The sequence below is a fragment of the Thermobia domestica genome, chromosome 9 (genome assembly GCF_964235325.1).
Source record: "Thermobia domestica chromosome 9, izTheDome1.hap1.1, whole genome shotgun sequence".
NCBI classification, from domain to species: Eukaryota; Metazoa; Arthropoda; class Insecta; order Zygentoma; family Lepismatidae; genus Thermobia; species Thermobia domestica.
The window spans coordinates 97,343,725-97,474,668 of NC_137462.1; the positions used below are offsets into that span (position 1 = coordinate 97,343,725).

At 35.7% G+C, this 130,944-nt stretch overlaps 2 protein-coding genes across 3 annotated transcripts; both read left to right on the top strand.

The window, feature by feature from the left end:
- The first annotated feature begins 4,489 nt into the window (after positions 1–4,489).
- On the top strand, positions 4,490–66,899 carry LOC145694051 (uncharacterized). Of its 2 annotated transcripts, none has more exons than XM_081770191.1 (4): positions 4,490–4,543; positions 32,023–32,132; positions 50,580–50,868; positions 66,774–66,899. In XM_081770191.1, the coding sequence occupies exons 2-4, from the start codon at positions 32,064–32,066 to the stop codon at positions 66,809–66,811; spliced, it is 396 nt and encodes a 131-aa protein (XP_081626317.1). In that variant the 5' UTR covers positions 4,490–4,543; positions 32,023–32,063; the 3' UTR covers positions 66,812–66,899. The 2 variants fall into 2 exon arrangements, with proteins under 2 accessions (XP_081626317.1, XP_081626318.1); XM_081770192.1 differs by having other exon boundaries at positions 50,583–50,868.
- Positions 66,900–75,978: 9,079 nt separating this feature from the next.
- Positions 75,979–114,779, top strand: LOC145694052 (uncharacterized). The gene is made up of 3 exons (XM_081770193.1): positions 75,979–76,231; positions 103,060–103,363; positions 113,934–114,779. The coding sequence occupies exons 1-3, from the start codon at positions 76,172–76,174 to the stop codon at positions 114,194–114,196; spliced, it is 627 nt and encodes a 208-aa protein (XP_081626319.1). The 5' UTR covers positions 75,979–76,171; the 3' UTR covers positions 114,197–114,779.
- Positions 114,780–130,944: the final 16,165 nt, after the last annotated feature.

Genomic DNA, 130,944 nt, shown 5'->3' on the forward strand with positions numbered 1-130,944 from the left:
ACTGAATATATTTCACTTGGTTCCAATAATACTGAGTATATCATTTCATTTAAAACTTAGCCATTATTTTAATTCTAAAAAAATGTTACATGCCATTTCCATTATAGTTTAGTACAATTCGAACACAATACTCTTAATCACACTAATATTCATAACTTGAGTGGTCTTGTAATTTGAGGGTGTAGTATATTTGAAGTAGTTTCTTCGAACGTTCGAAGCTGAGCCGGTTCCTTGTGACGTTGTGGACAAAGGACCAATTTGAGAAAAGTCTTTCAATTTGCGCTGAAGATGCTAGGATGTTCAGTAACTTCATAGCAAATTCCGACAACTCCTTATGTTGCCGAGTAGCGAAATATCAGAATGTGCGTGGTGTTGTAATTCCCTTCTTCATAATTTCTTCAAATTTTACACATTTTCCCCGATATTGCTGGTAGCTAGTTATTCCTGAAGGGCCGAGGTTTTCCAACAGAAACTCCTCTACTTGTTCGTGATGCTTTTCTCAGACATTGCAGAAAGTCGTCATAAATTAAGACCACGAAGGCTTACCATTGTTGTTATATTGCACAATAGTTTCTCCCATGGCTTCTCTGGCATAAAACTTTTCTCGATTACAGAGGGTTTAAAACATGAAACATGATGAAATGGGTTTTGAACAGTCACGCGTGCAAACCGTATTATTTAATGCTACTTTACAAAGCCAATACAAAATTTCCAGTTTATGCTTACGGATTAAGTTTTGCAAAATCCAACTAGATTCCATACAATTTTAGGAAGAATTTTTTAAAGCTCAGCGCGTAGAACGTTTTCTTTTAATTTGTAGACCTGTAATTTTTTTACGTACTTTACGTATTTTACTTAAATTACGCGTTTTTTACACGTATTTTACGCGTCACGTAGAAAACCTTTTTTTACGAGTAATTACCCAACCCTGGTTATGGGGCGTTTACACTTAGTCGATTTAGTCGCACGACTAAATCGACTCGCTGCATTTGCCACTAAATCGAAGCAACTAGGCCGAATCAGATTGATGAATGTGTTCAATTATTTCAACCACAGAAAATAGAACGTCTTTTAATTCAGTTGCCAGTCGATTAGTCGCCTTCGATCAACAATCGATTAAGTTGAAGTCCCGTTTACACGGTCGATTAAGTTGAAAGTGACGTCAATTCAACTGAATCGAACGTAAATCGACTAAGTGTAAACGCCCCATTATCTAGATTCCTCCACCGAGCTGACACCAGTGTTGCCAATTAATTTTTCGAAAAATCAAGAAAATTCTTATGCAAAATCCAGGAAAAATCCAGGAGATACAACTTACTATCTAATGGTGTTAATTAGGATGATTATTTTCTTACAAGGTAAACAGTGAACCCATCAATGATTATACTAACCAATAAAATGCTAATCATCTTTATCTGCGTACATGTCAATATTGACTCTGCTGGTCAGAGAGGGATTCACAGGAAATCCTAGCATGAATTGTTAAAAGTGAGCCTTTTTGTGTATAGCAATCCTTGTAAAGTTTGGGTGTCAAGTCTGTCTATCTCGTCTTCATCAAATTTACGGTTGAAAACACTTTTTCTACAGTGACACTTGAGAAAGGGAGAGCAAAGACATAACAAATGTGGATAAATTCGGAAACATTAACTCTTTAGATTATCTTCTTTTTTTTTTTTTCTTTACTAACAAGCATCAGAGGCGTCATTTAGGAAGGGCTGGGAGGGGCAATTGTCCTCCCTAAATTGGATATTTATATTGATTTTATCAATAAAATAGTAGTGAATCAATGAAAAGTACAAAATTTTACTTATATCAAAGGGTCTTATCCCCCTAAGCAAAATCTGAAATGACGCTTCTGACAAGCATCCAAAAATCTTGAACAAGAACCTAATTCAAATCTGTGTTTCGCAATAACCGCCATCTGTTTCTACTTGTTGCAATTTACTCTATTCTATAACATTAGGAAAGTCAGCTAGAGAGGAGCAATTGATTGTGTCGATTTCTTTATCTCATTTTATGGGCTAATCATCTCTAAAAGTTTTATAGCGGGATCATGAAGCATAAATCTTTCTCGAGTTTAGTTGAGTTGAGTTTAACATCCCGTTCAACAGCGAGACTATATGAGATGTGGACCTACTGATTAACGTGGAATCCAAACCACATAAGTTCCCACCGGGAATCGAACCCGGGCTTTCCAAGCCAAAGTCGTGTACGCTATCAGCTTAACCACGGAGGAGCTCATATCTCTCTCGAATTTGATGTACTGCTTCAACATATAATTCAAGTCACCTGAGTTTAAAATCTTGCAGTCAATCATTTGGGAGATTTCTTGATGCCATGGATAGCGAAACTTTTGTTGCAAAGTACATTTCATCTGTAGATAAGAACTCCTTTTGGTTTCTAAAGTTTACATTTTCTATGAGCTTTTGGGTGATGCTGAAAACCAGGTTTTTAACATTTTTTAAATTAAAGTCAGTAGACCAGGAGATAACTTGAAAAACCAGATCTCCTGGAAATCAGGAGACCTGGCAACACTGGCCTGACACTAATAACAGAGGGCGCTGACGATGACTGCTTGTTTCTCCCACGCAACTGCCATTGTCAGCCTCATCTCACAGTATTCTAGCTTTAAATCTTCATAAGTTTGATGGCCACTAGCTTAGAGCATAGATTGCTTTCTAGTGACAGTAGAATGTCTATGGGCTCATAGATTAAAAAGATTAATTATTTAGGCAAATAGGGTAAAATGACGTTAATATCATGAATCAAAGAACAAGTTTCTTTGAGGAGAGAATGGAATATCTATAATTTCATATATTAACTGAAAGAGACCTTCCCCTAAGCAGGGGCGGATCCAGGACGGACTTCTGGGGGGGCGGTGGGTTGTAATACTGCTACTTAGAGCTACTTTTAAGAGCGTCAAAAAATAAATTATATATTTTATTTATATATAAAATAAAAAAGTTTCCTCTTCTGGGGGGGGGCGATTGCCCCGATCGCCCCCCCCCCCTGGATCCGTCCCTGCCCCTAAGTCTAGTGATTATCGCACATTCTTTGGTGCACCAAGTCCCTGGTTCAATTTCTTGAGGAGGAGTCTTAAAGTTTGAACGTATTTACAGAGGTTTGGATTCGGATTCGGATTCTATTTTAAACTGTATGTAACCGTCTCATATACTATCGGTGCTGAAAGGAACGCTAAATTTCAATCCCACCAATTATAACGGAAATAATTGCTCAGACAAAGCGAGTGAAATGATTTTAAAATAGCTTGCGCTCTGAGAATAGATTGATCTAAGGAGGATAGATTATTTATGGTCCCATAAATTAATGACAGGTATTGCTCAAATGAAGAAAGTAAAATGACTTTAGCGTCATGAGCATAGAGAGTAAATTGTCCTGAGGAAAGAGTGGAATGTCTATTGTCTCATAGATTACCGAATCGAATTGGGCAGATGAACAGAAAAAACCTACTACGTTTTTGTAGACAAAAAGCGGAAAAATTCACAGATTAAAGTTGGAAAAGAAGTTAGTACAAGAAAATAGAAAATCGAATATTTTGTTAGATAGCCGAGATTTTTGCCTTATAGAACGAAAGAGATGTGTGGTGATTGAATACCATTTTAAACTTTGATAAATGAAATGTGCGACCAAATTAGAAAGTGAAGTGTATTAGGAGAAATCATAGAAATTTAGTGGAGATAAATTTATTCCATAAACTCGAAAAAATTTGGATCAACCAGGAACTATTTCACCAAATATGAGCGCCATGCTGCTAAGCCGTTTAGTCCCTATGTTATATCAAACTTAAAAACAAGTTTTTATTCATGTGAAACATCATGAAAATATTAAATGTTGCTTTACGTAAAAACAAAAAAGTAGAATTAGTGAAATTATCTTAAAAAATTATAATAAGACAATAACATTCAACAGAACTCTTAATATTCTCCTATAGACTATTAATAAGTGAACACCATGAAGCGGGTTACAAGATACAAAGCAGGTGGAAATAATGCATTTTCTGTTTGTAGTTTTATAGCACCAAATTTGGCCACGGAAATTGTGAAACTTATAGTTTGTGAATTAGAAAATGTGTATGTGCAAATGCAATTAACATAAATCTTAAGAAATTTAAATGACAAACGTATTTTCCAGTCTGAAATGAAAAGAAATGCAAAGAAATTAAATCATGTGTGATTGTGCGGGACTCTAACGAAATTAATGCTCTTTGATGTTAGGATTTTATGATCTTTCATCCTTGAATAAACACACACGGTCTTGGTGTTAGAAAATGGCGTACCATACAATTAAAAGGCGGTAGAAATAAGATCTGAAGCAAATATGAGCTCATAATTTCCAACATATTCGTTAACCACATCCATAACTTAAGCAACTCGTGTGGTAAATTTAGGAGAAACGATCTGAACAAATCATTAAAGAAATTTAATCTGCAGAAAAGGAATGGCACGTTATTTCCATCCTGCGTTAAAGTGTCAAATACATCTTTGTGAATACTTACTGGTCGATGCAGAACACCAAAAGTTGCGTAAGTAGAGAAAAACATTAAATACAATTTCTTAAAGGACTTTTTAACATTAAACTATTGCACTTGTCTGTTTCTTTCTTATATTTATTATCACAATTCTTTTAATGTTCTTGGTCTAATGAAAATAAATAATGTAAAAAGGTATATAAAAGAATATGCTAGAACAACACTCATTACTTTGTTTCGTACTACTAACAGCTAATTCATTAGTGTTGCCCACGACATGATACATGACTTTGTTGATAAGATAGGAGACTAGAAATAGGTCTTCCTACAGAAAAAGATACAATTTTCGAAATGAAAAAGCACTTTGACGACACCGCTTCGAAAAGAAACTGCACCAAATCATCTCCCGTGAGCAATACTATACTTCAGTCTGTAAATTACATACTTGAATATACGTACCTTCAGAGTACAAAAAGCTAAAGAGGCCTCAACAAGGTTTAACTATTAACTTAAAGACTAGGTTAAAGAAGATCCCTATATTGTATTTCTATTCCAGATCTTTTAATTCTTCTGATGGTTTTCTACGTCATTAGCTGTCTGTAGCAGAATTGGTTATTAAGAGCGACTATGGTGTCAGAAAACTTGATTTTTAAATTTATTATTATTATTATTATTATTATTATTATTATTATTATTATTATTATTATTATTAGGCATTTCCCGAGCTTGTGTTTTACCATGGGCGTCCGAAGGGGAGGGCAGGGTCTGGCCCAGCCCCCCCCCCATTCTGGCTCAGGAAAGTGTATTAAATTTCTTAAGATTTTCTTAATACAAAGAGAAATATACCAAACGTAATATAGCAATCAGGGATTTCAGCCCCAATATAAAATTTTCCTCGGGTGCCCATGTGAGTTTACTGTACACTATAAGTTAAACTCGTCTTTAATTGCAAGTTGCATTTTTTTTAATGTCATACATGTAACTTTTTTAGTTTGACTACCAGATAATTAGGTTACACAAGTAATAGGTATAATTCTCGAATCTAAATATGGTTAAAGTCCTTGTCTTAATAATATTATAGTAAAATACGTTCATGTTCAGATTAATCATTTTCCGTTTTAAAATATTGTAATGAAATCAAAACAATGTAGTTCATAAATTGCAATCAAATCATCACAGTAGTTTTAAATCTCCAAATTGACTGCACGCTAGCATCATCTATTGACATCAGGCAGGTAGCGCACCTACTGTAATGAGTAAAACACATCATGAAGAGATAAGGAGACTGAGAGTCAAAAAAAAAAAAAAGCAAGAAATAATGGCATAATTTATAACATAAAAAAGTTAACATGTATAAACTTTAATTTAAAAAAAAGTATATCTCTGCTTTCATTTAGAAAAAAAAATGAAGAAATTGAATTTCAAACAGTTATGCCGTAGGCTACTTAGTTCTCTGCATCTCTGTCACTGTAATTCAATGCCGCGTTCACAAAAGCTCTCCACTGACTTCTATCTCTAGCTAACTGCATCCAGTTTCTACTTTGTATTCCAATCTCTGCGAGATCCATCTTAATATTGTCCTCCCATCTGCGCCTAAGTCTTCCTAATGGTCGTTTTCCGATGGGTCTTCCAGTCAAGACTTTGAAAGCGTTTCTACTTTCTTCCATTCTAGCTACATGACCTGCTCACCTAAGCCTCCTAGACTTAACGACCCTAACAATGTTTGGTAAACCATATAAATTATGTAGTTCCTCTTTATGAAGTTTCAACCATTCCCCATTCCCGTTCCTCTTGGGTCGGAATATTCGTCTCAGGATCTTGTTATCAAATACTTTCAGTCTATGTTCTTCCCTCAGAGTAAGTGACCATGTTTCGCAGCCATACAGAACAACAGGCAGGATTATCGTTTTATATATTTTAAGCTTCAAATTCCTCGACAGAATTCGCGACGACAAGAGTTTTTGAACCGAATAGTAACACGAATTCCCTGCTTTTAGTTGACATTTAATTTCTCCGTGAATATGATTTTCATCTGTTAATATTGATCCTAGATATTTGAAACTATCCACTTTATCAAAAGTATTATTTAATAATTTAACGCGTCCATAATTTGCTGTATTCCGTTCCCGACGCACTTCCATGTATTAAGTTTTCTCTGCATTTACTTCTAAACCCATGTCCCTGCAAGCGTTTAATAAGATCTCTGCATTTCTTTCTATTGTTCTCCTATCATCCCCTATTAAATTTACATCATCAGCATATGCCATAATCTGGTGAATACCGTTCAACTGTAGGCCCTGGTTGCTATCTTTGATTTTCCTTATAGCGTATTCCAGAACGAAGTTAAATAATAATGGCGACAACGCACCTCCCTTTTTTCAGGCCATTTTCGACCTGAAAGCTCGTGGACAAAAATTTTCCTACCCGAACTTTACTTTGGGATTCACTTAAACATATCTTAATTAATCTAATTAGCTTTCTCGGTATTCCAAGTTCTGTAAGAACGTTGTATAATGTTTCTTTCCTAACCTAGTCGTACGCCTTTCTAAAATCAATAAATAGTTGATGTACCGGGGTATTGTAAAATATTTGAAAGGATTTTATAGGATGTTGACAGAAAATAAATGCCTCGATAATTATTACAGTCAGTATTGTCGTCTTTCTTGTGAATTGGAACAATGATTGATTCTTTCCACTCTTATGGCAATTCTTCCTTGTTCCAGATAAGAAGAATGAGTTTGTGTATCTTGTTCCACAATATTTTGCCTCTAGCTAGAATTAACTCAGCCGGAATTTCATCTACACCCGGAGATTTGTGTTTCTTTAATTTCTTTATAGCGGTTTCTACTTCTATTCAGTTGGGTTCTGAAATATGCGGTTCTGCGGTGTGTATCTCCTTTTCTCAACGCACACTAGTTTTTGCGTGCGTGTTAAGCAAATCGTCAAAGAAATCTTAGCATCTATTTAAAATTATATCCGTGTCAGTGAGAACTTTACCGTCAGATTTCTTTAATATATAAGCAAGAGGTTGATAGCCTTTCTTAAATTCGTTGATTCCCTTATACATGTCCCGGATGTTTTTATTTTTACTATTACCTTCAAGTTCCTTAATTTTAGCTTTCAAAAAATCGCGTTTCTTTGTTCTAAAAGTTTTGGAAGTTTCCCGCCTGATATCTGCGAAATTTTGTGTAGTTATTTCATTCGGATTTTGTAGCCAGCGTAATTTTGCTTGTTTTCTCTTCTCTGCTAGTTTTATGCATTCCTGGTCGAACCATGGTTTGTTCCTACGTATTACCGCGAGTCCCAATTTTTCTTTTCCTGACATTTTAATGCTATTTCTAATTTCAATCCAGGTATCCTCAACACTAGTGCACTCCGAATCTTCTAAAGCCGAGAATATATTCGAAACTTCAATCTGGTATTTCTTTCTTACCTGGCTCTCTTCTAATTTCTTTAAATTGAATCTATCCGTTTTCGGACAATGAATATTACATTTATTCAACGATAACCTCTCTCGTATTATCGCTGCTACCAGGTAGTGGTCAGTGTCACAATCAGCCCCTCTAAACGATCGGACATCAATTATGCTAGATTGCCTTCTTCTATCTACTAAAACGTGATCAATTTGATTATGTTTTCCCGTCTGGTGATGTCCAAGTGTATTTATGAACGTCGCGATGTGGGAATTTTGTACTCTTCACGATTAGGTTTTTGGATGTTGCAAAGTTCACGAGTCTAACACCGTTGTCATTACTTTCCTTATGCAGACTTTCGGTCCCTATAATCGGTTTGAAAATATTCTCTCGTCCTACCTTCGCATTGAAATCCCCTAATAGAATTGTCATATAGTATCGCGGGATTTTGTCAAATATCCGTTCCACTTCTTCGTAAAAACTGTCTTTTATATCATCATCCTTATCTTCAGTTGGGGCATGTACATTTAAAATAATAATATCACACGACCGTCCCTTAAGAGTAATAAAAGAAAGTCTGTCAGTAACTAATTCAACCCGTTTAATTGCTGGTAATATACCTTTATGAACGAAAAACCCTGTTCCTAACTGGTGATTTTTATTTCTTTTCCCGTGAAAGAACGTAAAATTTCCGAAATTCACAGATCAATTTCCTTCCCACCTAACTTCCTGAACTCCTACTTCGTCCATCCTGTATTTCTCTAACTCACTCGTTACGGATTTTAACGCGCCTGCCCTATAAAGACTTCTAATATTCCATGTTCCAAATCTCATGTCCATTTTGTTTTGCTGAGGTCGTGCCAAGTTAGTCCTTGCCCGAGGCTTTTGTGAATAATTCTAAACAAGTGCTTTTTTTACAGGATGAAGTTGTTGGCCCTACCCAAACCCCCAAGCTGGAGGACCACTCCAGTCGGCTGTCCGCGACTGCTTATTCAGTATATTCGCAGCTAACCTCTATATCTAGAGTCCTTCTCCTCGATCCGCGCCATGCCGTGGTGACAGGAACCCACGTTACTCGCGTTCGTACGGTACACTTAAGAGCATGTAAGTAGAAAAGTACTGTTTCTCTACACTACAAGAGTCATTTGCAATATCTGGGTATGAATCATTTAAACTCTGAAAGGAAATTCAAATAGAGATTTGAAATATGAAATATGTCCAAAATGACCCAAAAGTGGACTTATTCCCTTGTGCACTGTACGAACCAGTTGATTATGTTAGAAACTATTTTTTCTATAGTTCTTTCAATTCTTGCATCTAGGATGATATTAGGCATGTAATTTTTCAAGCAAAACCATTCGTGTAATAATATGACACAATATTTTCCAAAATGAAAGATGATTAGAATATATGAAACAATGAGTATATCCACTGCATAATTAATCCTTCCGGAGCTATGGATTCTAATTAGACGTGATAATGGTTTAGAAATTGTTAAAAAGTGGAAGCAATCACTATAGCTGAATCACATCAAACACTTGACAAAACCAAATACTGAAAAATAAATGTCGTCAATCTTTTCTGTACACTTGAACAAGCTACTTTGAATAGATCCGATTCAGATAAATTAATCTTCTGACACAACAATAAAAGCTTTCTGGAAACATTTTCAATAATCAAGGAACAGGAAATCCCTCGTGGCTAAGCGGTTAGCGTACGGACGCTCGATTCCCGGCAGAAGCTAATGTGGTTTGGATCCCACGTTAAATGGCAGGTCCATGTCTCATATAACCTCACTGCTGAACGGGACGCTAAACTCGGAATTAAATCAAACCAACACCCTTTCAGCTTCTTGTTTTCATTGGGGGGACAAGATAAGTTTTTTCAGTCTAGCTATCATTTCGATAAATTTTCCAACCGACATACAATCCTGAAAAAAGGTATGTATTAAAGGAATATTTCCCAACAATCAAGAGTTTACCTAAGAAACAAAATGTTTAATGCAGATTTATTGTGACCAATGTTATACGTTATCATCATCATCATCATCACATATTCTGCCATATTGGCAAATCATCTGCCGCAACTGAAAAGCTTCCACGTTCCACGGTCTTTAGCTAACATCTTCGTCTTCACGTACGATATTTCTATTTCGATATTGTCCATCAAATGTTTCCTTCGCCCTTTCTTTTCTACATTCATAAACTCTAGCACATCACTCAAAATACGTTCCTTCTTAGTCAATGTCCCAACTAGTCTCTTTTCCTCTTCCCAATATCTAAAATTATTATATTCTCTCTTACCATTTCTAGCACCCTTTCATTCGTTTTCCACTCAATCAAACTAATTTTCTCCATTCTTGTTCACAACATCATTTCGAAAGCTTCCAGTCGTTTTTCATCATTTTTGAATAATATCCATGTTTCTGACCCTACAGTACAATACTCCCCACGAAGCATTTTATGAGTCTTTTTCTCAACTCTTTAATCAAAACCCCACAAAAAAGTATTTTTTTGCTCGTAAAAACTTCTTTAGCTTTTTTATCCTTCCTTTCATTTCACATTCGCACATCATTTCATCACTAGCAAAACTATCCAGATATCGAAAACAAGTCACCTGTTTTATTTTCTCCCTCCTACTTTTGTATTTCACATCGACTGCTTCGTTCCAATTACAATGACTTTTGTCTTTGTCACATTTATACTCATCACATATTCTTCACAGCCCTTCCTCAATATCATTGATTTTTTTGCAATAAGCTCCATATAATCTTCAAACCGTATACCCCTAATCATTCTACCTTCTACCAAAATACAGTTTTCATTATGTAGGCTCTTTTTCACAATCTCTTTTAGATAGATATTAAATAATTCAGTCGAACTCCCCTTAAAATTCTTATGGGTCTTCGATATTTCCATTTCAACTCAATCTTCCCTAACAACAAATCCTAATTCACGCGGTCAAAAGCCTTTTCTAGATCAATACATATAACATATACTCTTTTCCTTTTTCCATAAACCTTTCACCAACCATCCTTAATAATCCAATCGCATCTCTTGTTCCGTTATCTCTCTTGAACCCGAACTGTTCCTTCTCAACTTTTTTATTTGTTCTTCCATAGAAAATTATCTTCAGTATACCAAGTATAATTTTGCTACATCTTATACGGAACTAATAGTTCTATAATACTCACGTCTCTATGGGTTCGATTTCTTAGCATCGGTATCATAACTGCCTTCAGGAAGTCTTTTGGCCACTCTTTTGTTTTATGAATTTCATTGCAGAGACGGAACAATTCTTTCTTGCTCTAGTTTCCCATATTGTTAATGAATTCGATTGGTTTACTTATCCCGGTTACCTCTCCATTCCTAATCTCGGATATAGCTTAGTCAAACTCATCCTGAAAAATACTAAACATTTTATTACCCTCACGTACTTCATTTTCTCCTTCAACATCTAGGCAGCATGTGTTACCGATTTTTAGGGGACGCATTAATTATTTTTTATCGAAAGAAGAATAACAGTCTCTGCACTGTTAATTTTAACTTTTAAAGAAACCTCATATGAAAAAGTTCTCAGAACTCTCTCTCGCAAGCATATACATATATGTTTCTAAGTGTTTGTGAATGAGTTGGCTTCGATCAAATCGCCCAGGACTCCTTATATGGCGAAAAAGAAAGAAAATCGCTTCGCAGAGCATTCCAGCAAGGGGGTCTCATCGCTTATCGAAAATCGTGAATTTCCCTTCAGAGTCGCAGCACAAAGTTGGTTGGAGAGACAATTCATTCGGACGGTAGAATTCGAAACTGGCAAGAGTGCTAACCGCACCCGGAGCAAACCCACCCCATCAGTGGAAATTTGCTGGGTTGTATGCTAAATCAGCGAACTGTATTCTAGTTCAGTGTGTGTTTAAGTACTTTTCTATATGTGCAGACGTCAAAAGAGGAACTTTGTTAGTTAATGTGTTAGAGAGAGAGAATTCTAAAGAGATCGGTGTAGAAACGTTGACACGCCTGAGAAGCTTAAGTTGGAGCGATCCAGAACTTCGACCCACATAACGAACTGCGTGCCCCTTCAACTGCACATAATCGGATAATACGAACAGCAGTAAACTTCAAACTGGACATAGTGAAGAGATTTCACCGTGAGTATAACAATCACGTTAACGCAAAAGCCAGCTAATTAATACGTTATTGCTAATCTGTAAAAGTGTCGAGCTCGAAAAGTGGTATATTGTTAAATTTTTGTAAGTTGGAAAATAGTAAATTACAATTACTTGTGTTGTTTGAGCAATCTGCATGTGGTCTGGATTTATAATTTCAATTATATTTGTTATACAAGACGTAGTTGGATTTCACTTACTTGCCAGATAAATTTCTTAGCACGTAATTTGCCTGGAGTTAACTAAAACATTCGCTTAAACACCAATTAACGGTGCTTACATTAAAATTCATCGTCCCCAGCTCTCGATGAAAATTAATGTAGCCGTGGTACGAGAATAGTTTTGTCATGGCAAGCTGGGAACGAAAGAGAGATAAAGAGAGATGTAAGAAAGAAAAAGTAGGATAAATACTTTATTTACGTGTACAAAATAATAAGCCACAACAAAACGATCTTACATGATCTATCTCAAATCTCAAATAAGTCCTCAATATATTTTTTCCATCTGCTTAATACATCGCTGACTACCTTCCCATTCTTGTTTTGCACTACCATCCTAATACCACATTGTTTCCTCCGACGATCTATAAATTTTTCCTCCTTGTACATTTCCTCATACTTCTCAGCTACTTATAATTCTTCTACGTTCTCGCCTTCTCTGTTATAAAACTCTTCCCTTGTTCTGTCCCTTTCTCTTTGTAACTCATTGTTTAACTTCCTGTACATCTTTCCGCCATCTTCTGTATCAACCTGTTTCCACGTTTCTAGCAACATGTTTTGTAACCCATGGTTTCTTAGTTGTTTTATGTTCGCAATAAATTACTACTTCTTCTGCAGCCTGCTGTATGCAAATTTTAATATGTCTGTTACTATCCGCACCTATTCTTTCCTCTTTTGAGTATTTTTCTTGGAATTTTTCAACGAAGATTTCTTCCTTCCTAGTTTCTCAGTTTGTCAGTATTCAACATCTTGTTGCCTACTTTTCTTCTGCCTAGATTTTTCAGTTGAATATCCACTTCGGCCAGCACAAGGTTATGATTATATGAAAGGGCTGTCCTGGAAAGAGTCTTCGCTTCCGATACCTGTCTTGAATCATAACATAGTCTATCTGGTATCGTTCTGGTATCGTCAGCCATCTGTTGAGGGTTTCCATATATATAAAAGTAGGTATACAGTCCCGTTCCGTATTTTATATCATTTCTTATTGTTATCAAACAAGTAGACCTAGTTTCTTTAATATTTGTTCTTAACGTCTTTTGACTAATAAATCCATAAACTAGAATAAATACTTGATCAATGCAGGGGTGTATATCTACTTTTGAGCCACTCTGGATTGTAACGTGCTCTCGTTATGAAAATGAAGCTCGTTCGTGGAGGCTCTAGCTATTTTAATATAGTCTAGGACACGTTTCACGTAAGAATTAAATTTGTCTATATACGTACCTTTTGTAATAATTATCAATAGTAAGACGACTCCAGAGTATAGAAAGTTGTTCAACAAACACAGAGCGAGCATAAATTTAGGCGAAAGTATATTTTTGAAATAATAAGATATTTAAGTCCTCTTTACTAATAACTTTATAAACTTCCTCAAAATATATTCTAAAAAGGAGATACGAAAAACCTCTCTTTACACACATTTAACAAGGACTGTATACTGTTCCATTTAAACAAGCAACTGGCATACTTCATAATCGAACATTAACGTCTTAAATGCCACAATAGTCCGATATAATTCACTTATTATTGTTTTTTAAAATATTAACCCTTTTTGTCAGTAAAGCTGATTTCTTCGATACATACGTGTAATTCAAAAAACAAACTCACCATGATCATGTTACACCAAGGAGATTGTAAAATGTGCACTCGTATACGCTTTAATTTGAAGACCACTTGCTAATATTGAAAAATATAACTTCTCGAGGTAATAGCACTATGAAATATAATACTTTTAATGAATAACGAACTGCAATTCACTTCAAATCCAAGAATAACTTCTTTTCTATATATTCCAAATGCAATACTATTTTGCTTTTTAAATTTGCCCATCTAACTTTTGCAAACGATTTAAACACTTTCCCAACTTCTGGAATCAAACACTCCACTTTGTTCATTTCAGTCTGAATAACCTTAACGTCACCCAGAGGGATAGAGCCAGAACAAATAGTTCCCAATATTGCCAGATACGGCGCTTTAAAATCGCATATCTGATTGCACAACCGTCTCAATAGAAATGGAGGAAAGAAAAAAAATTCGTAACGTCAATACGATACAGGATATATATAGGGTGTTTCAAAACAACACCGACAACGCTTGGGAGGTGATTTCTGTCACCAAGATAAGACGAAAGGTATAAACCAACCGGGGCTACACAAATGCTTCCTTTCGTAGTTATAGGCTGCCGAAAAGTCTACGAGGTGTGTTAGAAAAGTAATGAGACTGATTTTGTACTAACTAAAGTTTTCATGTTTTTCAAACAACAATGTTATCCCCTTCAAAGTAGTTCCCTTGGTCAGCTATGCACTGGTGGAGTCGTTGTTCCCACGCTTGGTAGCAGCGCTGGAAGTCTTCAACTGGTATGGCTTTTAACTGGTCGGTCACAGTCTTTTGAATTTTCTCTAGAGTTCCAAAATGATGTCCTTTTAGGACATGTTTCAATTCCTGAGCCTTTCAAGGACACTTTTATAAAACACTTGGTTGACAGTTTGTCCTGGTGGAACAAATTCTTTGTGCACGATACCCTCACTGTCAAAAAAAAAAAAATCATCATCATCTTGATCTTTGATTTGCTCATTCGACATTTCTTCGGCCGAGGAGACGACGGAGTGTGCCACTCTTCGCTTTGCCGCTTTGTTTCAGGATCGTACTCAAATATCCAGGATTCATCTAAATTCCGATGCTCCATTTCTGTAACACACAACAAAAACACAACTTCACTGATGGCGCCGTCAAAAATAATGTGTTAGCTGCAATCGTTGTAACTCGGACTGAGAAAGTGGAAGGTATAAACAAACCGATCTAGTACAGGCCGGTAGACACAACGTTGCCAGATCGCCTGCAGTGCAGAGATGAAGTGGGTCAGTGGGTCAAGTGGGTCAAGTTTTCTGGGTGGGTCAGTGGGTCGTGGGTCAACAGCATGTGACCCACTGTGACCCGCCACCCACCATGACCCACTGCGACCCACCGACTCAGTCTGACCTACCGACTCACTCTGCTTACTGCATTGTAGACAGTATCTTCTGAAGACTGGTAAATTTGTCTTCGTTTTACTTTCAAGACCTTCATTTTCCTTCTTTTTCCATTTGTTTCCGTGTACTTACCTAAGGTGAGTAGGCTATATCTAAGTGAAAAAAGAACTTCAGGCACTTTTGGATGTGATATTTGTAATTGTAATAATAGCAATAGGACTTATACTACTACTTGGCTTTCGAGGCCTGTCAGTTCTTAGAGAAGCTAACTACTGGAAAAATACATTTTTGAATCACAGTAATGTATAAATTGTTATAAGAAAAAAATGAATGTAACTATGTGTGCCTGATCATAACGGCCAAATTACAAAGTCAAATGAAATGACTTTTGGTATATAGTTAGGCCTTAATCCAAACTGGGATGTTATATTGCTTTCATTATAATACACATCCCAAAGAGGTAGTGAGGATCCGAATTTTTGCGGAAAAAATGAGTATCTCGCAAGCCGTTAAACTTACGAAGCTGAAGTTCAGTGTATTAACTCTTTATTAAAAATAAACAGAGTCTGCCCTAGAATTTTTTAAAATTCTCCTTTATGGAAGGGGGGGGCACTTTCTGTATTTGGAAAATTGGAAGTGAATTGGTTTGTAAAAATAATAAAAAATGATCGATATTACTTAATTTTAAAAATCAGAAACAAAAAATACAGTACTTCATATACCCATTGCTTTCTACTATAATAATTGCTGAAGCTTATGTTTATTATATGGGGCGCTTGCAGCACAGGGCAACCAATCCATAAAGTTGTGAGAAAAATAGACATAAAATTTATACTGAGCTTAAGTACACGGAAATTTTAGTTTGGATTGAATTCATAATTATATGGAAAATTTTATACTTCTTTTCCTTTACGTTAGTCTACTTACCTTGATTTGGGACTTTCAAATTTCATCCCTTTTTCCACTCAAAAGTATCTATAATTCAACAAGGAAATAATTATACTATGATAATTTAATTGGAATTCATCGTAATTTGGCCCATAACAAACAGCAGTGTGGTAATTGAAGGGGAAGAAGGGGGAAATTCTCAGACACCTCTGAACACTTCTCTGAAATCTCGTTTCCTTTTGCCTTCTAAGGGGGAGGGAACTTGGTAATGACATCAAACTTTCATGTGTAATTACAAAAACTAAATTTATAAACGAATAAGAAATCATCAGTTTAACAGGTTTTAATTGATAATTTATGCACAATATTTCCTATCGAAGATGTGGTAGGTGAAGTTTCTGTCCTCCATGAGTCGAAATTGCCAACTGACATGGTCGATATGGAAAAGATGTTGTATGGTGATAGAGAAGTGATACTTCTTGCGGAGTATTTCAAAACTGTCCAAGAAAATTCGTTATCAGATTTAAGTCTAGCAAGCAGATTGTCGAGTATTAGAAATTTCCACGACTGATTGCGAACGGGGATTTCCCGTTATGAATTTATAGATGAATAACATTAGAAATAGACTAAGTGCTCAAACATTGTCTAACTTGTTGTTCATCAATGTTAATGGCCCACCGCTAGACAAGTTCAAAGTAGACGAGCTAGTTATTTCCTGACTGAAGGATGGACATCATTCCGCTGCGGATGATTTACCACGAAAAAGTCCTGGAGGCCAAAAGGAAATAAACCCGATTTCAGATTTGTTTTAAGGTGGCAAATTACGAGTTATGGAAAATGTATACTTGTATTACTAATGGCTTATTTGTGTTTTTTTAGGGATGGGCACGAGTCGAGTCAAAGGTAATTTTCTCGAGTCGAGTCACTGTTTTGAGGTCTAGTTTCGAGTCGAGTCGAGTTTGATTCATGGCTCGCTCGTTCATCTCGTTTTAGCTCGCTTTCAAATCATGACCTGACTAGACTGGAAAGCGAAAGCCGTGAGAAATATAAGTAGTAAAGTGGATTATTTTTAATGTTGCTCACGAGAGGGGACATTGTTCGCGTCTCGTCTCGTCTCGATAACGAGACAATATATTTTTATAACGAGACAGTCTCAAATGTTGTGAGCACCAATAAAGTATATATACTGTGTAGATCTTGCTATCAAGGCTGAGACTTGTACGTTCGAATTTTTTAGCCCAAGCAGAAGCTCAACCCAGGCAGTGATGTCAACGGGCTCAGCTCGGTTCAACTGAGAGAACAGCTCGATCCGGCTTGGTTGCGATGATCCATCGGCACGGATCAATTGAACCGATAGCTTAAGCCGGTTTGGTTGGGATGAGCCATCGACTCTACTCAATTGAACGAAGGCTCGAGCCGACTTGGTTGTGGTGAGCCACCAACTTGGCTCAAGTGAGCCGATGGCTCGAGCCGGCTCGGTTTGGTTCAACTCTGGTGAACCATCAGCTCGAGCCGGCTCGCTTGAGGCGAGACATCGGCTCAGTAGACATGACATGCAAACGTTTTTTCTGAGATCGGCTCTCTGGTTAACGAGTCGTGAGCCGACCCATTTAAACCAATTGCACCATTAGAGTCGGCACAGATGATTCAACATGATCAAATGGATCGAGTTTGTTTGTTCACTAGAAGTCAGATGTCGCTTTTATTGAAGTGACTGTATATCTGGATCAATGGACCTTGTATCTGGGCCCTAGTTTAAAAAACTTCTTGGTTCGGATATGAGGAAGACTATTACAAAACTAAGTTCTTGTACAATCGGGTGTAAATTTCCAACTCGATAAATTTCTTGTGAGCTACACTAAGAAAAAAATGTAGGTAGCGTACTTAAAAAGGTAGGTTACATGCGTAATTCCTGTAGTTTTTGAACTTAACTTACACCAGACTTATAACTGAAAACGGATGTTTTATAATACTTTCCGTATAAGTGTTCCATCTATACGTACTTTTCGTATGAAACAATATAGGCGATCAGGATCTCACATACAAATGGACGTATATAATATATAGCTGAGGAATGTAACATAAATATATACATGTGATATACGGAAAAACTGTTAGATGTCAAACATCCTGCAACGGCATGATGTAACATCTAAGGGCAGTGCGTATGTAGCATATGGATAACGTATGCTCCATACTGATTTCTGTAGTAAGCAAGAGGATTCTGTGTATTTGTACAATATACCGCTGTCCGGATAATGGGTTTTTCTCAGTGTATCTTGAAGAATTAATGGATAGAAGCAGTGATTAGTAGTTTCCGTTGGTTCAAGTTAGTGAGGCCATGGTAGAGGTGGATCTAGGAGGTAAAAACTGGGGGGAGGCGCAGTCGGAACCAAGATTATGATGGGTATACCTTGTTTATTATAAACTTTAAAAGTTATATAAATAATAGCTTAAATTATTTTTGTCACTCAAAAAACGGGGCCTAGGCGCCCCTGACCCCTGCCTAGATCCGCCATTGCGCCATGGGTCCCAAGCGCTCCCTTTCTGTATGACTCTGGTACTCTAAATCGTCTCCTTAACTTTGAGAGCTTTTTGCTCATACAGAATATCAACCGGAAAAGAATAATAAACTTACTTCTACCGCCTGTTCAAACCGAAGCAAGCAGACTCGTCGAGAATAGAGCCGGGACACCGCACACATAGAGGGCAAGCATATTCGCCATTTGGCAGGAAAGAGGTAGCAAAACTGACCACTGTTCCCAGTTAATGTTTCCTTAACGTAACAATTAATTTTCATTTTAGACCTATATACAATACCGGTACTCAATTATAGATACAAACGCATACATAGTTAGCAAATGCATTCATCAAGAAATTACCTGAGAGAAACCTATAGGAGAGACTCGTGCTAACAACAATGCTTCGTGCAGCAATGTGATAGTATTGGAATAGCGGCAAGTTCAACAGTTGACATCTACATAAGGTGAAACAAAGGTCGAGTTTGTATGTTCTATGGTCATTATTTTCTATTTATGACAGAACTCTTGTAGGATAGAGGAAACCTAAAACGGAAGGGGGAAAAGGAAGGTGAAGACAGCGAAACATTCTTTTGACAATTATCAGTTCTCGCATTTTCTCCCTAGTAAGATACCTTCAAGGAGTAAAATTTAGGCCTTGTATAGTTCATTGACCTCACCGAAAAAAAAAAACTATGTGCCATACAATATTTTTGAGTATATTCTCCTACACTACAGAAAATCTGCAGACCACACTTTTAAAATTCTGGTTTTCCGTATTGTGACGAAAAATCCCTAGATCTAAAAATAAATATGTAGATCTGGCAACCTGTTATCTCCGCATCTGCAAATAGCGGTTATACTTTATCTGTGTTCCTGAGTCTTTTACAGTTGAGAGGGAAAAAAACTTTTTCTCTGGAGACCGACTGGTTATGATTTACAGCATGCTGTTTGGAACAATGTATTTACTCATATGTTTCGTATTTTGTGAATCTACCGTCGGCAAATCGGACAAAATCTTCTTCCTTTCTTGTGTCCTGTACCTTTGTTTGAAGCAGTAAAACCTCCCAACTTCTAGATAGTGAGAAGATTGGGCCAGAAAAAATCAACAGAAAGATGCGGAAAGAAAATATCTACAAGCTTGTCTAAGTAGCGGCCTAGCTGATTTGAAAGAAAATGAAATTAAATATTTAAGTTTTACGTTCCTCGATTATGTCAACTAGGCTAAAGAAGACGCTGTTGATGAGAAATGAAAGAAATCGTGGAATGAAGAAAGTGGGAGGAACCGGGAGAACACCGAGAAAACTCACGCACACAGTGTTTGTCCACCAAAAGTTCACTTTGCACGAGCTGGGATCGATCCAAGGACCCCATGCACCAGAGGTGAACGCTCTACCACAGAGCCACTGCGGTCCACCTAGATGATTTGTCCAAAGGACATGCCTATAATATTTTTGTGGTAATAATATGTAGCGTTTGCCAGGAACATTAAAATATTAAATATTTCAATATTTGGAATGAGTGGAATGAGTGGATCATATGGAATGAGTGAGCTAATCTTTTTCAGGACCAAGGATGTAAGAATATCTAGAATAATATGGGAGAAAAATATTATGACACAAAAGGAGACTAGAAGTGTATTTTATTTAAGTTTCCCAAATTTTGCCCCGAAATAGTGGTTGCCCTGAGTGACTCTTCGCATCCCCAGTTTTTTCGAGGGAGATACTATTGAAGTTATAAATTAAGTAAAGATCAAAAGCATCACAAATTGTAGTTCTGAAATTAGAAGGTAACTTCCACTTGTCTTACGCAAATAAAACTCGTCTAACAGATTTGTCATGATCTAGACCTATCAGTCTTTTGAATGCTTCTCGATGAAATTTCAATCAATGCGTGTTGTGGAAGTAGGGAGGGGAGCGCAGAACAAGAGTCCACATGACATTAGGTCTCTTTAAACAATAAAACGTTTTTTTTTATCTTAAGTGTATTCTGCTATCTAAGCTATTAGTATAAGGGAGAGTGAATAGCTAGGAACAGAAAAGGTGCTATAATTTTCATTGTGGATGTATTTTAAATTTCTGGGCTGTCGCCACCTATGGCCATTTAGCCCGTCACGTTTGAGGGATCACATGCCTCGACGAGCACAGTCTCCGGGGAAAGGGAAGGAAGAAAGTATTGGGGAAGGAAGGAAGCGGCCTGGGACCTATATATTAGGTACCACACCGGCATTGAGCTGGTGTAAATGAGAAAAACCTAATTCAGGATCATTGGCCTAAAAAAGCTTTTTACACATTTTCGACCGAGTGCCCCCAGCGGGAAGCAAACCCGGAACCGCTAGCACCGAAGGGAATTTTCATTGTGTAATACTATACTGTTTTCAATCATTACGAAGGAAATTAAGCTGATCCGAGGTCTACCAGCTTCTGGTAGAGATGCCAGGGAATGCACTATCCCTGGGAATGTACTTTATGTCTTAGGACAATTAATTTGGTGGGTCCTATAAACGTATGACCCCATGCCTACCATCACCCTCCTCCGAAATATAAACCCGGAACCTTGTGAACGAAGTCCTTGTCTCTTAGACTTCACGACTTCCGAGATTGGCAGTCAACTAGTTTTTAGTATTCAGATACAAACCACTTCATTTTTTACATGATGTTATAATAATAATAATAATAATAATAATAATAATAATAATAATAATAATAATAATAATAATAATAATAATAATAATAATAATAATAATAATAATAATGTGTTATAGTAGTATCATTGATAATAATTATATTGTCTATATAGGATACTTGAAGAGAGTATTTAGAACTACACACAGGAATGGCTCGATTTGGCTCGTTTTGGCTCGACTCGACTCGAAACAAATTCGAGTCGAATTGGAGGAGAGTTTTCGAGTCGTTGAGTTCTCGAGTCGAGCTGAAAGATGTATGTTTCGAGTGGAGTCGAGTTTCAAAGAAAACTCGCTCGTACCCATCCCTAGTGTTTTTTCAACTTTGTACCTAATTTTTAATGTCTCTTCTTTCCTTTTCATAAATTAGAAGGTAAACTACTTTGAATAAATATTCATAATAATTGCAATTATGCATATTTGTAACAAATTTAATGTGGTGTTTTAGTGATTACACAAATTACAATTATGAGCATACTTTATGGAGATGTTCTTACAGGCAGTACCCGAGCACCTTTATACGCTATGCAAAACTTATTTTTGAAGTCTTTAGAGAAAAATACTGTGAACTGAGAAATCATAACCTTTTCCGTATTGTACAGAAGTATTTTTCTGCGAATAGAAGTTTCTTTTGGAATGTGTTAAGAAATTAACACTCGCAAGAATGCTCTCTTCGTGCAAGTATATTTTAGGCACACACTAATTTCCCCCTACCTTGAAGTGCTTCAATTTCCTTATTGACAAACACTTTACCATTTTATATCGTAAAGGTCAGATCCACTTTTATTGTAACAGAGTGGTGCTTAAGCGATTGACCGTAAAAATTCAAACTCCGATTAGTGACAATTTCAGAGTCTTGTTTTATTACAAGTATAAACTCTTTAGTCAGTAAAAGAGTCCGTGGATTATGTGTAAGAGTTGATGACGAGATTTTGGTGAGTGAGAGTAGGTCACAGTGGATGAAAGTGGTTGATGGTGGGTGGTGGGTCAGAGTGGGTCATGGTGGGTGGTGGGTCATGGTGGGTCAGAGTGGGTCATGGTGGGTGGTGGGTCAGTGGGTCATGGTGGGTGGTGGGTCAGTGGGTGGTGGGTCATGGTGGGTGGTGGGTCAGTGGGTCGTGGGTCATGATGGGTGGTGGGTCAGTGGGTCGTGGGTCACGATGGGTGGTGGGTCAGTGGGTCGTGGAAAACTTGACCCACGCCAACTCTGCTGCAGTGTTGTTAATCTCATTACTTTTCTCACACACCTTGTATAGCACCAATGCTATGGGACCTACCGTAGTCGGGTAGGTCTCACTTAGAAACTAACTCACTTAGAAGACTTCACTTAGAAACTAATATGTGCTATATCAAAATATCCATGTTTCAGAATGCTGCGGTACCTCTGCAACTTTATAGAGGTAATTTGTGAGTACTTCAAATTATACGCCCCTTCTAAACTCTCTGTATAAAAATTGTTGTGTGAGTACCTTTGGATTCTCAAACATGGAATTTTTGATAGGGCATATATTAGTTTCTAAGTGAAGTCTTGACCCGACTACGGTAGGTCCCATAGTTTTGGAGCTATAGACCTTTGAAGGTCATTTTTCCATGTTTTCAGGAGCCTGCAACTCGAAAAAGAAGCATTTGTGCACCCAGGTTTGTCTATACTTTTTGTCTTATCTTGGTGTCAGGAATCGCCTCCCAAACGTTATTAGTGTTGTTTTGAAACACCCTGTATATATTTTCTCTTGTGCTGGTTGAAAGTATTCTCAACTAGTAGTGAATTATTTCTACAGAAACTGATCAGCATCTCTTCCTTTTTATTTCTTTTGCCTAAACCATACTTGCCTACAGCACTACTTTTGTTTTTCTCCCACAACTGCATTAAAATCTCCCATTAGTTACGTACGCAACCCTCTTTTCTCCAGGGGCGGATCCAGAGGGGGCGATCGGGGCAATCGCCCCCCCCCCAGAAGAGGAAACTTTCTTATTTTATATATATAAATAAAACCCATCACAAAGTTTGGAGCCCTTAAAAGTAGCAGTATGGCAACCCATCGCCCCCCCCAGAAGTCGGTCCTGGATCCGCCCCTGCTTTTCTCTTCCTATAATTCCTTTCATTTCCTTAAAAAAAATCCTCTACTTTTTCCGTTTTACTCTAAGTCGTTGGTGCGTATATCTTTATCATTACTAGATCCGTCTTTTCCTCTCTAAGTTTTAACATCATAACACTATCATCAACACATTCTACTTTCATGACCTTCTCTTTTAAGAGCTTGCCAAGAATTATTTCTATACCAGTATGACCGCCCTTGTCATTACCTAAGTAAAACGTTCTACATATATCCTTCGCTGTTCAACACCTTCCCATCTAACTCCTACCAAATCTAGTTTTTTTTATTTAACTTACTATTATATCTTACATTATTATATTTATATAGTAGAATTATGTTATTATAGTTTATTAAATTATTATATTTTACTGAAGTTACTATTAATTTATCTAGTTCGTTTTATTTATTTTATTTTATCTAGTTTAATTTGTTTCATTTCCTCTTTAACACCTATATGTGCACATCGGTCAATTTGACCGATAGGTAATTTTACGTTCTAATAATAGCAACACTGATTGATTTTGGCGCCGTCGTTCGCAATACCTTCCTCTCTCCTCCGCCCCTACCACCAAGCAGAGTATCGCAAAATAATGCTTCTCCCCAGGTTGAATACGTGCCTGATCATCGATTTCAGAAAAGGAAAACACGTGAAAAGTTCCCACGAGGAAGCGATAGAAAATGCATCAAAATAGCACAAGTGCATCAAGTGCAGGCTCGTAATATGTGGATAATATGCGGATAATGTCAAAGAAGAGTATGTAGAGACTATGCTGAAGAGTGTGTGTGAGTGTGAGCAAAGAAACTGAGGGAGTTTGTGAACTTTACTCACACCAGTATCTATATAATATGTCAATGTTTGATAATTTTTGCATAACAAGTCTTCTGTTCTGGTAAAAGTTTCAAAATTTAATACATTTATTATCAGTCATGTCTAGTAATCTGTGTTTGTTAATTTAAATGTTCTTTATTCTTTTTATTGCTTTACGATGTTTTTAAATAGTAAAATAGGTAAAAAAAAAAAAAATATTAAAAATGCATACACGGTCAAAATGATCGCATGTGTACTTTTACGTTATAATGAACATGTGTTCCTATAGGTCAGCGTTTCCCAACCGGTGTGCCGTGAATGGGCCGCTGGTGTGCCGCGAGGAATCGAAACAAAATTAATAATTTACAAAATTACAAAACGTAGGTAAAAATGTATATTTGTGTTTCACATTACTATGGAACTCTACTATGAATCTACAATTTTAAGTTTCATATCGGGTTACTATTCTATACATTTCTAATGTTGAAAAAAAGTATTTGTTATCATTATTATGACCATTATTGCTTCTTTATTGTTGCAGTCTATTTCGTAACTTGAAAATTTAAAATATCATTCAATCCTTTCGACAAATTACCTACATTTGTGTTTTAAAAGTAAAAGACATTTGTTTGTTCGTTCGTTATTTAGTGATCTTCCTTCTTAGTAGCAGGTTGGATCCAGTTTTTAAAAAGAAAGCATATTTTTAAAAACCTGAGTCCAATATTTCATTGCAATTGTTTTCTGTTCTTAAATTAGAATGAAAAATAAGCATAACGATTTACCACGGGGGTAAAACCAGTGATAGAGCTTTCTTTCCTGTGAAGAGATCAATAATCACAGAAAAAATACCACTGTGTTTCATATTTACAAATAATAATATCTGTAAGTGTGCCTCGAGAATCCAAATAACACCCGTAGTGTGCCGCAAGTTGAAAAAGGTTGGGAAACGCTGCTATAGGTATGAAGATTTTCAAACTTCCCTCCCTGTAACATGGTACGTACGTTTTATGTCCGTATTCTAAATTTTTTGTTCTAGCATGTCTTTCTTATCCTGATTTTATCTTTCCTACATTATTACTTTGTCCTTCCCAAGACAACCGTTAAAGTCACCCTGACCACGGCTGGGATTAAAGTGCAAGTTGAAGTACCAATCACTACGATTTCTACCAACTTGGCTACTGGAGAACTGCTGCCTTCTCCTAGAATACTCTTCATCTAGCTAATCCATTTAGACCAATTTGATAGGGGGTTGCCCTTCTGGTAGTAAGCTATTGCCGATATAATTCTTAAATTTGACTGTAGCACGCAATCATCCCTACCGAGATATAAGTGTCTTCGTAAAGGTGGTACAGATAAAATTTCACGTTAAAGATATTAGTGTCTAAACATACTAGATACAGAATTAGCCAACTTGTATAATAAAACATAATGTGCTCAAAGGAAATTAGGCCCTTAAATAAATGAGATCAAGTTAGAATTGGACCAAGATGGCCAAAATCTTTGATATTGTGTTCACTAATGATGTCATTTAATCGTTCTTCTCTTATGACATTATAGAACGGGCGGTTAAATGAAATTAAAATAACAAATCACCCTTAAAGACAACGAACCACCTTGTTCCATAGTATTATCTAGTACAAACATACTACCTGACCTGAGGTGTTCCAAATTACCTACTTGTTGCTCCGTTATTTTGAAACTGGCAAAGAAACTGAAATGGCACGGAGACCTTTGCTTAATTCAGTATGATATCTTGTCAAAGAATAAGAACTATAGTAGCAAGTCACACCATGTATAATGCCAAAGAATCTTCTACTAATCACTTTGAGGATGAGAATTGCACGTCGTATTTTAAAATTGTTCAAAGGATATGAAATTCCGAAGTGCAGTCGGAAAGAATTTATGTGATGTTGGATTAAAGGGTTGTTAAAAATGTTAATGTAGCTAAGATTGGTTCCGGTTGCATAAAAGTACGATTACGCCATGAACTGCATGATGACGTAAGATAATCAGACAAGGAACGTAATAACTTGCAGAAACATTGAAAAAATTTATGATGGCCCTTCTTCTTCATGACCAGAGAGCAAACCATAACTACACTTGATGACAGTACAAGGATGTCTCGCACAATGACACAGGAAATAAAATGTGGAATTTAATTGGGGAAGTGAATAAATACAACCGCAACAGAATCAGATAATATTATTTTTCATACAATTGTCACGATGTTTTAATCATAATTAGTACACTCACGCTTGTAATTAAATCCATTAAAAATTGACAATTAATTAATCAATTAAAAAGTTTGTTAAATTTAAATTTTATCAATTAAATTTTCCAGGAGTTAATTTTTAATTGACAATCGTTAAAAAATTGATAACGGTTAATAAATAAATCAATCTTTTTTCGTCGGAAGCTATGTGAAATGGACATTTTCCAAGGTTACACCATTTGTACCAAAAATTTTACCCAGATATAGTGGTTTTACCGGGGCTACAGTAACTCAGTGATAGAGCGTTCACTTTTGGTGCATGGGATCCTTGGTTCGATCCCAGCTCGCACCAAGTGAACCTTGTTGTAGACAAACACCATGTGCATGAGTTTTCTCGGAGTTCTCCCGTTTGCTCCAACTTTCTTCATTCCACCATTTCATTCATTTCTCACCACCGTCTCTTTTAGCCTAGCCACCATACCCGTGAGACGTAGGATTTTATTTCATTTTTTATAGTGGTTTTACCACAATAGCAAGCATTATGCTGCAGGTCTTTCCACAAAGTAAACACTGTGATCATAACTTATCTTGAAATCTTGATCATAGTTTCTATTTGGCGTAGTTCAGATTTTTTTTTAGAATAATAAAAGATTTTTTAAAATAATAATTACTCAATTTCCTCTCGTGCTAGACCAGCGGCGCAAATCTGTCTTCAACATTGGGGGCGTCGGGTAAAACCAGCCCCATATATATATATATATATATATATATATATATATATATATATATATATATATATATATATATATATATATATATATATACATATATATATATATATAGATAGATAGATAGATAGATAGATAGATAGATAGATAGATAGATAGATAGATAGATACATAGATAGATAGATACATAGATAGATAGATATGTAATAAGCGACGTTCAAAATATTTATGAACTTGAAAAACAATGCTGTAGAGAGTCAGAGCAGCAGAATTGTCTTCAACAATGGGAGGCAGGCAGATTTGAGGCATATTCTGGGGAAACATCAATTTCATCTATCTTTCCTTTGTAACAATCGAACACAAAAATCGTCACATTTCTCCCAAAAAGCACATTTCAACTCGGATTATTGGGGGGGACAGTCCCCCCAGTTCCAAGATTGGAGGGAACATGTCCCCCTCATACCCCCGGGATTTGCGGCAGAGTACTAGACACACAAAATGTGGTTGAAGTGATATTTGGTTTTGTTAGAGATTTGTTTACTCCCATTTTTGTTTGATTCTTTGCAATCTAACTGCCAGCTATGCGGCGCATGTCAATAAAAGACCAATATTAACAACAACAACAAAAGCAAACAATAAGAGAAAAAATATTGTAATTGATATACAGTTATATACTTCGGCTACTTTCGACGTAGTCACCATGAACCTCCAAACATTTCTAGCAGTCTGGCACAAGCTTCCATATACTCTCTGTGTAAAACGGTATAAAACTGATTCGTTGATCACTGCACCAGTGTTGAATTAAGACTTTTGTACAAGGGGGGACAATACAAATTTAAGGAGGGCTGTGTTGTAGATTGTAAGAGAGCAGCAGGAATCTAACGCAACAAAACTCGCAACTTGTTATTGCCTGGTTGGTTGCAATAACCGACATATTGGCATTTTCCCCTACCTAACGTTGTAAGGCGTTTGTGTGCATCTGTATCTAATTTCCAAGGTTTTATTTAACTTCGACTTTATACGAGAACGTGGTTTGTCAATTAGAACAATTAGGTTGGGCAAAATAAGAAATTAATTTTCTTTAAAAAAATTATTTTGCTTTTAAGACTTTTATTTCCGAAAAAATTAAACAGAGAAAAGCAAATATTTCAGTGCATGTGTATAAGTATTCTAGGGAGGGGGGCTCAGCCTCCTCTGGAACATGCTTGAATTCAACACTGCACTTCACTGTCGTTGAAAAGCTTAGATACAGGCAACTTTTTAGATTAAAATAAATAAATAAAGAAAGAAAGAAAGAAAGAAATCGCTCGAAGCATGATCGGATCTGTAAGGGTAATAATTAAATAGAAATCTTTGAATTGTCTCAATAGTACGAGCAGGTGTGTGTGGGCAGGCGTTGTCATGGATTAGAATTCCAGAACGTAGCATTCGTCTCCGCCGCTTTTGGATGGCTCGTTGCAGATCAGATTTGACAATACACATTTGCTGTAATTGTCCGTCCTGGTTTCAAGATTTCCTCAAGAATCATACCCATTTGGTTCCGAAAAACGGTTGCCATGATTTTGTGAACTGATAGTGTTTGAATTTTCTTGCTTTAGGAGCGCCAGAATGCCGCCATTCCAGTGACTGCCACTTCGACTCCTTAGTGACGTACGATATCCAGGATTTTATTCTCCATTACTATGTGAGAAAAGAGGATTTCTCGTCCCCTCCCCTCCCGGTGGGCCAAAAAAACTACATGCAGTGTCATTCCTTGCTCTTGACGACGTTTGTGGAAAAGTTTTAAATCTAAGGTAACCTGTTAAAAAGGGGTTACAGGAAAAAAGATAATATATCCTTAAGGAAAATTTTTTGCAGTTTTGCTCATAAGCTATTTCATATCTGTCTAAGAAAAAGTAGATAATCCATAAACCGAACCGTGAATAGAGAAAGTATGTCAAGCAAGCATAGATATAAATACTGAAGTCAAAAATGGGTTAAGAGTCGACCGCTTTTGATCTGACTGTATAGTCAGAAGCGTTGGTCGGTAGCTACGAGAAGACGACAACCGACAGGCTGTAATAGTGTATTCCTACCGAGTTTACTGTACCCTTAGTTTTCAAATTGTATATTTGCATTGTGAGTATAATAATTATATTTACGTTTACATTTATATTTTGATATTTACATTTAGTCGATTTTTTTTACTGTCATTAATTACCTCTATCTAGTAATGTAGGATTTACAAATTATCACGTTTCTTAGATATTAAGTATTCATATATCAGCATTGCTTTCCTTAATCTTGTGTTATTGCTTTTGTTTATATGCATTAATTTTAATTAATTTCGTTTTGCGTAATCGCTAATCATTAATACTGTTCATACCACTCTCTCGAAATTATCTGCCCTCATCAAACCATGAGTTATGAAAATTGCAGTGGCGTCTCCTTATACAGTTCACAAGAGCACGTGAACCACCTAATGTTTTGCCTTGTTTATTGTTTCTTAAGATATTTAATAATATTCAGAGTGTTATATTATCATTTTGTTTCTTTCTTTTACTTTCTTTCCTGTAACAATACAGTCACCAGATGTTTTCTTTGACTTGCGTATATCCATTCCATCATTAATCTACATTCTTTTCGGGACCGTGAGCGTGTGTAGAGCTTCTCTGTGTGTAGTAAAAGAAGGGTAAGCAGGACTAGCGGAACAGAAGAACTGTGGTCTCCCGACGTTCAAAAAAAAAAAAAAAAGATTTCAACATGGATTGCTGACAGCAGTTATTGACTAATTTCCAGTAATGTGACGCTTTAAGTAGATCAAAGAATTGAAAATGGAATAATATAGTAGTATATAAGTCATTCTTTGAATCAGTTATTTCAATTTCTTTTAGTCTCAATTTCTTATAATAAAAATAAACTAACGGAACAAAAAAAAAAAAACAATTACGGCTTTCCAAGGTCGTACCGAATAGGATGGCAAGTTTAGAACACTTCCCCAGAGACTCTAAGTTAACGCATAATAAAATTCCATATCATCTTATTTTGAAGTTTTTTTTAAATTTATTTATTCAATACCTATAATATCTCTTCTTTCCAGTATGTTTTTCTGTCTAAATAAACTAAGTATTTGTGAGAAGGGTGAATAGCGTATGAAATTATACTGTACTTTGTAACATGCCTACAATGGTAAAATCTTACATGCTCTATTGTATAAACTAGAAAGATTTTGAATCTCATTTTCCCATTTAAAGATTTTTCTTGATCATATGCGAAATAAAAATGCACGAGTAATATTTGCAGTAACGTACGTTTAGCTATAGCACTTCTGAACTTTTCTTTCTGTACTTGATTGTACATTATTCTCTCAACCGACGTACTTCAAAGTGATAAAAATTAAAAATTGTGGTGTATGGCATACTATTGATTTATAAGTTTGTCTATTAAACGGCGTGGCAAACATCTTGCCATTTGAAGGCGGCACTCCGAATTCGCTTTAAATGCTGCTAACAAATGAGAGGCCAGCGGTATTGCCACGTTTATTTTGTACACATCCACATCTATCCCCTGTCACCTGATCGCGCTGTAGTTTGTCTGCTTAGCCATAGCCACACCCCTTTACCACTTGGCAACGTCGCGCCAGAGCTTGCGTTTTATTCGTTTAGCTGAAATGCCAAGATGTTTGTCACAGGCTTTAGTATCGCTATATTATTTCTTTTCCACAGGTTTCAACTCCATATTGCTAACATTTTTGGTAGATATACGCTCGACCATTTTCAAAAATGTAACTTACACTCAATCTTATACAAGAGCGCCGATTTCTCTGTAAATTTGGGGGGCCCATTCAGATGCAGAAGGTATATATATGAGGATTTTAAGACAAATTGCATTCAAATTATGACAAATATTGTATATTCATAGGTACCCAAGGGGCCCACATCAGCTTTGGGGGGGGCGGACCCCTTCGGTTCCCCAGGATCGGCGCCCTTGATATACCATTATGTCCTTGAATTAAAGCAAATATATTCTGAATTATAAAAAGATAGTATGTGGGTATAATCCGTATACTCCGGTATACCCTCCATTACATCCTTGATAGGGTTGTAGTATTATTAGGTTTTCCTAAAGTACTCTCTCAACATTAGTGAATCTAAGGCCTGTTTGACACCGAAGCGTTTTTCGGAAGATTTCCTGTAGTAAAAATCTTTTCGTTACGCTTTTGTGTAGAAAATTATGTTGAGCGATTGCAAACTACTGTATATCATTTAGGGCACTAACAGATTGTGAAAGATTAGAAAGAAGTTAAGACAGCCATAATTGACCAAAGTTAACTGTCATCAGGAGATGAAAACTATACTGTGTCGAAATTTCAAAAGTTGATTTAAAAGCAACAGATAGAGGTCTGACAGACTATGAAAGGAAATTATCGTTGTTTTGCTTTCCTTGCCCTTTATTTGAAAGGAATTAGCAATGAGCCTCAAAGGTGTAATATACTTAGGACATCTGATTGAAAAAGCAAAGAAGCATGAGAACTGTAAGCATCACATTAACATTATGCTGAATATACAGTATGAACAACATTAATCCATATACTCTGGATCATAGAAGAGCAAGCGATTTTTTTTTTTCATGTTGTTTACAACTGCACGTTTCGTATATCCTCGGTGCTGAGAAGGACGCTAAAATCCAATACAATAACAACTATATTATATTTATTTAAAAAAAAAAGTAACTTCACTTGTGAAAAATCATTCTCGTTTGCTAATTGCTGCACTGTATGACTAATCGTAAAATATACATTTGCTACAATAAACGTTTTAATTGCTAATTTAATAATTAATTTTAATATCTCTTGCAGACAAACGGTTTATTTGACAGCCTTCACCTACATCTAAAAACATGGATCGAAGTAAAAGACTTTTACTACATTTTTCCTTGATTTGGGGTTTCTTCACATTTGTAAATATGGTAAGAAATGTATTCAAAACATAAAGGATGTTTTATGTTTATTATATCTATGTTAAACTAAACATTAGATTAAATTAAAGATAGATCCATCTAGTAGGATATGCTAGCGATTACCATTTTTCCTCCGCATCTTGAAAGTTCGCATTAGAGGTCAAAGAAATTGAAGTTTTTGTTTTCTTAATTTGTATCAGGTGAATGAGGGGAAGATAGCTTTAAATATGGCTACGCCCTAACTTCCTCCTACCTCATTTAGCACTGTTGCTGTTATTGATACGCAAGATTTTTCTTTAAATAAGCGTACGGGCCTTTGATGTTGGGGGGATCCTAGTTGAATTTACACCGGAAGTTCATGTGGTTTATATACCACGTGTGGTTTATAATCTACATCTCATATAAATTCGCAGCCAAAAGGGATGTTAAATTCTGATTAATTTTCTTTCCCCTATCCTTTACGAATAAATTTATATCGAAATTCATTCACTTCAATATTTATAAAAATTAATTGTAGCTTTCTAAGATTGAAAATAGAGAAAAAAATATGTGTAGTCTACAATAAGGACATGATAAACTCTACAGTGAAATTTGTAACTTATAAGAAAGTACCTCTAACTATGTATAGCAGGATTGTTTTGTTTAAAACAAATGATTAAAACTTGTTTTAAACAATTGATTTGGTATAAAACAAATTTTATATACATTTTAAACATTTTGTTTTAAACACTTGTATTTTTCAAGGGTTGTTTTAAACATATGTTTATTTTAATTTTATTTTTGTAATAAAATCTGCCAGAGAAAGAAAATTGTCAGAAAGTGCTTCCCATTAAGAAGGCTGTTTTCTTCTCATGCGAGTGTTTTGATTTTTCGTGGTTGCAGGAGGTCAATGTGGTAATCTACAATTTATTTTGTCTCTTTTTTTCCCTTGTTTTTAGCATTTATTGTGTTGTTTAAATGCTTTTCAGTTAACTTGCGAGAAAGTGTCGTAGTCGAAGGTAGGACTAATTGTAGAATTGGTATTAAAAGTAAATAAAAGAGTTATCATTATTTCGTTCCCCTTCCCAACTCCATTCTAAATTCTCTTAAAACCTTTACACGCTAGCATAGCTTGTATTGAAGAGACCAGGCGAGAAAGCACAAGGTATGGCAATCACCCGCGTAACTATCCCTTAAAGCGTGATAATTAGATCTATTGTCACATCATTGTCGAACGTCAGTGAGGCTCGTAGGACAACTTGATCTACATTTGCTCGTGTTTGTCTCTGTATGTATGCAGCACGCTACGGGCCAAATTTTCGATCATTTAACATTAAATTTTGAGGGTAGAGGCACAGGCATCCGGAATTTGTTGTATAGATTTTGACTACGATCCGACGTAAAATTTCAAATTTAGTGGTTCGAATACCGCTTTAAACAAGAAGCCCTAGGACCTATATCATATAGCCTCGCTACTGATGCAAAACTGTAAACAATCAAACCAAACATATTTTTGCGTTTCGAACAAACTTCGGTTGCAGGATAAATTTAGCTTTAACTTAGTTTTTTAAAAAATATTTTTTAGATATGGCGTGTTCAGAGCACAAGGGATCCAAGTCCATTTTCAAAAAAAGATTCAGTTTTACTCAGCAAACGTAGGATCTACGTAACCAAGAGTCCGAAATAAATAAAACAAAATCCACGTGAAGGTGGTGTGGGCTAGGGTTTCATAGGACAACCGCTAGACAAGGGCGTTTCTGGAACGGGGGAACAGGAGGGCTAATTACCCCTCCCTGCTATTAAATTTAAGATATTACATTATATTGTGTACGCTGCAGTATGGGAAAGACTAACAAGTGAAGCTCCGAATGTCATAGTCAGTGATTCATAATTATATTAAATAAATGCAGGGTGTATCAAAATGAATACATCGACGAACAACGTTATATCTTCGCAACCATGCACCCGAAACGAAAGAAAAAAAATACGCGCCAATGTGGACTCTAGAGTTTTATGGGATTGCTGCTATAGAGGGGTATTCGTTTAGAGGTCATCCTCCCCCTACCCTGAATTTAAAATTTTGGGGCAGTAATACAGATTTAGAAACCTTTTGCTGAGCATAGTCCAACAGTACAAATTTGATGTCCTTACACCGAATAAACACGGATTTTGATAAGTTATAATCCATTTCCATTGCCCTTAAGAAACTGCAGGTCTATATTGCTCTTTTGTATTTTTCCCCCTAAGAATTCCAAACGTGAATTTCAGACCTGCTTAAGATTCTGGAAATTCGGCCTAAGCAACTTTCCAGTTTTAATCATCTATATTTCCTCCGTATTTATTCGGTGTAAGGACCACAAACTTGTTCCGTTTGACTTGGCTTATCAGAAGGTTTCTATACCTGCCGTACTGCCCCCCAAATCTGAAATTAAGGTAGGGGCTGCTCCCTTGCCCCCGCTGATGCCCCATACTAGGGCTTTCATACGAAACTAGTCCACGGCCTTTCACGTGGCTTTAGTTTCATTTATTTCGGACTCTTGACTGTGAAGATTCTACATTTTGAAATAGAATTCATTTGCTGAGCAAAACTGAACCTTATTGAAAATGGACTTGGATCCACTGTGCTCTGAATGCCCCCAAATATTACTTTTCATCAATATAATTATTAACTTAAAAACACAACCAATTACATAGGCTTGCAGAAAATATTCTAAAGTTAGCACAACATTAAGTATGCTTCAAACAGTCTTCTTTTCTTGTTCACCTCAACCATAGATTGGTGGGCAGCATGGAAAGGGTCTTTCCTAGTAAGATAGTGAAATCGACCCTTGATCCAAATTGGGTCGCTATAACCCAAAACGTTATTCTTGAGCTAAAACTACCTCCAAAGAAATTGAACCCCTACTCCCTCCCCTTACCGAATTATTGTATGATACATGCCGAAAATTGAATACTTTTAAATTTTGGTGGGAGTGGTCGAAAAACTTTGAAAGTTTCAGAGATTGTAAATACTATCTAGATGTAAATGAGCATTTTTTTCAAAACCATCAATGCGTATTTTCATTAGTTTTTGCGTGTTGAAAATTTCAAAAAATTGTAGAAAAAATTTTGGGGGGACACGTCGCTGATTTTTTGATTAAAGAATTTGTTATACGATTAGGTATCCTCGTCGCCAAAGTGCCTTTACATCACCGTGACGGGTATATGACCGCGCAGTACTCCAAGAAAGGGGTGGTTGCATAAGAAATTGTGATTAATTTTGAAGAGTTTTTATTTTGACTAGGAAATAACGTAGGTATAGGGAGTAAAGGTATAGATTTAAAGCATCAGCACACTGTCATCTCTGAAAAGATTCATATTCTCAGTTTTTCAATTTATTGTCTTATATGTTAAGTTAATAACTGCGAACAACTGCTACTAGCGCTTTTCACTCTTCAGGAATTTACTACGACATGTTCGCAGGACACTTTTCTAAGTCCTAAATGTGTGCGTGAATTATTTCATTCGCCTCACTGTAATTATTTGAGAATGGAAACTGATTACTAGAGCAACCCAAAAGCATAAAAGGAATATAGCAATTTAGACATATGGTTGGTATCTTGAACATGGTTCTAGTTGTCTAAGGGTCCAGAAGAAACTAATTTTAAAAGCATAATAAAGCATTATTTTTAGAAAATAAAGCATAAAGCATAATTTAAAATATATAGCACAATTCTTGGAAAATTCTGTTTAACTGCAGGTCTAACATACTGTATTAATTTTTTTTAACCAATATTTACAATGCAAAATCATTGAGAACATAACAATGCAACAATGAAAAGCTAATTTTTATTTCTGTACACTTTTCGGTGTTATTCTTTCATGTGGAGAAAAGAAAAAGAGAAAGAAGAAAACTTTCTGCGAACAATGAATAGCACACAAGAACTCTACACTGTATGGTTATGTGTACCTCATGAACTTGAGCACTTTTTTTTTTTTTTTTTTTGTAGCATCTGTTACTTTTCCTTTCTGTATATAGCCTATGCATCTTTAAGGCACAGACAGGTGAAACAAAAACGGACTCGAGTAAAGCATTGAAAAAATAAAGCATAATTACATAAAAAATAAAGCATAATGTGGGTTTGCTCTAACAATCACTCTTGCCGTGAATCCCGTTCAGAGATGTTCCATCTCCCATAGCATGGTCAGATGCATAATCATCATCTTCTTCTTCTACGGATTCAGGGGCATCATTCTCTTCAAGATCATCAAAAACCAGAACGTTTTGTGACAGAGTGTAATACACGACAGAGAACTGCTGGAGCTCTTTGTATATTTCCTCCTGTTTTTGTATTTAGTTTTTTTTTCTCAAGAACTCTGAAAGCTCCTGCAGACACACCATTCTTCTTGATTTCCGAAATGTGCTTGGGATTCAGCATTTGGAGTTCTTTTGGTTGCTGAAATCTATCACTGACACATGTAACAGCTGTATTCAGAATTTTCATTGAAGTTTTTTTTTATTCTGAATAAATCATTTTCACTTATATTTACGATATCACCTGTAAGTTCTTTCATAGTTCAGCTCCCGCAAGCTCTCCTGACATTTTCTTCTTCTTTAAGATTCTTCTGGAAGGAAAGTATTTTTCCATTGCTACCTCTACACCAGATTGCGCAAGCTGTTGATTTATTTGCACAGAAAATATTTTAGTATTTTCGTAAAGAATTAAACAGACATCTTTTGCCTCTATTTTCTTCTGATGCTGCTGCTGCAATTGTCTACAAGTCTCCAGGTTGTAAGATAGTCCAATCCGTGAGACTGCTGGTATTATGAAACAGTCTCCGTTTCTGTAAACAAGTCCTGAAACACAGAGCACATCATAACAATGTTAAATTCTGTCAATTTATTCAGCAAAGTTTAGCTTGAAATTTTGATTTCGCATTAAAATTCCTGTCCTGTACATCATCATTGAGTAACAATAAAACTGAAGGAAATCTTGATGATGATAAACAGTCGGCCTCGTCTTGGATTCATGTTTCGTAGCAAAACTCGTTAGTGTTGACTACCGCATTCAGTGCCTTGTTTTTGCTCCACCATCGTGTTGCACCAACTTGTTGAACTTTTCGTAGTCTGTCATGTGTCTCGTGGCTTGCATCAATCATTTTCTTCCAAACATCCTTTCTGTTGCAGTATTCAGACAGAACACGGCATTAGTTTCAAGCACACCAAATAAGTTTGCAGCTTCAGGGATCTACTCAGTGGAATTTGTCATAACCAAATTAAGAGCATGAGCCATAACATCCACTCAAGTTAGCACTTCCATCAAAAGAGCAGCTTACAATGTCATACATAAAAACATTGTTGGCACAAAGTACTCTTTTGTTTTCATTATAAGTTACTTGTCTTGTAGTGTCACTGTTTACGAGAACTGCTAACAGCCGCTCAAATACTTGATCATTTCTAAAGTAGAGAATTACTATAGCCAGCTGATTAAGTGCTGAAACATCTTTGATAGAATCAATCATTATGCTAAAAATGCCCGCTTTCTTGGCGTCTTACACTGTTTTCTCCTGCAATTTTGTAACGTTTTTGATAGAAAATAAATTTTTAAAAATGCGCTGTTTTTCCATTTTTGAGTTTTGATCAAATATAGACCTACAAGATGTATTAAAATCGATAAAAGATTAATCAGCCTGTGGTTAAATATGGACCCAGCTACAAACCAGGCCCCAGTCTTCAACGATGAAAGGGCCCCAACTACCCAACACAATGAAAAAAGGTCCCAGGTCCCAACAGCTCAACATGATAAAAAAAAGTGCGTAGGACCCCAACTGCTCAATGAAATGAAAGAAGGGCCCCAACTGCAAAATATAATGAGTATAAAGGGCATTACTATCTTACTAGGAAAAACCCTTTAAAACTTTTCTCTCCCTTGGGAGAGCTGTTTTATACTTTGTTAAGGCTTCTTCTTCGCAACTGCATCTAGATATTCTATCCTTGGTCTCCCTCTTCCTGGTTTTCCTTCTGTCTTTCCTTCCCTCTATCAGCAAGGTGATGCAATCGGAATGCCGAATAAGGTGGCCAAGCATGCTGTTTCTTCTTTTTCCTATTATCTTCATGATCTGTCCTCCTTCATTAGCTTCGTTTAGTACGGCTTCAAACAGTACTTTTCGAAAATTTATTTAATTAAAATAATTTTATTAGCACCAGTGTTCCGAAATAGCAATGAAATTTTGCAACTAAAGTTAAATCCTCCTCTAGGTGACCAATTGAGTAAAAATTATGCACACATGTTTCACTTCCGACAACAATAAAATTACTTGAGCCAAATGCCGCAAAGAATGCCATGTTAAATCCAATGGTCATTCGAATCTCTTTTTGGAAACCACTGGTGCTACAGAAACGAATTTATTTTATATATATATATATATATATATATATATATATATATATATATTTTTTTTAAAGTGCGTTATCAGTAATAGTTTACGGAAATAGGAAGTCAGCATTTTGCATCCGATATGGGAATTAAAAAGTCATTTTCAATACTGCTGGTGCTACAAAAACGAAGTTTAATATATTAAGGTGTATTTTCACTAGTGGACTACGAAAATATTAAATATTATTTTAGAAAATAATCTTGAATTCAATATGGCCAACAAAAAATTCATTTTAAAAACTATATAAAAGCCGTTTTTTAAGTCCAAGAGTTTTATTTCTGTTATCAGTGTTGCACTAAACGGTATGCACAGGATGAATCTGTAATACCGGTCGGTCAAGTCTTTGATAGATATATGTTTTGACGATTTTGAAATATATGTTTAAAATGGTGTTTTAAACTGTTCAAAATGTTTAAAACATGTTTTTTTTTCGTTTGTTATGTTTTAAACACGTTTTTTTAAAACTACTTTTTCCAACCCTGATGTATAGTTGTCACCTCATTTACTACCATTTTCTAAATATTATCTGCTTCATTTTCATAATTTTAACTTTATTGTTTTCAAGTTATTCATTGACTTCAAAAAGGTAGCAGGAAGCTTACTGAGGACTGATTCTAACTTGAATTGAAATCGCAGGCTGCATTAATTTTACAGACTAATAAAATCAGCTATGTTGAGCATTGTAAAAGGAGACACCGTAGTCTGGTGGTTAAAGCGTTGAACTCACGCTCACGTGGTCCCAGGTTCGATTCCCGGCTGGTGCTTCTCAATTTTCTGCCTCAGCCCAACGTCGTGAGGCAAACTGGTGAGTCACGTGAATAAAAGACATGACGGCCACTAGGTCTAGAGAGCCCTGATACGCCTGTTTAGACAGGGCAACGCAGCACGCTGACCGTCGCTAGGTTGAACGTAGCTCAGCATGTTGCTAATACATGGCATTGGAGAGGCTCAGACCTACAAGGGGCTGTTACGCGAAGTCGTTTGGTGATTTGAGCATTGTAAAAGAGAGTAAACAATTTTTATTACGTATTGGCTGTGAACATCAGTCGTTGTGGACTCCTAATTCAAAGCAGCCATTGAAAGTGCATGACTACAAATTACAAAATGTTCCTCATCATCACCCCCCCTCTTCAACCCCATATTTACTGATAAAGGTAAGAAGACAACTTTTTTTCCTTCGGTGTGGAGTTTTGTTCAAAGAGTGTTCGAAAAAGGAAATGAAATGAAATCTTTAAGTTTTACGTCCCACGCTTATGCCGGTTAGGCTAAAGGAGACGGTGATGATGAGAATTGAATGAAATGGTGGAATGGAGAAAGTGGAAGGAAACGGGAGAACCCCACGCACACAGTGTTTGTACACCACAGAGTTCATTTGGCGGAGGCTGGAGTCGAACCCGGGACCCCTAGCATCAGAGATGAAGCTCTACCACTGAGCCACCGCGGCCCCCAAGAGTGTTCGGAGTTAAATTTTGTGAGGAAGGTGCGAGTTGCTTTCTGACTTTCTGTAACTTTGTGACTCTATTTTTGCGAGAAATTGATTGCTTAGTAATCAACCAGTGCGCATTCCCCACCCCCCAACCCCGCCTGCAAATGTTGGATCTTCCAACAGGATTCAGAAATATTTTTCCCTCGTAACTATTCAAGAAATTGCAAATATGGTTTGGTCACGAAAGGGCAGGAGTATATTTCAAGGGAGATTTTATACGGGTACGTTTAGCCGGGGTCGGTCCATGAGACACAAAATTTTCCGAAAAGGATTTTTGGAGGAAAATTTTACAAATTGTCTCAAATTTCCTTTTCGTGTACATCTCGCACACATATGCAAGACACCATCTGAAAACTTCATTCATTCTGAAAAGAATGACATATGAATCATGAAACTCGGATGAATAGTGTTGTGATTCAAAACTTTTATTCCGTTCATACTTTTTCATTGTTTTCTCATGAAAGTTTAGATCTTTCAATAGATTGGGAAGTACCTTTTTCCCTCGTGATATTCGAAGAAATCGGAATACGATTTGGTACATGGGTTGCGAAAGGATATGAGTATATTTCAAAGTAGATTTTATCCGAATATGTGCCGGCAGGTTTGGTTCAGGAGTCGCCAGACTTCCCGAAAGGGAGATTTTTGAAGGAAAATTTCCTGAATTACTTTTTTTTTTTTTTTTTTTTTTTTTTTTTGCATATTCACGAATTTATATTTAAAAGCTTATTATATTCTGAAAAGAATGACTTACACATCATGATGCTTGAATGAACAGTGACAAAGCAATAGATACTTAAATGAAAGTCAGAATTTTTCCATAAAGTAAAGGCGGAATGTCTAAAGGTTGAGGAGTTTGGTTTAACCTGTCTATTATAATGGTGTGCTCGTCCGGCAGACACAAAATCTTGAGAACTACTCGATGGATCGCCATCGATTTGGGTAGAACGGGTAATCTCAAAATGAAATGAAATTTTTGAGTTTTACGTACCACGATTATATCGTATGAGCTAATGAAGACGGTGATAATGCAAAAATGAATGAAATGGTGGAATGAGGAAAGTGGGAGGAAACGGGAGAACCCCGAGAAAACCCACGCACACGGTGTTTTTTCATCACAAAGCCCACGGATAGGGTCAAAAGTTACGAATCCATTTAGTCGATGGTCTGATCCATCCAAGATTGGAGACTGGGTCTTGGATCTACGAGGCGTATCCGGAAAGTAAGTACTGTTTTGCAAGAAAATATAGTAAACTTATTTTTTTTTTAAATTTTGTCACAAGAAAGAGCATGTCTTACACTACTTTTCCACATAGTTTCCACCGTTGTTGAGGTACTTGTCGTAGCGGTGGATCAATTTATCTAGTCCTTCCGCATAGAACGATGCCGCCAGTGAGTTTGACACTATATGCCACCAGTGATGAGAACCATTGCTGCACAGCGAGTTTCACTTCGTCCGGAATTCGCCTGAAAGCGTTGTCATAGTGAAACGTCTGTTCTCACGGATTTTTTCATCGATTTTCCTCACCAAATCATCGCTGACAACAGAAGGCCGACCACTCCGGGGCTCATCGTGGACATTAGTTCGACCCTCATTAAACATCCTTACCCACTTTCTCACCATTCCATCAGTCATTGCGTTTTCACCATAAACATCTTTAATTTGACGATGAATTTCTGTCGGTTTCACATTCTTTGCGTTTAAAAATCGAATTACCGAAGGAATCTCACAGTCGGCAAGATCGTCAATTATCTTAGACATTTTAAACTTGCACTATAAACAGACAACACTACGCAGAGCAACCAAAATGGCGTCATTTGAGAGCAGACCAATAAAAGCGCATAGCGCATGTGCGGAAAGCCGACCGCAGCGCATCAGCGGCGGGAATGCGAAACGGTACTTTCTTTCCGGATACGGCTCGTAGTTTATACCAAGATATGGACAATAAAAAATCGGTTCCTCTCGTATTCCTATAGGAGTAATTATGGATACCGTTTTATACTTCATAGACTACCCGCATTACTGTACAGATTACCAGGTTCGTAAAACTCTCAGGTTGCAATGTACTAATATGTCTGTGTGATACAACGCTAATACGAAGCTAAATGACTTTCTATTCGAAAAATAGAGAGTTAAATATTTTCTATTTTTAAGTATCCACTCATCCTTCTAAAATTTCTGAGTGTCAGATGTAGGGTGAGGGGAAATCCAAATATTCAAACCTTTTCACTTTGTATGCATTGTAACCAAATTACTTCACGTAATGTACCTGTGTTGCTGCTACTTGTTCCAACAGAAACGCAAAGAATGTTTAGTATACATACATGAGACAAAATTTTACGTACACCTACTAAAACTTCCAAACTCATGTAGCATATATAATGAGCACAGCAGACCTGTAGAACTAAAGACTTTAGAGCCTGACATACTAAAAATAATACAAAATTTACCATTTTTCTTTTGCTGGTTTTCATAAGTGAAAGGAGATAATGAAATACAAGTTACCACAATCACAGGTAATGTAATTCTACAACAGAAAATATGGACCTGAGGAATTTTCAGTGTTGCCATCCATAGAAATTACAGTGTTCCCAGAATAAAATTTTCTCAAAATCTAAGTTAAGGCATCGATTAGAGGAACGAACTCAACAGTATTTGATTACGTATCATATTGTCTTTAATCCTGTGAACTACTTTTTAAATAATAGTTCTATTTAGTTTGTAATAAATAAAATAGTTTTAACACACAGTTATTAAAATTAAATAATAGTGTTATTTTAAAAGTAGTTTACAGGATACCAAAACAATAATCGTAGGTAATCAAAATCAGTTGAGTTCGTTCCTTTAGTCGCTGCCTTCACTTAGATTGTGGGGGAAATGTTATTGTGGGAACAGTGTGATTCCTATGGATGGCGTTCGATCCCAGCTCGCGCCGTGTGGACTTTGTGGTGGACAAACACCGTGCTCGTGGGTTTTCTCGAGGTTCTCCCGTTTCCTCCCACTTTCTTCATTCCACCATTTCACTCCTCTCATCATCACCGTCTCCTTTAGCCTAACCGGCATAACCGTGGGACGTAAAACTTAAAGATTTCATTTCATTTTTTTCATTTTTCCTATGGATGGCAACACTGAAAATTCTCCAGGTTCGTATTTTCTGTCTTATCTTTGACAACATCAGTGGCGGCGGTTGGACGTTAAAAGTGAGGGGACAAGACATGATCTGAATATTTGTATATAAATGTTAGTTTTCCTGGTTGTTTCTAACATTTTGTTTGACGAAAGGTTGTATAACTAATAGGATACTATATTTTCAGTTAAAATACCGTATATCGTATATAATAGTTTATTAAGTAAATTGAGAAGAACAACGCAAGTAGATACTAGCCCTTTGTACTCTTAAACAACGAAAGTGTAAGAAGAGATTTGATTCCTTGCTCATGAACATCTTAAAATTCTGTCTGGAAAATTGTGTGATCAGATTATTTAATAAATTTGCAAAACAAATAAATAGAAAGGATAATATTAATCATAGTAATGAATAATGATGCTTGTTTTGCCAAAGTTATATTGAAACTGAGGATTAATGAAAAACTTAATATTTAATTCCACACATGATATTAAATGTATGTTATTGCTCTTAGAAAATGAAAGACAGTAAATACTACAAGCATATGCTACGACATTTAAAGAAATATTTGCTTTTGCAACTTCTTGAAATATGTTCGTTGCCATTAGGTGCAGATTTCACTTTCTTGGAACACATCAAAACACAACAATACTTACAATCCACACTTCAGTTATACAAAATAAACTTAAAACCTAGAATTATGTTCAATTTACTAAATTTTATTGTATATACACTCGTACATCCTTAAACACAACACTTCACTCGTATATTACACTACAAAACAATGGAAAAGGTAGAAGTTGTTTCTTATCACGCTTTTTTTAATCGATATTCCTTACTTTAGAAAGAAGAAAAGACATTTTAGGAACTGTCAATTTTTGTGCAATTAAAGAATAACTTGTGAAATAGGCCCTACTTTTTTGCATAATGTTCTTTCGATTAGCTTCAAAGCGGCTCACTAACATATCGAGCCCTTGTAAGAAGAAATGAAAGTATGCTGAAATTGTGCTCCAATAGGTTATTTTTTGGGGTTATTTTCTGTGGCGATTAAAACGCAATTACTGTAGCTTTCTTTACTCCACGGGAAGACAACCAATACGTATTCACGCAACAGCAAATATTATATGGCAGCATTTTTTCCTATTAATCAGTAACACATACAAAATCGTTACATTTCCAAATGAAACTATATACATTAATTGGTTACTTAAAAAAAGTGCGGGGGCAACTGCCCCCCTTTGCCCCCCCTAATCGCCGCCCATGGACAACATTATCTATGGTGGTAGTAACTTGCATTTCATTATTTCCTTTCACTTATGAAAACAAGCAAACGAAAAATGGTAAATTTTGTATTATTTTTAGTATGTCAGACTCAACTTCAAGCTCGAGAACTGCAGGTTGTTATGGACCTATGTTCAACAATATATTGACCTTGCTCTCCCACTTTACAATGTGTAATAAAATGAACTGTAAATACACAACAAATCAAGACTGTAACAATGTCACGTGTTTTTCTTATGTTTCATGGAACAGGAGAAAAACAGGCACATTGCTGCATTCAAAAAAAAAAAAAAAAAAAAAAAGATGATTTTTAACGTTTTAGCGATAATTAGACGCGGGAAAAGTACAAGTGTGGCACGCGGTAAAAACAGGTAATTTTGTAACCCTAGAATAAACACTCTTTTGTGTCACACTTTCATTTTGTAATATTCTGTGAAATTAATAATTTATTCGATAATATTTTTAGGTACCCTACTTTAAGATATTGAACTTATGATCTCCCTAATAATCGCATCACAAATAGTAAATATTTGCTGAACCGTCTTTGTTTCTAATGCTATCACAAACTTACTCAATAATTCAATTTCATTTATAAGTAAGGTATTTTAGGCAGATGATACGAAAGCACATGTAACGGAAACAGGCAAACGTGTAATTGTTCCATGAACTCCAAACAAGTATAATTGTTTATCACTCACACCCGATAATAATTTTACCATTATAGTAAAATGATAAGAGATAACAGCTTGAGATGTTATTTCATTTCATTCCTGTTGAGGAATTGGTTTTCATTACTCATACAACTTCCATTTACTCTTAACAGCATTGGGACTGTCTGACCTCTACAGGAAAACATAAGAAGTATTTACCCACAGGAAGTACGAGTCCGTGAAGGATATAAATAGTCCTGTCAATCTACAACACTTTAGATCAATTTTACTAGCTGGAAAATATACAAGGGGAGGTGATTCCTGAGACCAAGATAAGACAAAAATTATATATGAACCTGGGTGCAGAAATCCGTCATCTCGGAGTTATAGGCTGCCGAAAACATGAAAAATGAACTTTAAATTTCCATAGCTCCAAAACTATGGGACGTTACGTTAGTCGGACCAAGACTTCACTTAGGAATTAGTATGTGCTCTATCCAAATATCCATGTTTCAGAATCCTGCGGTTAGTGACGCAACAATTTTTATAGAGGGAGGTTGGCTACATGCATACGAAGTACTAACCAACTCCCAATCACTTCTCAAACGTTGTCAATGTTGTTTTGTAACACCATGTATAATAACTGCATAAAATAATATTTGATTGTGAGTTTTGTCCTTGACAACAGTATATAGCCTAATTTTTTAAAGTAACCTTTTCTATTTCATGGAAAAGAAGATTAGAAACCTGAATTTAGGCCACCTTTATATATGATATACAAGTGTAGGGTCTCTGTAAGGCTACTGATGAGTCCATCCCCCTCTTTTTCTTCACGTTTTAAAACATTGTGAAAAACAAAGAATACTGTTAAAATCTTCATAGTATGTAGTAGTTAGAAAACGCTATTTAGTGAAACAGTTTTATATTGTTAAGTGGCAAAGAATGGTCTTCAAATCAATTATGGCGTCATAGGGTGGTGATGAGACTTTAGTTTAGCATCCCTTTCAGCACCGAGACTATACGAGACGTGGAAACCTATGGCTTAACATGTAATCCGAACTACATGAGATACTGCCAGGAATCGAACTCAAATCTACTGTGCCAGGGATGCCTGGCTAACTATATAGCCTCGAGGTAACACGAGATCACATGCTTAGATTATGAGCTAAGCAAGAAGAAAGACAATCTAACAACCATTAAACATCCAAACAATATTGTATTAGCCTTTCTACAATGTCTTGGAAAAGGTGGAAAGGTGCTAACTAGACTTACAAGCACCGTTGAGAGTAAAGACGCCGAAAGCAACACACCATAGGGGATTACAATTAGTGTTATGTGATTGTCACTATCATCAAAAGAGATCTGAATGGGCCATGTAATGTGCGGGTCACCAATTCTGACATGAAAGCTCTCACTACAGGTTATGCTGTTTGGATTTCAAGTAAATCCACACTCCATTTTATTCAAATACACGGTTCGGGAAGCTCATTATACAGTGTTCTGCGGTCAGTGAACGCAGTGATGTACCTACAACTGAGACGGGGTGATCTTTGTTTTGTATAAACCATTGCGGACGTAAACTCATCCTTTCTGAGTATAAGATTATTCAGTCTTCAAGATTGCAAGCTATCTTTAGCTAGAGATAGTATCTTGAAAACAGTTGAGGTCAAATGGTATGGTCTTTCCATAAACACCATCAAATCATGATGCATTCGGCACCTTGCTGTTTTATATCAGAAAACCAATATGGGTTTTGTTCGAACAGTAACGTATATCTTGCCCCTTTACCTCTCCGTTAATATAAAAGGTTTCTTAATCGGAGAAAACGATGTTGAACAAACAATCTACTTTGTTCTGTACATTTTGTAGAAACCACTCATACATTTCCATTCGACAGCTAGGATGCTCTTCTGACAATTGATGGAATGATGTCTGCTCATCGATTCGACTTAGATCACAGCACCGATTCTAATATTTTGATACGCGAGTGCACACTGGCCTACTTAGGTTTTACCATGTTCTCAACAGACGCAAGAGTGTTGAAGAGTTTAGATGGTGACACGTCAAAATATTTTTGACGACCAACTTCTACACTGCAAAAAAATACAGAAACTAGTTTTAGACACAGTAGGACACTGTACACATCAACGACACTCTTTGAACAAATCCAAATGACACATATTCACCTCTTGTTGATACTGTGTTATCCAAATATGTTCCAGATGTGAGTACAAAAATGTACAAAATATATGTCATCGCTTTGTTTTCGAACTGTTTGCAGAGAAGAAGTGTTTTAAATATGTCATACTAGACATTGTTTTTAGAGAAGTAACTCTTTTGGAAACGCGAAGCACACTTTATTAACACTATTTCATCAATTTCCCCCTCAATATCTGTACTAAAAGTGTTTCAATGGTGTTTTATCTTTTACAGTATAGAACGGTGCACTAATTTTGATTGATGTTTTATTTGTTACATGAGAGGAACATATTGTAACTTAGAAAGGTGAGAAAAGGTGACGATTGATACGTCAGAGTAATCGAAAACGATAGATATTAGTGACTAATCCAATTTTCGGGATATCTGAGATGATTAGTGACATCCCCGACATCGTTGAAGTCCAAATTCATTCTCTCACATGCTTTCCATAAAGTTATTATCCTCGTGCTTAGAACGTCCATTTCAAATAGTTAACAATATAAAATACGAAAAATCTTGAAAATAGGCCGATGAACTTGCATTCGTTTTCAAGATTGCAATATATTATACAAATTTTAATGCCCAACAAGTATGGTGTCATATATTTCTGGTATAAGGGAAAGATATCAAAACAGTTATTAGTGGATTAAATATTGTTTTAGAAATACTATGTGGCTTATTTATTTGGACTTGTATTATTCTTCAGTTTTTTAGTTACGAATGCTCTTGGGGGAAGAAAACTTATCTAATGTTCAAATTATTGAATTTTTAGTTTAAAGCGATAAAAAGTTTAAATGTTTCGATTTGGCCTCCCTTGCGTGCCGCCAGTTAAATATACGTAGACCCCTGATGAAAAATACTGCCTCAAATTAAGTCATCCATTCTGTTGTCTTCCAATCCTAGAACCAATTTAAAATAAACATACTATCATGTAATGTACTTATTTGGTAATTACGTATACCTTTTACTCGAAGGTCACGTAAATAGCATCAAATTCTATATAGAATAGAATCATTATATTAATCGAAAAGTAAAGAATAATATCCTGAATTATATTGAAAAGCTTGCTCTTGCTCAAAATAAGAATTCCAAGAATATTCTAATTGAAATTGTGAAATGATAGTTATATATGGACCGCTTAGATATCAAGTGACCTAAAATTTCAAGTTCAGTATATCATGAACAATTCATATTTCATTTATCTTAGCAACCAAAACCATCACCATATATTGTATAATTTTATCATTTACTATTTACAAACATCTTATTTAAAAACTACTCGCCTATAGGTGTGAATTAAAGCATTAATGCAGTTTTTTTGGGGAGGAACACTTGGCATCCAAGTGTTCATATATATATATATATATATATATATATATATATATATATATATATATATATATATATCCGAAGTCTCTACCCACGTTAAGTTAAATTGGGGTTTTGTACGAGGGCTATTTTTTTTATCTACCGCCGCTAAACCAGCACAGGGAAACCACGTTTCATGAAGAAACGATGATAGGACAAAACTGTTCATTCGGTGTCATCCATCCCGAACTTCAGTTGTTATGAAGTAGTGAGAGAGTACAATCGAAGTAAACGAAAAGCATTTCCAGGCGAAGCTCTTGAAATGTCACGCGCCGCCAGGAAAATCATCAGACAGCTCAGAAATCACAATCTACGTCTTTCACGAATCACATGATTCATGCATCCAGCTCTCAACAGGAATCGTGCACACAGTCATCACTTATCAAGTTCCCTTCTTTAAACTCTCTACAGCAGTTGTGCACACAGCTATCACTTATCAAGTTCCTTTCTTTAAATTCTCTGTAGCAGTCGTGCTACAATGTTATCATCTTTAAAATCTCTACAGCAGTCGTGCACACGGCCATCACTTATCAAATTCCCTTCTCTAAACTCTCAACAGCAATCGTGCACACAGTCATCACTTATCAAGTTTCTTTCTTTAAACTCTCTACAGCAGTTGTGCACACATCTATCACTTATCGAGTTCCTTTCTTTAAATTCTCTGTAGCAGTCGTACACACATCCGGCAATTATGTAGTTCGGTTCTATAAACAGTGCAGCAGTAGTGTAAATATCCGTCAATTATAAAGTTTCCTTCTATAAACTCTCTCCACTAGTCGTTCACACAGCCTTTACTTATAAAATTTCCTTCTTTGAACTCTCTGCAGCAGTCATGCACACAGCCATCACCTACAAAGTTATCTTCTTTAAAATCTCTACAGCAGTCGTGCACACAGCCATCACTTATCAAATTTCCTTCTCTAAACTCTCAACAGCAATCGTGCACATAGTCATCACTTATCAAGTTCCCTTCTTTAAACTCTCTACAGCAATTGTGCACATAGCTATCACTTATCAAGTTCCTTTCTTTAAATTCTCTGTAGCAGTCGTGCACACATCCGTCAATTATGTAGTTCCCTTTTATAAACCGTGCAGCAATAGTGTAAATATCCGTCAATTATAAAGTTTCCTTCTATAAACTCTCTGCACTAGTCGTCCACACAGCCTTTACTTATAAAATTTCCTTCTTTAAACTCTTTGCAGCAGTCATGCACACAGCCATCCCTTACAAAGTTATCTTCTTTAAAATCTCTACAGCAGTCATGCATACAGCCATCACTTATCAAGTTCCCTTCTTTAACCTCTCTACAGCAGTTGTGCACACAGCTATCACTTATCAAGTTCCCTTCTTTAAATTATCTGCAGCAGTCTTGCACACATCCTCCAATTATGTAGTTCCCTTCTATAAACCGTGCAGCAGTCGTGTAAGTATCCGTCAATTATAAAGTTTCCTCATAAGCTCTCTGCAGCAGCCGTGCACATACCCATCTCTTACAAAGTTTCCACCGTACCTAACCCTTACTGATTTGATGATTAATTGTGGTGGTATTATGCCCTTCTGCTTAAAGCAATCGAGTTGCCTGCGCTACGATTTCACTCGAAATGTTTTCAAGCTTTACTTCACAATGATTGAAAGGAAGAGTCTGTCTTTCGGATGGGAAGGGAAGCGATGCCCAATATATAGATTTGCCTTATTCTCTTTTCATCATCTCGCCTTGCTCTTCTCTGGTGGCTTAACGGATGTTTAAGAAATGTAGCATTCGTATATACTTCCGCAATTGTTCTTAATGCCTTCCAAATAAATTATTCAAAGCTCTTTGAAATGGAGAGTGACGTACTTCGTGAATTATAGATAGATAGATATAGATAGATATGTAGTGGCCTTAAAGAAAACCTGCTAAGATAAGTAGTTTATTATGATATATATTCATATATATAACTTTTCTTTCAGAAGAAGCAGCCAATTTTGTCGCTAGGTAAAGTCTATAAGTCAGATCAAACTTTAAATATTAGTAATATACAGAAAAGCGGAGATGGACCTATTAAAGAAAGGTTCAAATTTCCAGCTAGTGGGAAAGCCGAGCTTATAATAACAGGAATACGGGTATACCAAGACGATAAAGATTCTGGAACAGATTTGGGAAGTGTTATATTAGAAGACAATATCCTTGAACTAGAAGCCTTCACTCTCCAGAAGGAAATGAGCATCACAATAAAAGTATTTGGTCGGGATCAAGATTGTAAGTATAAATTTTAGATTTTTAATTAATAACAAAATAGATTATAAATTAAATACTTTAGTTATCGATTTATAAGAGGCTATGCAGGTCATGTGGTAATATACAGTTCGTAACTCTGCACCGTTGCTCTGTTATAGGTCCGAACGTAAGTAAGATATAGTGATCCAAAATTCATTACTCCACTTCCGAAAGCAGCGTGGCAACATCGCAGAAGTACTTATCCCAAGAAAATGACTATGGTTGGGAAGAGGTGGAATGAAGATGGTGTGCGGTAAAGAAAAAACGCGAACTATGACTATTTTCATACCCAGAGTCGTACATCTGTCTGGGCAACATTCGAGCAATGAACGGGTGCGTTGTTTCTCAGGAGATGGACAACTTTGGTCAGCATACCACGCTCTGTTTCTATTTTTCACAAGTTTAGGTTAGTGCTACAGTGCTAAATGTGTTATTTTGTTATGACTTTCCAATGTTTACAATTTTACCTTTGTAGAAAGCTTATAACATTAGGTTGTCTTTGTAGCAATTGGTACAGCAATAGTCATAATTTTGTTTTGAGTTATTAAATCGATGTATTCGATTGCTATTTCTTTCTTTCTTTCTTCACTTAATTATTTATGTATTTATGCAAGGGAATGACTCAAGGAAGGATTTGAACCTCCAACTCCGGAGTCATATTAGTCTTTTATATGTGTTTCTAGGATTTGGAAAAGAACTTATGAGAAGGTTCCATCTTTGCCTTCGCCTAGTGGGAGTGAAGAAAACAGGGAAACCTAGTCAAAACAATGACAGCATGCCGACAAATCAGCATCAAAGAAGTTCGTGTTCAACTGTCTTGCGAGATTCTGTGAAATCCCAGAGCAAGACATGCAGACAAAAGTGTCCGACTCCTTGAAAACAACGCACCCGTTCACTGCTCGAATGTTGGTCAGACAGATGAACGACTCTAGGTATGAAATCCTTCATAATTCGTGTTTTCTCTTGACCGCACACCCTCTTCCCAACCATGCAGTCATTTCCTAGGGATAAGTACTTCTGCGATGTTGCCACGCTGCTTTATGAGGTGGACTAACGGATTTTGGACCACTACACCTTACTTCAAGTTCGGACCTATAACATAGCAATGTGGAGAGTTACGAGCTGTACATTGCCACATGATCTACACAAGTATGTAGAATTACACATGTAAAATTTCATGTGGAAGTGGGTCAGGGTGAAAGTTTCTCGCAACCTCTCGTTAGTTGGTGTCACGGTGAAAACCTGCATCGTGAAAAACGTACCAAGGAGTAGAAAACCACGGGAAATTTGAACCCCCGGTAAAATTTCACCGGTTAATTTGTACCCCATGCTGTTTTAAAATATACCCCATGCTGTTAATTTCAATGGTATCAATCGACTGGACATTACCAAAGGACTCGACTAAGATAATTCCGATACTATTGTTATAACTTCGCTTTGACCTGGCCGGAGGGTAAGATTTCATCGAGGAATTTGTACTCCCTTGCTGTTTTAAAACAAATAAGTGGAAAGTTAACTTCAATGGTATCAATTGACCGGATATTGTCAAAGGACTCAATTAAGATAGTTCCGATGATGAGTGAGATTTTAAAATTGATTCGCAATAATGTAGTATAAGAACAAATTGTTTCTATATTTAATCCTTTTTCTATCTAGATCTATCCTTTTCCCTTATTATTAATGTTTGTGATAGCGTCGTGTTAAGATTCATGCGTTTAGTAATTACATCTGGTTTCAGTTACTCTCATACTCTGATAAGCAAATTGATTTCATTTGGATTATTAACTTGTAACATGTGATATCTTCCTTTCAATTACGATAGCCTATCTTCTACATTGCGTTCTTAAATCCTACAATATTATATTGAAAGGAAAGATCGAAATAATCATTTCCTTCTTCGTCTCCGTCTCTTATAATTAATTTTATGAAAGTAAGTTTTTTTTTTTAATTTTGTCTTGTGTATCTGCAACTACGTTTCGTCCTATGTAGTTGTGAATGTTTTTTCGGTAAGTTTTCTGATAAATTTGACAAAGTTAAAAGAAATAAAATTCATTTCTTCATCCTCCATCAGCAATTATTTTAGAAAATTTAATACGTTCTAGTATATAATTAGGCTCGGAAAGTGTGTATTCTACAAGAGTTGATCCAGAAATAAGGTCCCCATCAACTTTACATGGTGCTCCAATTTCCGTATCCCAATGTCGTAAAACACCGCCGCCAACCCGTTGAGGAAGCGTTTCACGTTGTCTTTGACTTCATCGTCCGTCCGAAGCGTTGGCCACTCAAATATTCCTTTAACTTGGGGAGCAAGTGATAATCGCTAGGTGCGAGATCCGAACTGTACGGTGGGTGGGACATGACAGTCCAACCAAAGTTTGTCAACAGGTCCAGAGTTTGACGGGAGACGTGCGGTCGGGCGTTCTAGTGAGCAGGGTTACACCATCTGTCAGTCGTCCTCGCCAGCGGTTTTTGGAAGCTCGCCTGAGCTTTCTTAGTGTTCCACAATAGCTGTCTGAGTTGATTTTTGCCCCAGGTTCCATGAAATCGATTAGCAGAATCCCCTTACAATCAGAAATCACGCAGGTCAACGGGTAGTTATAACAATGGTGTCGGAACTATCTTAACCGAATTCTTTGGCAATGTATAGTAGACTGATACCATTGAAGTTCACTTTCCACATTTATATATTAAAACAGCATGGCGGGTAAAAATTACCCGGTGAATTCTTAGCCCCCGTCTAGATCAAAAGGGAAGTTATAACAATAGTGTAGGAACTATCTTCATCGAGTCCTTTGGCAGTGTCCAGTCGATTGATATCATTGAAATTAAGTTTCCAATTATATATTTTAAAACAACATGTGGTACAATATCCCCGGTGGAAACTTGCCCTCTTGGGCTAGATCAAATTGAAGTTATAACAATAGTGTCGGAACTATCTTAGTCGAATCCTTTGGCAATGTCCAGTCGATTGATACCATTAAAGTTAACTTCCCACTGGGGTTACAAATTCCCCGGTAAAATCTTACCCCACTCCCGGCTAAATCAAAGGGAAGTTATAACAATAATGTCGGAATTATCTTAATCGAGTCCTTTGGCAATGTCCAGTCGATTGATAAAATTGAAGTTAACTTTCAATTTATATATTTTAAAACATGATGGGGGATAGAAATCCCCCGGTGAAATCTTACCGGGGGTAAGAAATCTCCGGTGATTCTGTACCTCCCGGTACGTTTTTCACGATGCAGGTTTTCACCTGACACCGGCAAATTTCAAAGAAATCTTCCATATGCAAATTACTCAGAAACTATTGATTTGCGATCCACGGTTCATAGGTTCATATAGGTGAAAATGTTCCAACGTATTTGTGGAATGTCCCCTTACAAGAAATGCATCGAATTACCAGTCACCTTGTATATATATATATATATATATATATATATATATATATATATATATTATTTATATTTATATAATTTACTTATAAAATTATAATGTAAACGTAAAGAGTGTGATTTTCATAATATGCATAATTTTATTCATATTCCTAATCTTAGCAAAGTATAATAGCTTTTTTATATTAGTCGGCTGTATTGTTATTCCTATTATGTTGATACCATTATTATTTCTCTTATGATATACGTAGATGATTCATGATAGTAATAATCATTTAACCAAACCTTCACAACCCATCTAACTGTACAGTGTTTGACGTCTTGCTGTATTTAGTCCTGCCGCACATTGACAGCTGAGTAGCTTATCCAAGCCGACGGTGAATACAAGCAAGAAATTGTAAATAATGGAATCTAGCTTCGTATCCCACATTCATAGGAGAGAAACCTCTACCCGATGTATTACACTTTTCTGTGGCTGTGAACATAGGCGCCGACTTGAAGAAAATATTGGGGGGGGGGGGAACAATGAATAAATGAAGGGTAAGGGGAAAAAAGAAGGAATGTCACAAAACTACATTTTCGAGAAAACGGCGTTTTAACATTGAAAACCGTGTAAAAAGAATAGGATTATTAAATCTTTCGCCCCTTTTTACATGGAGATTTTTACATCTAGGCATGCATGGCATATACATTCAAATAGTACCAAGAGTCGCCAACAGATAGGACAAAGCACCCGAAAAAGCACATACATGGACATTCCTTGTTTTTTCCCCTTACCCTTCAAATATATCATCATGTTCAGCTGTTTTCTATCAACTGCTTGATGATCCTCCCCCCCCCCCCTCCCCAAGTTCTTGGTAAGCTGCATTCACTCCGCTGCATCCAATTTCACGACCTAATGCAAATTTGCCTAAAGGCTTTAAAACAAATTCCAGTTCAAAATTTGGGAACTTCACTGCAAGTTGCGCTCATATTGATCTTCACTTGTCATATCAGTTCTGCCTAGTGTTATAAACTTTCCGGAAATTTTGAACTGGCTGGTAAAAAACCGTTTTTCCGGTTTCTTTCCGGAAAAATTGGAAAAAATGGTAAAATAACAAAAATCTTTGTATTAAGTTATTTTTACTAGTAATGGAACAGTTATTTTTCGAACGCGTGAAAAATGTAAATTGAGAAATTTCAATATTGTGAATATTAAAAAAAAAAATGAAACTGAGTTCTTAATGTGCTCTTTGATCTGGTGAAATTTTGTTAATTTTAAGCAAATTCCTTCTTAAAAGAAAGAGTAGTAGGTAAATTTCACTAATACTCATGCACTAAGACATATAATTACTATTATTTAATATTCAAATACAGACATTAATATAAACTTTACGTACAAAACTTTCTATGTAAACAAATACCTGTTTTCTAATGCGAAAAATTATCTACATATATAAAATGAAAGTGACTATATTTGTAACTTATCAACTCTTGAACCGCCAGACTGATCTCGGTAATAAAAATTCAACGTAGATGAGGTTCGGGCCTGGGATGGATTTTACCATTTCACTTTAAAAGTGCAACTTGGAGGAAGGAAGTGCGGATATATATTGAAAATTACCGATCTTAGTGTCGAACTCATCGTTTTCGGAGTTGTTGAGATGAACAGTGATATTTCCGATGAAGCTTAAATTCAAATTCAACACTGCGACTTGGGGGAAGGGGAGGAGGATACATAAAATAATCAAAAATGACCGATATTAGTGTCAAATCCATAGTTTTCGTGGTTGCTGAGATGAACAGTAACATTTCAGATGCTGTTTAAATAAAAATTCAGGCCCGCAACTTAGGGGAGGGAGAAGAGGAAATATAGAAAAATGATTGAAAATGGCCGATATTAGTGTCACATCCATAGTTTTCGGGGTGGTGAGATGAACAGTGACACTTCCGATGCCGTTTAAATCCAAATTAAGCCCCCATTAGTTACTCATAAAGGGGGAAAATGACATGTAAAAGTAACTGAAAATGACTTATACTAGTATCAAATTCATAGTTTTGGGAGTTCGTAAGTTCATTGGTGACAGTTTTGGTGCTCTTTATACTCAAAATGAAACGTATTCCCTCCGTGCGAAAAACGGGTATTTTGTTAGTCTTTAATAATATCGAACGGAAATTTCACATGTTAAATTCTTTAATATATTTGTCGCTGCTGAAATTTACGCACTTGTGCGGTGTATGTGTATATATGTAAATAAAATCATATCTGTTTTTGAGTTGTTCAAAAAATATAAATACAAGTAATATAGAGGATTTTTTTATCAGAAATCAGAAAACTAGAAAGTAAAAGTAAAAGCTGTTACTTTAAAAAACTATTTCCTGCTTGCGAGATACGTTGTATACATATATGCTGCAGACACGTTACAGAAAATAAGATTAGTATCAGGCGAAGAAATAGTTTTTAAATTATATTTTCCGGGTATTGCCAATATTTCCGAACAAAAGATTTTTTTCTAATGGGTTCAAAATTTACGGAAATTTTACACAGCACAAGGACAATACGTATCTTCATAAAATATACAGGGTGTTTCAAAACAACACCGACAACGTTTGGGAGGTGATTCCTGACACCAAGATAAGAAAATAAAGTATAGATCATCCTGGGTGCACAAATGCTTCCTTTCGAAGTCATAGGATGCGGAAAACATGAAAAAATGAACTTTAAAGGTCCATAGCTCCAAAAATATGGGATCTACCGTAGTCGAATCAAGACTTCACTTAGAAACTAGTATGTACCCTATCCAAATATCCATGTTTCAGAATTCTGTGGTACTTCCTCAACAATTTTTATAGAGGCAGTTTAGAGTACTTCAAATTATATGACCGTAGCCAAACTCCCTCTTTAAAAATTGCTTCGTGAGTACCTTAGGATTCTGAAACATAGATTTTTGGATAGGGCACATATTAGTTTCTAAGGGAAGTCTTGACCCGACTACGGTAGGTTCGACAGTTTTGGAGCTATGGAGCTTCGAAATTCATTTTTTCATGTTTTCGGCGGCCTATAACTCCAAAAGGAAGCATTTGTATGCCCAGGATGGTCTATAATTTTTGTCTTCTCTTGGTGTCAGCAATCCCCTCCTAAACGTTGTCGGTGTTCCGTATTCTTTTGAAACATCCTGTATATTTGATTTTAACATACTGGTATTAACTAGAATGATTCTGGCACTGTTATTTAACACTTCCCTGCCATAAAACGGTAACTTTGTTGCCATGACTTCATTCTATCACGGTGCAAAGGAATAGTACAAATATATTTGTTGCCACAAAATTTCCTTATTCTAATACAAGAAACATAACTACTCAATGATCTTAACTGCAAACTAGTAAATATAAAATAGTTTTCATTTTAAAAGCATAATGTAGTAAAATATTCGAAAATTTCATTTTTTTTTCAATTTTTCCGTTTTTTTTCCAAGCTCGGGAAAAAATGGTAAAAAACTGTTTTTTTTTTAACCCAAAATTTCCGGTTTTCTCCAGGCCTTTACAACACTAGTGCTGCCAGAGTGTTGGTTGAAGCTTCAGTGCTCCATTCTACACAGTTTTGAAAATGGCGTTTTCTATCGAATAAAAAGGTTCTTCCTATATTGAATTAAAAGCACGACGAAATCTACGACAGAAATTCTTGCTCCTCTTTGTTAATTATTCCTCCACTGGATTATATTAGAGGGGCGAGGACCCCATCTATAAATATTGGGGGGCCAAAAGTGTCTTGCCCCCCCAAAGTCGGCGCCTATTGCTGTGAAAATCTAGAAAGGGGAACGCGGAAAAACAGTGGACGAGTTTATTGAAGCTACAGAAGTCAACTTGTATTTGAAGTAAAACAGTTGACAAGTTTGTTTTGTGTTAACGGTAAGAGTTCATTGTAAACGTCGCTCTGGGTGACAGGATTCTTTCTATATTACAGATAAATTGATATGTTAACATTACATAGGGCGTTCCATAGTTTAAGTTTGCAGAGACACAAAATGTATTTCCACCTCGGCTCTTACCTTATAGGCAAACCCTATTTAACCCTGCAGTTCTGTTCGGGTCTATTTGACAAGAAATGGGTTTTGAATTTCCATAAAATTTATGATTATTTCCGTGATATGGATCAAGTTTGTGATTTTGTTTCATTCAATCCAAATGATGTTTTCTGAAAATCACATACTTTTAATATTAACGGTTATCGGAATTTTCCTATATATTACTAATGTACTGTTCGGGTCAATATTACCCGAAGGAGATTTTTTTGTACTCTATAAGTGAATTTTCAACTGCTCTCTTATGTTTCTCGCGAAACTGTGTGTCTAGTTTCGTAATAGGTAGGAAAAATGAGTGGAAGTTTTTCCTAAGCTATATTGTCCTGATGAAAATGTCACTGTTGATGAACAATTGGAGGGATTTAGAGGGCATTGTCCTTTCAAGCAGTATATGCCCAGTAAACCTGCAAAATACGGTATAAAAATCTGGACTGTATGTGGTAGCAAAACATCTTACGTACTCAAGCAACAGATATGTACAGGAAGGAACCCGGTGCACAGCCTGAGAGGAACCAAGGTATGCGTGTTGTAAGAAATCTTGTTTCCAAACTGAGGATCCATTATATTACTCGTAATATTTTTTTTTACCTCGTTCACTTTAGGAGAGCATCTTATTGGAAAGAAAATAACTATGCTTGAAACTATACTGAAAACAAACCTGAACTTCGAAAGATTTTGTCAAACAAAAAGTGCATTCATCGTCATTTTAATTTGCAAAGAATACAACCGTTGTAAATTATATCTCTAAGATAAAAAAAAAATGTTGTGCTCATGAGTAATCTCCACACAGGAAAATAAAAACGTTGTGCTCATGAGTAATTTCCACACAGGAGAATAAATCAGCAACTGAGTTGACAAGAAACTCAATAATATTGAATTATAATTCAACCAAAGGAGCTGTAGACACTTTAGACCAACTTGTGAAGACATACACTTGTAAACGCAAAACTAACATATGGCTCATAATATTGTTGTATAGTACGATCGATATATCAGTTTACAATGGATTTATTTTGTGGACTTATATCAATCCAAGCTGGTAACAAGGGAAGCTATTCAAAAGAAGATTGTATTTGGCAGAACCTGTAAAATCTATCATTTTACCTGAGATACAATCTAGACACATATGTCGAGAAGTGACGAGTCTCGTAGGATTGTAATCAGAATATAAAGCAGTGGTGAATCAGAAGCTACAGTGATAACACAAGAAATAGTCATTCCTATCATGCGTGCAAGATTCAAATACTGTCCATCATCTAACGACAACAAGACAAATTTATTGTACTTTGTTTGCAAGAAACGTTAAATCTCATGCTGCTTATTACTGTCCGTTCTGTAAATAAACAGTGGTGTGGTCGCGTCTGATGCTTACCAAATTGTTTCATGCAAACTTCTCAGTAGTACCGCTTACCAAACTCACCAACGAGTACTATGCGTGTCAAATGTGTTAGCTATATTCTCTTTACTAGTTACCAATCTTATGAATACTAAAAACAATACAGGAATGCAGTGGCATGTGGATTTTATGAATCTGAACCGCAGCATAATAATATAATTCTTATTACCATAAGTTGTCTTGTTTTAGGTGAAAAAACTCATGTTTCAAGTTAAAATACAGTAAACCATTATCAAATGTTCAATGTTTGTGTGTAAATCAAAATTTCCTGCATTTTAGTTTCATCAAGAGAATATACATGTGATGATGATGATGATGATGATGATGAAGTGTTCTGCCCAAAGGCATTTCTTGACCCGAAGATCCCTGTGCAAGGTGAATACGTGGTGGTATACTATTGCCTTGCCGTGATGGCGTTCTAAGGACAAGACCTACAGTTTAAAGTGAGATCCGAATCATTTGTGTCCCCATTGGGAATCGAACTCGTGACTTCTTGATTACAAGGCAACGAGTGTACCACTCATCCACCTGGGACAGTATGTACATGTAATGCATTGTAAAAAATTAAAACCATTCAAATATCTTCCTAGCACTATACATTAAGTAAATTAGTAATTGTTTTGAAAACCGAGCCCTTTTCCACTACAATTTAATTATGGATCATATTGACCCAAGCAGTATATGTGTATAGTATACGGGAACAGAGCAGCAGGGTTAATTCATGTTATCGATTGATAGTATTGTATTCTCCTAAAGCAAAAGGACTTTCCAAAGATGATATTCCTTGTCTTACATAAACAGATCCAAACCTATTTTCAATCATGTTATGCTGAATCGTCTCAAATTCTCTCTCTTATCGAGTTTCTATGAGTTAGGTATTGCTACCCTGCGAAATTTTATTTTATCTTGTAAAAGCATCAGTAAGAAATACTGATCAGTCATTACCTATCTGTTTATATTTATACCTATATACGAATATCTATAGGTCATCTAGAGTTTAGAATAGACTACTGCACTTATGAATTCAGGGTTGCTGCTCCATGTGTCATGCAGAACAGACGAATGATTATTGCTGCAGCACAAAATACATGTAGTATTGTCAACTCACATGACTAAATACAACTACTACAAATCGTAATAAAAATTTACTAATGTCTTTTCTTTCCTTAAAAATCAAATAAAATAACGTCTCTAAATAGTTATTGATAAACGTTCCTCGCTATGCAATGAATATATAAGGGATAATAAGTATGAATGTTGAAACAAAAGGGCATCTCACTCAATGCATTGTTGACATGACTTTCTTGACCGGTGAGTATCAAGATTGATATGGGTATATAGAGAATCGGTAGGGTCTGTACGTCACGAATACGTTGGTTTCGATGTCACAAAGTAAGGTGTGTTCAAACAGGAGTCAAAAAACCGATCGACTTTTCCAACAGTGTAGTCACTTCTCGGGTCACCGTGCGCCACTGGAGAGGCTTCCTGTGGAAATCTTTGGGTCTGTTCTCATCTCCTGACTCAGCTGCATAATTCTACCCTTATTACCCATATTACCCATGAAATCATCCCCATTATCCACTAGGATCCTCACAAGAAATGACGAGAATCGACCCAGAAATACGGATTTCTTACTTGTGGGGGCGCGTATCTCTGGTGACCGACGTGCTTGTCGGGCATTGTGGGTATAGGGAGAACGTGCGGACATACTAGCTTCCTAATATGCAAACTCCGACGTCACATTTGAAATTGTTCTAATTCCAAGTCTCAAAACATCCAAACACTGCTGATCGCTCTTGGCTATTTCGCCCCATGCGTCAGTTGAACTAGGTTTATGTGTGTATATGTGTCAGAGAAAAAATGAACTGTGTCTCCCCTATAACACACTCCTAGCTACGGGCCTGCGGCATATGACAACTAAGCACAAGAACGGGATCTAACTGGGACCAAACCAAGCTCAGCTGACACATGGGTCGAAATAGCAGAGAACGATGACCAGTGTCTGACAGTTTTGAGCTCTGCCACTGGAACAACTTCAAATGTGACATGGAGAGTTTGTATATTCACAATTAGCATCTCTGCACGTTCTCCCCCTACCCACAATGCTCGGGGGCACGTCGGTCACCGGAGATATGCGCCTCCACAAGTAAGCAATCCGTACTTCTGGGCCAATTCTCGTCATTTTTGTGAGGATTCTACTGGATAATGGGGATGGTTTCATGGGTAACATGCGGCATAGAATTACGTAACAGAGTCAGAAGATGAGAACAGACTTAAATATTTCCACAGGAATCCTCCCCAGTGGCACAGTGACAAGAAGTGACTACATTGTCGCGACAGTCGATCGGTTTTTCAACTCCTGTTCGAACACACTTTATTGTGTGACACCGAAACCAACGTATTCGTGACCTGCAGAGCCTACCGGTTCTCTACATATCCATATCCACTCTGGTACTCACTGGTCAAGAAAGTAGGAAGTCACTGGAGATGCCCTTTAAGAGGAAATTAAATAATCCTATGTTGTTATAAGTAAAATTTAGAAGTGCTGAAAATATTTGAAACTTATCACCAGACGTCTCAGTTGTCCAAGGGCTCTATTCCCACCATAAACTCTTCTTCTCCATTTGTTTCTTCTTCTTCTTCTGAAGATGTAGATTCACTAAGTGTACTTATCGGCTCAATGTCGTCTTGAAGTTCGTCCGCATTCCTAATTTCTGTCTTGGTTTCTTGCACATGTCTCAATGTCTCATTCTTACAATTTTGAACTGTCACTTTCTGAAAACCTTCTTCGATTAATTTTTCACTATTTTTCTGTTTGTATGTTGTATTGTTGACACTTGCATAATATTTAATTTGAGCCCACATTGGCTCAATAGGGTTAAGTTTACAATGGTAAGGTAGTAACCGAAAAACTGTATGTCCTGCCTCTTGTGCCCATTCATCAACCTTGCATTTGAATCTATGAATGGATACAAGGTCCATGAGATCTTTCTTCAGCATATCTTCCTCGAATACGATATTATGAGAACTAAACCACTGTTTTGTTTCGTATTTCCTTCATGACTTGGTTGGCAATGCTTCTTTTTTCGACTGTGATATGATGCGTTGTCGTCATCCGTTCTCGGAGGAAAATTCGGAAGTAAATATTTCTTAAAGTAATTTTCATATAACTCATCGTCCATTTCATCGTGAGTATCAGCCGTGTATATATACACCCACCGCAAAAACTCTTCGGACCTCATAGCAAAAACACATTAAATACATAAAATGTACCTGAAAAGATATTATTAATGAATCACATACAACAGAAAATGCAAACATTAGGACGGAGTCATGTTGCCTTTACTTTTAAGAACAATTTGAATGCGCTTGGGCATGTAATCACTAAGACTTTGGAAATAATTTGAGTCCATGTCAATACAAATTTTCTTCAATTCTGTTTGGAGGTTCTAAAGCTTCTTCTGTCTCAAGCATCTTTATACGATGGCAACAATTTGCGATTGGAATTAGATCGGAGCTATTTCCAGGTCACACTAACATCTTGATATGCTGCTCCTCAAGAAAATTCGCTGCCCTTTTAGCCTTGTGACAAAGAGCGTTATCATGCATGAAGAAATCACTGTCGTGGATGTGGAGCATATCCACTAAATGGTCCTGAAGAATGTTGATATACGATCCGCGTTCACCGTCACATTTTGTGGTAAGAAATATAAATCTCCTCTACCCTTTTCACCTGAAAAACACCCCCAAACTATTACAGACTGGGAGTGCCTAACGGTCGGAACCGTATACTTTGGGTCGTATCGCCCTGAAGATGATGAACGTCGAACCTTAACAGCTTCCATTCAGAACACTTGGAATGGGCTTTCGTCGGAAAACATGACTCACCTAAACTGTATTGGTGTCCAGTAAGCATATTTCCTTGCGAAAGAAAGACGTTGTTTCTTCATGCGGTGGGTGAGTAGAGGTATTTTAGTAGCAGTACGACACGTCAAATCCAGGCATTTTTGCAAATGGTGCTAAATTATACGAACACTAACATTTTCCAATATTCTCAGGTGCATTTCTTTAAGTTCGGCCACTGTTAGTCAAGAGTTCTTCTTTATTTCTCTCTTTAGGAGAGTGTCTAGATTTCGTTGTTTTCCTTGGCCTACCACTACCGAATTTGTTCTTTGGAACCACAGTCGGAGGAAGTCCTTTTGCGGCGGCCAGAACCTTCATTATGGTTGATTTTGTACGACCTGTACGTTTGCATACCGTTTTTATGTTGACGTTTTCAGTTCGCCATGCAATGATGTGAACTTTTTCCGCACTGCTACAGTACTTTCCTGGCATATCACAAATGTTCAACACAAATACAGTACTAAATTATCAAACACAAAATGCACCATGAAAAAACAAATCAACTTATAATACACACTATAGCAGAAAATCGCCCTTCATGCGTTAACCAACAATACAAAATGAAATGAACTCGCTTATTAGCAGTAATACACTATTGCCAGATTCATTCATAGAGATACAATCTGTGTTTGACACAAAACAACACTAGATACAAGACTACAAAGTAATACATCTACTACGGCAGCTTTCATATGAGGTCCGAAGAGTTTTTGCGGCTGGTGTACTAATATATGCTTTCTCCAGACCTATCTGTACAAAACTTGGTACAGTCATTTCTCAAACCTAATAGTATTTTCTAAGATATATTTGGATTGTGTGCTTTAACTCAGGGCCACTCTAGAGAGTTCCAAAGTTGATGGGAGGGATTTCAAGAGGAAACTTTCCCCACATTAACCCCATTTTCCCTGTTCCTATGGGCCCCAATACATAGCACCTATGGAAAGCTTGTTTCATGCTGAAGAAAATAAAATATAAATCATGACTTTTCAATGAACAGTGTTGATACAATAGCTCTTTCACTGCGAGTCTACGATTTTCTTTATACTAACAAGGTTAATGTGCCCCCAAGGATTTACCCCGTTGTCCATGGCATCTAATATTTTTGTGCATGAACATATCTTTGTTATGTTTGCCAAATGGACTAGATTTTATACGGATGTCCGGATGACACGTTCATGTCCGTTCCTTGTTGATTTGGAAATGTAATAATTCTAAAACACTAGCTCATTTTGAAATATACTCCTTGTCAAGATTTACGCAACATATTTACGTGAAATATTTATGAAACTTTAAGAAAATAATTATAATAGTTTTTAAGAATGCCACTCCCTAGCAAAAACTACCTCTTTTAGATCTTTCCCATAAAATGACTTTCACCATTTTATACGGTTGTTAACGAATTTTTTTTAATGCAATCGAAATTATTAGAGACAGTTTCAAGAAAATTCTAGCTCGTCATTGGCACTGGGAGGCCATGACGAGCTAGATTCGTAATTTCAGTGCAAGGGGTTAATTGCTATTCCTACGTACGTATCTAATATTTGGGAATAAAAAAATGTTAAGTTGTAAATTTATCTCACTGATTATCCAGAAGAAAAAAAATAGTTCCTCGTATAGTTATAAACCTTTCTGTTGGTTGCAAAAAGGTGCGTTATTATATTTTAAATGCACATATTCATATAAAATAAATTTGTCCATATATATGTATTTCATATTAAGAAAATGTTGTTGCTTTAACAAACTTGATCTAATTCTAGTTTTCAACTTTAGTTGTAATAATGCTTAAAATAAATAAATAAATGACTTGGTACGTGATAATTATCTGCGTCATTATATTGTGTTAAGCTTTTAAACTTTTCATAGAATAAACATTAATTATGAATAGAATAAATGAAATTGATTTTATGACTGAACTTCTATTCCAGGTTGGTGTTGAACGATTAGACAAACCGATAAGTTGATTGAATTATAATAACACTTAATTTCATAATTACAAAATATATTTACGTGCTGCAATCTCGGTACGATTCGCACACCGGCTAAATGTATTCTATGTGACAGTAAACACGCATTAGTAAAATAGCAGCTCCCTACGAGAACGTTAACCCGTGCCGACTTGACGACAAAGTCATGAAATGACGTTTTCACATTATAATATAATTTAGAATGTCCAACCATAATAACGGAGAAACCAAAAGAGACAGAAAAACGAAACTTTGCAGAGATGTCAGAAGAGATTGTGGTCGATGAGAGAGATGTCAGGAGGATGAAAAATGGTTTCCTATTTTAGGAAAGTCTGCAACGTTCGTTGAACAACGCTTTACAACTCTCGTAGCAGTCCCCTTTCCATCTGATGTCCCAATCTGTTGCTAGAAACTTTCCCACTTATTCCTTACAGTTAGAGAACTACACACCTCCAAAGAACGATTTTTGCTGGACGTTGTCAATTTATATGGCAGTATTGACTCCAATCTTTTCACCATGCGCATTACACGAAACAATCGAATGAGATTAGTAAATATATTCACAACTCATGTGAATCGGCAAGAACACCTTTCCTGAGCTCCTTCGTTACTAAGCGGTTAGCATACACGCCTTTGACGTGGGAGATCCGGGTTTCATTCCCGACGAAACCTTATGTGGTTCGGATTCCGACGTTAAAAAAAACAACTCAACTCAACGAATATTTTTCACAGTATCCTGCTGAGCTTATCCAAACATGATGTGGTCGATACCCACAGGGCTTATTTTTCAATACTGTCCTACCGGAATGAAGTTAAACAAACAAACAGCGAATGATGTGTTCATGTTCATTCCTAGCTCGAGTACACAGTTAATGTATTTTGTGTCTTGAGGTACAGAATGTCCCACTTTGAATTGGTAAAGAAAAATTACGCTCGATGATACACTTTCATATGACTATTTAACAACGCATTGCTTCATGGCTGTCACTTTTTTATTATTCATATTGAAGAATTTTGCAAGTTTTCTTTGTCTTTTGTATTTTAATTCGTTACTAGACTAATAAATTACATGAATAAGATAATTTTGTAAAGTATTTCTTATATGACTTGTTAATAGTGCATTCAAATCTATATTGTTACAAGTTGTAATAACCAAGTTTCTTTCTTTCAGCACAAGATGCCGTAGATACATGCGCCAATAATATTTAGATTGATCATGATATTTGCTGAGCATGTGAGGAGTAGTTAGTTAATGTCTTGGAGGTTCTGATGGATTAATAAATTCTGTTCAGAGACACGTTATCTATCATTGCTAATAAATATTTAATATTTTAAAAAGAACTCTCTGTCTTTCTCTGTCTTTCTGTCTCTTTCTTTCTCTCTCTCTCTCTCTCTCTCTCTCTCTATATATATATATATATATATATATATGTATATATATATATATATATATATATATATATATATATGTGTGTGTGTGTGTGTGTGTGTGTGTGTTTCAAAACAACACCGACAATGTTTGGGAGGTGACTGTTGACACCAAGATAAGGCAAAATGTATAGACCAACTTGGGTGCACAAATGCTTTCTTTCGGAGTTATAGACTGCCGCAAACAAGATAAAATAAACTTTAAAGGTCTGTAGCTCCAAAAGTATGGGACCTACCGTAGTCGGATCAAGACTTCATTTAAGAAGTGCCCTATCCAAATATCCATATTTCGGATTCCTGTGTTACTTCCTCAACAATTTTTATAGATTTTTTTTTAGTACTTAAATTATATGCCCGTAGCCAACTGTGACTATAAAAGTTAATGCGTGAGTACTTCAGGATTCTGAAATGTGGATTTTTGGATAGGGCACATATTAGTTTCTAAGTGAAGTCTTGACCCCCACTACGATAGGTCCAATAGTTTTGGAACTATGGACCTTTAAAATTCATTTTCTTCATGTATTCAGAAGCCTATATCCCGGAGGGAAGCATATGTGCATCCAGATTGGTCTATACTTTTTGTCTTATCTTGGTGTCAGGAATCACCTGTCAAACGTTGTCGGTGTTGTTTTGAAACTCCTATACCTGTATGTATTCTACAGTAGTTATTATTGTCGTTTAACGAAAACCAATTGTTCAATGTTGGGACATACACCATTGGATAGTTCTCACTAAGCTGAAGAAAATAGTATGGATTAGTAAATCCTAATGGGTAGTTTTAGTATAAACGACAAAAACTGTTTTTCAAATCAAAACAAAAAAATATGCTGTACAATAACCACTCTGTCTATAATGATGAGTATTAATAACAAGGATGTTATAAATAGAGGATCTGCCCATATGTATTGTCATCCTATTAAATCGATGAAGCCAAAAAAAAAAAAAAACAACCGAGCATCTGCACATCTGATTGGCTACTCTCGTTTCCACCATTGTCTGATTGGCTACTTTCGTTTCCGCCATGATCGTTGGCTCAAAACATTGCAATCCTATTGGGCGGAGTGGGCAGGGTAAGGGTGGCGAAACTGTGACGTATGGCTTCAAGATTTTGTTGAAAGGGCAGATCCTCTATTTTATAAGATCCTTGATTAATACCAAATGATGTCTATGCATATAAAAGATGGACGCCTCCGAGTTCATGTCTTGTACTGCCACTTTCACAAAGATTAAGTAGCTATAGACAGTATTTTTTTAAAAGTAAGCTGTTGGGAACAATAAGAATTGTGGAAAATATTTTAAATCCGGAAGGGATATGGGAGTGCGTGAATAGAAGTCACAAGTATTAGTTATCACAATCCTCATTACGAAGCATACGCGACTGACTGAATTGATACTTCAGGACACCTTGTTATTTTCCTCCTCGTCAACTTTAAGAATAAAGAAGAGGATTTTGAATTATTTGTTTTAATTCGTTAGATTATAATAAATACATGATCACATCGATATATTCTATAAAGTAGAAGGCTATCATAAAAAAGTTAATTAACAACTTTTGAACATCGCTTTTTCTTGTATATTTACTGGTTAGGATATTGGTTATGTAATACCAGAAGAGCATTTTGAGGAGGATATGTTATCACATATAAGTTGAGGTTACTTGTCACTAATGATGATGATTTCAAGGGGTTACTCAGAAGGAAATTCCTACTCAAGGATAAATCGCATGAAATTTCAACTGCTTGTCACATTTACTTACTCAACTTCACAAGATTGTTTATTGTTTCTTCAAACAATACTTAATGTAGGTTCTAATGAACTGAAAACTCATGCAAGTAAAACAATGACAATATATATCATATCAATCGTAAAAATTGCACTGCTACAAGCAGTAACTACACTAAATATAATTACAAAATTTTCTTATCGGAATCTATTCAACGAACCGAAACACATTTTTGGATACTGATTACAGCTCGAGATTTGTTACAAAGCTATGAGAAACCATCAATTGATGGAACGTTAAAACGAGTTTCACAACAAGAATTAGTCCAACCTGTCGTAAACGCAACATCAAACATTGAAGTAATCCCTTTTACTTTCTCTCAAACTAGGAATTCATCAGCCGATGTCCGTTAGTAATGTGACCAACTAATTCTATGGCCTATGAACCCGGAGGTTCAGTGCCGCTTTCGCAAAATCTATCCATTGACTTATATCCTTAGCCAACTGGATCGAATTTCAGTCCTAGTCCGAGGCTTCTGTGAATGTTTCTGAACAAGTGCCTTTTTTACAGGATGAGGTTGTTAGTCACATTCGAAACTCCCAGGCTGGAGGGCCACTCCTTGTCGTCTGTCCGCGACTGCTCGATTCAGTATATTCGCAGCTAGAGGCCTTCTCCTCGATCCGCAACCTGAGGATGCACCATGCAGTGGTGACAGAAACACACATTACACGGTAATGTGACCAAACGTGGACATATTGTAAATAGTCAACTATCCCTAAATACAAAATTTCTGGTGGAAGTGCACACGGGGTGAGAAGTTATTGGGGTTTAAAGTTTAGAATTGAAAGTCAATTACAATCAGGTTTTGATGCACACGAGTAGGGATCAGTTCAGGGACACATCATATGGCACTACTCCTCAGTGGAAATCTAGAGCGAAAGTGCAGCACAATGGTCGAGATACTTCCTTAAAATTTTACAGTTACTCTTAACAGTTACCAATCGAAACAATTTTTTTTTTCGAAATTATGTCAAAAGCAAGTATTATGTGCGAATAGTTCTCATAAAAATGATATGAACAAGGGGGAAAATGCATATTTCTAGAGCTAGAGCGGTCAAAAATCGTTTTAAAGCTACACTTCAGTACCCATTATTTCGAATTGGAGAAACAGTGAAATAGCGGTCTGTATCATTATAAAGATAGTCACACACGCGCCATCTAACAATATATACTTCACCAATGTGTAGTGGGTGCATAATGGATTCCCTCGGGTATATCGTACCCAGACAGGTTTCCAATAGAACTCTCAGATATACTCGGATTTTAACAAGACCAAAATAGGAAAAAGATAAGCCCGGACAGCAGCGAACATGGAATAAATGACCCGGTAGGAAGATGGAATAAAACCGGACTGCTATAACAACAGTCCCGAATTCCGGAATAGCGCGTACTCCAATGTTTTTTCACCCTTATATGTGAAAAACAAGTGTATTGTACCGTGACAAAATAAATTTTGGAACTAAACAGAGCTCATAAAAGAGCATAAAACTAAGTAAAAGAAATATAACCATCCATACTATACCAAAAATAAAAATAAAATAATAATAATTAGATAATACACAAAATTAAAATAAAAAGCCTCAGAGAATATTTCAATTTCGCGATTGAAACTGAAAATGAAGTCACTAAAGCCAGGTATACGAAAAATATGTCGATATGCCAAAGAAAGGCCGTAACCCCTAATGGCTAGGTTTAGGAATATTTCTTAAAACCAAATGATGAATAGATATTTCCTTAATCTCTAAAATCTTTTACAAATTAAAAAATGTCGATACTTCCGATCGAATCAGTTTTCTTTACCGATTCGATTCGTATCGCAGCTTGTCTTCTTTGCTGTCTTTTAAGTAAATTTCTTAATTCACCACATCCTGGGCACTTTTGTCTGCATTATCAGAGGCCGTGTGTGTCAGACTAATCCAACCGAGGGCGCTTACTGCTACAGCTAAGATAGAGTGAGCTGTATTACTTAAGCGACCATCCAAATGGATTTTCTCACCTAATACATCTCATTTATCATCACTAGCCCCACTATATCGAAATTTGTTTGTGACCGGCTCTGCCTATCATGGTAGTGTCTCAGTATGTCAACCGGACATTACACAGGATTGCCGTACATTGTATCCGTTCCCGCACAAACACAGGAGAGCCGCAGTCGTAGACGAACGTCCATCGGGTCTACTTCATCTAATCGAGTATTGTTCACTGTGATCGCGCTCCCGTTCACCAGTATGTGAAGACCAATTTCTTCAACTTGGGTCTCCTCCGCAAAAACGCCATCACCGAAATGAATGTATCTCCGGTGAGATTAACGAAGAGTTTCCAAACTTAACACAATTAATGAAAGCAAAGGGTATTTGTTCTTACTAACTATGACACCTGGTAGAAGCACACAAAATTACTACTTTGTCAAATTACAAACTAGTCTCCAGTGTCTACCATAACTCAAATAGCCAGGACTCGGGCTGGCATTATTGTTCGTGATACAGACCCCAATTTTTCGACGGCTATACACAACAAATTTTCCTACGAAGTCTCCGGAAACTCACTCACTTTAAAACCATTATGGCCTAGAGGTACAAGGCACCCCCCGCCAACACGAAAGGATTTTTCGTTATCTGTTGTGATTTGTGGTGTAGATCCGACCTTCACGGAGTTGAAGAGGAACTGAAAATTGAAGAACATCATGTATCGAAATGGCTTCGTATGCACAATGATCAAGGACCAACTTGTATGTTTAAAGATGGTGCTGACTGTACATTATGTCGCTATTATGAGCTAGTTAAGTCTCGGCTCTTAGGACTTTTCTACTAGTTATTGGAGAAGTCAGTGTGACCCTTAGGCTGAAAAGTTTCGAGACCCTTGCTCTAACTTATTTAAATTTTTAATATATGTTTAAAGAAGCAAAATGTCAAAACAACACCGTCGAAAGTTTTAGTGTTAAAACATGAAAACCTTGGTATTGTTACAAGAAGGCCATAGCCGACGCGGACAAAATAATAAGGGTAAAATCAATGAATCATTGTTGTGGTGTTATAAATTATTGTATAATAGCCTTCTGAATAATTGCTTGTCGTGCAGATGAGAGGATATGAACGTATGAAACATATGTATTGAATTAATACTGTAAATGCCCACTTCGCCAGTAAGAGACGTTGTGAATTAAGTTTTTGAAATTACTTTCATTTTATTGCAGTGGAAGAAGGTAATGTAGAAACGAAAGAACTTACTTTATGACTATTTCAAGAAAACCAAATACTGTATGTAAGTATATTTTGTATTTGTCGCACAATGTCATGGTGCATCTTTTAAAAATGTAAGGCTACAATGTAGACAATTCGGTCTAGATATGTCGATTGGTGGATTTATTTTTGCCCTCCTCTAAACCGATTTTTCCTTCTGTTTCTAACATTACAATATGACGTAAGAAATGCTATATTGGAGGAGGATTAGATAGAAAACTTTTCTAGACTCCAAGGTTGACTGATTGTAATTTAATTCTTGGTGTTTTCATCTATGGCATAGGCTTGCATTAGGATCGACAAGAATTGGGAAAGAAGACAGTCAGGGTCTATTTTGAATGCATCATTCTGATATTAAACAAATACGACTGGCAAATCAAAAGAAAACTTATGTGATGGTCAGTAATGTAATTATGAGAACAAAAATACTCGAACTTTGAACAGATGTTTTGCATTATTGTATGCTACAATCAATAGCATGTTTAGATGACTTTCGTTCCTAGGCATGCAGCAGCTTTTTGCATTTACTGATTACCTGACGGATGGTCTTGGTCTTGGTCTTGCACATCCAGTCTTGGTCTTGGTCTTGCACATCCAGTCTTGGTGTTGATCTTGCACGGGAACCCTCTGTCTTAATCTTGGTCTTGGTCTTACACACTCAGTCTTGGTCTTGGTCTTGGTCTTGCTTGCAAGAGTCTTGAAAGTCTTGCTTTAAAGAAATCTTATGCTTTTCATAGGAGAATTTTACTCTGGATATAAGGGATAATAAAGTCTACAATGCGCCAATAGTAACGGAAATGCAACATATGATTCTAAATGCAATATATAGTTCACTTCGTGTGAGTATGATGATAGTATGCAACATAGGCGATAAGCTTAACTTTTTTCAATAGGTGCCCACGCTTCACTACTTATAAATCTCAACATTTCGTAATCTTTCTTTATTTTTAACAGATCCAATACTCCACTGGTTCCCAGAATGGTGAGGCTACCCCTGAGATGCAAGAAAGAAAATCAAGACGGCACACATTACTTTAATACAATGAATAGCAAAATTATTTTTAAACTTTAAAGGCGTCAGATTTTTTCTTTTCAACCAAGGTTAGCTAATCTTTGTATTGAGCAAACTTCCAATTAAATATTGAGATTTTGTTTCACTGATTCCAATATGTACTCTATGGGACAGAAATATGAACATTACGCAAAAGCAGTGAAAACATTGGAGGCTTTCGGAAGGAGGGCATGGAGAGAAAAAAAGGAGAGAATTAGGTGGGTTGAACGGAAAACGAATGAGGTTTTAGAAATAGTAGCAGTACGGAACTAAAAAAATAAAAGAATTTTAGATATAATTAAGAGGAGGAAGAGAAACTGGTTGGGACATTGGCTGAGGAGGAACTGTGTTATGAAGGACATACTAGAGGATATGGTGGAAGGAAAGAGAGGAAGGGAAGAAAGAAAGATATCGTCAAAGAAAGATATCAAAACAGAAATTTGCTACGTCAAGACGAAGAGACTAGCTGAGGGACACCGCACATCGAAACATCTTAGTTGCAGGAAGTAACCTGCCAATAATGGCAGAATAGCTATGATGATGATGATATGTTTAGCAATATTGGCCAAAAGAGAAAAAAATTTAAAATAATATTGAATCAAGCCAAATGTAAAGATATCTCCAATATTTCGAGTTTGCTGGTGCTTTAGTAAAAATAGGTCCTGCACTTCGTTCTTATGCAACGATAAGAGATGTTTTTTTATTCCTGAAGTGTATCCGTTTTTCATTTTTATTGCCACTTTATTCTTCGATTTATTTTTATTTTTTCTTTTATTTATTTATTTTTGCATAGTTTGCATAACCCATAGGAATGCTCCCCACTTCCCGCAACAATTTCGATGTACGCATGAAAGTTACTTATTGCGCTCGCCACTTGCGTTGTTTATTTTGCAAATTTCTTCTTACTGAACTTTTGTGGTGTTTCGTCAACAAACTGCCTGAGACAAAGCAACTGAAGGGTGTAAAACAAGCCCCTCTTTTGTTATATATATCCTAGGACTCCAAACTTTAGCAGTTTGAAGCTTATATGGTTAATTTTACTCCAGATAACAAACACCTGTAGAATAGTGTGTGATTTACCAATAAGTAATCCTCATTATTTAAAAACGCAGGAATCTTGGTCTTGGTCTTGGCCTTGTGCAAGAGTCTTGGTCTTGGTCTTGGTCTTGCAGGTATGGTCTTGGTCTTGCATCGGGATTCCTGGTCTTGGTCTTGCACGCAAGACTCTTGCAAAAATCTGCAAGACCAAGACTCTTGCGCTCATCACTAAATAGCCGCAAGAGTGGAAGTATGTCACAGATATCTACAAGTGTGTTAGAGCCTAATCTACCCTCTTCAAAGATAAATGTTTATTGTATTTTAAGCACTGATGGGCATCGGTCTCTGTCTCCTGCGTGAAACAGTTTTTAAAACTATTTGATATTGGACATAGATAATTCCATTTCATAGTCGATGATTTAACTGTGTTCGTCTTCCGACAAATGTTGGCAGAGAGCAACTGCTCAGAAGGTTTCGTGCATTTTTTTTTTAATTCTAGTTAAACAAAATAGCTACCGTAATGTTAGTTCATAAAGTTTCTTGTTGAAACTTATAAGCAAAAAATACATAAAAGGCAGAAAAAGTAAATGACAAAGGCAAAATACATAAAAAGTAAATTACAGCCTTTCCTCCATTTTTTTTAAATAAGGCTGTATGTAGTAGGCGATTGTAGCCGAATGTGCTTGTTTTAGAACAAAATAACAGTGTTTACTATTTGCCCACCAAGTAGAGCAATTTGTAAATCAAACAATCCCCGTTACCTTTTTTTTTTTTTCTTTGCATGAAAGTACACGGACCTACAATATACAAGTGTTGAACTTTGCCATTATTATAATGACATTATAGTATTTTCAAATATTTTTCTGCCTTTATTGTAATTATTGTGTAATATTTTTATTTTATTTTTTTTTTTAAATTTCGAAGCTATTGCTACGGTTCATAAAGAAGCCACAATCTTGTAATCATTTGAGAGAAAACAAAAAACGTGTGGAAGACAATAGACTGTTTGATACGTTCATGTTTGTTTGTTGAGTAAGAACTTATGTAAAGGAAGAAATACGTTAGCAATGATTTTATAGCAGACATTTCCGCAGAGAGAAAAAATTTTAAATCGATAAAATTGTATCGATTTATACGCACATGTTATTTAACTGTTTGTTTCGATTTCTTCTAATCTCTTGGTTGAGCTTTCGGGTAAAGGAATCTGTGTTACAAAACCGTTTTTGTTCTGTAATGAGGAAGACGTATACATTCTGTGCAAAATTGTTTCTTTTCCGCCTTAGTTCCTCACAAATTGAATGCTTCTTGAAATCATTTTAAAAACTATTTAGCATTCGGTACAGATAATTCCATTTCATAGTCGATGATTAAAGCGTGTTCCTCTTTCGTCGTTACAAGAGGAACAAAAATGAGCATGTTATGCAGCATGATAAAAAAAAGTGAATACTTACAAGGAATGCTATCAAGGAACAGCACAATAGGCTTTGTGGTATTTAAAATGCGCAATATCATGCAAGGTTGTTTGATGGATAACAGTGCAAACACACATAGGCACACACACACACACTTTGAGAGGACTTTTAAAGTACGCCATTTTATGAGAAACGTCAAACACAATGATCGAGTGTTTCTATTTTTTCTTTGTACGAACTCAATATACCGTTTCGGTTTGTAGTGCGTCTTTACCGTCACTTTCAGAGAGGTGAATGTTATTAATTGTGTTAATTACAAAGATCAGTGAATTGTAGTATATACGGATGGAATTTTTCTTCAGAGCAAACGTTTTTGTTCAAATAGAAATGTGCAAGGACTATTATCAACTTCGCACTGCTCGTACAGGTCTATAATGAAAAATGTCGATGAAGAATGTGAGTGCTTGTATGCGGTGGTGCAAATAAAACAATCCGTTAATCAACATTGGTCTCCACTTGCAATGATGATTGTGAAAATTAATAGAAAACACCAGACGTCTGCATGTGACCCATTATATAGGCAAGAAGTGTAATGTTACTAATGAAGACATTATCATTATGTTTGCGAGAGTTGATTTAACTTGGTTCCTGCTGTTTGTTTCAACTATAGTGGCGGAGGTATGTTTTAAAACTAAATACACTTTAAATCATTGCATGAAGTCTGGAAGGAACTGGAGAACTTGGGAGAAAAAGGATTTCAGTTTTCATGTATGTTACTGATTTCATATAGGACACAATACCTGCTTTGCCGTTTTGGTTGCCTCACGTACCGGCGCTCTTTATACAACGTAAATCTGAACCGATCGTAGTTAATAACTTCTCTTACTCATTTTGTAAATATGCTATGTTTTATCTTTTTTTTTAAAAAAAGATCTGGCTCAGGAGCGTCATTTAGTGTTGCAGGCAGGGGCAAAACTAGGGAGCGATCGCCCCCCCAGAAGAAGAAACTTTCTTATTTTATATATATAAATAAAACCTATCCCAAAGTTTGGAGCCCTTAAAAGTACCAGTATGACAACCCACCGCCCCCCCAGAAGTCGGTCCTGGATCCGCCCCTGGTTGCAGGGGAGGGGTGAAATTTGTCCTACATGAGTTTGAGATACATAGGTATACTTTATAATCAATATTATAATATATCAATGATAAACGTAAAACTCATATTGGATAGTCATCGCCCCTTCACCCTCCTTAAAGGACGCTTGCTACTACTATGAATCTTTCAAACTATTTGAAGTCTAAATGTCTTACAAAGAAGGAACATTAATTGCCATATATGTATACTTTACTCAGGGGTTAAAGTGAGGGGGAACGTGGGGGTATGTCATTCCCCCACTTTCAGAAAATTCTATGGCGTCCCCCCACTTCCAAAAACTTACACTGGGCAAAAATAGGTACGGGGGAACGGACGCATGATGTCATGGGTCCCTCTACCTTTACAAATCCACTTTTACCCCTCTGAAAAACAAAGAAAAGTTCATTGAATTATAAACTGCGCACCGCGGCCCTCTATTGACCATTTTCTGACATATATAGACACCGCAAAATATTTGGAAAATTTCATGGAATTTAACTTCAGTTGTTTTTGTGACCGAATATCCTTTTACTAATAAAAAGGTAAATGTTCGTCAAAAGTAAAGTGAAAGAGGAAATGAGGTTGAATGTATCCTATATGATTCCACGGTTTTAAATACAGTAGAGCTCTGACTTGGGATACTATCAAGAAAAAAAGGAAAACTAACCGAGATATGTCTCATTAAGCTAGGATCTAAGGCTGCCGTAATCTGCGCTCCTCCCGCTCATCTAGAATTATCTCACATAGATCGCTCTTAGCAGTATTAATGCCCTCTGTTCAACATGTAGTTTACTTGGAATCAAATAACAATTTCAATATGGCTTCCAGACTTCATAGAAATACCTTACATCAGTGGTTCTCAACCAGTGGATCGCGACACATTCGTGTATCACACAGTCCCGTGCAATATATAGCAAAATTTTAGGATTTAAAAATTAAGAAACATTTATGGTAAACTAGTAAAAACTCATTTTGTCAGTACCAAACAATCAAGTTTGTTCGAGTCAACACTTTCAGAAACGGTAGCAACAGTCTTCAGTACCACGTAATCGCTCTTTATTGAAATTTATCATCTTACGATATTATAATTTATATTACAGCATTAATAATAAATCGAATAAATGCGTTGCGATATTGTGGGCGTTCAGAGTATGTTGTCAGCCAAAAAAGGGGTTGAAAACCACCGTCTTAGATTAACGTAGATACAGAAACTTTTTTTGTTGAATGAACAAATTCAATTTTATATTATACGTAACAATGCAAATCAACTTTTAAATTACTTAAATTATCTTACATACTTGTTTTAAATTGTCTCGCTTTGTTAACATATAGCAGGCCCGTAGCCGGCCCAAAAATGTAGGGGGGACCGGATAGAATTTAGGAGGGGCCGATCCAACCGTATTATAGTTCATTTGCAAGCCTACCTTGAATATTTTAGGAGGGACCAGTAAAAATTTAGGGAGTGCCGGGTACTCCCAAGACCCCCCCCCATTTGTCCCAGACTTACACTCTGATAAGCTTTCATATTACTAAATATATATTTACCAGTATATTTACTAATACAGATAATCGTGGTGGATGTAGCTATTTAGAAAATATATCAAACTTAAAAACTAATGAACATAGAAGTCTTAAACAATAGGTAATTGTGAAAATAGAGACCACTGAGTCTCCTACTAGACCGATTATATATATATATAAATTATTTGATTTACCTTGAAATCTTACATGTATGTATTCTAAATCTAGATGCCAGTATGGATGCCCCATTTTTGGTAGGTTTTCCACAACATTGCTGCCACTGAATATGTGCCTATGAGGACTAATTTTGTTGTAAAAAGGATCCATTTACTTTTTTGCTTTGCTTGAACACAACTCGTATTTCAATATTTAGCCTATTTAAATTTCCAAATAGTGTGTAGACTCTCAGTTCGCGAACCATTCAGATTACGACCAAGTTTTGGAAGGCATTTTTACCCTGACTTACGAACAATATTTCGGGATACAAACCAGGCCCGTAGCTAGAACAAAGCCCCCTAAGCCCATTGAAACTTTCAGTTGTTTGTTTATAGTTAAATAAGTATGTAAGGTATACTGAAGTTAGCAACCCCCAAAATGATCTCAACCCCCCCCCCCTCTGTGTTGTAGTATATTCTGGCTATGAGCCTGATACGGACGTACACACAAACACACACCCGTGCCATCAGTTTCACATCCTTAGTAGTGCTTTTCCACGTTGTCGTAATCATTATCTTTCAGAGTTCTGTGTTCAAAAACTACTTATTGTTCTTTTCGAACTTTTTATATGTTTTTTCCTCCTAATTTGCCCTTTACTCAGCCTCAATGTTACGTTACCAGAGGGCTCCCCGACCATGTACTCGTTTCCTTCCAAAACCTCGTTCAATCTTATCCTCCAAACACTTACAATTATTTTAACTTAAAATCGTATATTGACAATAAGGACGGCCGCACCTTGACCGGACGATACAACAGCTGAGGCGAGCTGCAGTAATGTAAACAATGTAATAAAGACTTGTACTGCATATTCACTCGAGCATGTGATAAACAAGGATTCATGCACTTGTGATTATCTCTCTCTCTCTCTCTCCGAATCCTCTCCAACCTCCCTCTCCCTCGGTTGGCTATTTTGTCTATGCGAAGTCTATGTGTGGCCACATTAAGGAGGAATAAAAACGAGCTAGCCCACTTCTTGTTCACATTTAGACAATGAGCAATGAAAGACCGGATTCTCCAAAAGAATTTACTTCATCGAATGTACAACTACACTCAATGCTTCACAATGCACGAATTGTAAAGTACAGAATAATTTTAATCCCCCCTTTTTTTATTTTATTTCAACCAATTTCTTTTACATCGGAATTCACCGAAAAAGTGATTTTTAACATCTCTCCATCTGTTCGTTCATCCTAATGTACATTTAACTACAGGCCATACTGTTCAAAGTATTGAGACCAAATTTTAAAGCTAAGCTTTGCATGTGATACTCCATAGAGACCTTTCTCATTTTCTTCCTATCCCTTAAAAAAAAGGAAGGATTACTGAAGGATGGAAATCAAAATTTGAGATTTTTTTCAAATACGGCTCTAACAATTTTGTTTATATTTCATGTATTTCATTAATATTTCTATAATGCTGCATAAACAACTTCCATCAGAATATCCATAATAGGCAGTTTACATTTGGAGGTGAGTTGTCTCCGAACAAAGTTGTACCTTTTTAAAAACAAAGTGTTTGTAATTTGGTTCGTATTTCACAAATAAATGCTCCAGTGTCAACTGGAGCATAACGTGATTTAGTTAAGAAACTAGAGCTAAAAAGTTATGAGATGGCCTGTACCTTTTAGTTAATATTATATGAATGATACTAACATATATCTTGGAGGAAAACTAGAATACTTGAAGTGCCGAACAATTCCTTTTGAATAGGAGACAAATTCAAAACTGTCCCAGCTAAATGGAGAAATTTTGTGCCTTGTAGCCCTCTTTCCGATGACCTTATCACCATAGCTGAGAGAACATACAGAAGTGGAAACACTGCAACTTTTCCATCTAATGATGACATGAATAACTTACACAATAAAGGGTGTGAGCAAACATTCGACCGTGCAGCCTTCTTAACACCCTTGCGCAAACCACCTGGTGACGAGACGAGACGAGATCGAGTTCTCGTCACGAGCTACATGACGTGTCAGAGCTATTCTAACAAGAAATATGTATTTTTAGCTTCGAGACATCACTTTCACGAATCGTTTCTAGATAATCTCAACTCTTGACTCGTAGGTAACCCTAACCACCTGAGAAAGAATAAGAATTTGCTTCCACGAAAGTCAACGGCGACGTTCTTACTACGTCTCCTATTAGTAGATATACAACACAAATGAACAGCTTTGTGCTAAACACTATAATGTATCCGACTTCAATAAACATTATTTTACTCTTATTTAAGCAAAATGATAATCTGCTGTACATGGACAATTTAGCAACAGCAGAAGCTGAGAGACACAGATTTCCAAACGCACATTTACATCCGAAGAAGAGAGATTGTGTTGTAATAATGACATTAGAAATTTCAATAGCACACTTCTATACAGATTCATTTCAATACTACTGTGACTACTAAACGATAGATGCACCATGTGTGTCTTCTAATTCAGGCACTTCTAACTGTTCACTAGATGACGTAGGAGTACGCATTAGAGAAAGACAAACCCCAGAGGAGAGAAGATGAGAGAAAAAACTATTAAGTGTTGCCAGTATACGTATACAAGAACAAAACCATCTACCTACGAATTCTCTCGTTTCCCTGTCTTCACTCCCCTGTCCAGGTGTTTTGCCTTCTGCTTCACCTCCTCTTTGTATGGTTTAGGCCGGCCGTGTATTGATCAGAATCCAGGACTGCCGAGCCGAGATTCAGTACTGTAAGTAACGCAAGGAAACCTACCAGACACACACTAGGCCTCGTGCTAGGCAAAGACCTCTCCAACGTTCCGGATGAGAGACAGCCCACATACTCAGACGTCTCCCTCTACATCCTCTTCTGCCTCTCCCTGTCTCAGTTTGGACGGCATTCTTCTGGTAAATATGCGACAAGCCTTACTGAGAAGAAGAATTGAAATCTGTAACGTCACAGAGCATTCAATTATAAGTGACTGTTCTAATCTAAACAATAAAGAAGTAAACTAGTAGTCTGCGTCTACAGTAGCGTACGCAGAATTTCAACAAAGACAGGTTTCAAGCTTCTAAGTTAACGTCGTTTCAAAGTTTTTATATACACGTCTTAATATGGCAAACGTTGATTTTCTCATAATATCTTATTCAAGAGAGAATTAAACTTCAGAAATCACTCTTGCGTACGTCACTATGAGTCTCTCACGTGCTCTGAGTATTTATTGTTAAGTGTTAAATACGCTACCGTAGCAACTCGTTCTCACTTCCTCACCAGTTTCTCCTTTTCTTTGTTTTAACAATACATTCTTTTGCAATTTGTAATCTGTTATCTCCTGATTATTTTCTAACCTGGTAATAATCTTTTTCAGAAGAGGATCTTTTCTTTGATGTTCTTTCAGGGACACTGAAATCAGAATACTCACAGAAGACACATTTACAGTTTTACCTTAATCTTTAATTACGTCTACTTTATTCTCATCCTTTGTATAAAACTCAAGATGACTCCCAATACGGTTAAGGAAATCAGCTATACAATTTATTTTTGACCTGATGTGCAGTATTCTAAATCTAAAGCGGGCTAGCTTTTCTAATAGGATTCCATATCACCTACTAGTAGGCGCGCAGTTGTAAGAAAAATCCCTTTCGTGTGCAATTTGATGATACAAACATGACGTTTGCAACATTCGATTAATCTCACGTCCCTGATGAAGTGAAGTAAACAACTATGGCGAATAGTATAGTATACATTTCAAGGTCGCTCTTCATATTTATATTTTAACTGCTTGAAGGAAATGCTGGAAGTTTATATATTTATTTATTTAATAGCAAAACTATCCGTTCTTTAAACGGAAAGAATAGGTTTATTTAAGAAATAAGTCTTCTTTAAACTTTCTTTTTCCTCTTAGGGTGCTTATTTCAATCAAAGTAAATTGATGAAAATCAAGCACGATTCAAATGGTATGTTCAAAAGCCTTTTCAGAGGATTTCGCCGTTTTCCAACAATGAGACTGGCCACGTCTATGTCATTTTTATATGTAGAGAAAGCAATTATAGAAATAGACTCCTTCCTCCGTAAAAGTGGAATTTTAAAAACGCTCTATCATGTGCTCGTTTATTTTTAAGTGGGAGTCTATATACAAATCTTAATCGCCCTACGTTAGAGATATTCAATTCAATTCACTGACATAAATTTTTACTCCACTATCCCTTTCGACATAAATTTTACTGAAACTAATATGATAAAAGCTCGGTATGAGCTATGCTAAATATATTCTAGAAATTATCTCAAATAGCTAAGAAACTTTTCCATGATGATGGGAAGGTATTTTATTTGAATGTGAAGAAAATCATTGTAGAAATTGTCCCTTTCCGTCCTTACGAGCAGAACTTTTAGAATACTACAATTTATATCTACTAATTTTAAATTAGAAACATATGATCGAGTTCTTTATCCTTGATTTTAAGGTTTCCTAAGATACTTTACTTTTGGTATAAATTTTGAACTTTCTTTCCTTATGCATTTTTGACGAAAGTAACATGATAAAATCAGTGCTAAAGAATAGTGTTAATTATGTTCAACAATTAATTTCGAACGGTTCACAGTTTCCCATTATGACAAGATAGATAACGCTAAATAAAATAATTGAATCAACTTTTAATTGTTCAATTGTTCAATATTTGAATCAACCATTATACTTTTAATAGAAAACTAATAGTTCATGTTTTTATTATTTCTGTTCATTTTCTACATATCACTTGCAGAGACTATTCGGAGTAAATGTTTTATTTTAGTATTATTTCATTTAAGTTTAGTCATATCTTAATTAACATTTCAAATATTTATAAGTATCCCATTTCCGTCATGATAGTGGTTAGAAATGAATATTTCTCTTTTTACAAAATTGTTTACGATTTTAACATTTTTTAAGATATACTTCTGAATTATTTGGAAATATTCAAATAAGAGGATAACACTAAAGAACATTATTAGAACAAAACATTTTTGTTTGATGAATTGACAGAATCAAGTTTTCTAAAAAAAAAATAAATAACGTGCTAACCAACTACTTTATGCAGGTAAGTTAAGATTCGTTAACTTCACAAACGTATATAAAGAAATCATTAACACAAATGTTTGATTGCTTCACTTCTTTTGTGGCTTATTTCTATTTAGTCGTTTGTTTATATGTAAAATATTTAATACCTATGATTATTAGAGTTGTGCCATATGTATTGAAACTAACATTATGAGAGATTTACATAGCATTTCCAATAAACATAAAATTCTCCCTATCTTTGTGAATTTTACTGCGCGTTTGGCAGGGATACTTGGGATTAGGATTCGGTGATAAAAGTTTCGGAGATTGTTTTTTAATTATAACTTGCTTATTTCATAATTTTCTATTTAAGTATTTTTGTAAATATTTTTAAAAAATTTTCTGTATATTTCGAACAAGACATGTGACATTTTCAATCATAAGAATGATATTTATATCTGTCAAACATGTGCAAGTTGGGAGGCGTGGTGGGCCAATCTCAAAGAACGTTTACTGGCATCGAGGGCCGTACAAGACAACGTATAAAATTTTCACAGGAATTAAATAGCTATATTGAATGGAGATTCTCATTCTCGTACACTAATATCACAGAAACGTTAAAACTGTGTTGTTGGTTACCAAAAATATTTCTTTCTAAAGTTTCCTGTGACTAGTTTTGAAGTAGAAAGTTGAGTGAGAAGGGGTGATGCTGAAGAGAAATATTAGCTTCTGGATTGTTCACTGATGTGTCTCACTGCGTGTCGCAGTTTCACTTCAGTTTTAAATATTAGGTAAGACATACAGTTCAAATAATGGGTCAGACGGACCGGAATCAATGGGAAGGAGCCGATATGAGAGTCGGCTGTTGCACATTGCTGATTTAAGTAATTTCTAAAGACATGGGACGAATTTTGGACACAAGTGTATAAATATAAGACAACAAATTGAAAAACTCTGTATCATTCTTTTACTCCCGTCCTTCAAAAAATTTCTGCCAGCGTTTCTGGTCATCATGTTGTTTACTTACTGAATTATATTGTTTTACACAGAATAAATACTTGTATATTTCATGCAATGCTTAGAATTCTTTTTACATTTATTACGGCTGTTAATCTACAACAGCAAAGCATATTCATGCTCAGTATAATCAGTTTCCATTGTCAAAACAGTGAGGCGAATATAGTAATTCACGACACATTTAAGATTCGGAAGTGTCCTGCGAAGAGGTCATTCTAAATTCCTTATCTGTGGAAAGCACTATTACACTATCAAAGCAGTTATTAACTTAGCCGGTAGGGTGCAGGCTTTCTAATCCAAAACTTGAGAGTTCGAGTCTATGTGAGATATAGAATTTTTTCTAATTTAATTCTTGAAATAGAAATAGAAGTAACACGATATACGCTATCAGAGTTTGAAAAGGAAACGAGTTTTTAATAATAATAATAATAATAATAATAATAATAATAATTATTATTATTATTATTATTATTATTATTATTATTATTATTATTATTATTATTATAACAATTGGATTTACAACAAGGTCCGATTTCTCTTTCGTGCATGAGAGGCCCGCAAGTCTGTTACGCCGCTGGTGTCCTTTATTCTGTCTTTGTCTCTCCGTTTCGTGTGGGTGTTTGCTTTTGTGCTGTTAGTCTTTTATATTAAAACTTTTCATTAGGTAACTTTTTTCTCTTTTTTACGAGATTATTTTATTTGGAAATAGGAGAGAAAGTACTTTCCTCTGATATCTATTTCTTAACCATTTATCTTATTTGAACTGCTTAAGTAAGATCATTTTGTAACTTTTTATGTCATCCATTGCCCTCACGATAATAAAACCGTCATTTTTAACAAATTATTTTATTCTCTTATTTGCATTTGCCACACTGATATATTTATAACAAAATATTTGTTACACTGATATATTTGTGATCTTCTCCAATGCCTTTCTAATTCTTAACCATTCTAACGTCCCTGCTTTTGGGGTTGCCTAATATTGCAGGAAAGGCAGAATTGCAGGTGAGAACGCAGTTTTGAAGTCATATATACTATCATCTTATACTGCGCCCATTGATGCTAGAAAAGTTCCAGACATATCCCATATCCTGTAAAAGTTTGAAAATTGATTGTCGTTTGATACTTTACTTTCTTTCTTTTATTCTTTCTTTACCTCCATTGTTTTGTTTTCTTGTTTTTTCTTAAATACCAAATCACAAATTGCGTTTCCTGGTCTTTAAGAATCTTTAAGATTGTTCTGAAATTTAATTGATCTTTAAGAATCACATATGAAATCACTTCTCACTAGCATGGACTTTGCCGAAAAGAAAGAAAAGATTTCAGACTAAGTGTTGACAACTTTAACACGCTTATTAATTACTTATTATGTTTACCTCCCTCTTGTTCAGAATTTTGTTGGCGTGGGTTAAACATATAGTGAAAAATCCCATATATGTTGCTAATTTCGAAGAAAATTCCCTTTATCCTATTTCGAATAATTTACAACGATATTCTATATGTATTTTGTAATTTCTTCTCTTTTTATATCTTTGTTTTGGACAATGGTGCATAAAAGTACACAATCTGTCGTAGAAGAAGAAGAAGAAGAAAACTGATTTAATGTGATTTGCTCATTTTTATATATTTTAAGAATTACACGGACTGTGGGCTGGAATGTAACGTAAAATATATGTATAATATAAATTAATCATTACATTTTAAATGGTGGTTCCAATATACGTTACATTTTAGATGGTGTTATCTCGCCCAGGACGTTACAAATTAATGTCAAAAAATCAGACTAAATGGAGTTTTTCCCACAGGTTGGCATCACTGAGTCAAGGTAAACTTTTACTATCGCTATATACTACAAATGTATTATATAAGTCATATTCAAAACGATCTGGACAGAGTTTATTTTTCACTGTACAAATTGTTGCAGTTTCAAACTTCCTGCCTGTATTACGAAGATTGTCGAAACAAGCTTAATTTATAACAAGAATGTTATGATATATATACAATTAAATTGTACAACATAATTTTATACATTACTTTTCATAATTTGGTTAAATAAAATTATTTCATATGCGGGCTCACGGGTTCGCAGAAAAAGCCCCAAAGGTCCGCAGACCACAGTTTAAGAATCGCTGCAATGGAAATGTGGTTTACTGTGCCAACCTGCTTGCCGCTTCTGGTGCGATCGGCAAAGTCAAATAATTTCGGGACTGATCAGGAAAGACGGATGACCACTTGTAGTCATCACATGGTCTTCGCATTTCGGTTTGTAACCAATGTAATGAGGACAATTGGGGAACTACTTGAAAGAAACAGAAAGCTAACTCCAATCTAGAAAGCCAACATGAACGGCGAAGGGAGCTTATATGCTAAAAAAGTCAGCTAGTAGGGCCTAACACCCTCGCCACCAAGGCCAGTTGCGACGGAGTTCGATTTACTTTTAGTGTATTGTTTAGCGCAGGGCCGCCCACAGGGGGGATGTATGGCGCAAGCAGCGCCATTGAGAAAAATTTTGGGGGGGATTTTACTCTACTTTCGAACTACCAATTTTGCTGTCGGAATAGCATTAAAACACGATTTTGAGAAGCTAATTTTCAAAAATTTTCCGGGGTAAACCCCCGTACCCCCTGCTTCGATACTCGATGAATGAAGTACCGCGCCAGTAGCCGTATGAAAGGAAAGGTTGGTTCGTTTTAAGAGAGAAGGGCCGCCCACAGGAGAGATGAATGGCGCAAGTTGTGCCATTGAGAAAAAATTGGGGGGAATAAAAAATTTGGGGAAGAATTTTACTCTAATGTCGAATAAGTAATTTTGCTGTCGTCAGAATAACATTGGAACAAGATGCGATTTTTTTTTTTTTTTTTTTTTTTAATTTCGAGAATGAATCCCCCTATTCCCTGCTTAGAAACTCTATGAATGAAGTACCGCGCAAGTTGCTATATGAAAGGATGGGCTGGTCGGTTTATCGCTTTGTGTAGGTAATTTACCGATTTTCTGCTGGGAGCATTTATTTATTTCTTATTTATACCATGTACGACACTTAATAAGTAATGCTGTTCATTTGCTACATGATGTATAATAAATGAATTAATGATAATATTTTGTTGCGGTAAACTGAAAACCAGCTCAAAAGTGGCATCACTTTGGGGGGGAGTGCGCCATCAGCTTTGGGGGGGATAGGCACCCCTGGTTTAGCGGATGGTTAAATGCGATAATTCGGCCTTAAAAGTCGTGTTGATAGTACGTAATTGATTGATTTGAGGTATATTGTAAGTAATATTTTTCTTCTGACTTACGAGAAAGAAAAGGTAAGTAGTGACGTATTCGTAACCACTGAGCCATCATACTCCCAGACATAATGCTAGTACCGATGACATGATTATGTATTTGAGGTTTATGAATTTTATTTAAAACTATCCCCAATTCTTCCACTATGTTGATGGTATTTTTCCACACACAACACATTGCTAATTTTGAATTTTTCATTCACTTAAAAATCCTTTCTCAATATGGAATGTGTAATAAGCATTTTTGTAACTATTGAATTTACACACGCACGACAGAAATCGTTAACAGCGGTTGTGAATTAAAGTGACCTTTCCGCAGAAACTACATAACAATATTTACAACTCTCTTTATGAGAATGTTATCGCAACAGGTATTTCGATGTCAGTGCCAGTCACAAACAAAGTAATTACGCATTCGTTGGAAGTTGCGCAATCTCAATAGAAATAAAACAAGCTACAATTTTTAAAAAGATCTGAAATAGAAAATGTTTATTTTTAATTGTATTTATGAGTGATTTTAAGATCACAGAACACACACACACACATTTATTTATTTATTTATTTCCAATAATCGAAATGTCATTGAACACATACTAGGTTAGGATTAGGAATTAGATTTCTGGGCTTTTGGCATCTATGGCCATGTTAGCTCCTCACACAAAATGACGTCCCTCGGCGATTACACTGGTCTGGGAATTGGAAAGACAGAAAGCAGTCGTTCTTTCAGAAAAAATGCTCCGGGGGGCACACTTAGTATTCCAAGGGGTCACCGCTGGTACTATTCAATTTATTATTATATTATAGATGTATTATTTTGGTCTCCTCTGGGGGGGGCGCACTCTCAGACTTCCGGGGCGCAGTGCATAACCACAAAAATGTCTTAAAGAAACACTGGTAGAAAGGAAAGGGGATGGAAGTAAGTATAGCCTAGGCCTATTATGTTAGGTACTATCCATTTGCCTGGTGTGAATGAAGAAAATCCAGGAAAATCCTCACTAAGGATAGCTGGCCTGAGAAAGCTGTTACACTTTTTCGACCAAGTGTCCCCAGCGGGAATCGAATTCGTGACCGCTCTCACCAAATGCGAGAGCGTTAGCGACTTCGTTACACGGGGCGACGCAACTCATATTATGGAAATTTTCAAGTTACGAAATTCCAATGTTCTTTCAATGATGACACATTATACAAAAAAAAAATTATATTAATCAATATGAATGTTCTCCCCTTCAGATTTAATACATTTGTGCCAGAGGTTTTTTTCTTCAACCTTTGAAGCACTTTTGTAATACAGTTCTTAGTGTAATGATGACCTCTTTCAACAAATTCGTCTTTATCTCTTAATATTGACAACGTGTCGTCCTTTCGTGATTTACTTCATCGTTGGACATAGGAAAAAGTCGCAGGGGGACACGTCCGGCGAATAATAAGTCTGAGAACTAATAACAAAGTTGTTTTACCGCCAACCAGATGTCACTAATAAGCGACGAAGTGTGAATGGTCGATGTATATATATATATTTATTTATTTAAAGAAATTTTAGTTCAACGTTTCTCATGCTCAAAATATCCGAAAAATTCAATTGGTATGAGCCAATGATATGCCAGCATCATCAGCAAATCAGCAACCTCTCTGATAATAATTCAGCGATTACTCATAACGTTTTCTTCACTTTCTCTACATTGCTGGTGATTGTTGGAGAGACCAGGGTGCTCTTTTCTTTAACATCTTCAGGGTCACTTTGGAGACATTTGTACCATTTTAAATGCTTGTTCGATTCATACAAGACTCATAAAATGAACATTCAACATTTTAATACAGTGATGGAGGCACGGTGGCTCAGCGGTAGAGTTCTTACTTCTGGTACGTGGAGTCCCTGGTTTGATCTTCGGCCAAGTAAGTTTGTGGTGAACAACGTCGTGTCCGTGGGTTTTCTCGGGGGTACTTCCGTTTCCTTCTACTTTCTCATTCCACCAGTTCTTCCATCATCATTCACTTGCCTAAATCATTCATCTCCCTTAGCCTAAAGAGTATAATAGTGGGACGTTAAACTGAAAGCTTTTGCTTCATTTTTAATACAGTTTTGCATTTTATTCCATTCTTAAATTAAATTAAATGCAAACTTTTTGTTTCATTTTTCCACCGGTAAAAAGAATCGTGGAACACATAAAAATACATGTAACCTTATCTACAACCAGTGGCGTATTTACGAGAAAATCAATTGGGCTCAAGCTTTTTCCCGAAAATAATTAGTTAAGTTTCCGCATTCCATGTACAACAATAATTCTTAAAAAATCAAATTACATTCCATATAAGAATAGCGTTCTTTATTTCTTTTTTTCCGTCTACTCTACTCTTATGTTTCTTCTTCTTAGTTGCAGGGGGGATCCAGGACGGACTTCTGGGGGGGCGGTGGTTTGTAATACTGCTACTTAGAGCTACTTTTAAGAGCTCCAAACTCTGGGATAGGTTTAATTTATATATAAACTTTTAAAAAAAAATCCCCTTCTGAGGTGGCTATCGCCCCGATCGCCCCCCCCCCCTGGATCCGCCACTGCTTAGTTGTTACTTTCTTTCGTTTTTCCTATCATACTTTTGATCGTTGTTAGTTGTGATTCAAGTCAGTTGTCGTCAGTAACATCAAAACGAAGAGGAGTTGATGAGCGAAACTGGTGTTCCACAACAACTTGCACGGATACCAACATAACGGGACTTTAGTTATTATAGCAAAGAAATATTTACATCGTTTAGTTATGAAGAAAGATAAGTGTTTGAACTAAACAAAATCAACAGGAGGAAATATGTAGCCTGCTAAATTTGGTAGGCAAAGAGGATGCTTCCTTTTTCCTGCTATGAATAGAATAAAAGGTTAGCTTCACTTCTAAATTTTTGAGCGTATCATATAAGATTCACCAGTCTTTAATTCATAGCACTAACACTGCAATCAGTATATTTCAGCTTCAACTTATCTCAACATTTTTTTTTTCAGGTAAAAACGTACAGAGATAAAGCTGAATAATTCGTTTTTTTTTTTTTTCTAAAATGAAATCAGTTAAGTTGAAATGAGATTACAAATATTCAACTTGTTCTGGCAGGACGTCATTTTAATTTCCCTGGGAGGAGGGGGAAAATCCTCCATCGACATACGAGTTTCATGTTTTTTTCTAGTATATTAGTAGACAATCGATTAAAATACATGTAATTCTCAAACTCAGGTGGGCAATTGCCCCCTTGCTTCTCCGTGTTGTGCATAACTCCTCCCGAAACAAAATTCTTAATACGCCACTATCTACAATGAACAATTAAATAAGCATTCAACAAGATGCAGTGTCAAGATACGTTAGGGACAAGTGTACCAAGCCAACAAAAGGAAAATTATCATAGGTAGATTTATATAGTTTGAGAAATTCTAAAATTACGCTTTTTTTAAAAAATCGTGCCTTTTATATGGAAGTAGAGATGTGATTCAGCTATAAGATAATATAATAGTCTTAAGTGAGAAATGAATAAGATCAAATCATGTTTTCATTCATATGCTTGTCAGGTAGAGGACAGTCAAAAAGTGAGGAGGTTATACTGAGACACTATTTGCTAAAATTCATTTGCAATCAGGGGCATTTCCTCGGGGAGGCAAATGTGGGCCTAGCACCCCAAATGACTTCCTGGTTCCCGAAATGTAGTTCTACTGTTAGGTACTAAAGGAAATGGTGAAATGCTTATAATAGAACAAATAGAAGTGCCCATTTTTCAAACAGGAAAAATAAGTTTTAATGAATACAAAACCGGAAATTTTAATATTGTAAAAATTATCCTTGATTACCCTTTTAGAAGTGGAAATGTCGAAAACGATGCAACACTCATTCTGCTAATCCAATGTTCTCGGGATTGCTGCCAGAGTGAGTGTTGCTGTGCTGAGCTTTCGTTACCATACAGCGGCAACATCTTCAGAGCTATGAAGATGCTGCCGCTGTATGGTAACGAAAGCTCAGCACAGCAACACTCACTCTGGCAGCAATCCCGAGAACATTGGATTAATAGTAGACGCCAGCAAAGCTTCAAGATCATACTCATTCTGCTCTTTACTCATTCTTCATTGTAAGTTTACCGTATATATCGAATTCCATGTGTCCAACTTAAGGAAATATTTACATTAACCCATTAGTGCACAGCGTCCGATAAATCGGACGCGTGCTTTTATTCATTTTTCGAAGAAACTGTATGTTTTCAGCCCTTTAATTCTTTGTAGTTCGTGATTCTAGGAAGAATAGATAGTAGAATCACGAACTACAAAGAATTAAAGGGCTGAAAGCATACAGTTTCTTCGAAAAATGAATAAAAGCACGCGTCCGATTTATCGGATGCTGTGCACTAATGGGTTAAGCATTTTCTGAATAAAGAATCGAAAATTATAATACTGGAAATTATTCCCTTTAAGATCCGAAGTTTAAAAAGGTTGAAGCAAATTTTCAATTAATTTCAATTACTTGTCAGACTTCTTATCTTCAGCTTAAAAAAAAAAAAAAAAAATACTCACATAGAGTTCTTCTCTGTAAGGAATCGGAAATTTGAATATTATAAAAATTGTTTCCTTTCCATATTAGAAATGGAATTGTCGAACCGAAATTTGTAAGCTATAAATACCAACTTGTCCTATTTAAGAGCGAAATTTTCGAAAAATGTTTTTTCGAAAGTTTTTTCGAAAAAATATGTTCAGTTATTTTCAATTGGAAGCTCATAGGTCAAGTTTTATTTTCTTTAGAGTAACTTTAGAGCAACAGGTTCTGCACTGAGTAAAAAATCGCCTGGCCGATTTCGGACCGGAAAATGTGGCATGTGAGAGAGCGTCTATCCAGCAATCTCCAAAGTGTTCAGCACTTAAACAGGTCGACCAGGCGATTTTTTCTCAGTGCAGAAGTTTAATACCCAAACTTAAATAGTTTTTTTCTATCTGGAACATAATCATGTCTGCCAAGTCCCAACAGAATACGAAATGGCCGCTGAGTACTAATCACAGACCCACCATTACCCTACTCCTCCACAACAAATACATGATACTCTTCATAGCACGCCATGCAACTATTAAAAAGGCACGTATACCGCTATCGATTGATCCCTCTCCGCCGCCGTATTCCCACCACAACTCACACAGCACTCTCTCCAAATGCAAGAGGCCTTTCTGCCGGACCCTATATATATAAAAATGGGTCTATGTGTGTGTCCACTATAACTTTGGAATGCTTGGAGCAATTTTAACTAAATTTGGTACACATATTACTTGCAGTTTAGAAAAGAGTACTGGCGGGGTAAGCACATCTAGGGGAGTAGGTGAAACATAAAAATAATAGAAACGACCGATAAGAGTGTCGAATCCATAGTTTTCGGGGTCTCTCAGATAAATAGTCTCACCCCTGATGGCGTTTAAGTCCTATTTAAGCAACCTTTGACACCCTAGTGTGAGTGAAATGGTGACATGTAAAAATATCGAAAAACGATCGACATTAATGTCGAATCATTAGTATTCAGCATTACTAAGTTAATTTGTGGCAAATTCGGCCCCCAGTAATGGTAAGACCTCCTGAACACTCCTAAGGGGAGTAGTAGGAGCAGACATAAAAATAAGAAGCAACCGATGTTAGTGTCAAATCGTTATTTTCAGGGTGGCTTAAATAAAGAATTACACACTAAATGCCTTTGAAGTCCAAGTACAGCCCACATTAAAAGCCTAATGGGAGTGAAATTTTGATATACATCCATTATATATATATATATATATATATATATATATATATATATATATATATATATATATATATATATATATATATATATATTGAAAATAACATATAATAGTGTGAAATTCATAGTTTTCGGGGTCGCTGAAATAAAAAGTGATGCTCTCAACCAGGGGCGGACTAGCCCACCCTGCTACCCGCAAATGCAAACGCTTTTGAACTGCATTGTCCTCAGATCAAGCTTCGAAGAAAGAAGTCGGATCAGGCTTCGTTGTTGTTGTTGTTGTTGTTGTTGTTTTTCAGTGCGGTAAAGCGAAAAGAAATTAGTCGCCACTATCAACGATTGTTTTATACAAACCTCAAACAATTACTATGAAGTTGCTGCCCTCGGCTCGTGTTTCATTTGTATATTACATCGAAGAGCAAATCCGATGGCAGCAATTTAATTATTGGAACACCAGTTACGTGTCGTTTGTCGTGGAAGACAGATGTGGTTGTGTCAGTATGGATAGTAGGAGTGATTGTAAGATTACTGTAAAGAAAAAATATAAAAGTGGTACTAAAAAGCGAGAACGCAAACGAAGATGTGATTTACAAAAAGCTGCATCTGACCCAAAACAACGTAGGCTATTTGAATCCGTGGAGCGCCAAGAAACAAATGAGCATGATGTGACTCATTCGAGTACTGCAGGACAGATGCCAGGTATTTTTTTTTTCAGTCTAAGGTTTTAAAAATTATAATGTATACACCACGTCTTTGGATGATTTCAGTCAATTCTTGTCAATTTCAGAAGAATTCTTGTCTGAAAATTTTAATCCAGAAAAAGATACATCATTAAGTATCATACATTAAATCAGTGAATAAAATTTATTCAGTGAATAAAATTCCACTTTACGAAACTTACAAAAATTATGTCCCCTCCATTATCTAAATATTATGTACTGGATTGGCTCGTAAGTTCCGACGTGTTTGCTCAACTTTGAACTTTTCCCATCGAGTGAAGGTGATAATCTATGGTACTGTATGAGCATTCCCTGTCAATCCATCGTCGTTTGGCGTGGATCGTCATGAATACTCTCATTCAGTCGCTTGGCATCGAACTAAACGGAGCGCCCGGTGCGATGCATGTCTTTGAGGTCGAAATTGCCGCCTTTGAATCGCTTAAACCAATTTTAAGTCGTCCTAAGAGGCATCGATTCTTCGCCATAGATTTCATAGATCTCTAGCAGTTTCTGTGGCTTTGGCACCTCGATTAAACGGTAAAAGTAGAAGGTGTCGAAAATGCTTTTTTTTTTTCGATTTGACACTCCATTTTAATGACCTGAAAAGAACTGAAAGTATATAAACATAAAAGAACTATACACACTATTTTGTACAAACCATAATTCTCTATCGAATACCCATAAAATGCATTGCAAAATAATTCATTTTTCACACAAAATTTTCACTTAAAAAACGCTAGGACTTATGGGTCAACCCAATACGTAACAAATAATTATGTTTTTCTTCAATATAGTGAGTTGTCTAACGTATACGTATGTATTGTATTTTGCTCTAAAGTATGTATAAAATGGGAGTTAGACCCTATGTATAAAATGGAAGTACGTATAAAATGAGTTTAATGGGATAACCACAATTAAGATAATACAATTTATAATAATATACATTAATTTTCTTAGTTTATTATTTTTTCTGTCTTACATTAAAATTTTAATAATTATTATTTAATGCTAAGTATGACTACAATGGATATATTGTAAGAGTCATCACAAAACTTTGTGACGACGTGGATCGTCACGAATATGTGGGTCACTTGTTATTATGGATTTATTTAGAAATAGATGGCGCCATCTTTTATTTTTATGGAGACATACGACCTTATTCTCCCTTCGCCCTTTTCCATCCTACCTTTTTGGTCTCAAATCAGGTTTGTGTTGTAGTAAGAAAATATATATGAAGATCTGGTACCAGCTGGTAAGGTAATATGACGAGGTCCTCGTGATGTAAAATCCGGATTGTGATTGGTTGGTTTTGAACCCGGAATGGAAGCCATGGATCAACTGACGTAGATCGTCAGTTGGTCACTCTTCGAGGTACGTAGTGTTTTTTTTTTTCAAAATCTGTTAAATTAAATTATTGTTTTTTTGTGAAAATTGGTGTAAATGTATCATCAGAAATTTCGTGAGTATACTCATAAAGGTATTTGAAAAATGATAAATACTTCTGAATTGACATATTTAGTCTCGAGCAAGTGTAAAATATTGCTGATTGAAAAGTTAGATTACTGAAAAGACGAAACATAGTGGTTGGTGTAAGCCATGTTGGAATGGCGACTTTTTTTTTATGTGTGCTAGGCTGTTTTTCCATCAGAAACAGTAAGATTGTTTATTCTTCTTATTACTATTAATATCGAACTGTTAATATTTTGTGTACTATTTGTTTTTTTTATTTTTTATTATTATTACTTTTTTTCCTTTTGTTATAATAAATTGTTTATCCTTGTTAAAAATTGAAATAGTAGGTTTTGTCATTGCTAATTAACTTCCTTGAAACAACTGAGAATTTTTGCTTGCATTTTTCGTAAATTAAAGGTGAGGGTCATACCTATACATATTCTGGGTGCGCTACGCGGCCTTTTAATACAGTACCGGCGAAAGCTCTCCTCGCTTTTTTTTCAGGATTATTTCCCTGGTGGGCGGGTCTGTATTTGAATGTTTAGATGTGTGATATTCTTTTTCATTCTATTCAAGTATGGATTTTGGCCCGGGGTGGTCATTCTGAAAAAGAAGGGGGGTTATGGGTGTTTTTCGTTACAGAAGAGTGACCAACTCGGTTAAAATACTCTCACTTATTAAATTTAAAATTAAATTCAGTTGTTTACTTTCATGTTAATGGCATATAAAGTCAGTGCTGTGCATGTAATTACTTGCTCGTATATATTAATTGGGTACCTTGTAGGAAGTCTTTGTACGGCAGTTCAAGGAATTGGTTCCGGGGATCGAACCCATACTATCTGGTATATAAGTATAGAATCGTATCCAAAAATAAAAACAATGGCTGTAGGTGGTGATTCTAGTTTCTTTCTTGATGAAGAGTTTATAGACGAAATTCCTGTGGATGTTAATGCGTTTTTGAATATGACTATAGAAGAAAAGCAATCGAAAATATTTTCTATGAATGAAAGTGATGCTAAGAAACTGCTGTTGTCGATAACAACTGCTAACAGCAAGTCTGCACCTGTTGGTTCGGGTGTTGTAGTAGGTCAAGGTAGAGGCACTGATAACACAACCACACAGCCGGATGGTAGTGTGTGTGTGCAAACAGCTGGCAGTCAGCCAGGTCATTTACCTTTTTGCTCGGTGAACGAAGAAGCTAGAGCTGAAACTCTATCTGGATTAACACAAAATAGTTGTTTTAATAAGATGGAACAATCATCAGCGTTTTTGGTTTTACGTTCATTCATGGAATCATTAGAGAATTGTGATGGTACGGATCCCTTAAAATTGTATCAATTTATTCAAAAGATTGATGAGTTTTGTAATATTGAGCGTTTTCCTTTTTCTGCGGTTTTGTATTCATTGCGTGGGAAAGTTACGGGTCCACTGCAGGAAATTCTGAACGAGCTGCCACATACATGTAAAAGCTGGGATCTTGCACGTGACTTTGTTTTTCATAATTTATTATCAGAATGTGCTATTCAGAGAATAATAGTAGAATATATGTATCGCCATCAAGAAAATAACGAGGATTTAAAAGCTTTTGTAAAGCGTGTAACCACTGTTGATAAACTTTTGAAGTTGCGTTGTGGGGACGAAAAGCTGATTAGTTTTATTACCAGTGGCGTTCTTCCGAACATAAGGGAGCGGTTGTTTTACCAAAGAAAACCCCAGACAATAGATGAACTTAATAAACTAGTTAGTGAATACAGATATCATGAACTTTATATGAAGCAGTTTAGTTATAAAGCGACGTCCCAAACAGGGTTGCCAGATGCTCCGGTAAGGAGTGACTTTAAGAATTCTCGTAGAACTATAAGCTGTTACAAATGTCAGGGTCCACATCCAGTGAGACTATGCCCAGAAAACAAAAGTTCGAAAACATTTTCTTCTTTTTCAAATAAGACTAATAGGAACTTAAATCGTTTAAATAAAAAAGATGATGCAGCGTGTATTGAAGCTAAAGTATGTGGAATTGCAGTGAATAGTTGTTTAGATAGTGGGTGTGTGACTAATCTTTTGAATTTGGAGCTTTTCAATAAAATTAAAAACTCTAGTGATGTGCAAGTAAATTATCAAGAGTGTTTTAAAGGAAAGACTATAAATAACGAATCTATGGTGTTGAGACCTTCAGTTTTGATTCCGTTTACTGTGAATAATTACACCTTTAAATGCAAACTGTTTTTGTTTAAAGATTTGGAATTTCCCATTTTGATGGGACTAGACTGTTTTCGTCAGGAAGGAGTTTTAGTGGATTTCAATGAATCTAAGGTTGTTTTTAGCAAAGGAAATGTTACAACCCCTCTTGTTGACTTCCCCTCCCCCTCATCTTTCCAAACGAATTCTTCTGCGGCTTCTTGTCATTCCAGGGGTCCTGGTGACGGAGGGTCATCCGCTAGGCTATTTTTGGGAGATCTCTCTAGTCCCGATGGTACGCCCTGGAGCAAAAGAAAGAACAAACGTGGAGTAAATAGGCAATTGATCTTCGCTCGCTCGAGTTTTCCTGAAACTACTGCTGATAGGGAGAGCGACACTGGAACTTCGTCTGGTGGTCCAAGGATGTTTGGTAATGGAGAGGAAAAGAACAGGTTTGACAAAAAGCATTCATTCCAGAAGAAACAACATAAAACAGTAAATGGTCGGAGAAACAATAAACATTCGGTTGCGAAAATAAAAGAGAATTCCAGCTTTAATTCTAATCGAAAAAGTGTCGCGGATGTAGGTGGCTCTGTTAGTTCTATGCCAATAGAGGGAGAAAAACAGTGTGTTAATAATGATGTAACGTCTTGTTATAGTAAGGAAGATTATAATTTTACTGATGTTTTGGGTCAGGAAGGGGATCCGTTACTATTAGCATTTAACAAATGTAAAAGCGGTAAGTGGGAAATTAGTACAGATGAAAAGGTTAAGATTTTGAATGGTATTGATGAGGATATGGTGAAACAAGATCCTACTTTGGTTCAGTATGTAGAATATTTATTAGATAAATATGCAAATGTCATTACCCACCAAATTGGTACTATCAGTGACTTTGAATACACTATTCAATTAAAGTCCGATGAAGTAGTTCGGGAGCGCCAATATCCTTTTTCGAAAAGTCAGCAACAAGAGTTATCGAACTTAATTGAACAATTATTAGAAAATGGTGTGATACAACCTTCTAAGTCTGAATATAGATCTCCGTGCTTCCTGGTGCGTAATAAAGATGGGTCACCTCGATTAGTAGTCAACTACTCTAAACTGAATCGGCTCATTTGTGGGGACGGCTTGCCATGTCCTAATATAGAGGAATGTATTAGTTCGCTCGCTAAAGCTAAATATGTAAGCAAGATAGATGGAAAAAAAGCTTTTTTCCAGTTACAGTTGACTCCCGATAGCCGTAAGCTCACAGCATTCGCCGTACAGGATAAATTATATGAATATTTGCGAATCCCCATGGGTATTTGTGTCGGAGTACAAGCACTTATGAGGGCCTTGGATGATATCCTGGGAGACCTACGTGGGCGCGGGGTAGAATACTATGCAGATGACATTGTGATCTTTGGTTCTACAATCCAAGAACATAATCGGTTATTAGAAGAAGTCTTATCGCGTTTTGCGAAAAGGGGCTTAACCATCTCACCAGATAAATGCTTACTTTTGAGAAGTAGTATAGAATTTTTGGGGTTTCTTATTAAAGATGGTGAGATATCTATGTTGCCAGATAGGTTGCAAGCTATACAGGATCTCCGTCCGCCTGTAAATCGCCGGGGGTTGTGTAAAATGTTAGGATTTTTAAATTTTTACGCTAAATTCTGCGATAATTATGCAGGTATCGTAGAACCGATGAATCGATTAAGATCTCCGAAGGTGAAGTTTGAGTGGGGTCCGTTACAGGATGAGAGTCTTGCACAAATAAAAGAGGCTTTTTCGGAAAAAATTATTTTGCGAATTCCAGACATGAGTAAACGCTTTTACTTGCATACCGATGCGACTTTACGTTGCCAAGCGGCTATTTTGTCACAAAAGGATGAGCAAGGTTTATTGCGCCCTATTTGGTTCTACAGTAAAACTTTGAAACCAGCTGATTTTAATCGCACTATTTTTCAACTTGAACTTCTTGCTATATATAATGCGGTAATGAGATTTCGCCCGTTTTTGTGTTCGGAGTTTACTATTTTCACGGATAATAGTGCCTTGGTTAATATGCTGCGAAACCCTAAGAACTTAGGAAGATATGCCAATATTGTACAGAACTTATTTGAGTTCAGATTTAAAATAGTGCATGTCTCGTCTTATAAGAACTATCAGGTAGATTTTCTTTCAAGGATTTATGAGATAAATCCGAATGATATTGATGTTGATCCTTGTCCTTTTAATGACTCAGAGGGATATATGTATAGTCTGTGGAATTTACCGCTAGCACATGAGGACATTAAACAGTATCAGCAATCAGAGGCAGATACTAAGGATATTTATGAGATGGTAAAGAGCCATGGCGGAGAGCATGAACAATATAAGTTAATGAGAGATACTTTATACATAAAAACCAAGGCCAAGGTGTCGCCTTATAAAATACTCGTCCCACGTATTTTGAGACCTCTACTACTAAGCTATTATCATACTTTATTGCCCAATGGCGGGCACTTAGGTTTGTTGAAGGTATACAAAAAGATTTGTAGATATTTTTCTTGGCCAAATATATTCAACGAAGTGCGGGACTTCGTTCGCTCGTGCCATGAGTGTCAATTAGTAAAGGCACGAAATACTCTTCCGCAAGGACAACTAATTTCGGAATATTGTACGGAAGTTAACGCCCACTATTACGCAGATTTAGCGGGGCCGTTGCCGTCTAGTTTCGGGTATCAGTATGTCCTTCTGTGCTTAGATAATGCGAGTCGTTATCTACATTTAGTTCCTTTACGCAATGCTACTAGTAAGTTAGTAGTTAAGGCGCTATATGATATTTTCTGTAAATATGGATTTATAAGAGCTATTTCCACGGATCGGGGCCCTTGTTTTTCATCGGCCTACTTCAAACAATTTTTGTTTGGTAATGGGATAAAGCACATACGCTGTTCTCCGTATTTTCCAGGAGGGAACGCAGTTGAAAAATATGTGAGACTGGTTAAAACGAGCCTTCGGGCATATCTGGATGGTAAGCAGGAGAAATGGGTGCGTTTCCTGAATGAGCTCCAATTTTGTCTTAATGCTGCGGAACATGCGGAGCTTAAGTTTAGTCCATTTCGTCTGTTTTTTGGGAGAGAACCGGTGGATACGTTGATGGTAAAGTGGAGTATTACACCTGAGGATTTGGAGGGTCCTAATAATGCCCAAATATGGGAGCAAGCTTTCGTTAATATGGATAAAGCATGGGAAGCAAGGCGTCGGTTGTATAATAAGCGGATGCTTCCAGTCACGTTTGCTGTCGGAGACAGGGTGTTGGTTAAGTCTCAGTTAAAATCTTCCTTGAAAGATAACGTAACAAAGTCATTGATGCCACAGTGGTGGGGGCCAGTGACAGTCGTATCTAAACCTACTGCCAACACACTTCAATGTAAGACTGAAGATGGTAAAATGGTTGTTACCCATACAAGTTTAGCAAAATTATACAGAGAACATAGAAATGTTAATAACATCAGTGATAATTGAAGAGCATAATGAGAATTGAGGGTACCGGTTTTGTGTGTATATTTTGTTGTTATTGTTCACTTTCATAATCAATCAATCATCTACTAACACTTTTTTCCATCATCATTTCATTTCATCTTCATTGAAAAATGTGTAAGGTACTCCTCAAATTTGGTTAAGATGATTTAATTTGTTCATTTTATTGAAAATTGGTCTGTAATGAAAAATTTCTTTGGGTAAAATTTTTCATCTATGGAGGGGGATGTGTGACGACGTGGATCGTCACGAATATGTGGGTCACTTGTTATTATGGATTTATTTAGAAATAGATGGCGCCATCTTTTATTTTTATGGAGACATACGACCTTATTCTCCCTTCGCCCTTTTCCATCCTACCTTTTTGGTCTCAAATCAGGTTTGTGTTGTAGTAAGAAAATATATATGAAGATCTGGTACCAGCTGGTAAGGTAATATGACGAGGTCCTCGTGATGTAAAATCCGGATTGTGATTGGTTGGTTTTGAACCCGGAATGGAAGCCATGGATCAACTGACGTAGATCGTCAGTTGGTCACTCTTCGAGGTACGTAGTGTTTTTTTTTTTTCAAAATCTGTTAAATTAAATTATTGTTTTTTTGTGAAAATTGGTGTAAATGTATCATCAGAAATTTCGTGAGTATACTCATAAAGGTATTTGAAAAATGATAAATACTTCTGAATTGACATATTTAGTCTCGAGCAAGTGTAAAATATTGCTGATTGAAAAGTTAGATTACTGAAAAGACGAAACATAGTGGTTGGTGTAAGCCATGTTGGAATGGCGACTTTTTTTTTATGTGTGCTAGGCTGTTTTTCCATCAGAAACAGTAAGATTGTTTATTCTTCTTATTACTATTAATATCGAACTGTTAATATTTTGTGTACTATTTGTTTTTTTTATTTTTTATTATTATTACTTTTTTTCCTTTTGTTATAATAAATTGTTTATCCTTGTTAAAAATTGAAATAGTAGGTTTTGTCATTGCTAATTAACTTCCTTGAAACAACTGAGAATTTTTGCTTGCATTTTTCGTAAATTAAAGGTGAGGGTCATACCTATACATATTCTGGGTGCGCTACGCGGCCTTTTAATACAGTACCGGCGAAAGCTCTCCTCGCTTTTTTTTCAGGATTATTTCCCTGGTGGGCGGGTCTGTATTTGAATGTTTAGATGTGTGATATTCTTTTTCATTCTATTCAAGTATGGATTTTGGCCCGGGGTGGTCATTCTGAAAAAGAAGGGGGGTTATGGGTGTTTTTCGTTACAACTTTCTTTTTCAAATAATAAAATTACCATTAACGAAGACATACACACCGTTTTTGCATTACATTGATGTGGTATACACCTACTACCATTATTATATTTTTATTTTTTATTTATTTATTTTTGTGTTTGATACATTATATATAATCTTAAATTAATCCTTTTTAGAATGATTGAACTGGCGGATACAAAAAGTAAAATTTTGAAATACATATATTGAAACTTTAATTTTTCGTAATAATAGATTAATTTTTCCATGCCCATAATTTTCTCCATTAAATTTTACATTAACTTTCACAACACAAGACAATTCTTCTTACATACTAATGAAAATTGCCATTTTTAAAATTGATTTTTAGTCTATTAATTTCAGGTTGACATTAATTTTAGCTGTTAATTTTTTTCTGATGCTAATTTTTAATCTAATAAATTATCAATTAAAAATTTAATCCTTCAAATTTTCTAATTATTTTTTCTGACTATTCTTTTCAGCAACAAACAACAAAGAAATTCAACTCTATCAGCATCGGTGTGGTGCGACCTACAGACACGCTCATCAATAGAGAAGTCCTGGAGAAGGCAAGAAGCTTGTTTTCGAGTACAGTGGGATATTTCCGGTATCCGAGGAATGGCGATTCGGAAAATAAAATCACTGCCCTCCGAGTGTACGACCACGTAAGTGAGCGAGGAGTGTGTTATACAAAAATAATTGTGACGGAACCGTTTGTTGAAATAGCAGTGACAAGTACTGATAAAATACACCTGACTTTTGAAGTTTATGGACAGGTTGGAAAAGGTAAGATTATAAAATAACTGTTGTTAGTGATTCATTTGTAATCTTTGTTATTTTAATTAACATTATTGTAATTTCAGAGTTATTTTATTGAAATAAAATGACTAAAATGGGTTCATTGCTAGAACTCAATTGGCTGCTGAAAAGTATACTTTAATCATATTAATAATTAAAAATACATAACTGCATTCTGACTAAAATAACATATACAAAGTGTTCACAAGCTTATGTAATACTACACCGGGTTATATATTTCTATCAGACACAAAAGGATGATGTTGAATAATAAAGTGTAACATGCGCTTACTACATTATGAATTCTAATATTATCTGGAGATGACAGGAGAACAATAGAAAGAAATGCAGAGATCTTATTAAACGCTTACAAGGACATGGGTTTAGAAGTAAATGCAGAGAAAACTAAATACATGGAAGTGCGTCGGGACCGGAATACAGCAAATTATGGATGCGTTAAAACATTAAATAATACTTTTGATAAAGTGGATAGTTTCAAATATCTAGGATCAATATTAACAGAGGAAAATCATATTCACGAAGAAATTAAGTGTCGACTAAAAGCAGGGAATTCGTGTTACTATTCGGTTCAAAATCTCTTCTCGTCGCGAATTCTGTCGAGGAATTTGAAGCTTAAAATATACAAAACTGTAATCATGCCTGTTGTTCTGTATGTATGGTTGCGAAACATGGTCGCTTACTCTGAGGGAAGAACATAGACTGCAAGTATTTGAGATCAAGATCCTGAGACGAATATTCGGACCCAAGAGGAACGGGAATGGGGAATGGCGGAAACTTTATAACGAGGAACTACATAGTTTATACGGTTTACCCAACATTGTCAGGGTCGTCAAATCTAGGAGACTTAGGTGGGCAGGTCATGTAGCTAGAATGGAAGAAAGTAGAAACGCTTTGAAAGTCTTGACTGGAAGACCAATCGGAAAACGACCATTAGAAAGACCTAGGCGTTGAAGGGGGGACAATATTAAGATGGATCTCGCAGAGATTGGAATACAAAGTAGAAACTGGATGCAGTTAGAGAATAGAAGTCAGTGGAGAGCTTTTGTGAACGCGGCATTGAACCTCCGGGTTCCATAGGCCATAGAGTTAGTTAGTTAATATTATCTGTCATTATGGCTCCGAATATCTATTTGGATTGATCTGTCTCACAACATGATTAGATGTTGGTCATAGAGGTCACCAGAGTTGTTCCTATACGTCTTCTTGCAAAATTATCTGAAAGTTAAAGTCTACGGACAACTTCCTACAACAGAACCTCCAGAACTTGTGACATATCACACCTGTTGCTAGCACAGACACCTCTGATCTCCTGAACGGTTATATAAGGCAAAGCATACGATAGATATGTGCCGTGGAATCAATGGTTAATACATTGAGTATTTGTAAGGATTGGAATTATAATTCTGTTAGTACTCGTTATTTCAGCACATATTAATTTCTTTCTGTGCAAATGCTGCCATTCACAGTCTTCCACGACGTTTTAATCATGATGTTTTGTTGAGGAAACGCTGTAAACTTATTTGACTTAACACAAAATTATGAAATGTTAATTGACAATTTTGTTTTAGTAATAGAAGTTTTTCATAGTTTATTTCAATTATAAGACACATTAATAAAAATGTGTTTTAAAGGCAAATATTTTAAATGTATAATTCCATATTACATTCTCATTGTAAAGAATTTTTCGGTACGTTCCCGATTTTAACTCGTTAAATAATTTTCTTTCTTTCCAGCCAGTTTTGGTTCCTTTTTTTTCTTTATATAAATTCTAGTAAGGTTATTTAAATATTCACTATGAGTAAATAATGCATATATATATATATATATATATATATATATATATATGTAGTGTATATGTAGTCATTTTGTATCAGTACCTATACTTCAGCTTTAAAACTAAAGGGAAAGGTCATACTACAAATACAGTCTTTAATACCTGTTTAATCCAAAATATTAACAAATTACCTAGATGTGATCAAATCCTTTAAAAAAAAACTTTATTTTAATATGGATTTTAATGTTAATCAAATAGCAAACATTATGTATGTGTATGTATGAGTTGTTTTGATACGTGATGGACCGTAAAACATTTATTTCTATCATATAGGATAGTTATTAGGATAACTCAGTTTAGTCCTTTAATTTAAGGTAGGACGGCCACTTTCTTTCCTCTAGTCCTGAATAAGGCTATTGACTTCCTATAATAACATGGTTACAATGAAGCTTGTAATTTCGATTAAATCAAGACCTATAGAGTCCAATGTTAGCTTCAGAATTCGAAATAATCTCAAAGATTAGAAGCTAGTTGAGTGAAGCTTCACTCATTCTTGACTAAAGATAGCCATATGTAGACTTATATTAAACCGAAGTCTGGAGTCAAGCTGACGTGCTATAACATTGTCTGTTAGTCTTTACTCTCTGTCTCTTTGACTTCCGTAACTTCTCTGTATTTCTCTGACTTTGAACTTAGGATCATATATTTTTTCACAAAACTACTCTTGACTTAACACTATGACGTATATAAGCTTATGTAATCTTATGCATTCAGATATTTTGCATTGTAGAATCTGCTTTAAGGAAAGGTGAAAACCACATACCACGTGTATGAAAAAAAAATGTCATTACATAATGTTGCAATAGTAGTGTCTCCGATTTTATTCACGTCATTATTCTTTTCCAAAATGAGACAATTTAACATATAATTTCGTTAGAAATAAAATAATAAACCACAATTTCTAAATCCAAAGAGAAGTATTACCCAAGATTTACAAATGTTTGTACTTATCTTAAGAGTTGGCTCTGTCTAGTAAAATGCTAAACCGTTTTAAATTTGCATATAATTTATTAATTGTGTATGACATTTTTGGATTGGAAATCATTATTATTGTTATTAGCTATCTTACATATGGATGAAACAATAAATGTAACATTTGTGTATGAACAACAGGTATGATAACAAAGAGAAAAGCAGAGAGAAAGCACAACTACAGGGTGTTTCAGATAAAACATCCAGTGCTCATAAATAACAAACAGCTGAAGATAGAGATGAAACAAAAAATGAGGTAGATTGATTGATTGATTGATGTTGAGTTTAACGTCCCTTTCAGCAGCGAAGCCATATGAGACGGGACCTACTAATTAACGTAGAATCCGAACCACATGCCAATGTCATAAGACGTATTGGATGAAGCGCACTGCTTGTCCCATAGGCACCTCTATCATGAGGCACTACAAAACACTTGAAAATTTTAAGTGGCAAGGTATATTTGTAGAAATATTTTTTTTCGTATGGGGTACCGCTGACAAATAAGCACCATTTAAGTTCTTAAACAGTCAAATAAAACGTCCAATGCTTAGAAATCACAAAGAATTGAAGGTAAAATATAAAACAAAGAGTGAAATAGGTAAATATAAACTAATTATTTGCTGAGCAAAACTATATATTTTCATTAAAATTCAACACGTGTTACAGTTTCGCCAACTAACTCTGTTTTTTTTTTTTTATTTTTAATGAAAATATATAGTTTTGCTCAGCAAATAATTAGTTTATATTTAATTATAACAAAGCAAAGCTTCTACTTATGGGAAATATCACAGTGAAATAGGGAAATGTCACAGGACACACTCAATAGACAGTCCTGGATACTCCACAGTATCGCTAACCGGGGGGAATTACTCTAAAAAATTTAAATAGAAAGGTGCGTGATCTCGTACATCATTGAAAGAATGATGAAGAAACAAACGACTTTTGCAGGACTGCTTTTTGGTGAGAGGGATTGTTTATGAAATGGTCACCATTCCAACGTGAGCTCTGGTGCTGTAGCTGTTAATACATGATGCAGAGGAAATATGACAAAAGCAAAGCAAAAACTTTAAACGATCATACAGATATTCAGCTTATTGGGTTATCAGTGTTGTCAACCTGGTACAAAGTGTTATGTTTTCAAATAGCACTAGACGTCCACACGTTAGTATATGATTGCTGACATCAAAAAGTTCCTAAACATAGGGCAGATTCCTCTTCGTTTTAGAAAGACAAGGCGTCGAAGTCAATTAACGGCTTACAATAGTAAACAACGATTCATACATATCAGGTTGGCTACACTGGTAACCCAATATCCTCAAATGTTGATTAGTTTTATTCTCAATGTTCGTGTAAATGTATTTTTGTACAGGTATAATTCACTTGGTTGTATTATTCCTGCAATATTGAACATTTCCATTCACTTTCCCATAGTGAGCCATTGGAGGAACTCCACATTTGAACATCCTGTATCCCGGAAACGAAGCGGAATCGGACTCATGTTTATACGATATTACATATATACATAGGATATAGGTTTTTACTTATTTGGATGTCTGCAATCACCTCGTCACTTTTGGCCATGCATTATGTTACACCCACCATATGTATTGCGCTCTCCCTGCTGGTCTAGTGATTATACCCATTTCCCTTTATAACGTTTTTTCTATTTGCACAATGTTGTGGTGAAAAATGATCTGAAAAATGTTCTGCCTGTTCATTTCTTATAACAGCTAATTTTTTTGGATCGAAAGATCCAATATATTTCAACCAAAAAATTTTATTGTACGCCTTATATCTGGAAAACTACATATACTGCATCCAAACCCAAACTATCACTTAACTCAGAATGATGTGCTTATTCCATAGAAAATACAAAATCTCGATTTAGGGGCCGTTCAAAAAATTTTTGGCCCGTAATCCAAAAACTAATTATTGACCAAGATTGCAATCTTTTGATGTATTTCTTGGATCATTCCTAAAATTATTGGCCAACATCGCAATCTTTTGATCCATTTTTTTTATCATTCCTAAAATTCTTGTTTAGAGAAATAACTCAGTTGAAAATACAGACAGTGAATCAATTTTAAAATACACATTTCTCTCTTGTGCCTTGTATTTTTTTAAAAGAAGGTTCTGTACCTGTATTTCATAGTTTGATTCTCTTACAAGTGAACCTATCGATGTTGAAATCTAGTTTCTAGACCAAACTTGGCAGACAAGTGTCGAATATCAACAAACGAGCGTAAGCAAAATTTAAAGTGCTTCCGTCCATAGAGACAGCAGCAGTGGCCAAAAACCTGATTGATCAGAATAAGCCATAACAATGTGTTTCAAGTTCAAAAATTTCGTTTTATTTGTAAAACGGGTAAAGGGATGAAAAATAAAAACCCATTAACCGACACTAGCAGGAAGTAGACATCTATTTGAGAGTATGCGTATCATGGCCGCCATCTTTAAGTCGGAAATCTTAAACCTCGCTCGACTTTTTTTTAAAAAAAAATAGGAAAAGAGTCATGTAATATATAAAATTAGGGTAGGATTTTACGAGAAATACAATGCTGAAGTCAATGTTTCCATAAGTTTATATTTGTAAGACATAATGAAATGCATATTGATATGAATTCGTTGGTTCAAAGATTTCTTAACAGCTGTATCTTTTTGAAAATAATTCAAGTCAAGAAAACCTAATGCACGCTAGAGAGAACATTGTAGGCAGCTATTTATGAGAGAATAATCAACTTGAAATCGTTATCGACTGCAGACAAAATGAAATAGTGATGAGACGATCACAAACCTTAAGAAACTGATGGAAGATGGATGACATGTCTCCATTGGATTATTCGAGTTAGAAGATAAATCTTCATAAGCAGCCACCTATTCACTACGCAATTAGTATACTTTCAGTTTTCCTGACTTGATTTGAAAAGAAATACTTCCACGGTGTTTTTAGGAGGAATGGGCAAAGTTTGTCCTCTGGTTTTGTATTTTTAATAAGGGTCTATAGCCATAACAAGAGAAATGATATGCAAAGAAGTCGCACTGAGGTTGATTTATTTGATACCATCTCGGTATTAACGAAAGTATCGCATGGCATAATCAGTAAGAATGAGAGGAACTTTTACTTAATGGGGGTTCACAATAAAAGAGGGTGTGCACTCAGAATAATGATATATATTTTTACACAAAACTCAAAGAAAACAATATTTTTACGCACAGGGGTGTGTGTAGGGAAATTGGGAGAGTGTTAGGGGTGTACAGAATACTACCTGGACATAATATCAATTTTTACAACAGAAGTTGAAAAACGTATTTAAAAATTAGAAAAAATTACTACAGCATTAAATTCAGAAAATACAAGTATTTTCTTATACCCGGGAACATCATACAAATTATTCATTTATTTGTTAGGGAGAGGCCATATCCTCCCTTGTGGAGTCCATGGATGTACCTGTATTGCAATATGTTGTTGTGTGTACTTCACAACCGAGAGTAGCAAATCCATCTTAACAGTGCAATAGCCACTTGGTTGGGGACCCCGGAAGCAGAATGGCATGTATTAATTACATGTAGTAGGAGCAAAATTTAGTGATAGGGACCACAATACACTTGTTTGCTCTGCGGCCTAATATGCTGTTAAAACAGCACTGAAGAGTAGATTAGACTGGACAGTAGAATAGACGGCACTAGCACGGGGCCCGATTGGGAGCAATCGGTTCAATCGGCTTAAGGCCGGCCCTGCTGCTAATGTTGTAAATGTTTCACTGACTTCCCAACGATGCCGGTCCGCCACATATTTTGTTTTTAGTTTTGTTTCCTTTCTCTTGCTTTTACTCAAAGAGTTTTATTTAAATATTTATTTTTCCTTGTTTTGTTTTATTGTTTTCTCATAATTATAATCTACCTTATAAAAAATAATATCCCGAAGATGTGTGTCATCAGATTTTCGTATAGAAAATAATGACCTTGAGGTATCACATGTTGTACACAGAAAATCTTTATCAGATTTAGTTACGTATGTATGAAGCCCATTTTCAATTTTCGGCTCGAGGAGTCGGATTTGAGGGTGAAATGTATGCTTAAAAGGAGAAGATAAATAGCTGGTATGACGGATATTAGTGGTAATGAATTGAAGTTCAGCATCAGCAGTAAAAGTATGTGAGACGTGGATTTACAGTGTAGAACAGAGGATTCAAACCACATGACCTGCTGTTGGGAATCGAACCAGAATCTACCGCGCCAAAGGCACGCGCGCTTACCATATAGTCACTACGGATCTCCAGAGAGATATTAGAGTCAAATTCATAGTTTTCGGGATTGCTGAGATGAATAGTGACACTCACAACGCCGTTCACGTCGAACTTTAGCCCCATCGCCATCGGAAAAATAATATGTTCAAATTGATCATAGCTATCGCGATAGCTAAGCTCTTAAGTGATAGACCCAATGACATTTAAACCCAAGTTTAGACAAGAAGGGACATATCAGCTGGCCCAGAAATTAACAAGGGAATTTAAGAAGGCGTTACTCTTCGTTAATTAGTTATTTCAGTTATCTTCACAGGGATATCAACAAAGACGTTACTCTTCGTTATTTTCTTTATTTCGTTCACATTGACAGGGAAAGCCCAATGATATTCCTCTTCATAATTTATTTATTTCACGCATTTCTTGACCCATTTATATAGGGATTGACCACAGGATCAAGATGTATGTTAAAAAGAGAGTATAAATACCAGGGATGACGGATTAGTGTCAAGTCCAGAGTTTTCGAGGTCGCTGAAATGAACGGTATCACTCCCGACGTCGTTCAAGTCCAACTTTAGCCCCCATCGTCTTTCGGGAGGGGCAGATGTGAAAAATAACAAACACAATATTAGCTATATTATTGCCGATCTGTATTTCTCGTGTGATCGCCAGGTTGATTGATGACAGTCTGCATGACATTTAAGTCCAAATTTAGGCAAAGAAGAGCATGTCAGCTGGCCACGAAATTAGTAGAGATAATGCTGAAAGAGTTGCTCTTTGTTATTTATATATTAAACTCATGTTGACAGGGTTAACGCCAAAAGGAAACATATATTTATAGAACTCCATGGAATTGATAAAGATAATGCCGAAAGAGTTGTTCTTTGCTATTGATTTAATTAACTCATGTTGACAGGGTTAGCGCCAAAGAGGAATTTATATATTTATAGTACTAATATATTTTACTTTTAAATATAATATAGAAATGTTGCATAAATGTTATCCCCCCTCTATGAAGAACGGGTATTGCAGTTAGTAAGATATAATATTGTTAAATAATACTTATATATAATGTTTTTATTAATTTGTTCATTATTCAAGGATAATGTATTTCCGGCTGGAAATGGACGATTCTTCAGTTTTTATACCTATACATATTTTCGAATTAGGTTGATTTTCTTTAACTTTTCTTTATTAATTTTTGTAGCATTTTCAATTCAACAAGGAAATTTTGTACATTTTTTTACAAATATTTGAAAAAATCTATTTAGAATGATTTCTAATAGGAAAAAGTCTATACGGAGTGGTTTTTATTGAATTGTGACCTTTTCGGACAGTTTCAATCAAAACGATTCTGGCGATTTCGTTCTATAGGTGGTGCCTGAAATTGGCAAGTTTTAAGGATGGCATTTAAGAAAAATAGTACAATTTGATTCATAGTAATTCAAGTATGAATTACTGCCATTCATTTAAAAAAAATGAACTGCACTCTATTCTCTCGTTGGATCAGAATTTTCTAGGTTGGTTTGATACAACTTTCCATTTTTCCCTATCTTGAGCCAAATTTCTCGTGTACTTGTAATTTTTCCCCCTATATTCCTTATTATTTATTCCATATGTTTTAATTGCACTCTTCCTGTATGTATTTTTCATTTTGACAATTACTGCATAACCAAAATGGTAATTCCTCATAGTTCATTGTTTGTCCAGTCACCTTATCTGTCCTTTTCGAAATCTGACCCAAGCAAATACTAATTCTTTCTTCTCTTGACATTTTCATATTTTCTTTTTAATTTCATACCTTATCTACCCTTTTAATTTTGAATATTCTTCTTGTAGTACCATATTTCGAAGGCTTTTTTACTATATCGTATCAGTGGGTTTTCTACGGATTCTTCCGTTTTCCCCAGCAATTTCATTCCATTAATATTTTCAATCAGTCATTTACAATAATCATCCCTCTTTTTTAACTGAAAGAAAATACTCGTAGGACGTTAATTAAAATTTCATTTCAGCACTTTATTTGCTTTTATTTATGTATTTATGTATTTATTTATTTTTATTCCAAGGCTTCCAATCTCTGTTCTCCTTATTTTCACAATACAATTCTTCTTTCACATCCATACAACGCCACATTCGAGAGAAATGTTTTCTTCAGATTTATCTTTCAGTTTTTGGTCCTTTTGTGATGGGGATAAATATCGTTAATGGTGATCATGCAAATTAAGCACCAAAACCAAATTTATGTTTATGTTTCCGGCTTTTATGCTTATATTGTGGTTTGTTTTCCTTCCGTGGAACCAATGATTTCATTTTTTTTTCTCAGTGCTGTAACTTGGATCCTTTCCTGGGAGACCAATCATTAATATTTGCTTCCCCTTTAGAAAAATATTAAATAAGAGCCCCCAACAATTTAAAGCCTTAATAAGTACTGTTAATACTTCTAGGGTTCCCAGTTGGGATTTTACTGAAGTAGAACCCAAATAACGTTTATGCTTCAGATTAGAGAAAGAAGTTTTATTTAGATGATGGAGCAGCAGCAACATATAAATTGTTTTCTGTTCTTTTGGAAATAGTATGGTGGGACATTGCAGACTCACTAGTTAAATTGAAGAGGTAATACTTGACACAATTTAGAGCCTTAAAAATATATGTTGTTTCTGGAGGCCCTAATAGTAGATACTTTATTGAAATAATGGAGAGCCTTAAGAAGTAATAACGTTTCTGAAGGACCTATTATTAGACATCTTACTAAAATGGACCCAGATCTTATTTTCGTTTCATTTATGAGTTTTTTTTAAATGTGATGAACTTATTCCCTGCTTCATTTATACACGTGCATGTATGTATTGTATCATACGGAGTGTGAGAAAACTTTATCTTGAAGTGCCCTCCTTGAAACCACGGGAAGCTTAAATGGGAAGGCCGAAGCCCTCCTGGTCCCACAAAAGCTTTTGGAATATTACTTGAGAGGTAATTTGCTGAGGTGGAAGATTGGAAACTATAGTCAATTCTAACGTACGCCAATAAATTTTCTAATCAGATCTAACATACGTTCCAAATGTATTCTATTATTATTATTATTATTATTATTATTATTATTATTATTATTATTATTATTATTATTATTATAATTATTATTATTATTATTATTATTATTATTATTATTATTATTATTATTATTATTATTATTCGCACATAATGAACATAATGTGTAGAGTATACAACCCATCTTATGTTTTAAGCTCACTGCCTTTCTCCCTTTGTTGCAGTTTCACCTTTCCAATTTCTATACTTGATACTACAACAAAGTTCTACTTGATCCAATCACTTTTGCTTCAATTTGTTAATGTATTTACTTTTAGCAGAATTTCTTCTTTGAAATCCTTTAAATTTTTCATTTGATTTTCCGACCGGAAGCCGTATTATAAATTTGAATTACGTAAGACTGAAACAAAACTTTGTTTTCTTCTTCTTTCTTTTTCAGTTCCTGATAACGGAAACTGTTCTAGACTTAACGTCGCAGCTGGTGGTGTAAATGCAGACAGTGTGCCATTGAACTTAGGACCTACTGAAACTAGTGTTCAAACAAGACAACTAAGTCCTGCTTTTATTCCGGCAGGAAACATGCAAATTAATCGTCCACCTTTCTTCGAAAATAGACAATTTGTTGGACCTATTACAAACTATAGACCAGCATTTAATGAAAGACAAATTCCGTATGCGGTCCCGGGGAACTACGGCTATTAAGTGTGTGATGTATGTGTGTTTTATATTTGAAAGTGCAGCGTTTTTTTTTTTTTTTCTTGTTAAATCATGTCATTGCAAGTGTAAGTACAAGTGTTCTTTCTGATAGATTGAATAACTTTTGCCTTACAAACGTGGCTACCGTGTGAAGAAATAAATATTCATATAATGAAAAGTGGTCACTTGTGAAATGAACATATGGACTCATTTTCTTAGTCTGTTAAGTAGTTTATTGTATGAATTAGGAATCAAGGTTTTTCAGCTAATTGCGATGAATGACTATCAATACCTCTGCAAGGCGACTTTGTTGAATTTCAATAGAATTTTGAGTTACATCAAATGAATAGTGGTTTTGGTGTTAAAGTTGAAAATATTTATAAATAATAACCATCAGTCGGTAACTGTAGTTTGCTATCCTCTGTATTCATTTTGTTAGTCTCTCCGATAATGTTACAGTCATATTATTACAAAGTATTTGTTAATCACCATGGTAACTTTACTAAAATATTTTGTCCTTATGTATATATACAGACGGGTTGCACAAAATAATTCAACAAGTCGAAATCTACCAAACAGAGGGAAAAGGATCTCCTAGTTCTTCGTATAATGTATAAATAGTAATTGTTTCACTTCATACTTAAATTTTGTAGTATATATATATATATCTGCTATTTTAGTATAAATTATAGTATTTCTGCAATATTGTTCTATTCAGTTATGAGAATATATGGAATTACTATATTAACAGTAATATAGTAAGGTAAATTGTTTCCCATTCTTTCAAGTAGAAGCTAAAAATAATTAGACATAATTAAAATGAATCAAGATAACAAAACAAAGGAAGCATTTGTAAATCTAAAAATAAATTTTAAGACAGACATTAGAAATGAAGTTTAAGGTTAACTAAACAAAAGAAGAAGAAAATTTATTTAACGGTATGAGCTCTAGATGATAATTTATGTGAAAATTTAATACTAATTTTTTTTTTCGAAATCTAAATAATGACAATGTAGAATTTAGAAGCATTGTTTTTTAAAGATGCTCTAAACGACATTGTTTTGAACTGAAAGAGCCATGGTATTTCCTTTAGTAGTGTTCTATAAGGATCTAGATACGATTTTCAATACCTTCGACAATTCTACTTATTGTATTAAGTTTGAGGATTGCACGGTAGCTCAGCGGTACAGCGGTCACTTTTGGTTCTAGAGGTTCCTGGCTCGACCTCAGGCCAAGTGAGTTTATGGTGGAGAACTTCATATCCATAAGTATTCTCTGGGTTCTCTCATTTCCTTCCATATTTTGATTCTGCCCAGTGTTTCAATATTGTTCAGCTTCATTAGTCATCCGACTCATATATCCTACAGGGCATATCCATTGGGTGTAAAACTAAACATCTCTTTTCATTTTCATAACGTTAAAGATTAAAACAAGTTCTTCGAAAACTCTTGTATTATAATTATATGTATCTTTCCATAAAAACAGTATTACCAGTTGCCCATATGTTGCTTTGAATTTCTTTATTGTATTTATCTCTAACTTGGCTTCTGATAACTAAATTTGAATGAGAGTGGTCAAATTATTGTAGGCCTCATTGGAATATAATACATGAATTGATCTAATACACTGCTAAATATAGGAATTTCAAATCTCGTTTCCTTATCCATCATTTTGTTGATAACTTTAACAGTAATGAAGATGTCTGTGATAATGCGATTTGAAGTAGATTTGTCTTAGTGTATGAGGAAAGAAGCAAAATTTGTGGCGAATGAATGCATGGAAGTAGTTAGGCCACACAGTTATGTGGACATTATTTCACACCTTAAGCAAGTAATTTGACGCTATGGAATTACCACTGAATTAAATGACATACCCATCGCAGCATACCTGAAATTTAGAAAATTATGCATATATATATATATATATATATATATATATATATATATATATATATATATATATATATATATATATATATATATATATATGGTGTTTCAGATAAAACGTCCAGTGCTTATAAATCAGAAACAGCTGAGAATAAAAAGATGAAAAAAACTGAAATATGAAAATGTCATAGGAAACATCACATGGTGTTGTTGTGGTAACCCCCAGGGCCTCATTGAAGGGTGCCCAGGGGCCAACTTCAAATTTTCAAATGGGAACATTTACTGAATTATACCTCATTCGGTAGTCCTTGAAAAACGAAACAACTTTTGTAGGAAACAATTCTCGATTTGGGCCACCGTTTTCAAAATGGCTGCAAAATGTGGGTACTGTAACAGATACAACGTCCAGTGCTTATAAATCAGAAACGGCTGAGAATAAAAAGATGATACAAAAACTGAGATAGAAATATATTATAGAGCACATCACATGGTATTGTTGTGGTGACCCCCAGGGCACTCTTTGAAGGGGGCCCAGGGGCCAACTTTAAATTTTCGAATAGGAACATGTATTGGATCATACCTCATTTGGTAGTTCTTAAAAAGCGAAACAACTTTTGTAGGAAACAATTTTCGATTCGGGCCACCGTTTTCAAAATGGCCGCAAAAGTGGCCTGTATCAATTTGAAGTTGGACCCCTTCACGGAGAGCCCTGAGGGTCACCACAACAACACCACTTGATATGCTTTATCATCGTTCCCTTTCTCAGTTTTTGTTTCATCTTCGTATACTCAGCCGTTTTTTATTTATAAGCACTGGACGTTTTATCTGAAACAAATTATATATATATTTGGGTGCCCCTTAAATAAAACAATTTTGTGTTACGATACAAACATCCTCGAAATGTATTCTATGTGACCGTATACACGCATTGGTGAAATAGCAGCTCTCTACGAGAATGTTAACCCATAACGACTTGTCGACAAAGTCATGAAATGACGTTTCCACATTATAATATAATTTAGAATGTCTAACTATGAATAACGGAAAAACCAAAAGAGACAGAGAAACGAAACTTTGCACGAAGCAACTAGAGAAAGTGGGACACCTGCCCGTGTATTGATGAACGTCACTGGATGAATAGTGTTGCCAACCCAAGGCAAGGTATGTTCCTGTAAATCGAATGATCTAAAGTCGATATCATCATTGGAAGCAACAATTAAAATAAAGACAAAAGAGATGGTAAACGCAGATCAGTGTTGCAAACATTTCGAGAAACAACGTGAAATATGTGCTAAATGCAAACGCCTTTGGCACACACAGGGTGTGAGATACTATAGTTTTGTACACCATAAATTAAATATTGAGTAGAACTGTTTACGCTGACTCGAAGTCTAGAAGGATCCGTTGAACAGTGTTGTCATCAGCAGAAGAGAAAAGCTGAGTTTGGAAAAGATACAATAACTCAGAAAAGGTCACTAGTGCATTATGGTTTGAAACTTATAATGGAAGGTGGTAGAGCATGAAGAGCAGTACTGTGGTTGCGTGAGATCTATTAGTCATATTCTGACAGATATTGGTATCTTCTTAAAGCTGAGAAGTATGGTTTGTAAAAGATAGCAATGGTACGTGCTCCAACGGCGTTTGCATTTAACAATTTCACATTATTGTTCCTTCGTGCAAAGTTTCGTTTCCCTATCTCTTTTGGTCTCTCCGTTTTCACGGTAGGACATTCTAAATTATATTATAATGTAGAAACGTCATTTCATGACCCGTCAAGTCTTCACGGTTAACTTCTCGTAGAGAGCTGCTATTACACTAATGCGTGTTTACGGTCACATAGAATACATTTAGCCGGTGTGAGTGTCACGTGTTTTCCTCTTGTGGCTTAACAGAGGTTGCAAAAATAATCTTCAGATTATTATATCACTGTCGATTTGATAAATATTTGATAACTGTGTTGAATATTTTTACTATTATTCTTTGTTATTTTCAATATATGGTGTGTTTAGTGCATAATGAAATTAATACCTATGTTTGGTCATTTTGTAAATATCTCATCTTTAAAATTATATTTACAACTTTTTTCTCTTCTCATAACTTTGGAGATATAACTTGATCTCTTGTTCTCTGAACACCCTATATTTATCCATCATTTCATTTTACAAAAACAAAAAATCAGTATCACAGGATCAGTGCCTATCATACGTCTTAGTTGAACTTGATTCATCCTAAGAAGCATGATAATGGTCTTTGAACTTCTTAGTACGCATTTAAACTATTGATTCCGTGTCATAGATCATCAAATTTGAAATTTTCACTTAATGAAATTTTTCCAACAAAACTTTGTAATTTCTAAAGCAAACGCCAAAAATATAGGCGGGTTGCGCGCGCACCTTACAGCTCGCTGTTGTCAACTCTTCCTTGTCATGTGCCACCTCCTTCCCCTCCTGTTGCAGGAGTAAGCAGAAGACAGCCGTTTACTTAGCCACAGCTCAAAGCCTGCGTTGCTGCCGTAACCAATCTTCAACAAGCGCGCGAAACATGAATCCTTGACAATGACTGAGCAAGACAAATGTAAATGTGGCAAGTGTGTAGGTTCCTAGTTGGCTGTTGCTCTCTCCACCCAATTTTTGTTGCGCGCGCAACCCGCCTATATTTTTGGCGTTTGCTTTAGTTAGAACAAATACAAATGGAACAAACCTGTTAAAGCTTAATTTCAAATATAATAAAGTAAATGATGAGACGATCTATGTTGTAAATTCAATAGATACTTGTAATAAAGATTCACTTAAAAATCAATAAAGAACGGACAATTTTATTTTCGCAATAAGGAAACTTACTCCTTAGAAATAGTGTAACTTCAAAAGATTCTCCTCCCACCGGGGGTGAGTTGTAGTATACAGAGAATGAAATTAGTGTAGAATTAGTAATACCGAAAATACTGATATTCACTTTGAGCAGTCTATGATATACAGTATGTACCAAGGGGAAACTTCTATATTCAGATAACAGTATATCCCAGGCCAAATCCTAAAAATCATTACTACTTGGAAAACATGAAAAAAATGAGTAAGATAGGCTGATGAACACATAAGGAACCTAAATTTTCACTTTTTTGAAATCAAAATCAGAATCATATGATGCATAATTAAAATAACGCAAAAGACACAGACCAGTCAAAACAGCCCCTAATTATTTCTTAATTCTACAATTTTAAGAGATTTTGAGATTTTTTTAGTCCATATCATGTAGAACAAGATGGCAAATTGATTGAGTGTAGTCTCATTTAGAATAAAGTCGAGTCACACTGATAAAGAAGAAAAACCAAATTCTAGTAAGTAGAATCCAATACTGTATAAAGACATTTCTATTAGTCTTATTATGTTATGTATATTCTTATATTGCAAATAAACTTGTTCCAAGTTGTAATATACACATAGTACTTTGTAGTATTTCTATTTTACTGTAAAAAGTTCGTTATTTATCGTATACTGTAAGAAGATAAATTAATACTTTAAAACTATGCATAAACAAGGTAATGGAATGTTCGAAAGGAAGATCATGTAAAGGAAGGATCTTCGCTTAAAACCTTGAGTAATAGTATATAAATATATTTCTCTAATTATAGTATGAATATTATTAATGTATCTTACAGTGAATGTATGTTTGTTTACCCGTTTCAAAAAATCTCCTGTGTCTACCCATAAAAGTAATATACCTATTTATCTGACAGTGTACTCGTACTATGTTACAAAACGCTGTAATCTTTAGAACATGTATATAACAAAAAGTTTATATTAATTTCGTACAAAAACTTAATGTTATTACTACTTAACATTAAAGAATTGTGATAACAGTAAGACAATAAAGTTATTTCATATCTCGTGTTCAATTCATTTTAATTTACGAACAAACTAAATAAATGAATGGTCCCAAATAGTTGTAATAATCTTCGGTGCAAAACTTGGATTACTTGAGAATTGTATAGTTGGAAAGAAAAACGCACTCCCTAAGAACATTTCTAGTATCAAAATTTTTCTAAGTAATCAGGTGATTTGAATATAGTACTATCCTTCGAATTAAATAGTGAGACAGAGATAGAGTAATTTTATTTAAAATAGATACTAATATTGTTCGTTTCTATCATATATTTAATAAAAATATAATTACATAAAAATGTTCTAACAAATACTTCTTTCTCTGGCCAACTACGCCGAGTGTACCTAGTGACCACTTACAACATCCTGGAGGTAATTATAGTCTTAGAAGTAAGAAAAAAGTTCTAGTAATCTTGTCAGTAGAATCGCTTCGTAGAATCGATATAGAAACTACCAAAGGCGTAAAGAAATGAAGCTTACGGCTGTGTATTGCAGAAACTACACGTGGTAGAACTGTAGCAGTACCACATCATCCAAAACTTCAAAACTGCTCCGTCTAATTATGCCTACTTTGGACTGTACAGTGAAGGAGTAAAGGAAGATATATTACCGGATGTTCGTTAGGAAAGGTGAGTCCGATAGTCTATAGAACGACGTCCTGCCAAATAACAAACAAAAATTATTAGGGGGACACCGACATTTCAAATAGAGTCAATATGATGAAAGTTTTTTGACCTGTTATGCGTGTAGATAATGACTAGCGGGTTGCGCATACCGCGTAGATTGCGTACTATAAGGTAAGCAATAAATGCAATAGATAACATAAACTAAAATTTCATGTCAACTTTCCACGATTATTGTCTAATAAATGCGGGAAACAGAACGTTATTGAAAGTTAATTATCCTTTAAAAACTTGTGAAATGAAAATGTGGGAAAAACGGAAGAACCCTTCAAAACCTCACAAACATGATGATATCCACCACAAAGTAACTTCGCTTGAGATCAAACTCCTTGCATGAGAGGGTTAAACATCGTCGAGGGCATTGCGTTATATTGAGCATATATTTAGCCAATCTCTTACAACAGTAAAACAACAGATAACCATTCATACGCTGTTAATTGAGATAGTGTCTGCATATATATATATATATATATATATATATATATATATATATATAAAATATACAGGGTGAACAGTAACTACGTGGACAAACTTGGACGGGTGATAATACATCTAAAAAGAATCAGGGGGAAATTTCGTCCCGTTTAGAAGTGACAGTGTGTCGAAAGCGTGGGAACATGAACTTCAGAGGTCAACAGCTTATAAACAATACATCGTAGAGAGTGCGGTTTAAAACGTAATTTAGAAAGTCATACCTACTCTATTGAAAAATACATGTTTGAAAACGCAGGTACGTGTGCGCACGGGATTAACAACGTGTGACACTTCTTTCCTTTACAGCATGTCCGGAAATCCCTCCGTTCCTTTGGGGAATCCCGTTCGCACGCATAGCTGCGTTTTCAAACATGGATCTTTCGATATAGTAGGAATGACTTTTCAAGTGACGTTTTTAATCACATTCTCTACGATGTATTGTTTATAAGCTGTTGGCGTATGAAGTTCATGTTCCCACGCCTTCGACACTCTGTCACTCCTAAACGGGACGGAATTTCCCCATGTTCACTAGGGCTTTTTTAATCCTTTTTAGATATACTATCACCCGTCCAAGTTTGTCAACGTAGTTACAGTTCACCCTGTATATATATTCTATTTTGTGATACGCTATTTACAATAGTGAGGATGGCAGAATATACTCTATGCAAAGGTGGCACATATACATCTTACTCATAGACAGGTACAACGTAATAGCCGGGAAAAGAGGCGCTATAATGAGATTTCCGTTTCACCTTTTATTAAGCAACTCGATGTTCGCCTTCAAGAAACGGAATCTGCCTTTTCACACTGGCAGGCACTGGCAGGAATAAGGATGACTTCGTGCTGTACACGCGATAAAGTTTGACTAGGATGTTCTTTCTGCGATAAGGGCGGAGCCCAAAACCAGCTCACGTACCATAAGTATCGTGCTAAACATTCACTATATCAATGTGTGGCGCATTTTCCATAGCCACTTATCATAGACACTTATTGAAGTCTTATAGCAGGAAGATTTCCCCATAATGTAAACAATCACTATCGGACTTACTAACCCTGGTTTCGTGGACTGACTAGGAAATGTGTAACAGAGCAATCATATTCAAAAGGCTCAACAATCACATGAATCACGATGAAATTCTGCGTTCATTTTTTTTTTGCAAAGCCGTGAGTACACATTTTCAGTGAATGAATAGTATATTATAGAAGAGGACCATTTGATGCGTACTTATTTGTTACTTTTCTAGCAACAATTGCATTATTTTTTAAAGTAACATCTTACCAGAAACTTTCGAGAATATGCCATTACAAATTAGGCATGGACTTCACATATTGACGTAGAAATCAGAAATTGTTTGATCAAATATTTGCAGAGTTCGATTGTGCATGAAGTGCAGGAATTTTACGTCAAAATTTTAGAGGGTTATAAAAAATGACACAACCAAGGAACTTTGTACAGTTATAGCACTTGACATCCTTCTCGTACGTACTAAAAGTCTCCTAAGATTGACCTTGAGCTTCGGCCGCCATATTGGAAAATAACCGAATATTTTCAGTTTTTCGCCAATAACTTTAAAATGAGCAGATAGCGTATACTATAAAGAGTGTAGATATGTATGGAATGAAAAATACACATTTTGGTATATAATACATCTCTAGCTTTATTAGTTCAGCAGATATGAAGTTTTAAATTATTTGAGCTTTGTTATTTTGTGCAGATAGTACGGTTCCTCTTCCGGAATTCGATCACTACAGATTACAAACTCAAATTGTGTATTGAAATGAAGAGGATGAAAATGCAGAGTTTGGTGTTTAATATGTTTATATATCTGTGTGAATGGCTTGTAAATCACACAGTAATAACATTTGCATCCTAAAAAGCTCATCATTAGAAGTGAAATCCTCCAACCTTGAGAATAACAGATGATAGTGGGTCATCTGTTTTAGTCGAGGTCACAATTTCCCAAGCCTTCATATAACTTTAACGGGTACATTATTCAAATAAATATCTAATTTCTAACTTTTATCTCTTGGAACAAAGGATGGGGCGTTAAAACTTTCAGCAGGGATTATACATTTGATTACTCCTAATATGTGGATTGTACCCTTCCCATTTCTGGTTTTGATGTCATCTGCATTATCAAACACACACTGCTGTGACGCATCATGACTGAGTACCTGTTGAGTTGCTTCATTTGCACAATTTGTAAATGAAAGGATCTTCTTCTAAGATGAGCCATGCCCTAATGCTGGAGCACATCGATTAGATTCCTAGACTCATACTTAAAATGTAGATGAACTAACAATCCCAGCTGTATTGGCAATACAAATATCTTTTTTCAAGAGGCTGATATTATTGCAGGGTTTATGGTTAAGCACTTTTTCTCTTGCTAATCATTTATTTTCATATTACCATGGGTCACAGATTTCCTGAAAGTTTGAAGGGATTTAGGAACAAGGTTTGAATGGATAAAACTGAAACTCACTTCCTTTCGGATATCTTCTCTTTTTGTTGTTGCAGCTGTTTTTACTATTCAAACATTTTCTGTCAGTTTTGTCATGTTTATAAAACATATTTTATATTTTCTCCACCGTACCAGGTTGTTTCTATTGTACCAACCGTTGTATCACCTACCCATGTACGTAAGATCACGAAAAATTGATTTTTTTGAAAAACTGCTATCACTAGCAGCACAAACGCTTTCAACCATAGAATTTATTTTAATAAGACAGAACAAATGCTCATGGGCAAATACTCTTTATTGCTCTGTTGCCGTCCTTGCCTGAAAGTGATATGGGTGGTATTTTACAAGGAAACTTTCCAAATAATGTTTATCAAAGGATGTCACATATCTCAATTTCCAAGAGAAATTTAACGAATAACGGGAATCTTTTTCATGGAGAGCCATTTCATATATTTCTAAAGATTTTAGTTAATTTTAACACACTGTACAACAAAACTACCAGCAAAAATGTATCCATTTCTGAATTCATGAAAATAATTTGAATTCACTAATTGTATTCAACTTCGAATACCCACGCGAAGGACTTCCAGGATTTGTAACTACTGGGCTAATCCCAAGGAAACGCTTTTCGCATAAAATTTCATATTTTATAATTGCTTCTTTTATCTGCTCAAAAATTTCATTCTCCTCTTTCCCGTCAAACAAAAAGTTTTTAGTGCCTTTCAACTGATACAAATACCTAATAATTCGCAATTCAATGATATTTGCATGTGCAATAATATATCAGCATATTCACACTCTACGTCCCACAACATACGATGCATTCAACTAAAAAGAATAAATCCACTAATTGTAAATCTCATAGGAGTCTTGGTAAAAGCTAATAATATAGAGGCTCCTAAATCCTGGAATATATAAGTTACTCTAAACCCTGGAATCTGGATGAAGGTTAATTTAATGGAATGAGAATTTTTAAGATTAAATTGCTGTAGAAACGATGTTTCCTTATGTTTGTAACCATTCATTCAATGTGAAGAGAAGTAAAAGCATTTACCAAAACCCTCTTATTAATCTTCGAGCAGTTAGCTACTAATCTTTTCGAATTATTCTTAACACTTAAAAACCGTATGCCGCGTCTGTCAGACAGGGAGGTATTCTGTTTGTATGGTGTGGCGACAATGAAGGCGCTAGAAAGATCATCTCCACAGTACCTTCCCCCTTTCATCCTGCACCTCCGGGATTTCCTACAACTCAGTACGAGCTTGGCATCTTTGTGTAGTAGTTGAATTTTTGAGTTAGTCCGCCTGACTGACGGGGTATACGAGAACTGTTACTTTTTCTCCAGTCTGTGTGACGCGGCATACGGTTAAGCGTGAACTATGTCTCTATGAATCTTTTTGCAATAGAGGAGCATTGTACTAGTCGTGAAGATATTGCTCGTCCAGCCGAAAATGAATTTGATGCACGTATTAGTCGTTTACTGGCGGAAGAAATTGATGTTTCTAGTGAGAGTTTTAGTAAATTTGACGTTATGGACTCAGACCCGGATTACGATCCCAACGATACGAGTAGTGAAGAAGTAGATAACTTAACTCAGAAGGAAAACATGTTGAAGACCTGACAGGTTTGTCACCGCCTGACCCAGTGCAAATTGATGTTCCCCGGTAAATCATGTAGTCAAGGATGGTTACACAGATCTTCTCAAGAGCCTCCTATGAATCTTAGGACCTCGCAGCATAACATCATTAGAGGTGGGTTCTCTGGTTTGACAATTCAGACTCGAGTGCTCGGACAAAATCCTTCCAAACAGGTGTGGTCCTTACTACTTAAAAATACTCTCATCAGGTAGAAATGAAAGCTTTTATTGGTCTGTTACTTGACACTTAACTTATTTCATAACATTAGTGCTTGAAATCGGGGTCCGCTATCAACACGTTAACGTAAAACACAGTACTTTCATTTCCTCATATTGTGGATCCAGGTAAATGGCAATGTTGCATTCTAATTTAACATTGAGCGGATAAAGAGAGAACAGTCAGAAAGGCATATCCAATCTTCAAAAAATCTCTCACTTTCGATTGAAAACATCATATTTGGAGATTACATTTTGCTGTAACTCTGATAATAACAGAATTACCCCTATCAGGAAACTTTTGAAACACACTGCATATGTATATATATGTATATAATGCACCGCTACTCTGATTCTGTACCATAGCGCGTTACAAGATGCAGAGACCAGTGATACGTTTATTAGTCTGTACAACAGGATATAAATTTAAAATATGTATAAAGTTTTCGATTCAAAACATATAGAAAATAAAGTAAGTGTCAATTTTAAGTGAGAAGTAAATAAGTAACCTTGTAAGATACAAAAATCATCTGAAAGAGCATTAATGTGGATGTAAACCGTTGCGGAGCAAAAGGTAACCATTTCTAGAAAATCAGGTAATTCTTTTTGTGTTCAGAAAGCGACGAAATAAATATGAATTGCTAAGTAAAATAGGTTCGGGGGAAACTCCTCCCTCCCTCCAAATCAATCTACATGTCTGAACTGAATAGCAAATAATAAAATTTTAATTTAATGATTCAAAATTCTAAGTTGCAGAAGTTTTAGTTCCTATTTTAAACCCTTCATATGTTTCATAATCAAATACTATTAAATGAAAATTCTATATAACGAGATTTTAGCAGGCTGTAGTACAAATATTTGAGATTTTTAAGTTCATTCTAAATTGCTGAGATATTATTAAAACGATAGCTTGTATGCAATAAGTTATAAAGATGTAAAGATCCAATGCGACTTTCGCTCGTGTATTGATCGGAGTTTATGGATGGTCCAGTTGGAAGATTAGTACTCTGAAATAAAATAATATAAATATAATTAACCAAATAAGATTATGATATTATGATACATGCATATAAAGAATATATATATATATATATATATATATATATATATATATATATATATATATATATATATATATATATATATATAATGAAGTAGTGGTAAAGTAAGGAAATATATATGAATGAAAAATATATAATGCTACGTATTAAAAGGAAAGAAAAGAAAAGAAATAAAATTTAAATACTTACCCTTGGTACCATATTAAATCCGACAGCGCGGTGTATCGATTTCGCAGATTTGGAATAAAAGAATCCATGAATCCATACACATATATATATAAATATCTTTGCTAAGAGTTATATGTTACTTAATTAAAGAATTGTTTTGCTTACTTGTTATCTGAAGCATGTAATAATAAAAGTACCATTAAAACCAATCGATGAAACCAACCTATTAATTTGGAATTTTAGTTCTTAGATTTCGAATATTATATTGTATAATATATTGATGCTTATCCATATTTTGTGGTAATGTTTCATATTTTTTGTATTTAACCTCGTTTGAGTTTTCTCCAAGCTCTTGTTCATCTCATTAGTGTACAACTTAGACCTTTAGAAAGTTTCCCGCAAGTGGGATGTCGACTGCGCAAATGGGCCAACATTTTCCAACGATTCCAACGTTTGGATTACAATTTAAATATTTTGTTGTGACATTACAATACGAGGAATTCCCAAATAACAACGAGACGCGTCGAAGTAAATAAAATATATCAAAACAATAATGACTAAATAAAATGTTCAGTTTATATACACAATCTGCACGTAGTGCATATATTTTGATACTGTACAGGAACGGCTAATCAAGCCAAGATTGTAAGTAGCAGTGCAGTGAAATGGCGACTACAGCCAAAGTCGCCAGAATAGCAGTACAGTTAAATGGCGATCCCAGTCTTCAGGATTGGAGTGATTACAACCTTGTGAGATTGAAGAACTTGGAGAATTTTTGAAAATCTTCTTTGAAATAAATAAACAAAATAAAGAAGAAAATAAAATAAAAGAGGACGGCAGATGGATGTGATGGAAGAAGAAATGCTCTTTCGAGTTATTATAATAAAGAAGAAGAAATGTCTAGTAGTGACAGTGAAAATATTGTCTGTGTCTGTTGTGATAACAGACAGTACGGAAGTGGCAGACTAACTGAAAATAATACAGTGTAACCAATTTAAAAAGTGGTATCATTTTGTTTGTGTAAGACAGGAAGAAACGCCTTTTAAAGAGATGAGTTGTCCATCAGTAACATGAATTTGTAGTTTGTGTGAGCGAAAGGAAGAACTTGAAGTCACAGTAACAGATGTAATTAATGTATCTGCGAAAACGTCAGAGGTTATGTATGAAAACGGAATAAATGAGTAATCTAGAAATGAACCAATGATTGATAAGCCGAAAAGGAAAAGTAGAACACGTCATGAAGAACGGAAGAGAAAATCAACGGAAAGTGATAGAAGTGCAAGTGAAAGTGAAATCAAAGCTAACAAGAGATCAGAGACGTTCCGGAAGATGAAACTGTTAAGTCGAGGAAAAAGGGAATTCGCAGTCATACGAAAATTGAGAAAAGCAAAACAGAATGTAGTTCTCGGAGTAAAAATCTTTGACTTTTACGTCCAACGGTTATGTCGGTTAGGCTAATGGAGACGGTGATGGTGAGTAATGAATGAAATGGTGGAATGAAGAAAGTGGGACGAAAATGGAGAACCCGAGAAAACCCACGCACACGGTGTTAGTTCACCACAAAGTTCACTTGGCGGGGGCTGGGATCGAACCCGGGACCCCAAGCACCAGAGGTGAATGCTCTACCACTACCGCGGCCCCCTAGTTCTCGGAGTAATAGCGACTCTGATAAGAGTGAGAAACGCTTTACAAGAAGTGAGGACGGAATAAAAGTAACCAAAAAGATCACATTAACGACGATAAAACGGTGAGACATGAATCTGAAAACCCGGAAGGAAAATTTCAATTAGAGGAGGATAAAGATTTGTAGCCAAGGGAGATGATGTCGACTATGATATGGCATTGTTCATATCTAGAAGAAAAATTCTTAACCACAGTTGAGGCTAGCATGGATTTTACTTATTAGAAATTTTCAGAATATCTAAATCATAGAATAAGTAAATTCCAGTAGGATATTAATAATTTCGAAGAGGACTTGAGAAACAAGATGGATAAGCGATTTTCTAGCATGGAAGTGGAAATGCGGGAAGTAAAGGAGAAAGGAACCCAGAGAGATATTAAGATAGGAGAATTAGAATCTCGAGTGGGAGTAATAAGTCAGAGACATGAATAATTAGATTGCAAGTTCATGACTATGGAATCAGAGTAGCAACAAGAAAGGAATCAGAGACCGGTTTAAAACTTGTGAAATGGGAAGGAGAAATAGAGAGACGTGTGAAAACCTTAGAGAGAAAATTTCAAGAATTACATTTAATGAAAGCTAAAACTGATCATTATGATGGCGAAGGTGTTAGTATCGTTCCGACCACTTCCAGTAAGATGATTAGATGTACGGCGTCTGCGATAGCGACTGTTAGTCAACTGGAAGCAATACTAAATGTCAACAGCCGAGGATGACATCACGAAATGAAATGAAAGACACAGAAGACTTAATTGCTGCAACAATAACAAATATCCCTCTTGTAAACGTGGTGGAAGAGAAACCTGTAAATGAAAATTTTGATGAAATCCCGATAGTAATGGTTACGAACTTCTTTGAATCTGGAAACCGAATTAGGTGCAGAGATTTGAAGGATTTTCCCAAGTTTGACGGACAATATAATGGAGCTTCCAAAGTTTTCCTCCATGAATTCATGCAAACTCTTACCCTGTTTAAACTTATTGATGCTCAAAAATTAGTGATTATTTCTAGGTGTCTGATTAAAACAGCTTTGGCTTGGTTTCGGAATATCTAACACAATTTGAAGTTTTAACGTTTTAGTTAAACATTTGCAGAGACAATATCTGTCTGAACGTTTCGAGTGCAGAGGAGGTCACTATAATTATTGCATTACAATCAAAATAAACATCAAACTTCGTCCGACTTTGCATGGAATATTGTAGAAAATAACCAGTGGATATGCAGTAATAACGACAAAAGAGTGCTTATAGTATTATACTGAATAGTATCCCAAGTCATGAATCTCAGATTTTGAAAAGTACACCTAGTAAAAACTTAGATTATCTAATGCTGAGTATGTGAAAATCCAAGCGTATAATGATACGAATTTAGCGGGAATTACAACAAATGTAAGGAATCATTATCGGAGGTCATTCTCAAAACCACCAGTAAGCTTTGCCAGGAGAATGAAGGCAGATTCTGAAGCAGAGACTGAAATAACACATATGCAATTATCGGTAACCTATATGGATGATAATCCTATCAGTCATTAAATGGAAATAAAAACGGACGAAATTTCTACAATAGATCTTGAAAACAAAGATGGAGATTTCCTAGGTATGGATTTCCACCTAACCCTCTGGTATCAGAATACTCCATATAGTTGGAGGAATTGTAATTGTCAACTATAGAATACAAACCAAAGCCCAGACATGACGAGGATAAATGAAATAACCAGCGATACTACAAGATTAAATGAAAATCCTTGTAGGGTATCGCCCAATATAAATAGTTCGAAAAACCGATAGCGCAACCCATACCAGAGAGGGAAATTGGGTGCGCTAATGTGAATGTTAAACTTCTCAGAGAAAGTTAAGTTTATATATAATATTTTAAATAATGAGTTACAGTATAAGGTATTTTTCCTGATAGAAGGTGAAGAGAATAAAGCGTTTAAAGATAATGTATATTGTTCTCCATCACCTGCCAAACAGGGCAATATAGGAGGTATTCCTCCAACATGTATTTTAGATACTGGAGCGGAAGTAAGTTTGTTATTTGATCGAATTTGGAAATAATTAATTACTAAATTTCCTACCGCTAAACTACGCCCACATTCAAATATGACTAGGAATTTTCGCGAATTTGGAAAGGGTACAAGTTAAAGTTTTGCAAAAATTAACTATTCAATTGTACGATCATTTATTTGAAGTGCCTATGTTTGTTGTAAAAAATATGAACCTGACTTCTTATTAGGTAGTCCCTTTCTGAAAACTTCAAAATGTGTTATAGATAATAACATAAAGGAGATGACATTAATGGATAAAATGGGCAAGCAATTAATTATAAGTATAGCAGAAGCAAGTGCATTATATTTATCTCTTCCAGCACTGAATCAATTAAATAAAGATTGGGAAACTATTATAGTAGATAAATCTCCTAATATTCCAAATTCACCTCCGAATGTTACAGCAGAAAAATCAAAACTATGGTAGAGAATAGACAAGATTTAACACACGAATATAGATTGCAACTATTTCAACTATTGTTGAAATATCTACATGTTAACGGAGTATCCAAGGCGAATTAAAACAGACCCATATTTGATAGTTACGGACAAACACCCTGCA

What these genes read in the sequence shown, in the direction of transcription:
- LOC145694052 (XM_081770193.1), top strand. Translation starts at nt 76,172, where the DNA reads ATGTTTGCGAGAGTTGATTTAACTTGGTTCCTGCTGTTTGTTTCAACT. An exon ending in TTTCAACTATAGTGGCGGAG is followed by an intron (nt 76,232 to 103,059) that starts GTATGTTTTAAA and finishes TATTCTTTTCAG; the next exon opens with CAACAAACAACAAAGAAATT. An exon ending in TTATGGACAGGTTGGAAAAG is followed by an intron (nt 103,364 to 113,933) that starts GTAAGATTATAA and finishes TTTCTTTTTCAG; the next exon opens with TTCCTGATAACGGAAACTGT.
- LOC145694051 (XM_081770191.1), top strand. Translation starts at nt 32,064, where the DNA reads ATGGATCGAAGTAAAAGACTTTTACTACATTTTTCCTTGATTTGGGGT. An exon ending in TCTTCACATTTGTAAATATG is followed by an intron (nt 32,133 to 50,579) that starts GTAAGAAATGTA and finishes CTTTTCTTTCAG; the next exon opens with AAGAAGCAGCCAATTTTGTC. An exon ending in ATTTGGTCGGGATCAAGATT is followed by an intron (nt 50,869 to 66,773) that starts GTAAGTATAAAT and finishes TCTTTCTTTCAG; the next exon opens with CACAAGATGCCGTAGATACA.